The sequence below is a fragment of the Ptychodera flava genome, chromosome 7, assembly GCF_041260155.1.
Source record: "Ptychodera flava strain L36383 chromosome 7, AS_Pfla_20210202, whole genome shotgun sequence".
NCBI lineage: Eukaryota > Metazoa > Hemichordata > Enteropneusta > Ptychoderidae > Ptychodera > Ptychodera flava.
The window spans coordinates 30497984-30642162 of NC_091934.1; the positions used below are offsets into that span (position 1 = coordinate 30497984).

General features: G+C 38.3%; 5 protein-coding genes and 1 long non-coding RNA gene across 9 annotated transcripts; 1 reads left to right on the forward strand and 5 right to left on the reverse strand.

The window, feature by feature from the left end:
• Positions 1-5141: 5141 nt before the first annotated feature.
• On the reverse strand, positions 5142-7500 carry LOC139137232 (signal peptide, CUB and EGF-like domain-containing protein 2). Its single transcript, XM_070705222.1, has 4 exons — positions 7416-7500; positions 6310-6792; positions 5762-5917; positions 5142-5419 (listed from the first exon to the last, which is right to left on the reverse strand). Exons 2-4 carry the CDS (start codon positions 6755-6757, stop codon positions 5250-5252), a joined length of 774 nt encoding a protein of 257 aa, XP_070561323.1. The 5' UTR covers positions 6758-6792; positions 7416-7500; the 3' UTR covers positions 5142-5249.
• Positions 7416-11467, reverse strand: LOC139137231 (hyalin-like). Its single transcript, XM_070705221.1, has 6 exons — positions 11341-11467; positions 10747-11016; positions 9908-10348; positions 9204-9464; positions 8650-8892; positions 7416-7588 (listed from the first exon to the last, which is right to left on the reverse strand). The coding sequence occupies exons 3-6, from the start codon at positions 10194-10196 to the stop codon at positions 7530-7532; spliced, it is 852 nt and encodes a 283-aa protein (XP_070561322.1). The 5' UTR covers positions 10197-10348; positions 10747-11016; positions 11341-11467; the 3' UTR covers positions 7416-7529.
• Positions 11468-12227: 760 nt separating this feature from the next.
• On the reverse strand, positions 12228-34351 carry LOC139137230 (low-density lipoprotein receptor-related protein 5-like). Its single transcript, XM_070705220.1, has 19 exons — positions 34147-34351; positions 29852-30323; positions 29324-29476; positions 29088-29217; positions 28419-28563; positions 27894-28013; positions 26596-26856; positions 26056-26209; positions 21568-21701; positions 20986-21100; positions 19316-19460; positions 19036-19140; positions 18419-18595; positions 15699-15941; positions 15025-15187; positions 14218-14345; positions 13723-13995; positions 12837-13013; positions 12228-12469 (listed from the first exon to the last, which is right to left on the reverse strand). Exons 1-10 carry the CDS (start codon positions 34151-34153, stop codon positions 21069-21071), a joined length of 1608 nt encoding a protein of 535 aa, XP_070561321.1. The 5' UTR covers positions 34154-34351; the 3' UTR covers positions 12228-12469; positions 12837-13013; positions 13723-13995; positions 14218-14345; positions 15025-15187; positions 15699-15941; positions 18419-18595; positions 19036-19140; positions 19316-19460; positions 20986-21068.
• A 4036-nt stretch (positions 34352-38387) lies between these two features.
• LOC139137233 (uncharacterized) lies at positions 38388-57511 on the reverse strand. 3 transcript variants are annotated; one of them, XM_070705224.1, is made up of 16 exons: positions 57401-57511; positions 56807-56907; positions 56115-56279; positions 55665-55789; positions 54620-54779; positions 51280-51465; positions 50692-50906; positions 50201-50356; positions 49466-49706; positions 49055-49139; positions 47961-48130; positions 47252-47377; positions 46590-46727; positions 43030-44004; positions 42374-42690; positions 38388-42104 (listed from the first exon to the last, which is right to left on the reverse strand). In XM_070705224.1, exons 2-16 carry the CDS (start codon positions 56832-56834, stop codon positions 41796-41798), a joined length of 3396 nt encoding a protein of 1131 aa, XP_070561325.1. In that variant the 5' UTR covers positions 56835-56907; positions 57401-57511; the 3' UTR covers positions 38388-41795. The 3 variants fall into 3 exon arrangements, with proteins under 3 accessions (XP_070561325.1, XP_070561324.1, XP_070561326.1); XM_070705223.1 differs by having other exon boundaries at positions 56115-56328; positions 57401-57462; XM_070705225.1 differs by lacking the exons at positions 55665-55789; positions 56807-56907; positions 57401-57511 and having other exon boundaries at positions 56115-56198.
• An 11944-nt stretch (positions 57512-69455) lies between these two features.
• LOC139136435 (uncharacterized) lies at positions 69456-70193 on the forward strand. The gene has a single exon (XM_070704160.1). It carries the CDS (start codon positions 69456-69458, stop codon positions 70191-70193), a length of 738 nt encoding a protein of 245 aa, XP_070560261.1.
• A 36522-nt stretch (positions 70194-106715) lies between these two features.
• On the reverse strand, positions 106716-116419 carry LOC139136194 (uncharacterized). Of its 2 annotated transcripts, none has more exons than XR_011553146.1 (3): positions 116285-116419; positions 110301-110410; positions 106716-107852 (listed from the first exon to the last, which is right to left on the reverse strand). It is a non-coding gene; the product is annotated as an uncharacterized lncRNA (long non-coding RNA). The 2 variants fall into 2 exon arrangements; XR_011553147.1 differs by having other exon boundaries at positions 110301-110416; positions 116285-116313.
• Positions 116420-144179: the final 27760 nt, after the last annotated feature.

Genomic DNA, 144179 nt, shown 5'->3' on the forward strand with positions numbered 1-144179 from the left:
CAAGTTGGCAGGCTTTGCTGAGGTGACCTGATGGCAAATACAGACGAGACAGCGAGTACCCTGGCCGCCAGGTGGCGTCAATGAGGTGACATCACGGATTTTACATCCTTGTACTTGTACGAAGCGAGAGCAGATATTATGCGACAGAAAGTAGAACTAAAATTGTGCAATTCATGTAATCTAAAATTATAATTATTGGATTAGTGGATGGCAAATTCAAACTTCGATAATCAGTTTTCACCTCTCTGTGATGCAAGAAGTCTCGAGTAATCCGAGCCCCGCTGTCAAGAATAGGCCGTACACAAGTTCTCTGTTTGTGCTGTTTTGCGTGGCTCATCTGGTTACAAAAATCTGAGCTACTTGATGGCCTTTTGACTCTGTGTTAGAGAAAAAAGCAACGCAAACAAGCAAACAAACAAAATCGCTGTTATGTTGCGAGGAATTTCAAGATGTACCGATTGTCAATGTTCTGAAGTATACGCCAATAGACATATACTGATCACTTTTGGTAAAACGAAATGCAGCACGGCTTTGAAATTGACATATTCCTGTAGGATTTTCTCGGGCAGTACCGAACACACAATCGATGATAAAATCACTGCCTGATTTCTTTTGATCCGTCGAAGTCGGCATGGGTATATAGGTTACGCTTACTTCTGCGGAAATGGTGTACGTAATATACCAAAAGTTATTTAATTAGAAAATAACTTTGCATACTCTTTACACTTCGAAAATGATATGAAATGTTGGTTCACGAAAAACGCATGGGTCTTTTCCTGATCCCGCGAAATTCATCCAGCTATCCCTTAAAGTTTTAACCGTCTAAACGACTTAGTCGTCACATGTTGTGGAGCGGAAACACAAAGAATAGTGCTCTCACTCACGTTGAAGCCATGGTTACATACTCATGCGAGGGTTTCGAAGCTAACTTTGTGTACCATGTCTGCACGCATTTGTATGTCGTCAATCTGTGGGGCAAGTAAGGTACATGTAGAATGCCCTTCAGGGATAGATATGGAACAAACGTTTGCAATTCTTCTCTGATCAATCCTTTGTTGGGGCTCACTTTGAAGGGGGATGTATCAATCCTTGCCCAAGATCTGCCGACAAAATTTCAATTTTAGGCTAGGGTCGTGGGGAAAATGAAACACTCTTCCATGGAGTATGATCATGGCCATCGGCACATGTTCTTAGCATACATCCTGGATGGCCGGTATACAGTCGGTCAGTGGTCGTACAGACGACCCCCGGAAATCAATGAGCACAAGGGAGAATTGTACGATTCGTGTGTGAACACGCAGAATGATCCAACTGTCTCCATTATATTTGACCGTGACCCGTGCTACTCTGCGTCCTTGATAAATTTCACGAAGTTAAACACAAGTAGTAGACCGTACTCTACTGCCGGCCAATTTCCCAAGGAGCGCCATCCCAACAGACGATCTTCACTGGCAACCGCCATGGTCGGAATACAGGAGGAGGGATACCATGTGCAGTCTCTTTCACTAGTAATGGTAATTTTGTTTCACCAAGCATGTATATTATGTCAACTTCTAAACGCTAAGACTTGTCATCTACCAATTCTCAATACTGTGGACTTAGCCGATCAACCAGTACATCTTCACGGAGCGACACTATCAGTACCCGTCAAAGAGCTTATCAATCCTTGGCTTCTTATTCGGCAAATAAAAGTTATTCTTCACCATCTCCAAACCCGGCGAGAACTTTAAATTCGGCATCGCTACATCGGATGCAACTAAAAGCGGTGGCTCAGTGTCGTCTTACAGTTTAGGCGTGGACATTTTGGGTCCATACTTCAATGCAGTGTATTCGTCTCTGTTCGCAAAACGCGAGGCGGTTCATCGTGACCTTGGCATCTTCGGAGAAACATCAAGTGGTGTGCATGCGCACTTCTTGAAAAGATCCGACTCGGCTTGTGTTCGTCAAGAAGAGAAGAAAAAATGTGTCGTCACGTAACTATCAAACACTCTAGGATATTGCAATTTTTTTTTCTTTTCCTAAGTTAGATCTGATACATTGTTTCCAGGAATAAGGAATACCATTGAGTAGGGTTTCATATTATTAATTCCCTCTTGCGTGTATGTGTACCTCTAATCTAATACTATCTCTGTTATCATCCCAGATATATTTTGATCTTAAATTTTTTAAAAGAAAAGGGTGCTTCCTTCATCATTAATGTTATCGTTGTAAGAAAACTTGTGTTTTGCATCTTTGGAGTCTTAGCGGCTGCCAGCTGACAGACAAGCTGCAACATTACGGGAATATGCTGTAGAGCGCCATCTGTGGCGAAATTTGCATTGTATCTCATTGGCATAACTGCAGTAGACTGTCAATAGTCCCTCGTGCCTCCTTTGTAGAAAATAACGACATTACCATTGTGGCTTACTGGCAGGTTGTCGTGGAGTATGCTTATCCCAAGACCCGAAGGGTAGAGAAACGGTTCAGCTGCAGGCTACAATGGTTCAGACGACGGGCGACAGTCAACAGCTGCAGTAAAAATGTATTCAGCTGTTGATTATATCAATCGAGAATATCATTGTGTTGACATTTAAAAATAGATCAGACAGGTTTAACAAGTGTGTGTGTTGATGAAAAATCAAATTAATTCTTGAAGGCTTATTTCACTTTAGTTGCATCGAAACAAAAACTTTGTTTCCATTTGCCGAAGATGGCGCTATTCATTGTGCAAGCAGTTTGCTGTTGGACTATTTCGAACTTGTTACGGAGATCATTTTGCCGTATTTTGCGTTCTGAAGAAATGATATACTGGGATAAAAATACCAAGAAACATACAATTTTCAGAAAAGGACCGTATGCTTTGCTTGTCCCCAACTTTGAACCTCGGGAATATGCAAACTACACTGATTGCACCGCTATGTATCATCATGACAATAATATTGTCTAATTTTAAATTAAAGTTTTTAGTTCAAGTCCGAGCGACAAACTTCAAATTCGTAAATATGTGGCCATAAATCTGTAGCATACATTTGTGACATTTTAATAAAATAAAGTGGCGAATTTTCAATTTCTGCTTGTGTTCTCTCTGAAAAAAGTAAATATTAAAATATTACTACGATCACTCATCCGTAAATACGTTTACTGAATTACTCTCCCATCGAGAAGTAGAATTGTTACAAGATAAAGCAGCTGCACACACGTTTCGTGCATTGAAAAACGTCCTAATATAAATGACATGTGAGTGTTTATTAATTTTTTATCATACACTGTATGCCAATTAATGTTACATGGGCCGAAGACTTTAAACCAGAATAAATAAACGCATCGACAAGAAAATCTAATCCAAAACAGCCCATATCACGAATATTGTTTTTGTATTTGCACTACAAGTGCAAACCCTAAAAACGTTATGCCATAACTTTATGTCAATGAGTACAGGTAACCGGGACTATTTTAGCTCACATTTGGTATGTGTATATCTACCAAAAAGGGCTTATATGATAGGCTGGTGGCGTCTGTCTGTCTGTCTGTCTGTCCGTCTTGTAACACACATTTTGTAGTGAATATTGTTTATGATGTTTATCATAACATTTTCATATGGTAAATCTGTGGCAAGTGTTTAAATTTACAAATTCAAACAATTGGAATGTATACTGAAAAACATCAGCATTTTTCGTTCATCGTTTTATTTTTGTGTATTCAGTCATGACACATACAATAATACCAGAAACCCCTTAGAGTCCAAACATTAGAATTTCATCCGTTTAAATTACAATGCTTAATGACGCACAGTTCTTTAATTCCTAACTTGAACTACAACTTACGTACATATGCGAGTCAATATTATTCATATGTGATTACATTTCAAATTTTAAAGGTAATTATGTTAGTGTAAAAACTTGTTCAGTGGATGCAAATTTGTTTCTTCTACAAAATTAGTTCACCGTGATACCAAATGTTTATTTGGGCTAAACAAGATAATTCCCAGGATATCTTTCAAATCTTGCATCATTTTCTGTAAGAACATTGTGCTCCCGATTATATAACATAACATAATTTTCTCATCAATCTTTTATGAAGACGACCTTTCTCTATTTAATCTAGGCCCTTGTGATAAAGCACGTTTGTTAATATTTCCCTTGATTTTCATTTAATCTCTTTTTACCCTCGCTCTGATACTGGAGAGGTTCCCCATCATCGTTATGAAGTAAGAGTCAGAATCCCTTATTCGTTCAGAGAGCATTACCTCCTATGTCGAATACTTGTAGGTTTATTATTCTAGGAAAAGAATTGATTTGGGCGATTTTCATTACCTGGCTATGTTTATGTATAATCTTTGACTTGAGTTGGTCATATTACTAGAACCGTTATGTCCTCTTGTTAGAATTGCTATTTCTCCGATACCTTTGTAGCCGTTAGATAGTTTTATGCATTTGTCAAATTGAACATAAAGATCTTTTGATGGTTACGACCGGGTATTGTAGCTCTGTGTTTCATACCTTTATACTTTATTTATTTATTTATTTATTTATTTATTTATTTATTTATTTATTTAGGTAGGTAGACCAACGGGCATAAAGCCCATTTACAGGCACCTAGAAAATAAAACTTAACATATAAAAAAGAAAACTATACGCAAAAAAATAAAAAGTGACATCACAATCATAACTAACTAACACGTAGTTAAAAACAACAATCAAGGAAACTAGTAAAAACATGCACCCTGCAGCGCATGCCGAAAGGTGAAAGTAGAACTAAATAAATCAATATTTGGATGATCTTTTAAGATTCCATTGATAGTATTTAAACATCTTAAAATTGGAGAGTATTTCCTGAGATTAATTCTAGAGGCACTGATGCGGAAAATGTAGCTATTACGCAGCTGTCTGCATGGTACGTTAAAAGGTATTTTGTACAAAATGGACGAGCAATTATAATGTGCATTGACAAGTTTGAAAACAAAAGTGCCATCTAAAAATTTACGCCTCCTTACCAGTGGGGGAAGCTTAAACCTGGTACTGAGAGAATAATACTCTGCTGAAGTATATTGCAGATTTGATTTAAAGCATAAAAATTTAATAAACTTTTGCTGCACTCGTTCGATTTTATCAATTTGTGTTACTTGCCATGGAGACCATATAACACTGCAGTATTCTAGGTGGCTTCTCACGTGGCTCACATACAAAGACCTCAGAGTAGAAATATTTGAAAAGTTAGCGCATGTACACCTAAGTTGTATGTTTGAATGGCATAATCATTAGTCATTCCTCTTAGATAATCAAGTTTCTGCTTTTTGGCTTGGGTTTCCTCCTCCACACCAGGCATGTTACCGATGCGAGGACGATCACAAAGATTAGGGCAGCTGACACACAGATAACAACAAGGTACAATGCTTGCAAGCCTCCTGACTTCGTCGGGTTTTCTTCCGGCTTTTCCAGACCTGTTAGATGAAGTGCAAAATAAAGTAACATCGGCTAAAAAGTACGTTTTCGCGGTCGACATTGATTCCATCAAATAGAAAAGGACACCGGAATTTTGCTAGTGACCGCAAAAATGTGGGATTCAGGGAATGTTCATACACTTCCATGAACAGTGAAGCACTGGTAACTTCAACGGCTATAGAATACAAGCATCAAAGCGAGTGGATAGAGCATGTGTCTTGTGGAATGAAAAACACACACAAAAAACGGAAACTCGGCAAAGAGGCAGACATCATCATTGTGTGGTACATTCATTGTTGTGTAAATGCTCTTACTTATATTTATAATTAGGGGAGAATTACATTGATATCTTGTGTAACTTCCGGCACGTTTTGTATATTGGCCATCTTCACACTTCTTGCACCCCAGCTGAGCTTCGGAGTCTTGGTAGGTATTGACGTCACATGGTAGGCACTCGTTGATTGAAGAGTTATAAAATGTGCCAATCGCACAGGCCACTAGGAGTAGAAATGACAAAAAGGTGTTTGGTCACATTTCTGACATTGTATTGGTGACTTTTACGGCTTATATGTGGAATTATGTATGACTAATAATGACAACGGGGATAACAATTCCATACAATTTTACACGGATCGTTGATTATTACTGAAATGTCTCTATCAACGAACCAATTTGACCAAAGAATGACCCTCGCAATAGTAGTTGTCAGTCTTTTAAAAGTCACTTTCTTCACAGATTGCAGGACACTCTAAACTCTAAGTTTGCATGTTTTCTCAAATAGGGTGAGCATCATCAAGGGAAGTTACCAGGACAGTTACGTGAGACTAAAAAAGTGGAAGTTTTCCCCTCTTGTTTATTGTCGTAAATTGTTAATAATAATTATACATACTGCATCCAAATGGTGTATTAGCATGGCCTAGTACGCAGGTCTGTACCAGTTTTCCTATGGCAAAGGAATCGACATCTACATCATAGATGGTTCCATTGACGTCAAGGGACAGATTCCCACTCCTTACGAATTCTTCAAATCTGACGATGGATTTGTTTAAAGTTCTTTCCATTTCTTCTGTTATCATGGCCACATCGACTCCCTGGTTTTGCAAGTCTTCATAGTCTTTGAAGTTAGCTGTACTTTCAACTCTAATTTCAAGGACTAGATCATCGTCTGCTGACCGTTTGCGTTCTTCCCCACACCGCCAGCTTAAGCTATCAGTGCCGCAGACCCGTTTATTACCGACAAAACACAGGTGGTGATGCTCAATTTCTTCCCCGAGTTTCTTGATTATCTCTGTGACAAACTGTTCGGATTTTCCACACGCACCGTTGTAAGTGAACATAACTTTAGTTGACGTACTCTCTGCAGGACTTATTCCTATGGACCAAGAGAGATTTATAGAAAAATAAGCTGTGATAGTAATGCATTTGTTATCAAACATTCCTAAATGACAGACCTTGTGAATGTCTCCTCTTTTTGGCACTGTTCATTCTCTTGTTTTTGCACACACTTATTTATGTATGTATATTTTATTTCTTGTTATTGATTTGCCTCCAAGATACGATCATTACTTTACAGTCAAGAGGAAGGGGACATCATGCTGACACAGGGAATCACGTACAATATAAGGTCACAATCTGATGGCTTAAAAAGTAGTGATGTGACAAGAAATATATTTATTTTTACCAAACAAGCTAGTCCAAACCTCAGAAACAACGCAACAGGGGTACTGTGAAAACTGTGAACGTTTGAGTGAACAAGCTGTAGCTTTCAGCGTCGAAATACTGGTTTGATAAATACTGGTTTGATAACGTGTTGAGAGAACACCTTTTCATTGCATCCTTGGAAATATGTCAGAAAGTCCGTTGAGTTGATGTAGGTCGTCGGCATGATATAGGTCCGCAATATGTCAGCATGGTATTTACTTGTTAGACTGACTCTAATCCGACAACGATCTTACAATCATAAGTTAATCATAAGAAAATGTGTCCGGTACGTACGTCCACATTCAGGGTAATTACTCGGTAACCAAATTTCATTGTGACAAGTAAAAACAGTTGTATTCTTGTACGGTTTGAATCCAGATTGGCAATACAGGACGCACTCGAATAGCCCTAAATGATTCTCTCCGCATACGAGACCCCGTTTGGGGGAGATAGGTCTTCGCAGGTGGCTACGTCAGAAGAAAAATAAGAGAGAAAAGGGAATGTCAGAGGCGAAGGTGAACCTGATACATTGATCATATATGGCAGATTAAAAAGCAACAATGTATGAAAAGAACAACTTGGCTCTGTCTGCTGTTCAGAATACGAGTATACAAGGGCTTTGTGTTTCGTCGACAACACGCTATCGCATTTGTTCATTAAGATGGCGGTAAAAGTAATACGTTAAGTAAAATCGATAGTACGTTACATCAAGTAACAGTCAAGTTTACTTTGATCTAATGTTGGTAGACTTTTTTCGGTCATACTTGGATATGTCATTGATTATGATATGAAGATTTTATTAATATTACCAAATTATCTGACATGCAATTGTAGAAAATTGTATTTGACGAGATGATTTGGAATATTACGGTAACCCAATTTATTTCTCTATGACCAGATATTGTGCAAAAGAAAGCTTACAAAAATATCGTTCATTCAAACTTGTATTCAAACCGAGATGACTGTCCTATTTTGACAAAAAGTATAATCATTTGTACATTTCTGTGAAATTTTGTATTTGGTTAAGCTAAGCTTGATACTTGATTCCTATGCAAAATAATACAGACTAGGCTATACGCAGGCTTTGCTCGTCATCATCTCCAAAAGTAGTTAAGCAATTCCAACGCCAGTTTTATAACCTACTACAATTAATAGAAATTCTAAATTTGCGAGCCACGTCAAGCTCAGACTTTTAAATCATTGCACCTTAAATATAATCTGCAGATTAATATTATACATCCGCCAGATTATTCTTTGTCCCGTTTCAACAACACAAACTATGGAAAAAATTAAAATCTGACATTTATAGCTGTTTATATGACGAAAAAAGCTGCTTGTATAAATCGTATTGAGATCAGTCCATCTTTTTTTTGGTCAATCTCGGCATTGCTTTTACCTGATCCTCTGGAGACCTGGATATTGCACTCCAGATGTAATTAATGACGCACAGGTCGATGAAATGATACATGCAGTGGAACGGGAAAAAATCTTACCCAATCAAATCTTACTTCAAGAAAGGAAAACTCACCCTGATTAAACAAAACGTTAACCCAAAAAGAACAGTTTGCCTCGTTACCAGAAGAATCACGCGCTAATGCTGTCACAGAAGTGTTACCAACAGTGAAGTTTGTTCCACTCTTTCTAGATATCCCTTGTAATCTCGCCCCCACATTATCTGTCACCATTGGGTCATTCCAATACACCACTTCACTGCTCTGTTTTGTAGTTATGGAAAAGCTGGAAGGACAACTTATTCTCGGAGGGTGTTTGTCTGCGTAAAAAGTGATCAAAAACACATAGTGTGTGAGTAGCAATAATTGCATTAACCCTTTGAACCGGCTCGGACATAAATGTCCGATGACGTCATAAAGTACCAGGGATAGTTCGAGTTTGCTTAAACTCTAGTAGTGTTAAGCTCTGTCGAAATGAGTGTTGTACAATTTTTCGATGTGAAAACGCTGAACATAGGTACAACCGTGTCGATTTATTGTCAGTTTCTACATATGATGCACAGAAACAAACTTAGGAGAACCAACAGGCAAATAAACAAGTAAAAAAGAAGCCAACTTAGCGAACGCTTACCAATTGTTTTGACAGTAAACTGACAATAAATTCGTGTTCCTCCCGCTGATGCTGATACTGTGACATGTTTTGGTGATGTTTGGAATTCCATATACCCTGGGATTTGGAAACTGTCGTCAAGGATTTCGTAATCAATAGGGTCACCTTTCCCATTCACTGCTTCGATCGTTATGTTATCGATGAGGGTATAATTTACATCAACACCCACGTCGAATTCAAAAATTTGATCGGCTGGACACTTTGTGAAGGAGGGTCCTGGATCTGGAAATATAGTAGGCAAAAAATGTAATAATGATATATTTTTATCGTTGTGATCATTATATATTTTACCTTAAAGGTTTGACCTTGTAAAAACTCCATTTCTAAAAAGCAAATATTATTCTCTGCCTCATCAAAGACGAGTTTTTCAGCCTATTTAATCTGAAGACTACAAAATCATCAATTATGATAACAAACTCTCTGACTTTTCATTTTCAAAAATTGCGATCATACGTTTCTAAGTACTAAACGATGGATGCAATAAATGAGCTATGAAAATCTGTGATGCAGTAAATACCGCACGACATATAATTTCGCCTATCCATGGTCACTGTTAAACTTTTCTCGTTTAGCAACATGATATATATTATGTAAATTTCGCGCGATTTTGCGAAAAACAAATACAGCAGGGTAAATTTGTCATGGCAGCTTGATGTAAAACCGACCTATAGTGGTTTTGATCAGAGTCGTTGCATCACTAGTCAGTGGGAGGGCTGTGACAGTGGGAGACACATTTCCACGGTCATCTCGTTGTGTCGTGTCATGAGAGAAGTGATGACTGGTTCTCTCTATGTGCTGCGGCGACGCCTGTTCTCCAGAAGTGTTAAGTCGGCCGGATGGAGTCTGGAATGCTTGTGTGCCACGTGCAGTTGTCAAATCATGAGTGGTAACTACTGTAGTTGCCGTTGTGCTGATGGACTTAGATGTCGAAAGGTCCATTGCTGTTGAGGGCATTGGTCTCGACCGGGAAGTTTGAGCACGAACTGTGTCATGTGATGTTGTCAAACGTACAGTAGTAGCAGTGGTACTCTTGATTGTAGTGACAGGCTTGTCGGTGGCCCGTTTATTTGAAGTTGTTGGGGTCGTTGGCACTAACGTTGTAAGTCCTAATAAATTGATAATAATATGTTAACCATGTGTTTTATAACAGTCATGCTAAGTACAGCTTACGTATGCAAATATATGACTTACGATATCTTTGATCAACAAACATTTTTTGTAACAACACTCTCAATAATATTTGCCACAGCTTGTTGTCTTTTACGTGAAATGTCCTTCATAACATTCTCATACTTACGACAGATTTCTTTATTAATGTACTATTTACCGGGCAATAACAGTTATTACTAAATACCACCTGTGTATCGAATACATTAAAATACGCGGTATTGATTATAAATACACTGAAAAATTTCTTTATGACTATACAGATTTAAGAAATAACTTTATATTACAATCTTCCTATAGGAACTATGGTAAAATAGTACAATATAACAATTCATACCTGTTGTTGGTGGCCTTGTGCAGAAATGCAGATCATTCGCTCTGTAGAAGATGGCATTGCCGACGCTAGATATGTCTTGTCCAGATCGTTTATTTGCTCTTCGCAACTGGCTGTGTGTCCAGTCTGTCCAGTAGACATAATCATCAACAATGGCCAAACTAAACGGATGGACAGGCTCTGTAAACGCCACTATCAATTGACGAACATTTTGTATTAAGTCATAGTATTCAATTCTGTTAAGCAAGGCGTCACACCAATACAGCTTTTGCTCTGAAAAAAGAAAAGGAGGTTAAGGGTTATTCCGTGTGATATTTTTGAAGTTGAAGACATTTCTCACACTTTAAGGACAATTGCAATTTAGCAAAAAAATTAACTTACAAACACCCAACAATGAGATAAAAAACACCAACGAGAAAGTAAAAAATACGAAATTTCGAGATTATTGATCGTCGACAGGAGAATGCACAAGCAAACCTATGTTGACAATATAAATTTTATATCGTAAAAAACAAGGCTATGATTGAACATGAATAGAAATAGGTCACGTTCACAGTACTTAAGCTTCCACCAACATCTTAAATGATTAAATGTTACCTTCTTCATCTAAGACAAGGCCGTTTGGCCAGCCAAGCTTCGTGTCGATTATAGTCTGTCTACTCGAACCATCCAAATTGGCCGTTCAATTTTGGCCGATGTTCCCCAGTCTGTCCAAAATATGTAGCTACGGCAAAAGGAAGATATACTGTCAGTGTTTTATGAGCGGAAGATCAGTATGTCAATATACCCTGCAACACTTAAAGGTTGTTTTACGAAAGCTCGCCGATAGCTTTTGGTATTCCGACTTGCGTGTTCTGACAAGTTGCGTAGCATTGAGTCAAAATGCAGAACATTACAAGAATAAGGTACGTAACGACTAAACCTTAGGCAATGATCCTTTTATCTATATACTAGCAATTTCTGAAGACAATACAAGCGTAAAACAGAAGCTGAAATCCACTGAGTAAAGATATTGCACATTACGAAAAAGCTTATCCTCACTTAGCGCTGTATTGTTAGAAACAAGGCCCCCATTGATGAAAGTTAATTGTTATGGACGGAGGAAGATGACTTACTTATTCAGATTGTCTACAATAATAGCACGTGGTTCAATAATATTTGCAGATACGACAACTTGTCGGTTACTTCCATCCAAGTTGGCTCGTTCTATTCTATTCGTTCCAGTGTCTGTCCAGTATAGCTTTCTATTTAGTAGGTCGAGAGCGAGACCGTCTGGAACTGTAGAATTTTAGGAATGATGTACAATTACAAAAAACTTATGTTCAGAGCAACCATCCTAATAAAAGACAAATCATGCAGTCGAAATATGCAATTAGACGATGTTGTATAATACGCATTTACTAAGCTTTCTTTCTATAGGAAATTGCTCTGCGTTGGCTTAGGTATATTGGCAGTACAGAGCCAAAAACGAGTTTATAGCTTACCTTCTATATCAACAGACAATATGACATCATATTCTGTGCCATCAAACGACGCTCTGCTGATGGTTTTCTGCGCCACATCTGTCAGTAAACTTTGTTTTCCTCCAAGTCAAAGTCCAGTGCAACGGGATTATGGACGTCACCAAGAGGAAGTTTGACGTAATTCATTTTGGGCAAAGTCATACTTATGTAAAATATTGTTCCCTGTGAGTCAGCTACCAAGAAAAAGTCATCGTTGGGGATATCTATGTGATATAAATAGAAATTGTGCCTGTGTTCAAATAATAATATAATCGTGAATGATGGATCAATATTAGCAGACTATTTGAAAGTACTGTTGTGTACTTTATTTACTGTTCTAGTATCGTACAAGCCCTTGGGGTCGGGTGTGGCAACCAAGCTATTATAGTCCATACATGACACTTCAATAAATTAAAATAACATAACATTACACAACTACCTACGATACTGCAAAACTGTAATACGTAAGTTTCACAGTAAAACTTTATTCAAAAACCCCGTAACCTGCACTTTAGTCGACGATATAAAATTCACAAAATTCAATGCGGGTTGCATGTTGGCAATGCACAACGTTTTGCAAATGAGACTTACCTAACTCACAAATTGTGCTGGTGTCAACATGCCATTGTCCGTCTTCTTGACACAGAAGTGTACCACCATAGACTGCTCTGTAATACACATTACATTTGTAGTTGCACGAGCTACCCTTTGTGTTCGTACAGTCATGGTCTATTGCACCACCATCGAAATCAACGGGACATCTAACAACTGCAGAGACGAACAATTTTAAAGACAGAGTTCAATATTACCATTTACCGATCTAAACAACAAGAAGGATATTTATCTATTTTCTCTGTAAGTAATTTGATGATGTCCCGTCTAGGTGTTGATCAAAACAATGCAAAATGATAAAACAACACAAGTAAGTAATTGCTCAGTCCAATAACTAGTAAAACTTGCCATGTGTAGAATAAATTTCAAGATGAATGGAAGTATACTAATTTGGGAGAATATGGCATTGTAGTAACAAATTAGTTCTAATCCTGCTTTACACTCCCGTTCATACAAAATATTGGAATTCGAAAATATTTCACATAATCGAAAGCCAGATAAGTCGGTATTTCTCACGTCATCGCCATATCATTTTATCCCCACAAGCATAATAAGTTCGAAAGTTCAACGTTAGGCTGGAAACTATGTCATCTAAGAAGTAGAGAGATTTCTTGTTACATGATGTCTTATTCTGTCCCTTGTTAGAGTGTCGCATGATATAGGGTTTACATTATGTATGTCAATAGAGGCTTTTCGATTGATTTATAATGTACAAGGATACGCCATCATGTTCGAGCATATAGTCTTCTTTTGCAGCATAATATTATGTATCTATACAAAATAACGAACGCCGATGTACCAGATTACAGAAGCATTATGTAAACAGGAAGACAATCAACTGAACTTGTACCACACAAAAGGTTACCTGTGAAAGTTGGCATTTCAAAGTAATGCACATCATTCGCCCTGTTAAAGATCGCATACCCGACACTTCTTATGTTCTTTCCCGTGGCCTTGTCTGCTCGTTGCAATCGATTTTGTGTCCAATCTGTCCAGTAAATGTAATCACCAACGACACTCAAGCTAAATGTATGGGCAAGTCCTTGACCAAAACTTATAAGCACTCTCCGAACATTTGAATGCAGTACTAGATACTCTATTCGTTCTGTCTGCCCATCGCACCAATAGAGTTTCCCATCTGCAAAAATATTAAGTATATCATTACAGAAATGCGGACAAAGGTTTGATCAAAGAATCAACAATATTTTGTCCCTCAACAACAATAAAAGACGTGCGATTTCATGATTGAATAATTCTACACAATTAATTTTCGTTGACATAGACTTAAATCTTAAGAAGTAACTATTTCATAGTTATTTATGGTTGACATGTTGAATTAACTTCATCGCCTGGTACAAACCTGTCTTGTCCAAAGTTAGCCCGTTCGGCCATCCAAGATCTGTGGACACAAGCGTCTCTCTGTTCCGTCCATTCAAATTTGATCTCTCAATTTTCGGTGCAGAACCCCAATCAGACCAGTAAAGATGTCTGTGGAGATATATTTGTAACTTTGGTATGCTAAGTCATGTGATAATATATATAGTTTAGCAACGTTCTATGGATGGATATTTAATTTCGCTTGCTGTTGTGGACTGAGATATTGCAAAAGAATATACTACAGAAAAGCAGGTAGTAAATTGAAGGTAACATGCATAGTCATGCAGCCTGATAAATGTTCTGCTCTTGTTAAGGTAGTTTACACCTCAAAAATGAAAGATGTTAACGTTTCCTCAAACTTTCCTCAAACAAACTTTAACCATTCACTCTCTTTCGAAACCAACAATATGAATCAAGGGTCACTGAAAACATTTCCTTGCTATAACAAGAAATTACCCAACATTTACCGATATTTTTGAAATTCAAAATGGTCGCCATCCCCATGTCATCTCTAAAGGGAAAATAAATTCCCGACGCTTACAAAACTAAGCCGGTAGAAACTTAATTTTCTCCGTAAGCTTCAAAGTGAGCACTCACAAGTGGAAATGAAATATTTTAAAAGTTTGAGAGTCCAAATATCTGAGAACGAGGCGACCTCTGCTTTAACACTCATTTCAGCGAAATCATGCTATTGCGATAAACATCGTTGATAAATTCACAATTCAATGCTTGCCAAGATAGAACAGTAAGTCCACCTTAGAAAACAGAAAAACTAAATATTGGAACTTACTCTTTTTCTTTGTCAACAAAAATAGCGCGAGGCTCATCAAGGCTTTGCCAAACAATCAGTTCACGGACGCTACCATCTAAATTAGCCCTTTCAATTGTATTCCTGCCTGTATCGGTCCAGTAAAGCTTTCGGCCATCAATATCCAAAGCTAAACCATCGGGTACTAAAATTAATATCATTCGATATTGATGTCAATGTTCCATTCTTCAAAGCGATGACGTCTTGATAAAATTATGATTTACTTATGCATGATTTGGTTGTTAGAATCTTAAAACATCACAAAGAATGCAAAACACAAAAGTCGACAACGTAGACTGTTTCTATTCCAAATTGCAAGGAAACGGTAAACAAATGAGTAAATGGTTATATTTCAATACAAGGCGCAACGTGACACGAAGACGTTTTTGCTCGCTATGCGTGAATGCTCATTCATACGCCTTTTAGGTAGTACACTCTGGAAGATACAACCATCACCGGAGACCATTCCTTTAGCATCAACTGGAACATGGAAATAGGATATTTTAGTTTGAGTTCGACCAGAATCACTTGCCTAAATGTCAAATGTAAATGTTGATATGAGAAAATTTCATGTAAACATTTATCGGCATTTAAAGTGGTATAATTGGTCTTTTCATTACAAATATGTTAATGTACTAAAAATCAGAAATACTCACTGTCTACGTTTGCCGATAGTATCTCTTCCTGCCATATGCCATCTAAAGATGCTCTGTTGATGGTTTTCTTATTTACATCTGTCCAGTAAACTCTCTCTTCCAAAAAGTCAAAGTCAATGGCGATGGGGTTTAAAAGGTCCCTTAGTGGCAAGCTGATGTAATCCAAGGAAGGCGATTGCATATCAATGTGAAATATTTTGTGTGGAGTGTCCGCGACGAGCAGGAAATCGCTTAAAATGATGTCTGTAACAGAATAATATAATTGTATAAATTACCTTTCTAAAGGCCTCTGATACGACAAAGTAAGCAATGTAAATGTGGCAAAAAGGCGACTTGAATTTACCTGTTGGCTCAGTTAATAGAGCATCCACACTGAATTCCGGGGACGTGGATACACTTTTCATATTTCAAGCATCAAATATTTGTATAGTAGAGACGATCAGATGTAATTGTGCAATTCTTTTCTCATTAACTCGGACAATACATTTCCACGCAAGGCTACTGGAAATTAGCACAGGCTCAAAAATGATATGTCTGATTGATAAATTATATTTATATATTGTATTTATTTATTTATTTATTTACAGAATTTAAGGAGTCTGGCAAAAATAAAGTTTCTACACGGCCTCCTCATTGACTGCTAGTCTCCATCTGAGAGACTGATTGCCACACATTGACTCAATTATCACATAATAACCTAATTATCGCTATAGTATGACGTTCCATTGTTGGTATACGACTGTGACGAATCCATATTCTACATGTGGTGGACACGGAACCTAGACTTATTTCACTATTAAGAAACGAAATCAGCTGTTCAGAACGGATTTTTAAATTCCTGAAACGTAAAAGAGGAATGGTAATGTAGCATAGGGAAATGATTTTATTAAAATATTTTTTATTAAAATATATGTGTAAAAAAACCATCGACACCAGTATTTCAATGAATTTATGATTTTTCGTTGTCGATTTGCGATGAATCGTTTAATTCTTCCCGACTGACATTTTTAATACGTGACGCTGCTACGTGCCCGACATTTTGAGCTGTCTACCTCGTCAAAAAAGCCTCTGCCGATGTCCGCCAACAACAAAAGCTTATAAGCATAGACGATAATCAAAGACAAGAATACCGTGACCGCTACATCAGCAGGAATGTTTCCTGAAGCAACATTGGCAGGTACGGGTTGGAAGTTCAAAATCATGATGAACGCTGCAGTCGAGGAGTCGAGCTGAGGAAGCGACCAGGGTTCATCATTTCTGACAGAAGAAATGTCGTTTTCTTCTCCAATAGATCTCTGATGTAGTATGTAAGAAATAAATACCTTGTCTAATAGACTCCCGGCCTTTCGTATTTGCACTTGATTCGTACAGAAAAAAAAAAATCGAACGAGTGATGCTCTTTACTATTCGTGCCAGCGGCTAACTGATTACGCAATGGCCGGTTCCATATACTATGCGAGTATAAAACCGGAAGCGTACCCGACCAAATTCGCCGCCATGTTTTTTGGGGTGTTTGTAAAGAAACAAAGACGAAACATGCAGAGTCTTATTTTTAAACTCCCCATATATACTGCTTTCATTAGCCAGTAAACATTATTTTCCATCTCGTAATTGATACAAAATACCGTTACCATAATGCTTTAAAAAAGATAAAGAGAGAGAAAAACTGTCGGGCATGTCAATGAGGCCCAAGCATGCTGGGATTTTACTGACGTTTAGAAAAGCGCCCTCTGTGCCAATAGCTAGATGCAAATTGGCAGTTTTTGGACAGGATTTCAGCATGCAATACTGGACTTTGGGTACTGCAGTTGCTATGTCAACGATAATGACGGCATAATAAACCCCTTATAGAACACAGTTGGTTGTTATCATGGTAAATGCAAAATTTTATTTACAAAAATTGCCCTTTATGTTCAACTTTTTGATAAGTTAAACAGGAAATCTATATCTACCCGAATCTTACAACTTGAAGTGTATGTGAAAGGTGCGCATCAGTGTTTGACCAAGTTAACTAGGGTTTTAAATTTATTGTTTACGCAATGCATAGTGGTACTACTAATGTGCATAAAAAGTAACAAATATTCCTATTTTATTCTTTCTTATAATGAATAAATACTATTATTGACCATGCATGTGTCGACTGTGCATCTTCAGATGGAAATAAAATTCCTAATCATAATATCTGTGCCTTATATGATATTTTGCATAAGAGCAGCTTCCGTGTGTTCAAAGCTAGCCTCGACATTGCCATGAACAGCTGATCAATGTGACCTAGCCTGACTGTATAACATAAACGAATGAGTTATTTTAAAATGGCCCCAATCGTTCTTTCCCAGCGATAGTATGAAATATCATACCTGAAAGTTTATTCACGGAAAACTGGGTCTATGCATACATGTATGCATTTGATAAAAGCAGAGTGTTAGAAATTATAACACAAACTCAAGTACAAAGTAACAATAGCCGTTAAAAGTTTCAAACATCTAGTGATCTTCACTTCTGAAAATTGTAGAATTGATAAGATGTATGTAACAGATATAACAAAATTGTACTTTATAGTTTTGTCTCGTGGATAATATATATATATATATATATATATATATATATATATATATATATATATATATATATATATATATAATTTTGTCTAATTGATACTAAGTGGAGAGAAGGAAACGGCACGTGTTCTGACAATATACCGAATATACAGGTATAATTACCAGTTTTACATTATATCCACAATGTAGTATCCCACTGCCCATCGTCTTGACAGAGAAGAGTACCAGTAAGCCTAGGTGAGAAGTTGTTTTTGCAGATGAAGGGACAAATATTACCATTGACGTTGTCACAGCCTGGGGCAATGGAACCGCCATAGAAATCCACTGGACAACGGACGACTGTGGAAAAAATGAGGCTTGTATTGAAAAGTGCTTGGGCGGGGATGCAAAGTGTTACGTTAAAGTTTTGAAAAAAAGACGCATGAAATGTTTTACATATTCTTCAGAGGGGTCAGCTTGACTCCCTTTAAAAGAAAATGACATTATAGAAGGCAACATTCTATACATAAAAATTCAACGAATAATCTCAATATGTTGAAAATAATCTCAGTATCATAAAAAGGTTTATTAATGCTGAGGAGCTTTCATTTTCACAAAAGGTCGTGCCAAATCAGCTGTACAACGGTACCATCGTATCCTGAAGCAAAGCAAATACATATACTTTTCGATAATATCAGCACACAAGCAAAAAATATCGATTCATGCATGTTCTGACATTAACCACGTTTCTTTGTAATGGAATATGTCAGGATGTTAATCTTTACATATGCGCTTCTTACCTTTCTTACAACTTGCAGATTGTGGTTGACTGCATAAACATTCTGCTCCGAATTCTGTGGGTACACATATTTCTGCACACCCACCGTTCAACATGTCACACGGCCCTATAAATGGAAATAAAGACAATAAATATATCACGAAAAAAATTCCTCATGTTCGCTATTGGGGCAGGCAGCTTGTAAGAATATTGCTACAGAAAACCTTTGTTGTAACTGATTGCAGTGAGTAAGGTAGTGCTCATGTATTTGCATATTCTGCATTATCGACAACAAAGCTTACCTGATTCTTCGGTTTGTATCGCCTTGTCAAACACAATGAGTGCTTCGGGGGAGTCAGACATACTTTGTATCCGAACGGTGCTGTTTGAAACGAGGTCAAAGTCGGTAATTGTGTTCTGGTCCGGTTCCGTCCAAAACAAGTGATCCTATAAACGGAAATTGAAAACGGAATAAATGACCTTGTACAGGTAGGTTTTATTCAAATTGAAATATTACGGAGGTATAATCGAATTCCTTGTAAATAACAAATTATACACCATTGAAAGAGGTTTACATATTGCCAAACAAAAGCAGATATTGGGCCTAACCAGATATCAACCTGAATAAGTTAGGCAGCAGATTGAGGGCATTTTAATGTGGTTAGAGCAGTCTTTTTTATGGCAAAATAGTTGAATGTCATGTGAAAATATCATCAATCTGCAAATGCCAACAGCTGCGAGACAAAGGATAATGCAGTCTGGGCTGATTCTAGCGACTTGTTTCTAGAAAGGAGACAGACAACCCAATTATAGTGTTCGAATATTCCTGAATAATTCTAGGAAGATGTGGGGAGGAATCATATTCAAAATTGTTTTCAGAATTGTTTGAGTAGCACTTTTCATATATAACCGTACTAGAATAGCCACCGACTCTGTGACTTATTCTTTCTGTAAAAATTCCCTAAATGTCTGATTCTTAGTTATTTACAAGTCAGCTCTTTGCGTCTTTATACATGCAGAATTTGCTTTGAGTGGAATTGTTTAGAAATCCTCAAGGAATAAACTTTTAATTGATTTCTCGATTCCAAAGGGTCTTCATTTGCTTTTGGGAGCCTTCCTTTTTTAAGAGGATGGCCGGTTTTAATCGGGGGGGGGGGGGGAGTTGAGTTTTACGAAATTGTTATGGGGGTTCGAATTTCACAATGAACAGTCTAAGGATGTTATATCTTACAATAGACAAAGTGATAGTTGATGTCAGTGAAACTGAGGGAAGTTCTTCAGAACGTGATGAAAGTTACATTGAATGAGTGATGACGGTGATATCGAAAGGGATCATGACACTGATAAAAGAACTATTCAATGCGATGAGTTTTGGTTGACAGTACACAATGTTGTACACAATATGTTAAATTCAAGCGCTATATCTTGATGGCACACCATGGTTACATTACAAGTTTTAATTGATCGAATTAGAGCAATATTTTTTGCCCGGTTGTAACGCTTTACAATTGACGGATTGAGGGGGGGGGGTCATATTTTAGTATGAGGGAGTTGAGGGAATCAACGTCAACATTTTTGCTTACATTTCACTAGTGAAGATGCCCTAACATGAACGCAAGATAGGAAGACTAAGGTTTATAAGGATTTCAAAGCGATCTGTCTCGGAGAAAATTAGGTTTTTCGATCTTTTTTACCAGTCTTCTCAAGTCTGCCAAAACATAGGTAATTGTGAATGTGATAATTGTGAAAAATGATGTAGCCTAACGTCTGTGATAGATGTGTGGTTTACTGAAAATACGTCTACTTTTACTAAAGCTATTGTGATGCAAGGGCCCCTTTGAAGAATGGCGACAGAAAAAAGGACAATAAAGATGGCATCACTCAATATTGCAGTTAAGTATCACTTCAGTAAATTAAAGTCGTGTCATTTCTGTTCTATTTTGCATCGTTGCCAAGAATTCTAAGTTACTACCTGAAAGACATCCATGCTAAACAAGTTGACACGACCAGCTACCAGTGGTTGTTGTGATTTACCGTCGAAAGATGTTGAATGTATCATGCCAGAATTGGCATCATACCAATAAAATCTGAAAAGAAGATGGTGTTAAGTGTTACGAATCGATAACATTTTTAAGTGTCACCAACCGCATCGGATATTTGTTTTAAATTAACACGATCATACAGTATATGATGCCTAAGACAACTAAAACGGCTTTACAATAAAGTATCGTAATCATTTTACATTTTAAAATGCATTGCTTATAAGGTTTGCAGATAAGCAGGAAGATAGACATATTTTCATCAGAATTATATCTTCATAAGCAGAAACATTTTAGGAATAAGTTATTTTTTCCAACACGAATATTAAAGGACGTATTTCATGTTCAATACAATGTTTACCACAAAGAAAGGTATTCAGTCGTAAGTTTACAATCCTCCTATTAAATACACACTAACGGGGGTGACTTTCGAATACAAACAATTACATATTTTATGTTAGGGCATATCATGACACAGAGCTGTCAGAGACATAAGTTTTGTCTCACGCTCTTACCTATCTCTTGATAGTCAATTGTCAGTGCTACAGGTGAAGTAGTGTTGTCAGCCACTACGACGTCTCTGTCACGTCCAGATAACATTGACTTCTCTATCCTTGGATAACTGCCACTATCAGCCCAGAAAAGGATCCTTAATTTGATAAAAGAGAAACATACCATTATTAACACACCATTACCAAGTTAACAATGTCAATAGAAGTTGAAGACTCTCACTTAGTTGGTGGCTTAAGAACAATATTGTTATGTATGTATGAATGTATGTATGTATGTATGTATGTATGTATGTATGTATGTATGTATGTATGTATGTATGTATGTATGTATGTATGTATCACATGTGTGATTTCACTCATTTTTAATTTAATAGAGAAAAAGTAACTTTCATATGTTGTCAGACTGCTTCTACACGTATGATTGAGTGAATGTGTTTTGTGCACTTAGTACACTTACACAATAATAAAATGATTGTTGGGAAGATACGCGATGTTATATTGCTGGACATATAGACTCTATAAATCTTCATACCTTCGGATGGAGATGGTGAATTCAAGAACTTATTGCTGGGCTTGCGGTAGCCAGCAAACAGAACACCAGTCTAGAAAGTTTGAGCTGCTATGCGCCAATGATTGGCGGGCGATGACGTACATGTCACATGTCTGGTGACGTAGAAGAAGCTAGAAGACGGCATGGGGCCGCATGGCCGCACGTGGCGTGGCTTGAGTGCAGTCGATTTTCAAGCTTTCCGTTCAGACGTTGTGAACGTCTGAACCGACTCAATATCAAACCTTTTAGTGTGGGCGAGACTCAAGAACATTTAGTGAGCATTCATATGTGGCAAGAGAGACATTTTCTGACAGAACGATCCATCGAGCCCCGACCACGTGTGGGCGAGAGACATAGCTACGAGTGAAAGGACAGGCCGGAAGCTTGGGCGCGAATGGCAACTCACCAGCCTATATTATATATTATAGCCCCAACATGGGACTATGTGCCCGAGGGTAGGTGACCATTTGCCCGACGTGAGGAGGGCAAATGGTCTCCTGCCTCGAGGGCACATAGTCCCATGTTGGGGCTATAATATTTTTATTACATGCCTCCCCCTCATAATTTTCCTACTGAATTTTTGTTTTGATCTTTAAATGACATTCATTGTTTAATTTCCACGAAATAATTACATTCGTCGAAAAAAACGATAATGTTTCATCGTTTGACGGCGCATGAATATATTAGAATCACTGTTATGCGGTTTATCGATTTTTCTTGCATAATTTTGTAAACACGGAATTCCCTGTCAATCATGGCGGATGACATTACGCAATGGCTGTTGTCATTGAAGGAGGAAGAGATCGACCAGTTACTAGGTGCACCGCCAGAAGAAAATTATCAAGATGAAGTAGATGATTTCATATAAAGCCACCAGAAAGAAAATACTGTGAAAACAACATCGCGCGACGTACGAAAATGTACCGAATGGTTAGCGACGAACACCGGCGAAGTTCGACCAATCGAAGTAATACCGCCAGCCGAACTGAGTATTCTTCTCAGCAAATTTTTCATCGGTGTTCGAAAAATCGACGGCGAAGAGTATGAGCCATCCACTCTTACTAATATCAAGTGTAGTCTCGAGCGGTATCTTCGCGACAAGGGATATGAAGTCAGTTTAAATGATCGGCAGTTCCACAAAATGAACCAGGCACTACGTGCGAAGCAAGTCGATCTGAAGAGACAGGGAAAGGGACGAAAAGAAAAGAAATCTGATGCAGTTACTGTTGAAGAAGAAGAGAAGATGTGGAAAGAGCGTATTCTTGGCATTTTTGATGCCGAGTCGGCGAATTTTACGATGTTTTACCTGTTCGGTAAACATTTCGGTCTTCGCGGACGGGATGAACATCGACAATTGAAATTTGGCGATATTGTGACCGGCAGAGACACCGACGGCCTCGAGTATCTGGAGTTCCACGAACGGCAGACTAAGACTCGTGATGGTACCGGACTTGACACCCGAGCATTCTCACCGAGAATGTATGCCACTGCTACTGATGATTCCAGAAATCCGCTTGATTTGTATCGCGAGTACATAAAACATCGTCCGCGATCAGCGTGTGACCCAGACTCGCCATTTTACCTACAGCCGCTACAGCCTAAATTCATCGATCACTTGAAGTCCGACGCTGTTTGGTATTACGATCGCCCGCTCGGTAAAAATCAACTCGGCCAACTCATGAAGAAAGCGGCCTTGAAAGCTAATATCCAGGGTAAGATTACCAACCATTCTCTACGGAAAACCTGCGTTCGGCGACTGTCTTCAGCCGGAGTGCCCCCGCACAAAATCATCAAAATAAACGGCCATAAGAACGCGGGCAGCCTGCAACATTACGACGAACTTGAACTGAGTGAGCAAAGACGAATGTCACATATACTTAGCGAAACCAACTCAGAAAATACGAATGTCACTACAAGTAATTCGCTTTGTCAGCCGCAAATTTCGGCCATCCCGTCTGTTTTGGAAATACGGACAAGTTTCAACAACTGTTTGCAGGCGCGGTCATGACAAACTGCATCTTCAATATCACGTCAACACCGGCAGTGTGCGACTGCAAGGCTAAACGTCGTCGAATTCGTGTCATCGAATCAGATTCCAGCGATGAAGACAATTAAATCAAATATTGGACAATTTGTATCTTCGTTTTTGACATTTATAGTTGCCTATTTTTCTCGTGTTAACTTCACCGATTGATTGAATTGTTCGACGTATCTGAGCTAAACGGACATGGAAGTTGTTCTCGTTTCTATGCGTTCGCTTGAGCCTGGTTCCTGTAGTTCGAGCAACGAATACGTGCACATGAAAGTTGAGTGTTATTCGCATTTTCACCGTTTATTTCATTTTTCCAGTATTAAGCGGTGTTTAAATATTTGAAACTTGCGTATTTATTAAAGAATTGATTTAATCTTTCATGAAAAATTGTGTGTTTTGATCATTTCAATCCCTGGCTTGTCGTCTGTGCTAAAAATAGTTCCGGTTCACTTTCGGTCGGGTGATGACTATGCGGCCCGCCACGTCACAAACCAGTTACCATTGAATCCTATGGGGCTCGTGACGTTCCATATACGAGGCATGTAATAAGGAACTTCTGTGCACCTTCAACGCTACGCCGCGCTACCGGACCGGAGGTCAGGAACAGTAACTCTCAGGTTTAGTAGATAGACACCCATGTAGGATAACAGGGATGTTGTCCCCGTCCTTCGAACCGCGTAAACTTTACTTACGAATCCGAACTTCCGGCGGAATCGAAATCGTGCTTTATAATCTCACACACACGAGTGTAAAGTCGATTTTGTATGAGTGATTCTTCGCCGCTTGGAGGGACGTTTATAGTTTGGATCGTGGGTGAAATTGGTTTGAAAAGTGGGCGATTGTTATTTCCCTACAAGAAGGCTTAGAATAACATGAGTGTTTGTATAGGTTGTCTGACACTACGTATTGATTGACGTTAAGTGTCTACTGAATTTCACCCAACTGTTGTATTGTTCAAATATATCAGTTTTGAGCCAAGCCTCGCTTTCACAGGCTACTGTTATTTTCGGTACACTTGTATATTTACTACAGTGTTTTCCTTCTTTGAGGTAGCGACCTTTTGTTGTCATAGTGACCAAGAATAGAGTTGTCACTATTAGACTGCTGAGTTTGTTTTGAGTGCACACCATATGAACAGAGAACTGGTGTATTTCTATGTGTTATGAGTAAAGCCAGTTTAAAGACATTAAGGCGTACTAGCACATAGCTGCCATATTTTCAGTGTTATTCAAGCAAATTGTGATATCACGGAAACAATTTCTTTGATGTGTTACTGTCAGTCTTTGCTATAGTTGTTAGCGAGTTGTCAATCATTGTACCATACAGGGGTATCTGCGAATACTCGCTGTTGTTGTTGATTTATTCTTTAGTAATAAATATTGTTGTTGGCAGAACTGTTATGCCAACTGGTATAATTGTGAGATAGCTTTCTATTGTACATTTAGAAGTAAATACCACCTATCTGAGCGAACTATCGCGACCAGGTTAAGAGGTCTCAGTAGAACGAAAGTGAGGAACATTTTAATTGTCAGTTTAGGCACGGACTTTCATGCCGTTTGACAATATATTTTCTTATAGTCACGCCTGGCACAACTTAAACAAATTTTTGTCAACTCTCAGGTGTGACATATGTATGTACCTATCTACGTGCCTCTTCACCCCTCCCTCTATCAACCTAACAAACACATAAATGACAGGACGATTGTTGACAAAGTTGGTATTCATAGACGAAACAATTAATTGTAGGAAAGTATGTTTCTTGTGGTATTTTTTCACATAACGAGAATGTATAGTTTGTCTCTAATTGAGCTCCCATGATCTCATTTATTCATGACCTACTTTGTTATTGACCTCACAAAAAGTTTGCAAATGCTTGTTTGGTCTGTATTTAGGCTAAGGTTTTACTTACTTTTTGATTGAATGCACTGCGATGTCTCTTGGGTTTTCAATATTTTCAGTAATAAGTTTTGTAACATGGAGCCCATTCAATTTTGAAACGAAGATGGCCTTGGACTCAGCATCTGTCCAGTACAAGTTTGAACCGAGCCAATCAACAGCAATTCCTAAAATATACAAAGATCAGAGCAATAATTTATACATGGAGATACAGTCACAAATATATCACAGACCAGGCCGATGAGAAAATACTCTGTCCTTATCATCTTATGGAGATGAGGAACTATTAAATGGTAATAGCGTATTTGATATACTGGAAGTTTAGACACACTGAGAGAGAGAGAGAGAGAGAGAGAGAGAGAGAGAGAGAGAGAGAGAGGAGAGAAGAGAGAGAGAGAGAGAGAGGAGGAGAGAGAGAGAGAGAGAGAGAGAGAGAGAGAGAGAGAGAGAGAGAGAGAGAGAGAGAGAGAGAGAGAGAGAGAGAGAGAGAGAGAGAGAGAGAGAGCGCTGAAAATCATGTATTTAGTCTGCAAACATTTCTCGTGCGGCTTACCTTTTACTCCACTAACGCCTGGTACTATTGTAACAAACGATTCTCCCTCTCGAAGCGTCATTTTTCTGATAGATCCTGCCAATTCATCATGAATATAGAGGGCGTCCTGTCTGTAAACATAATCCATTGCCGTAGCATTGACGTCTTGTACGAAACAGTGCTCACTGACAGGGACGACTGCATGTCCGAAGGTGACCGGCAGTCTGCAAATGCTGTTTGATTTTGAGAGTAATATTTGGTGTCCTGGAACTTGATGGTTGTCTAAGGAAAGTAAAAGCACATAGACGTATTGTCAGACAATGGTTGTCAACAAAATTGAATCATTCAATGTCATATTATAACACGCCTAATGCTCGTCCCGTGTTGCGATTCGTGACTTGCATGTGTGTGCAAGGAATTTGATTTTGGAATTTCACCAAAATGTTGATTCTCTATACATTGTAGTCTATAAGGAAATATGAATAATTTACTCCAAAACAAAACTAGACAGGTGCTAGTGTACGTGTGTGCAGGAAATTTGATTATGGAATTTCACGAAAATGTTGATTCAATATACATTGCTATCTATTAAGAAACTGAATGATTTTTTCGATACAAAAGAATCTGTGATTTTATAAATGTTTGAAAATTGATATAAATGTACGTGATGACAGTGGTGTGTTTGAAAGAGCAGATGTGAACAACAAATGTAATACTGCAATTTCGCAAACAGTGATTATTTGTAAAGTTCAAAAAGGATTCTTTGAAATTTCAACGGTCAAATGAGAAATTATGTGTCAATTAAGATATGTTTATACGGACTGTGACATCTGGGGAGGGTCACCGTTTTTTTTGCATGAAAATTGCTAATTAATTGATACTTTTTAACTTTTAATTACTTTATATATTTTGTGTTGATTACATAAGGGGCGACGTTAGCATTGGATGGTTTGATGTTGGGTGGTTCAGATTACTGAAAACAGACAAATGACATTGTGCCCTATTATCAGCGTGTCATTGTCATGTGACTTGGCTGAGAAATATTCATTATTGTTATCAAAAAATAAAATGAATGTAGATTACTGTACAGCAGTTTTTAAATCAAAGTCCCGCATTTTCGTTTGACTTTCAGTGCAATATTGCCCCCCCCCCCAAAAAAAAAAATGAACGCATTGAGCTCGGAGAGCCTGTACCATAACGCATTTACATCATGTTATGTGCATTACTAGAATTTAAATGAAAGAGCAATCGGTTTAAAGTTCAGAAAAGTTATTTGAATGCGATAAAGGAATACTCTCTCAAATGTTAGCGGCACTTACCAACTGTACACGTTTTGCCGTCATTTTCTAAAAGGTACCCATGGGAACACAGACACTTGTGACCGTTTGGATCGCCGACACATAGTTGGTCACATCCGCCATTGTTAGTAGAACATGAACCTACAAGACCAATATTATGCAGAATCGTCCATTTTGTTGTGATTTTCCAAAGTGCAAATCAAATAACATAACGTGATTCAAGATTCTGAGAGATAAAACATATTGTGGTACACGGAATGTCCAATTGTTTGCCATAAGCGCTTTAACGATAAAAAAATCAGAATTATATTAAAAGGCAAACATGCTATAAGAATCTGGTAATTCCCTTAACCGTGTTTGAACTTACTTATCCGATTACTTTGTGTATGCAGCCACAGTGAAGAAACAATAATAAACAAAACTCCTCACCGTCGTCGTTCGTCTTTATAGCAAAACGACCAGATTCAAAAATTTGCATGTAAGAGCCCTGCACTAGGCGAGTAGGTATCTATGTCGTCGGTAAAAAATCACTGGAATTGTACTCACTTTGCTGTGTTTGCTGCCTCCACTCAGTATAATATGTCACCCCTATCGGGTGAAAGTTGAAAGCCAACCAGCCGGTGATACTTTGGTTACCTCGGTCAATAAGCCAAAGGCGAGTGGAGGAAAAATCGCCAACGACGACGAAATCCTGCCATCAGCATAAAAATATACATTTGATTATCTAAACACCCTAACATTCTGACTTGTACTAACTATTGTATGTGGGCCATAACCAATCTTGTTCATTATTTTTATCTGCAAACCCTATTGCTTGAGAGAATAGGACTTGCTGCCTCGGAAGTGAAAGACTTAAACTTTTCCTCAAACTTTCCTCTGGAAGCTTTCACCCTATCTCTTTCGAAAACAATAATAAATATCGGGGTTTGGGGTCATCGTTCAAATTTTAGTGCTGGAGAAGCAAATGACCCAAGATTTTACCGATACTTGAAATTCAAAATGGACGCCATCCCAGTGTTAACCATAAGGCGAATGATAAAATTTTCAATTTTCGAAAAACTAAGACGCTGAAATTTTTTCTCACACCAAAAGCTGTAAAATGAGACCCCATAAGTGGTAGATCAGAAAAGAACTGTAAAGGTTTGATAGTCCGAAAATCTGCCCCGAGGCGCAATCGATATTAGTATTCGAAAGAGCTTCAATCACGTGACTCACCTGGTCCATTGTCAAATCGAAGGGTAAGAGTAACACGCTACGTAATCCAGGATAAAATTCACTGATTTCGAGTGGAGAATCAAGATCAATCGACATGACCGTGTTTAATCCATCATCTGTCCAATACAGCCTGCCAATAAAAAATTTAGATCACGTTGAGCAAGCATTTTGTCCAGTAATTGAAGATCTGTCGTCAGTACAATGGCGAGAGCCGTAATTTTTCAGTTGAAGCTTACCTGTTTTCTGCATAATCTATGGACAGTCCACTTGGTGATTGTATGAAGTAACTTCCGTGTGTTTCAATGCTAACGATAGTTTCACGACGTTCCCCATTCAGAGTAGACCTCTCAATTTTTCGATTTGATCCTAGATCACACCAATAGAGGTATCTGTCAGCGAGTAAAAACAAATATTATTATAGCAGTTTATGTAAATGTCTTTAGCTTTCAAACAAGACAAACTGTTCAAAAAATTTGTCCCTTGCATTTTACAAAAAATATTGTACTTTCAATAAACTTTGTAAGCAATATTTTATTTTATTACAAATTTAATTGCATTACAATATTTAAGACAGAATGATGATACTGTCATATTTGTGGCATCATATCATTGCATAAGGTAATATGGGATGTATCAGCTATAAAGTGATGGTGACGATGATGGTGGTGGTGGTATGTGAAAAAAATTACTTTCTACATTTATGTTAACGCAAAATTTCACTTTCAAAACTTCGATCCTACATTCGACATAATATATCATTTTACCCATTGAACGGATGCACGGTTATTCCCCGTGGTCTGTCCAGCATTCTGTAGATCAGAGGTAACGTGTATTGACCGTTATAGTCAGATACCATTATCCAGTTGTACGACGCATCCGTCCAGTACAGCTTATTTGCCAGCCAATCAGCTGCCATACCTTCAACTCTGCCGGAGACGCCCCCATGTATAGCCCCTATAGATCCTGTTGCTAGATCATTTCTGTACACCAGCTTACCAACAGTGTCTATCGTAAAAATATAGTTGTCATGGTAATCGTATGCAAGTCCCGTCAAGAACGCGTTCGTGCCGGTCAACAGTTGGTTTGCCGTTACAGTTGCATTGTGGGATACGTTTGAGTAGATTGCCTTAGCATCGCCACGGATAAGCAGTAGGTGAGACGGTGGAGATGGACCAATCGACACAGCAGTCCACAGTAGTCCGGGTCCCGATAACCCTTGACCCGTGACATAAGCCACTAGAGAAATGAACACAAAACATACACCAAGAGTATAAATAAGCACAACAAATCAAGTACAAATGCCTCTGTAATTGGCAATTTACCATCAGAGACGTGTTCATGGCTAGAAAGGTAAGGGAGAATTAATGTTACTAACTCAGATACTGGCCAACGGCTGAAGATATGCATTTTCTGATGACTCAGCATCGCATGACACAAGTTCTCGTTTAAACTCATCTCGGCCGTACCTATGCGATGTATCTTTTGAACAATTGATAGACTTATAAAGCAAAGAGCATATTACTGATTTGGTTCGTTGTCGATAGAGCAATAAGAATATACTGAGTCTACAGAGAAACTCGTCAACAAATCGTATAACGTAAATGATATCTTGAGTTGCAGACGCTGCAATTCTCTTGTTAAATTAACACAACTAAACCGAAAGCATGGCATATACGAACGATAACGGAAAATCGCTGCGCCATGGCGTTTGCATGTTCCGAAAACATAAAGTGGATATCAGGTTTGCCGTTTGCAAAAATTAACACATATTTCAATAGCCTTCATTTTTTATTGATCTCACAGTCGTTTGCAATCCTGGTAGAATACGATCTGGCAGTGTCCGTTGATGAACCGATGTTTCTTTCCCCGTTTATACCATTGCAATACACACGCATTTATGGCTATTACTGGGAGAAGTTCACCCTGAAACTTAAATGGATAAAATGCTGGAAATTTCGGATATTTTTTATGCGCAATGTGTTATTGAGTATTTGTTTGATTTTGCACACTTGGTTATAGCAAGTCATCAATGAAGAAGATTCATATAATACCATTTTTCACAATGCAATATTTACAATATTTTTTTTAAAACAAAAAGGATTGAGAAGTTACTACCAATGAATGCAAGAGTTTAAAATCACAGCACAATTAATGTGCCCTTCCGGTAAATTTTCATGGGCGTGTGGATCGGAGAGGTGCGTGTGGGTTTGTTAGAAACGGGATCATAATGCGAAATTGATTTCGCATAAGAACTTTCGTTTTGATTGGGGGGGGGGGGTTCAAGTAAAACGAAGGAATTACGTTTCTTTTGCGTCAGCTTTTATTATCGACGGCCCCTAAGTTTCCTGTTTTGCGTAGTGAGATGAGGCAGGCTCCCTCAGAGCGCCACCTACGCTCGAAGTGTGGAACATCCCGTAGCCGAGGATTGACGTGGTTTGCACTGCGAGGAAGCCTCTGAACAAGAGGGTCTCCACTGTGCATTGACGCAAATACATTTAACTGCAGCATGAACCCGGAAGTATTGCTAACTTACAAAAATAGATGACGATGGCGATATCAGAAAAATTACATTAGTTCCGACTCGAACACTTCACTGGCTGGCAAAATTTGTAATAACTTCGTATACATTTAAATAACGTCAGCATTCTTTCATATCACTCAAACAATTAGATACAAAATGTTATGCCCCACGCTTTGCAGGACATTTCACGTGTCTATCTGTAGAATTACATGTACGCTCATATTTTTCTAAAAGGCGTTGTCATCTTCTTATCTGTGCGTGTTGAACTTTGATATTGTGTGTTCAAAAACACCGAAAATATAAAGTAAAAGACAGCGTTACCGCGTCAGAGACCTCGATTGCCGCAAATGGGACAGCTGCAGAGCATCGAGCTCGAAGCAGTAGCAACGATCAGGTTACGCGCTTAATTAGCATACAAAACATATTGAGAGAGTGTACACCGTACTGCACGGAATACAATGCTCGAAGGTCACGTCAGGTCAATTCCGTAATGAGGAATGAACTATTAGATCTCGGAGGGGTGGTCAGGATGCTGACACGCACATTTTGCGTCACAAAATTTGGCAAAAATAATTTCGCTCGTATTTCGCGCAGAATGCATACCCCGCGCCAAAAGAAAATTACACGCGTTCAATGGCCAACATTCATGTCAGTAATTCAGTTTAAATCAATATGGTTGCTGTTATCTTTTTCTATTTCGCTGTGCAGAATCATTTTACATTGTCTGACTTAGAGATACTGCCCCGCCCTCGGCCCCCGAGTCAATGGTCCGTCACAAAAAAATTGCTTCTCTTTTACATGGCTTCCGTTTGACATCCCTGAAACGAATTTTAACTGTCTGAAGAGACGTTAGCAGAGACTGTAATTTACAATACAGTATATTCGGCCAAAAAAAAGAAATGTTTCTGGTCAGGTCTTTCTTTAAAAAATGGTGCGGCGACGCGCATTTTATTTTTTTTTTATTTTTATATTTTTTTCCCTCAAGGGAGGGAGGAGGGTCAGTTTTATAGTTTTATCAATATAGTCACATGTGTTCATGCAGTCACTGATTATGCCCCAAAGAATTTTCTCTTTCTGTTCAGCCATTTTGGTTTGGTGTCAGCCACGGCCGCCGGCCACAAACAGAAAAAAAGGGTGACGCGCTGTTGTTCAAGTGATGCGCGCGCTGACCAGAAACATTTCTTTTTTTTGGCCTTACATATTACAATACATGTAAGATGTACAATGTTTCTGTCATAGGACATGATACATACCAATCTCGAAGCACTTTGCATTATTATTCATATTTTGGTGCAATTCAGTTAACGTTCCTTACATCAGTGTACTCTATCAGTTCTATATATTTTACAATTTTTTATAATATTCGCCACATATTTTAAGGTAAAGTTGTGTATATTACAGCAGTAGAGGCCATAAGCCACGGAAGTGTTAAAGCACAAACAATATATCACAGTAAACAAACGAATATAAACTTTTGTCAAGCTATGATAATACTTTACTTGATAAAAGTTTGTACTATTTTTGCGTAATGACACTACCGTGTCAATTCAATCTTGGTTGCTTTACCTTTACGAGAATGTCGTAACCAGCACATATGTAGCTAAAGACGGACAAAGAGAAATTAGCTAACTGATACAAGATGAAGTCGCCGCTTGTTTCAGGAGCTCCAGTGATGACATTATCAGATTTGAATATTTAATACTTCTGATGGGCAGACCAAAATGACAAATGTATTGAAGGCAACGACACACTATGCAAATTCCCATATAATAATAGTTGGGCTAAAAATTTGAATGACACAGTTCGTATTTACTTCATTTATGCTATCTCACCGATTATCACATATTTCACAATAGCATGCTGTATTTGGAAACAAACCCGGAAATAAACTTTTAATGTGGAGCAGACATCTGGCGAGTTGAAACAATGAGCAAATGTTCTGAACACCCAAAACTCTAAAGAAAGCGGGCAACATTTGCAAAACAGCCTGAGAGTAATCAACGCAAAGGGTTGTACTCGTAATCCTTATCGGAAAATGACAAATATTATGATAAAAATTACAGTTATAAGTTTAAATAACAGCTCACTGTTACACGATTTTAAGTTTCTACCTGTACATGGCCCTACAGCATTGCAGATTTTGTAATGATATTTAATGAAAGCAGAACGAAACTGTTTCACATCATGTTGTCTTATTTTTGTTTGTTTTGTTTTTTATTGTCTTTTTATAGATTCTTTGCAAACAATACCCGTTACTGTTATAACATCAGTGTTTGATATTTCTTACAATCAACAACACAAACCAACTAGCATTGTGTAAAATTATGCGAAGATTACGTCATTTTGAAGTATATTAAGTAGACATGTAAGAAAACAATGCTGTCTGATCCGTACTTAAGCTCCGCTCATACACATTTACACGAGAATTGTGCCTTTTTGATACAGTAGCGAACCCGGAAATGATTTAAAAAACATCGAAATTCTTTTGCTCGCCATAACACAGCAGCACAGCACAGCAGTTCATAAAATTTCACATACCTGTCATGTACAATGTCACCAGCGAAATGAAAAAAAAATCGAGCCATCCTTTTCGTCAGTAAAGAGCGAAGATTTCTTTTTTCGGAATCTTGTCTCTTTGCATTCTACAGAGTAACGCGTTTTACTTCATGTCATACACGAGTACGCACAGCTCCGCTCTTCAATAATTTATACACTTTCTACCCGTTAACTGCGCTTTCCCTATTGTCAGTACGTGTTCGTTTGTGACATTTCGGTATTGGGTCAGCATTCTGACCTTACTACAAGAGGCACTTACCATTACTATGAGGGGTTGTCAGCACAGCAAAAGTAGGGTAGTTAATTAGTTACACATACACACATAGATAGATAGATAGATAGATAGATAGATAGATAGATAGATAGATAGATAGATAGATAGATAGACAGACAGATAGATAGATGCATGCATGCATGCATGCATGCATACATACATACATACATACATACATACATACATACATACATACAGACATACAGACATACAGACAGACAGACAGACAGACAGACAGACAGACAGACAGACAGACAAACAGACAGACATTAAGACACGCTGATATGTTGACGCATAGATATACATCACTTAAATATAAAAAATGTGATTTTTCATTCCACTCCACTCGCAATATGAAAGGTATAACCCCTTGTACATTTATCTGTACCTTACTCTTTCTGATTTTAAAAGCAGAACTTTATCACTGATGCAGCTGTATGGATATAAATAACAAGGTCGGACAAATTAAAATTGCGGATTTTAGTCATAATTTATATACCATAGGCACTAAGGATGCAACAAAAACATTCTTACTAAACTTAAGACAAAAAAATAAATAAATTGTGCTGTTACGATAACACGGTTTTCAAAAGTAGGGTAGGTAAGTCGGCAGGGATTTTTTTTCCAAAATACTTTTATTTGTAGATATGCATTATTCATGGGTTCAGGGTGATCAAACACTGGCTACAAAATTTCCAGAAAAATGTATCACAGATATAAAAGAAAACAAAACATAAAAGACATCCTCGTTCAAGCAACTATCAAATGCCAAGTAACGAGCGTGATTTTACGGGTCCTTTCTTTCCCTTTTTACTTCCGTGTTTACGTAGCTCTAAAAAGTTAAGGTTAAGTAAAAAAAAGGTTAGGTCGGATTATCGGAACAGCATATTTTTTTTGTTCGGCCTTATATATTGAACACTCCCCATTGTTTAAAATTACATTTAATTAAAATCAAAATTAGCTGATAACATAAAACAAATTAACGTCTAAGTTGAATCCGACCTTATACATGTATTAACCTATTTTTGAATTTGATTTTTGAACTATTGATAGAATATTACCGAGCATGTCTTACTGAGCTGGTTTGCTGTCGAGTCACGAATACTTTTTATGAGTTTGTAGAATGGACCATTTTGTTCCTTATTTGCAGTTCCTACGATAAATGTATGACAAGCTGAAAGCTCATACAACGCTGAAAATTTCAGCTTGGTTCTTCAGATTTTTCATTACTTTGTAAAAAGACACATCATATACTGTTATATTCGATATGTGTATGTTAATATATTTCAAGCCATATCTATGCTCGAGCTCTGTTAATGGCTATGTTTCAACTCATTCGCATCCATTAAACTGCGCTTTACCCTTGTTAATTATTCGATGTCAATGGTCTTCGCAGATCTCTTTAGTACTTTTTGTGTCAAAATCACAAAATAATTCAAGAAAATACGCTTTTAAATTGGTTTAAATTAGAATTGTCAAAATATCGTTAATGTACGATATTCTATGGATGAGAATCTTCATTTGATACAAAGAGTGTGAGTTTGTCGGCTGAGAGAATCGCCGAAAGCAGTGATCTACGCCATGTGAGCGGGCTGCAGTTGCTGTGGGATGTGCGTTCAGAAAATCAAGCAACAGATTTGCGTTGTTTGTGACACGATTGACGCACATCAACCGCGGCGTGAACCCGGAAGTATGACAAACTAAAACAGATGACAGCAGCGATGACCGAAATAACATCATAATAGAAATCACACAAGCTTCACAAGTGAACGCATCACTGATGACAGCGTATTTATTGTCATTTGTAGCACTGTCGCGTATGTCTTTGTCGATAGTCGAAGCAGAGGACTGGTCAGTATCTTCGGCATGGGGGATGGATAATTCTTTGCGGACATCAAAAAATGGCTGACCCCATTCGAACTTTCGAAAAAGGGTATTCCCCTATTCCAAAGTTCGAAAACAGGGTGACCTCTCCGAGACAAAGGAAAAGAAATATATATATATATATATATATATATATATATATATATATATATACACACAAAATGTATACAATGTGCCCTCCCGGTTATCACCATAATGGCTTTATGGCAACCTCTGAACTTGGGCACAGAGAGTACGGTTGCACATTGTTGAGGATTGAAAAATACGGACTCACCAGAGTGCTCTAACGGCAATACGTACCATGAGCGAAGCATAGTGCCAACAGTGAACGCCCCTTATATTACGCAAGAGGCTGCCCAACAATCTCAGAGTGCTCTAACTACTATTATATTATAGCTTTGTCAATACTAGTGAATTTTGTGACGTCATATCCATACATTATTACTGATAATGTATTCCATTATTCAGCATTGCGGCCGGCCCCACAGCGAGCAAGTTTTTCTTTTGAAAACGAAAAAAGGACTGCGCATTTCAAAGGAGGGAAAGTATCGGATAAACCATGTATTACACAAAACTATAAATCTTGATAATGGTGCACAATATGATATTGATAATAACAATATTGATAATAATGTCTCACTGTACGATTTATCACATTTTTTTGAGTCCTCACGCGCCCGCATGCACTTGTCGTCTGTCTGGCGGGCGCTCAGCATGCAGTCCCCGTCCGATACGCTGGTTGTACTACTACGTTTGTTTACAACATGGTTCGCTTCGTTGCCGTAAAGGTGAAACAGAACTCAGTACGTTTGCAAACTCCTAGACGATACTGGGTTTGACACATGGCATATTATGTATGTCAGTGGCCATGTAAACTATGCAAGCGTGAAAGGCTACTCGAACCAGCCGTAAACGGGCCAACAACGGCAGCTTACTGTCATCAACCTTGACCGGAAGTGTCTACGGAAATTACTACGGAGCCATTCAAAGTCTCGGTCCAAGGTCAGCTACTACCAACAATCATGACGACCGTGGACTCTCCGTTGATCTAACATCTCGGCCACCTAATTCTGATACACTGACTGTAATCGGAGACAACTTTCATTCATCGTTTTTTTTTTCTACTTGTCTGTGGTTTTACCTTGCCTTGTTCTCGATATCGCGACGGTACGGAAACCCTCCAGTATGTTTATCAACTGTACCTTTCAAGCACTCGTTTACGTCAAGTTTTCTCGTTCGCCGAAATAAAATAGCTCTTCTCAAGAAGCCATCGAAAATTAAATTTATAGACACCATTAGTATTGAAATATAAACATTAGAATAACAATGTTGAACTCTGCTGATATCGTTTGCAATGAATGCTGTAACTAGCGACATAATAATGATCGTATTGATCAGCTGATACCATGGCATGCAGCTCGCTGATCATGCTGATGTCGATGCATGAACATTCCGTTTTCTTCATCTCTGGCATTTCACCGTGTCGGCTTTTTGAATGGCATGATATTTAAATGTGATCTTTCAAGTTTGATATAGACGGTAGGGATGCAGTTCCTTTTCATTTCCTTCGAAAATACATCGTTTTGAACCGTGAAAGTGTTGGTCATTTTTTGTGCTGAACGTGCGTGTTCAGTGCAGTGCAGTGTGGAGTGCATGTGATGTGTGCAGAGTCAGGACGCTAACTGGCTTCAAACTCAGTTTAAATTTTCTTTTTTATTCGTTTTCTACAACTACAAATTCACTGGCATTGCCAAAACTATAAAATAATAGCAATAATGCACACCCTCCCGGCCCATAATGGACTGAAGCAAACTTTGCACTCCATAATGTACTCGGCCTCGCCTCGTACATTATGTCGTGCAAAGTTTGCTTTCGTCCATTATGGACCGGGAGGGGGTGCATTATTGCTTAAATATATATATATATATATATATATATATATATATATATATATATATATATATATATATATATATATATATATATATATATATATATATATATATATATATATATATATATATATATATATAATATATATATATTATATATTAACATTCAGTCATTCTGTTTAGGTGAAATTGTTGACATGTCAGGTGTAGTACAGGAATTGCAAATTTTCAATTTTAAAGTGTTCATACAGTATTTTAAATGAGCTGTGAATGTATTTCATATTTCTTATGCAAAACCAGATTTCCAGAACGCTGGTACATAAATTTATGTCAATCACCTATATAAAAGAGAGAACTGCAGTGAATCAAAAACTTAAGTCGATAAATAGACTGTCGACAGCCACAATGTTAAGTGTTAACAAACCCATGCTTGGCTGATTGAGAGTCTCTTTTTCCTCAATTGTGGGTCACTGAAAATCTCTTTTTCCTCATTTGTGCGTAAAGCTTAACATATTTAAAGCCCCAATACCTGCTAATTTCATGCATTATTTTCATGATTCAAACCAAAGTTAGTTCTTGTAAATATGCTAACTAAAGGACATGTATCGAAGTATCACTGCTCGCTGATTTGGACCATGCCTACGCGTTTTAACAGGTTAAAGATTAAAGGGGTGCCGCTAAAGATGGCACCCCACGTAAAAGTACAAAAATGTAGTATTTCCTGCACATACACATCGTGATCATAACAGAAACAGGTATGATACCATTTACTTGCATGCACAACACACGATGGTAAACATTTTGTTATAATTGTAATCTGTATTTTCTATGTCACATGATAAGTTTTTGAAAATGGCGGGAAATCTAAAATGATGTTAAAGCCCCTGTAGCTGTATCTCTTGAAATTTGGCGACCTGAAAATAGCTTTCTATTTTCTCTGTTTTTTTTTTAAATTCTACAGATTTATATATAGTCTTTTACTACTGAAAAAATTAGACAAGTAAATTTAAATTTTAACCATTATTTTGATTTCCCGCTATTTTTAAAAATTGGTAATATTACAAAGAAACATAGCATATAGTGTCTCAGTGGAAAACATTCAACACTATGCATTATATTGGACTACTCTGTTGTTTCTGTGAAGACTCCAATGCATATATGCACTGCGTACTTTGTTTTTGCTTATTTGCATGAGGACGCCATTTTTTGTTTGGGCAAACATTTATTATTTATTTTGCTCAAATTTGGACATTTACACTCCTCAATGAGTACATACCAATGAACTTGTTTTGGTTTGGAAGTAAAATCCCAAAAATAATGCTAAAAGATACAGCTATTGGGTCTTTGAGATTGGTTTATTACACATTCGTAGCTGCTGGGGCTGTAATGAACATTTAGTTGTATCTTTTGACAATTTTTTTATGCATTTTACGACAGAAATGCCCTGACTATAGTTTGTTAACATAGCATGCATAATTTTATTTTTATTTAATTTATTAAGGTTTATACTACGTAAACTGTAAAAGAAGGTCAACATAGGATTAGGTGACCAAAAAAGGTGCAAATCACATATACAAAGTCAGTCGTCGTAAGAGCGTTGAAGCGATTTAATTGTAGTGTGTTTGAATCAGTAGTGAGACTGGTGTGAATAATAGAAGATAGAAACACAACAAACTTGTGTACATGTACATTCATATAATAAAGTACAGTAATACATGTATGAAAGAACATAAGGTCAAGCACCTCTCTACGTAACTACAAGGGTAAAAGGTTATCTGTTTATAATATCAACACCAGTAGGATAATGAAGCATATATCTATCTGCTTTGGATTATTTCTAATTTAACTAGATTTCGTTTAGAATGTGCCGTCCAAACAACACTTCCATACTCCAGGTGGCTACCAATTAGTGAACAATAAAGAGCTTTAATAGTTTTAGTGCCACACTTATAACCGTAAATACGCTTTACCATATCAAGTAATCTGTTGGACTTGATACTACTGAGATCGATAAATATAAAAATACACATGTTGGTCCAATAATAAGTATCACTAACAAAGCAAAATTAACTGCCAACACATGAATTTTGGTCCAGACTGAAAGTTCCCTATTTGCCTGTACATATGCAGGCTATTTCAACAAGCTCAACACCGGGCATTGCAATGTACCTTTAACCCTTTCATTACCATGCCCGAACCTCTTCAGAGGAATTGGGCGTGAAAAGATTCAGAGAGTACATAACATTGTAGTTGATATTACAGAACAAACATATATCGAAGAAGTTGTATTGTCATAAATTGTAGCTACTCAAACTTGAGAGGGATCTAAGTTGAACTCTGTGCTTCCACGATAATTTAAGTATAAAATTTTTATTTTTAGTGACAATGCATTATTTAAATTCTCTGAAACCATTCTTTAATAGATGTCTTTCAAGTAGCTTTCAAGGTATCGAATATGAATTTTGGCTTTCGCTGTTACCTTTTTAATGATAGTTAAGAAACTTTATGAAAGAAACTATCACTACAAATAGTACAATCGCGCATTTACAAAAAGAATGGACAGGACTTAAAATGGGCTTTTTTGCTTGGTTCGAATTACATCTCCTGAGAAACCCTGAAGAGTAAGTTTTATAAGTTGTAGCCAAATCTGATGTGCACAGTGTCTGAGAGGACCTTTACTTTTACCATTGAAACCGTAATAGCACAGCCGATGATGGCAAAAAACTGCCCTTTGTTAATTATCATTTTACTCATAAAAATCACATTTTATTGGACACCTGTGACAAGAAGAAAAGTAGTTTCTCTTTCAAGTGAATAAATGAGAACGAAAAAAAGCTTTCCATTTTTCCATTTGTAAAAATGTGTACAAGTTACAAGCCTGAAGGGCACGTCGAAAACTGCAACTGAATGTTGCAATTTGTGGATGGTATGATTCATTTTGTGCAATTATGAGCCAGTGTCTTAATTAAAAAACATAAACAACAAAACAGCAAAAAAAACCAACAAAACCCCCACAAAAACACTGGCACTAAGGCCTCCCCCATTATTGATTATTGAGCATTTCAAAACTATGGTGAATCCCCATCATCATAATAGAAAACGTGGTGAGCGCCATGGGATAATTACCACCCCGGCCATAACATTTTGGGATGGCGCAAGTAACTAGATAAAGACACAGAGAGTTATGTTTTGGTATAAATAATTACGTGTCAGTGTCAGATACTTAGAAGAAGACCAAATTTGACGCAAATTGATAATGCAGATTACTCTTGTCAATCATTGTCTGGCTTTCTACAAAAAATATGCATTGTCAAGGATTATTTATTGTTAACTGTTTACATGGCATGTCAATTTCAAGTGAAAGTCAGCCTTTTCAATATAAGCCAGTCATTTTTCCCCTTCTTACAATATTATACGTCCCTCCCAACCCTTCTAAGTCATACTTTGAACTATGTCATAAAGGAAAAACATTTACCATAATTGAAAATTGCCCATGGTGAGAATGCAACCATAATTTTTCTGGGCACAGCAACTCATTTTATCTCGCTGAATAATCTTACTCTGGCATTTTAACATCTTTCTCAATGCTTTACGCTAAAAATGTTGGTAGGCACACTTAGATTCCGCATGTAAATAAGAGGTTTTCTGCGGACCTCTCTGACTTTATTCAGCGCCTCTTCAATCTCGCTCTTGGAAATGTGACTCAGCATATTGTTTTCAGGCAAGAAGAAATTTGGCACATTTCCTTGCTCCAAGAACCGTATCAGTTGATCAAAATAATCCATATATCGGTCTCCAAGGTTGGACTCTTTCCATTGGTCACTTGGTGTTCGTTCGCTCACCCAGAACATGGTCGTCTTCATGTGGTAAGAAGAGAGTACCTTTGGTTCCTGGGAAGAGACCATCATACAGCAAATATAATATTTTCCAAGCTTTTTTATACCTTCTTGTCAAATTAGAGATCTCTAGACCCCAGCCCCATCTGATGAATGCTTCACCATATACAGTGACTGTTAGAGTCTTATGAAACAAACACCAAGTTTATGGCGGCAACAACAGATTTTTGAAGATATATTTCTTTTTAACTTTGCGGTAAACTACACCGTTGTCAAATTAGTAAAAGGTTGATACAAAACGTTTTTACTAGACGGTAACTTACTTTTAAAAACTTTCGCCAAATCTTCTTAACAACGAGGTAGAACATCCTCTGTTTCTCTGTGAAAGTGTGAGCCAGGGTTCTCTCGGCCAGAGAGAAAGAAAGTCTCCACTGCAGATACTCATCACCGCCTTCCCCTGGATAAGATTTCGGTACAATATGACAGCCAGCCACCATTATTGCACGAACGACATCACTGGTAGGCCATTTCCGATCACGTGTTTCCCACTTCGAGGCTACAGACGGCCATTCCTTACAGATCAGGGCCAAGGCGCCATCCACGGTTTGCTCAAATTCTGCTGTCGTTTCACTCGGGCCACCTAAAAATGTGGCATAGTTATCACAAAAATGTATTGATTGGCACGATATGAGTGTAGTAAACTCGCACATAAATCCAATAGTGCCGAGTTTATTAATTTTCTAACATTCAAAGCAAGTACATCGGTGAACGATTCACTTGGGGTAAAAATATCATCATGTAATGCCGACTTAACTCTTCTTTTGGAGTTAAAACACCAGACTGATCTTCATAATCAATCTTTCAAACAATATCTGGCAAAAATAAATACAAGATGAACTTCCATCATACTCATTTCGAATATTCCAATGTAATTCGAATGTCTAAAATATTCTGTGAATATTAATAATCTTTTTCATACCTTCCAATGATTTTGCTACATAGAAGACACTCAGGGTTTGAACTGGTCCTTGTTGTAGTAGTTCTACTCTACCACGAAATCCTCCGTGTTGCTGATAGTTTTTGTCGATTTGTGATTGGACGGCAGGTATACGCGACCTTACGTAATCCTCTTGGACCTTCAGTACTTTGGATCTCGAGAGGAAGTATTCTTTCTCCCCAGTAGCAGACGAGATGGCAATACATAGCTCGTTCAAAAATTCATCCGTGAAAGCTTGTGCCTTGTCCTGTCGTACGCGTATGTGTACGTAACCAGGTAGGACAGTGTTGACCCACTCTAACGATGGTTTTCCATTCGGGTGCTTGGCAAGACCAAGTCTTTCAAGCTCGCTGACTAATGACTCTAACCCAATGTTAAGACCACACTCAAGGTCGTTTCTCTCGTCATCAATGCTGTCCCCGGTGCATCCAACATTTTCACCGGTAACTTGAATGCCTTCAGTCCCTTTTGCATCGTCATCCGAAACTTCGGTAACCATTGCAACTGGTATCATCAAATCCATCTCGTCGTTCAAGTAGCGTTCAGTTCCAGTAGTGTGGTCTGTGATGGCGAATCCCTCGCTGGTACTCCCAGTCCACACATACCCATCTACATTGTTGAGATTATCAAAGCAGGGTTTCAGAACATACTCGAATACGTCAGCCAATCGACCGGTCAGCTTATTTGGTTCCCTCGGAATGACATTACTGGTTTCATGTGCACCAAGCACGGGCCCGTGCACGCAGATGTAGTCTCGTATAGCGACGACGGATTCCTTCGAAACGGGATCGATCCTCATCATAGGGTTGCTTAGCAACGACGTATAGCCAAGCTGTTCCTTGATCTGTGTCAGTAAATCAGCCTCGCTTTCGCGCCCCTCTGCGAAGCGTTTTTCTACTTCTATTTTGCTTTCATACCACTGTGAGACGTTTGATTGAACATCCAGAACTGATTTTACTATTGAAAAGAACAGGCGAAAATACAAAGACAAAATGTAGAGATGAAAATTGATTAAATATACCAATAACTCATTCACCATTCCACTGATTCTAATCTATTGACTGTTGGACCCAGTAAATTGATGAAAGTCCGATAAAAGGTCCCCACTATAAGATATCCGATTTTAGTTCTCCTTTTGGAGGGCGTTCTGGCCATAGAACATTAGGGGACGACTGCATTAACTTGCATGGTACCTGAAACCAGAGTCATTGCCTGAGCAACTCGGGTGACAAACAGAATACTTTTAATCCCCAAGGTGTGAATGTTCCATTGTTATGTTTATCTAATCCAGCTGGTGCTATTGTAGTGCCATTGTAGGAAAGGCAGGTCTGTGAAATCGAGTAGGGTATTTCTAAGTTAATGGAGCCTTCCCGTAATGAAGCATGTTCACACAACGAGAGCACGGTATTTTTTCAACCACAAATTTTAACTGCCCGGCACACATGCTCTGTAACCATCCGATCCTTCGAGCAGCCTTATACAGTTCGAACTCAACACGATTGGAACTAATTGTGAGAATTGGGTCTTATAAATGTTCAAATTTATAAAAATTGTTAGGTGCCCTATAGCTTAAAGTTACAATATTACCAATTATCTAAAAATAAGTGCGATGCAAACAAAAGGTAATGGATGACCTTATATTTGCTAATTAAACAAACATGAATACGTTATCCAATTATCCCAAATTGGTTCTAATCGTGTTGACTCTTTACTGATCCTGCACATTCCAACGTTCCAACATCCACCTCATATGCTTATCCTCTTAGCATCAGGCCAACAAGGCCACAGTGACTCAACTTCTAATCACCTTTGACACACTCACAACCAGATGAACTTTCTTCCCATTGTATATGACGCAACTTAATTAAAACGGTAAAAACTCTCCTCATTTCTCCATCTAGTTCAACTTATGTAGTCCTTAAGTATTTTCATAAGAACTTTGTACCACTGACCTACAAAAGTCCCACGTAAGTCTGCATGGGTCCCCGGTATAGCCTCATAAGTCCGCAGCCATAAAAAACACAGCCAGACAGAGCAGCTTGGGCTGCCTGTGTGCTTTCTGGTTTCATTTGTCATCTGAACGCTCACACTATCTACACTTCCTTCAAGTAGGTGAATTTTCAAAATTAAAATCACTTTTCTTAGTTTCTCTTGTATTTATTTTATTTCATACACCAACCTAACTGGAATTGGCAGCCCAGGCCAATGATTTTTTAGCGTTCAAACGCGTTACCTTTGAGTCTGCGCAGTTGTAAGTTAGTTTCTGCCTGATTCTATTCCGGGAGAAACTCCCCTGTATAGCGTTCACCCCACTCGCGCGTTTCATATAAAAATAGCAGACAAATCATCGCACTTACCCCACTCAAACATTCACAAAATCACAGACTTGAATCAAGTCTACACACTATCCTGCGCTCACAAAAAGAACAATTCCTAGGATAATCCAGGATTCTGTTCATACCAGTACGTAAGTACTTTTCTCACTTTTTCCTTGACAAATCCAGACACCGGATTGGAGGCCATCAAATTCCTCTGTTCCTCTGTGCGTGTGTCCTGGGCACTAACATGTATCCCGTTTCCACTTCTAAGCCTAACGTGAAGAGCCAGATGCTGCTAGTGTAATCAATTTCATTACAGATTTAATTTTCCCCCAAAATAAAACATTTAAGGGGTGTGATCTTGTAATTATAAGGTGAAACTCTGTTTTGTACTGGATTCCAGGATCATGGTGAATAGAAAGTTAAGGTAGAACGTGCCACGAGGACCGTAGCCGGACTCTCAAATTTCTACAATTCTTTTCTGATCAAGCACTTGTGAGGGCTCATTTTAAAGCTCTTGGAGAAAGAAAAACTTTCACTGTCTTACTTTTTCAAAAATCCAAAATTTTAATGATCCCATATAGTTAACACGGGGATGGCGGCCATTTTGAATTTAAAATATCGCAATTTTTTGGGTATTTTGTTTCGGTAGTTCCAAACTTTGCAAGGTGACCCCTAATTTTTTAATTTTGATTTAGTAATGGAAAGTTTCATTCAGGAAAGTTTGAGCAAAAGTATCAGTCTTTCAATTTCGGAGCGCATACTACCTTTATGAGAATGCTGCCAGTATGGCGTGGCGTACAGAGTCTGAGCCTTGTGAGATGGAAGATGCACCATTCAGCACAAGTAAAAATAAGAACTGTGTAAGTCTAGTGGGCTCTATGGTTATAGCGCATGTGTTATTCGTAGTTGAAACTGATGGTTTAAAATACCGCACTTTCATCGGAGAATACTTTGTACCACAGTGTCTAGTCTCTAAACGGAGAACCGATAAACCGAACAGCTTTGTTAGAGGGGAGACCAAGATTACGCAAAACGTATCTTGAAAATGCCTTTCCGCCTTCTGCTAATCGATTTAAACTGGTCAGACCGGATTTCTCATATCGGAAAAAAATCTCTGAGAGGGACATAAGCCACTACTGTTACATCAATACACGTTATGAATGTGACAAACACATCCGATTAAACGATATAGACTGATATGATATCTATAAATCTACCTACCATTACGATCAAATTTTGATCTTGCTCGTCGAGTTTCTTCCGGAAGTCGTGATATGTCCGCAAAGTCTGGGCCCCATGGTGTCCTAAGGCGGTCGAATGCTTCTGTTCGGTTTAAACCAGTCTTAAACCTGAAGGTTTCTGCAATACAGTAAAGTCATGAAGTCAGAACCACAATTGACATGGAGGGCACTCTAAGCCACTTTAAATACCGCAAGACATATGTTTTCAGAGTGCATTATATAAATATTCTTCCGAAAAACAGGCCCTAAGACGTTCCATAGTGGTCTCCTGCATTTTTGTTCGCAATTAAAAACGATTTTCGAATCTCCTGGTCAGACGTTTGACATGGTATTATAAAGAAATAATGGGGTGGTTTTTATGTCATAATTTTCAATTTTGTTTCATATTTTATCACGTTTCCGTAAAGGCATCATGTGTCCCCTTCTGGAATAACCAGATGATCACTGTCATTCAATGAACGAATATTTCAACCATGGAGATTTTTAGGAGTTAATGCATTTCGATGTCATACAATGTGTACATAAAAGTTGTTCGCACATGTCATAGTTATAAATTTCGTTGGTAAATTTTGCCCGACTGTGACGCAAATGTTAGTTTCAGTCGATAAGAGATGAAAGGGAAGTGAAAAGAATAAAACTAACCAGTAGGTTCCAAGTATTCCGGTTCGTCCACTTCCGACATTTCACCCGGAACATCAATTTTCGACGTCTTGTCGACGATTGAGACCTGTAGACATTTACCAGTAACTGCGACCAGAGGGTATACATCTGTAGTGAGCGAGGAAAGCGTTGAATATTCAGATTAAAAATTGACATTTGCGCATAAGCCTAAGAAAAATAAGATTTAAAGTTTGCTTCTCATTCTAAACATATTGCAAAAATGATGTGGTGACGCGGTTTTTTTTCTCATATTTTTTTATTCTTCAACAAACAAGAATGCGCAAAAAACATGAAAACAACATAGAAATGCACGCAGAGATAAATGCATAGCAGTGTTGCTTTAGCATTTTTGTATAGCAAAAGTGTTGTCGTTTGACTTTTAGTGCCACAATACAGTTTTGACAGCTTAATATAACAGTGACATATGTGTACAGATCTGAATGGAACGTAAGTATCAATTATTTTGCTTAGAGTTCTGTTTTATACAGCACTGTATTATACACTATCGTCGCGAATTTTGCGGGTTTTTTTACATTTTATTTCTTCGTGAGCAGAAAAAAGGTTGACGCGGCGGGTCTTAATTGACGCGCTGAGAAACAAACTTTTTATTCTTGGCCAAACGCCAAACACGTACAATTAAGTGCCGCATTGATTTTCGCGCAAATGAACGTTTAATTATTTGAGTACATACCCTCAGGGATGTTCCTGAAGGCCATGCCTTGATCCTTTCCGTTGTAGTAATAGTGGAGAGTTCTGTTTGGAAGTCGGGCGATTGCGATACGATCGCCTTCGGATATCATTTCCAAGTTCAGGTCGTAATCACCTCCCGTAAGCTTAAAGTCTTTGACAAAATTAGAATCCCTACAAAGAATATGGATAATATCGTTATTGTACGCGTGCAAATATACGATCCGTCCGTCCGTCGGTCCAATCCACCCGCCCACCCAAATAACTCTGATTATAATACTGTGGCTGTAAAGGCGCTAGCGTAGTCAACCTCCCTGCAAGCCGATGACTGACTTGCTTTAGCGACGGGAGATCGCAAAACAATGATTGACAAATTCACATGAACAAATCCGTATGTCTGATTGACTAAGATGGCATTCAGTGTATCAAAATTTGAACGTGATTGATTTATGAATTAAAATTTTAAATCATTGACATATCTCCTGGGTGATTGATCGTTTAATTCATTAAATGAAAGTAATCCAAAGAAATAAAACAGATCCAGCCAATCATTGTGCAATCTTCAACAATAATTCTGAACGATTCACAGCAAATGAAAAGTAAACAGACTGCTCATATGATAAATATATTATCCCATGGAATATTTCTCTGTTTGACGTCATTGTATGCTCGTGTATTTCGTGGAGCCGCACAACTTTGAGCCTTCAGCTCAAAGTTGTGCGGCTCCGCGAAGAAAATAACTCTTATCTAATAACATTAAACAGAGAAAAATTTATATATATATATATGTCGAAGCTTCAGATTTCTTCGTGGGAATTACAGTTCTCAATGCGAAGAACAGAGCGTTATAAATAATAAGTTAACATAGATTACTTCACGTACTAATTTGTACTTGAAGTAATTTGTTATATATATGTGTGTGTGTGTGTGTACGTCGTGTGTATTCATATAACTGCATTTTAATATATTCGAGAAGGGCAGCCAAAGAAATCAAATTTACCCTAATTATTGCTGTCATGGATGACCCACGATATAATTGCATCATAAACTTATTGCTACCAAACTAACAGATGAATTCGAAGGGAATGTCACTCTTGCCTTAAGAACCAGAATCCGGAACCTCTCCCATAGCCTTGACCGTGATAAACAACGTCATTTGGAAATTCTTTGTAGATCGTGACACCTAGCACACAAATAAAACAAAAAATTAAATACATAACACCTGACGGATCTAGTGAAAGCGAGAAACAGTAAATTCTCAAATTGATTGTAAAACCATGTACGGAATATTATATACGTATACATGTCAACCGTTTAACTTCTAATTCTTATCACAATTTTACGAAGTGAAGATACATAATCCTACAAACGTCTTGTAGGCGCAGATGATGCTTCAAATTGATTGTAAAGACCTGTGGCACAGAGCGCCATTGAACTATCAATTATTGATAGACTGTCCTCATACAAAGCGCCTATGGCGAAATATTAGTAACTCTGCAACACGCTTACCAAACTCAAGCGAATCTCTCGTACTTTCAGGGTCTGTCTTGTCAATTTTGATTTCGAAAGGCTTTCCGGTCACGAGAGGTTTGTCAGTTACGAAGACGGCCCTGTTGACGGCAGTTACGTACTCAGAGTCGATCCTGTACGCCACACGTCCGCCATTCTTCACGCCCGCCCGTTCACCGACCGCTATAAATCGCATAACATTCGCGTCTTGTGAAGTTTCCGTTGAAGAAGTTTGACAGTCCTGTGATAAGAGCAACCACTATATTACTTTATTTATTTCCTGTACAGTGGCTTCCCGAAATCGTACAGAATGATACAGGTGTTTACAAGATATGGATAAAGGAAAACCCAGTGATATCGAGTATCTTAGTACCGAACAAAGTACATTTGCTTGTCTCAACACTTGCAGAATTATCTCACAAACACGTGGATTACCTGGTCCGTAGTATGTGATTGCTGTTTTCACAACCTCTCCAGCGTTGAAGTTTTTTTTATAAATTTACAATGTAAGGGTATGGAAATCCACATTTATGAGACCATTCTATGAGATTTAACGTTAACCCTTTAAAAAGTTATCCTTCCATGTTCCCTGGTATTCAAGTTTAGTGCTTAATAATTATTGAGTCTGTTTCCAACTTTCCCACCTTGAAAAACAAGTCGACATATATTTGTTACAACATCTTTGTCTTTTCAAATAAGTTCGTTAAAGCAACAACGACTGTACAGTTAACTCACGACTTTCTCGCCAGTCTCTCTATCTTCTTTGGTTTCAACTTTAACTTCTTGTTCAGGCGATGCAGTCTTCAATTGTTGACTTTCGTCCGACACAGGTTCCGAACTGATGGGTGGCTTTCCGTAGTACTCGCACATTAAATTGGCAAGAGCCACCATCTTGTAATCAGAAAGTGATGGTAAATCAAATGAATCAAGTTCTCTTGAAAGTTTGTAAACAAGCCTTCAACAAAAGTGCTGGGCGTGTTGTCCTCTTAAAAATACTACATACCTAGTGATGTATGACATATTATGTTAAAACTACATGTAAAAGTAAACTCATTCACTCACAAGAGACGTATATTTTTGTTTTCCAGCATTTTATGACAGTTTCAAACATAGGTTTTAGTGTCACATACGAAAGAAAGTGAAATTAAAATAGCTACGGAAAAGAATCAAATATTTCTCCGGATTTTTCTAACGTCACACGGTGATGGCACACGGTAATATCCTACCTTGTCTTTCAAATTACGGTGATGCTGTTGGCATATGTTGAGTAGGAACTTCACAAACCCAGCATCCCCTGCAGCAGATGCAAAGCGTATACTGGCGTCTGCACAGTTCCATATGACAGAATTCACAGAGTTTAGGATTTCCCACCTTTGATCGTCAAGGTAAAGATCGTCATCACCATTTGCATAGAAACCGAGAGCCATTTTCATCAGAATATCTGAAAAAAAATACAACTTGTAACTTACATCATGTCCTCGGATCTCGGTTGAATTTAATCATTAATTGTTGTCGTCATGTGCATTGTGCTTGATCACTCCAGGCAGTTCTTGATGTCGCTTTAGTGTTCGCTGGTGTAGACATGTGACCTTTTCCATTTCACGTTTAACATCCGGGTATTTGTGCATGTAGATGCTATATGTAATTCGTGGCTTTCAAAGACAGTTGTAAACAGGGAAGAAAATGACAGCTAAATCAAAGGGCAGACGCAAATTCTCTTTGTAACCAGCAGTTCGGTTTTTTTTCATTGTATTTAAAGGTTATGATGTCATATTTGTAATAAAATTGCACTAGATAATATCAGTGATACCAACCCAAACAACCATCAATGCTAGCCATGCGATCTGCAACGGCCATCCTTTCTCCTCTTGCAGTTTTGTTGACAGCTGCATTTATTGCATCGAGCACGTCCTTGGCTTCTTCGGCTTCCATTTCAGGGAGACTACACACCAGGGTCTCCACAAAGGCACAGGTTTCCATCACCTTCTCGTCCTCGCACTCTGAAACGACAGTGTTAATAGAATCCCATCCCTCGGTGAGCTGAGATAGAATGTACAATTATACCAACTGGGGTATTTGAGAGTGTGAGAGATATCCCATCTCAGACGATTGGTCTGCAGCATTTTGTTTTTGCACATCCTACCTCCAATACTTAAAAACCAATTCACTTAAGAAATACTGTAATTAATTGTATTATTATTATATTGTATTATTTCTCTAGAACAAAATACTTATATTGTGCTTGCATTCACTTTAACAAACATGTGCAACGTAATTTTAGCATTAAATGTTGTATTCTGACTGCTATAGCTTTAAAGCATTAGATAATTATATTTTGGGATGTATTAGACAAAGTAACAACATTAAACTGGTGCTTATATCAATATTCATATACTGGAAACATCAAAAACCCCATTCACTTTGAAGTGCGTCTTCTGCCCGCACTGTAGTTCTGCTTTAATAGTTGACGATTGGCGCTTGGACAGGGAATGACCAATGACATTCGTTACATAAAAATATTTTCCTGTCGCATGTTAATACTGTACAGAGCAGGAAAAAATCGACCCAATAAGCTTACTTATGAACACCAACTCCAAGATATTAGGTTCAGCTTCTGAGCAAAGAAGTGAAATAGTCAATAATTTGGCATCGAATTTATTCATGGTGTCTGTTGAAGAACAGTTTCAGTGAGAGACAACGAGTTCAATTTCTCTTAATTTAATCGTTCCTAAGCCTTGAACAAAGCCTTCACCTGGATCGAGGCTGAGGCCTGTAACAGCTATACGAAACAGTGCAAAAGTCATCAATAAGTATACGGTGAAACTTACCGTTTAATCTGTACAAAATTGCACTAAAAATAATGTCATTTTGATTGCGAGTAAAAGACTGGGTGGAAAAATGGATGGTTATAATATATTTGATTTATTGCACTTTTTTCGTGCGCGACCAATAGTTCGAGTGTAGAAATCCGTTCATGGCTCCAAGGAAGAGAGTCACGTGTTCAGAGTTCGATATTTTACTCGTTAATTCAAACAATTAAGGGGGCACTGCATCCAACACGTGTACCTTTTGCTCTAAAATATTCATTCAATTTTCATTAAGTTGTTAACCCAAGATTAAAAAATCGCTGGGGTTCACCTTTGTAAGTTACAGAAGTGTTAATTTATGGAAATGTGTGCAAATCACCCCATTCCCTGGCTTGTTTTTCCTCCGAATTTCAAAATTTCCGAATAATTTAACTTCACTCTGGCTGGGTCAAATTTTCGGAAATTTTCACATTATGTTCTTTAAATACTACATAACAAAAGGCCTAATTTGTTTGGCAATAAAGTACTTACATTTTGAATAAGAGGCATTTTAAATTTGCTAATCATAATTTTAATCATTTTTTTTGAGTGTCAGTCTTTCAACCCTTGCCATTTTAGAACGAGGATAGATAATGCAAAATAAAATAGTCGTTTTTTTCAACCTATACTCTTCTTGCTAGTGAAATATTACATGTCAGAAAATAGCTTCAAGTTTTCGTTATTTTGTCTAGTGTACAGCAGGCATAGGAACGCTCGCTCGCAGAATTGAAACTTTTGCTATACATAGCAGACATACGCATTTTAATCGAGGCAACAAGGTTCGGTGTTGCAGTTGATTTACATTGCGGTCTAGATGTTCTGTGTTGTGCATTTTAATCACGGTCTTAAACATTCCATGTTGCGGTCGATTTGCATCGCGGTCCTCGTGGTCCGGTATTCCCCGTTGTTCTTCAATTTAATCGCCGTCCCAACGACGCGTTCCGTGTTGCTGTCGATTTGTATCATGGAGGACTCTACCTCCATGCACAGTCCCTCGTGGGCTATTCAGCTCTGGGACTATTCGACCCATAGACGAGTGTACATAAGCGAGAAACAAATTCTCGCTTATGTACACTCGTCTATGGGTCGAATAGTCCCAGAGCTGAATAGCCCACGAGAGACCGTGCTCCATGATTTGTATCGCGATCTCTACGTTCCGTGTTGTTGTTCGTTTTAATGGTAGTCTCAACGTTCAGTGTTGCTGTTCATGCAGCTGATTTGCATCGCGGTCCCAACCTTCCGTGTTGTAGTTGTAGTGCATTTTAATCACGGTCCCATTTACGTTTTAAGTTACTGTCGATTTGCATTGCGGTCCCGACGTTCCGTGTTGTCTACTAGTGCATTTTATAAGTGGCAGTCACAACGTTCAGTGTTGGTGTTCATGCAGTTGATTTGCATTGCGGTCCCAACCTTCTGTGTAGCGAGTAGCGAGGCAGGCTCAGCCGAGGGACCGTGGCCGATCGTATGTACGAACCAGAAGAGACAAGCACATCATGGTTCAAACACTCAACACTTGACGGGAACTTGAAAAAGTTTACAGTTGAGCCGTTCATGTTCTTGCCGCTGTCACAGCCACCAAAAGAACAACATCTTCCCATAGTGAAGGAGGACACTGTCCTGATCATGTAAGCGGAAACCCTAGAAGTTACCTCCCCGTGGGGAGCTTACGGAGGTGTGAAATACTTTACTTCCCGTTATGAGATACGGCGTCGGGCAAACTTCGGAAAGCCGAAAAAAGTCGACTGGAGAGGCTCGGGGGACACGCCCACATTGCATTTTTCTTTTGCCACATTTCATAATCACGCGCGCTAAACGAAAATAGAAATGAATGTAACTGTTTTATAGATCATCAACTGTGATTTTCATATTTTTTATCATCAATACCAAAATTGAGGTTTTTTTACCCAAAACATACACTCACTTCATACTTGCCGTAAACTACTGCTGCCATACTAAAGTTTAGAATCTCTGCTTTTTGAAAACATATAGTATGAGGGGTTTCCTTGTCATCTTTGAAGAGAAATATTGCTTTAAAAAACTGTGTTGGCAACACGCAGTTTCACCTTAACAAGAGGCATTTGATTTACGTTCACTTATTAGAAAATTGTTCTCCTTAAACTAACATTTGAATGAATGACTGGATCCACCGCTATTGAAAATCGTAGGAAAATATTCAAGTATTTTGTCCTTCATTGTTCAGTTTATCATGATCTGCAGTTATTGTGACATCACTGTATTTAACAAATTGAAGTCGAATGCACATACAGTAAACAATGGTCTTTATAAAGCAACTGCCAGTGAAACTTACGAGTTGTCAAATTTTCATGTATGCCACTGATGTCTTCCGCTGTCTCGTCGGTGTCGCTATAGAGATCAAGTTTGCTGAGGCAACGCCGTATGAAGGTCTTTTCCGATTCTTCACACTTCTCCAAAAGCTCAAACAAGAATGGCACAGCTCTTCGCTTGATCTGAAGTAAAAGTTGATTGAGAGGATTAGTTTTGCCACACACGTGTCAGTAAATGGTTACGAGGAGAAAGACGAACATGCACGGGCCACATTATAATTTTCACACTGTAAAGATACGGAAACTCCAGCAAATGGGATTTCCAGAAGCTTTGTTCAGAAGGGTGAGTCGCACACCGAAACTATAAATGATTTCAACGATTTCGAAGGCTTTAGTAACTGAAGTCCGCCCGTTTTCAGAGCAACAACTCCGACGGCTTCACCTGTGATTTACTATATATCAAGTAAGAAGAACGGAATTTTAACGCAAGTTTCCTTTATTCTGTCTGAATGGCGGGACTTATTAAACACGCATCTTTTCCTGTAATGAACTTTACTGGCCGAGCCTGCCACAAGTTTTATCGCCTGCCCGTCTATTAGTATACGACTGTCTGCCAGACTCAGCGCACCTAATTGTTCATTTGCAATTTAAGTGACCATTTCAGAGAATGCGTGGACATAACTAGTTTTACAACAAATAAGTACTTGAAACGAAAAACCGATTCTTATATTTTGTTTCATATTTGAGCATTTATATTTTCTGCAACTTATTCACAGAGAGATAACTTGCCCTTTTTACGTTTATACCTTGGTTAATTTTCATTTTTTCCCGATGAAACAAGATGTCATATAATTCATATGCAAACTTCTTTATTTGTTCTGTGGGATATCCCGATCAAATTCATCGACTTCAATCATAGCTTCAGTATAACTCAAAAGTCTCAAACTTAAGTCACTTTACACGCTTGGAGATATTTAACGGACGAAACAAGTAATTATGTAAATTCCTATTTTTTTCCCAAATATTGAGCTTCAGGAGAATTACAAACTTCGTTACATTACAACTCACGTTCTCTTTATTCTTAGGATGCTCTGATAAGTTTTCCAACCCTTCTACCAGTTCTTCAATAGAAAACCCATGATGCCTTCCTTGCAAGCTCTTCTGCAGAAATCCAGTGATAATCGCAATTGCTCCTGCAAATATTAAATATGATGAAGAACATGTTAGGAAAATGTAATAGGCATTCAGTTGAAATCCCGTTATTTAAGTGATATTACCTTACCAGCTTGACTTAGTACGAACAGAGAAATACAATTTTCTGGTTTACGTTATCGCCAGAGATAAAAATCTAACTTAGATCAGAAAACGAGCAAACATGTTTTCATAGCTGGCTCAATTCTATTTTACATTTTGCTTAAATCTGATCTCTAGTCATGTAAATAATGGTGAATAACTTGTGTGCATGTATATTTATTTGTGAGCATTGAACTATTTAGCAAGTTTGCAACTTAAATTTACCCTTTTCGTCGTTTACTAAGTCCAATTCCTTATCTTTGTTGATCACGTAGCTTAGAGTCAGACACGCAGGAAAGCTTCGCTCGGGGGTGTCGGATCCCTTGTAGAAATGTAGAACTCGTTTGGCCTCCCGATTATCAAAGTATTTGTGGTTTGATTTCGACTTAACTAAATTGTGAAGAATGTGCAAAGATGACGAAATCAAACTCCATCTTCTCTGTGAATGGAAATTGTAACATTAAGGTCATTGAAATAAATAACATCTTTTAAATGCCTCGGTCACGTCTAATAGAATAAAACACAGGAGAAAGACATTTAGTAAATGTATTTTTACTCAGGTTTATGTGAATTAAACAGCACGAATGCACCAAGTGAATCGCCATCGAGTGCACAATTTAGTGACATTCGACTAGACTGTCTATGGGAACACACAAATAAAAATCCGCATTGGTTCTTTCTTTTGAATAAGCGTGGAAATTTAAGCATGTGTTATTAACCGGGAAACACAAAGCGCAATTTTGACGTTTAAAAGTTTAAATTAATCAATAATTTATTAACCGATTAATAATAAATTCTCGAGACCAAGCAAAAAGGACCGTAGGCGGTAGGCACAAGTGGCCTACGGGTCATGTGTGTGTTTTTTATCACAGGTGATTGTTAGGCTGACGTCATAGCGACTGAGGGGAAGTCCCTACCTGCATTGGCTTTTCCGATGACATCCATTTCCGCGTATCAACAATGACCGGAGGAGCGTTCCCATGACTGAGATCGACATCCTGAAATCTACGCAACGCAGCTTGAAATAATAAATATTATGATATTAGTCCGCGTAACTCTACATGCCTCTTGCTTATGCGTAAATATAGCAGCAGTAATCGTCCGCGAACAAATCATAGAGGTCGTTGAACTTTTATCACAATGAAAGGCAGAACAGGCACGACAGACAGTATCAAACCGAAAGTAATTTTCTACAGCAGATTAAAAGGAGAACTTAAATCCCTACTTGGATTAAGATCACCATTGAAATACTGTTGCTCTCGCTGACCGTTGATATATATTTTAATGAAGGTGTATTCGAAATATTGGCTAAATACTGAAATTGTAGGCGGAAGTAGGACATAGTCTGAGCACATACTACGTACCCGCAGCCAAAACAGTCTATCGTGTATATATAATGCACATTTGTGTAACGGCAATGAAAACAGGGATCTCCCACACAGTCATGAACTTGATCTTGAAATTCAACTTAAGGAATATCTAATGAAGGTCTGCATGGTCGGCAAACTTACCTAGAATACCCATTGCGTCCATTGTAACCACTGCCACAGCTTGAAACCAGATGAAATATTTCAACAGCGCCAACATGACCTCTGGTAAGGTCAGATGCTGGTACAGCATTTGTACGCAGCCTACATAACAAAGTTTGATAGTAATCGATGAAATGACGAAACGGCGAAATGGCAAAATGATGAGAAAACAGAATGAAGAAATAACGAAACTGAAATATAGAGAAATTATTTGCTACCTAAATTATGCTTGATACGATGTCAATGACCAACGTCGTCACTTACAATATTAGTAGATTGATTTGAACGCCATCTTGAAATTTTGAGCACCTTGACACCCATGGCCTTCGGCTAAACCTTGGTTGTGCTATATTTTATCTCAAGATAGCTCGGGTTTACTATCCATATGCAGAATGCTGTATAATTTTGATCGTGATGGTAGCTAGATCTCCTGTTATCATGTTAGACTATATCATTTAATCAGATGTGTTTTTCACATTCTTTACGAGATTAATGTAAGAGTAGAGGGTTACGTTCATCTCAGAGATAGTTTTTCCCCCGATCTGAGATGTCCGGCCTGACCATTTTAAATTGAACACGATTGGAACTAATTTGGAATAATTGGATGGTGAAGTAATGTCTGTTTGATCTGCAAATGTAAGCGCATCTGCTTTTCTTTTTTAACTTACACAATTGTGTCTATGAGTAGTTTGTAATAATGCAACAATCAGCTAAAGAGCACCTAACACTTTCAAGAAATTTTAAAAATATGAAAATCCAATTATCCCAAATTAGTTCCCAATTATTGATCTGCGGAAGGCGGTTAGGCACTTTTTCAGATACATTTTGCTCAAACTGGGTCTCCTTTCTAACAGAGTTTGTAGATTTATCGGTTCCTCTTATATAGACACAGTATTCACCATTGAGAGCGTGGTATTTTCTCCAACCACCAGTTTCGACTACCAATTACACATTCTGTATTACTATCCAACCCAATAGAATCATACAGTTCTTATTTGTACTTGTCCTGAATGGTGCATTTCCCATCTCACAAGGCTCAGAAACTATACGCCAGGCCATCCAGGCAAAAGTGCGTGCGCCCAGATGATAACTGAAACCAGAAAGCACAGGCAGTCCAGTATTTGTGAATATGTGTGTTTATGCGACCTGGTAATTTTATTATCTTGTATCATTTGGATTATTAGGTTTGTTTTGACGTCATACTGCCTAATCTGCCAACACTGCCAATGTTGCAGGTTCCAAGTGTAAGCCACAATGACACCAGCGACTGTCGACAGTCTCTGAGTGCAGCAAGCTGTTGATTATATCAGTCAAACACACATTATTATGTTGACATTTACAAGTGGATCGGACAGGTTTAGCCAGTGTGTTTTGATTACAATTTCATTAATTCTTGAAGGCTTACCATTATAATTTTAATTGCATCGAAACAAAGACGTTTTTCCTTTTTTACCGAAGATGGCGCTACACACAGTACCAGCAATACGCTGTCAGGTTTTGGATTTGTATTATAGTTACGGAGATCACTTCACCATATTTTGCTTTCTGAAGAAGTTATAAACTGTTAAAAACTGTCAAAAACATGTAATTTCAAAGAAGTACCGTGTGCTTTGCTGGTTTTCAACTTTAGACCTAGGGAATATGCAAAACTATTGCACAACTATGTATTAGAATAATTTAGCGAAAAGTTAGTGATGACATCGAACTCTTTTTATTTTGTTGAAATGAAACTTTTGTTCTCGTCCGAGCGGCAAACTTCAAAGACGTGGCTGTAAATCTGAAGCATAAAATAGGGGACATTGTGAACAAATGTGGTGAATTTTCACTGTTTGTTTTTCTTGTGTGTTCTCTGAAAAAAGTAAATCTTGAAGATATTATGATGATCATTCATCCTGAGTAAGTTTAATTGCTCTCCATCGAAAAATAGGATGATTAAGCTGCGCATACGTTTCGTGCATTGCAAATACACAGGTGTAAATGACATATTAGTGCTTATAATCTTTAATCATACATGGTAAAGTATTCTTATTAATGTAACGTAGGCCGAAGACCTTTGACTCAGAATAAATAAACGTATCGAAAAGGAAATGAAATTAAAAACAGGCGATATCGAGAAAGCTGTTTTTGTGTTAAGCTGCGTCGATGAAAGATTACGATTTTAGCAGAGAGAGACAAAAGCATCCTTGTCCACCATTGTCAGCAAGCAGTTATTTATCTGAGTTATCGGCGGTCATCGAGCAGTTTTTTGCACTAGAGAAACAAACTACCCAAGATTTACCGATATTCGAATGTTAAAATGGCCGCCATATTAACTCTGTGGAGAAAAATAAAATTTTCGACGGTGAAAGTTTTTCTTACTCCAAGGGCTGCAAAATGAGCCCTCACAAGTGGTAAATCAGAAAAGAATCGGAAAAGTGTGAGAGTCCAAATATCTGTCCCAGAGGTGCATTCTACCTTAAACACTTCTGTCCGGATATAAACTTCACAAATAAATGTTTATCGTAATTTATATTTGCAGTAGCTCTAATGGCACGGTCATTCTACGTTTATGTCATAATAATACAATTGACAGGAAAAGACATTGATCTCATTTCCTCGAAATTCCAATTTCGAAATTTGAAATGTCCAGGAGGGGACTCTATATTCCGGGGCATAAGTTCAATCATGTTGTCCAATGAGAAGAACTCGCCTTTTCCTCAATCAAATGAAACATGTCGATCTAGGCAAGGAAGAAATGTGTTGGAAATAGCAAATAATCTGATGACCTCTAGTTGTCCTGTCCCTGATGCTCCAATAAACGTAGGTCATCAGAGGGAAGCAGTGGCAGAGTGGCACCAAGTAGTACTTACCCCCTAGCTAACTGATCAGACACTAATAAAAGGAATTTGATAGTGCTGTTTTTGAGTGAACCCATTTGATTAGCCTTGTTCTCGTGTTCGGCATACGGTCATTTGATGGTATCAAAAGAGACTTCGTCGATGTACAAAGTGAATGTAGGTTAAAATGGGATAAGTTTGGAAATGAAAATGCGACCATAGGAATGAAAGATCTGAGATCGACAGTAGGAGATGCGATTTCGAATATTGGCGAATAATAAATACGAAAGCTTAAAATGCGATTTCGAACATTTGAAATTAGATTACAAAAATTTTAACTCAGGCTGTCACCTCGAAAGCTCACATTTGTTTCTGGGTCAAGAGATTAAAATACGACCTCGAAAGCTGAAAGCCGGGAGGTTGAGAGTTGAAATGCCACTTCAAATTAGAAGTTTGAGGCCGAAATTTAAACAAGTGTTTTTTTTAATTTTGGCCTTAATTACGCTCCATGTATGTTGTAGCTGCACACTGACAGTATTGTTTGGTTTTACCATAAGTGCCTTATCATGTAAAGTACACGAAACATTGCTTATTGCAAATAACACGACACGCTTGTTCATTTTTTATCATGTAACTCGATCGACGCGTTTCACAATCGCGTTATTTGGACGAGTCACGGTACGGATATAAAGTGAGTAGGTGCTTCTGTTCTGAGCATCAAAGTTCAGCCTATATCTCAACATCCGGGACACATGTGATTACACAGCGTTGCATCCCTGATCAGGTAGGTGAGCTTTACCGTTGCTTAAATAACTCTCAGAACCAGTCATTTATAGCAGCTGATTTGTAAGGTTGTGTTTACTACTTTAATGAAGTTTTGAGTTTTACTCAGGAAACACTAACTATGAACATATGCAATTATACCACTTACTATACTAAGCGATATGAACACATCGACTACGACATAGGAGGAAGCTATGGTCTCAGTCATGCAGTAGTACACATCACGTGTCATTATTAAGATATGACATTTCTCCCGACCTTCTGTTAAATAGGTCCAATAAGTTAAAGGCTTTGTTAAGTTACACTGTACTGGTAGAGTCTTAGCTACACTTTACCGATGTTTCAGAGCACTGTTGGCGATGTTGGCCACATTTTTGTTCACCAGTTCAAAGTGGTACGAGATAACAGTTTTATCTGACCTTTGTCCACATATGAGTCGCCGGATGTAGGAATTAGCTTACTAATTTTAAAACGTTTTACAAATGTACAGTGTAAATAATATGGGTTCAGTATGCAGATATACATATAAGGGACTGGTCCGTTTCTTCAGCCTTGGGGGGGGGGGGCCGATGGATTCATGGGGCCACCCTGTTTTTTACTTTGGTGATGGGGGTCACCATGCGTCTTGTAACGCGTCCTTAGTCACTGTTTACTCAGGAACAACCGAATTTTGAGTCATCTTCAAGATCAGCAATTTCGTCTTCAGTTCAACATCGAGTCTGGGGACATATTTGAAGATGTTTCTGGTTCTGTTGCGCATAAGTAAAACCCTACTTCGAAAAATACAGCAACGCTTCAGTTTGCCCTTACCGAACTTGACCACTTGGAAGAGGCTCCAAGCTCCGATTCAGAGTTATCATATTGATCGCTCACAAAACAGTCGGCCCTGTTCAGGGCCGAAAAAGAGATCTGCGTGCAATCGAACGCGTTAGTAGTCACTGCGATGAATGCATGCGAACTAACGTCACGTTGAACAACCTTTTTCCTTTGACCTGCTACAAAATCATCGTATACTTATCCTCCGTGTTTTCATAAACAAATGTCAATAGACTGCTGAACGCGACGTCGTTTCTTCAGACTTCACTATCCGACATTTTTGGCAAATTGCGATACCCGACAGTGTTCAATGAAGCGATAACCTTAAAGGTGTTACTCGACTAAATGCTGCATGTGTTTATAAATATTCGTTTAAACCTCAAAAGAGCTACATTTTATTCAGCGCACTGTAAAAAAAATTGTATGTTCCATAATGCGACAGAATGTGTGCCCAAATATGTTTGATTTGTAAATTTCGAGCAGACTCCGTGGGTGCGTCATTTTCTAAATCTATTTTGCTATCAGACTAATATGTAAAAGTTGATCATTAGCTAGTTGTAGTCAGTGTGTGCTAATTAATGTGGGAGTGGATGGGGCAAAAGTACGTCTGTGCCCCCCCCCCACTTCAGCATGGGGGGGGGGCAACTGCCCCCCTGTCCCAGGTTCCTACGCCCATGATATTGGACTGTCTTCAAAACATATTAATTAACTTCTGATGGTAGTCAGGGGTAAACTGTTAAACATATTCAAAACTTGCTATGTCTATGTATTTATAGGTAAATATTATTCCATTTTGACTTTTAGGCTGTAATAAGTTTCCTCAATTTCCTCCGGCCTACCCCCTCCCCGGAAGGCTCCCTTACTGCCTTATAAGGCAAAGTGCCCGTAACCTTGCTTATTTAAAATAAATTCCTACCCCCTCCCCGGAAGGCTCCCTTACTGCCTTATAAGGCAAAGTGCCCGTAACCTTGCTTATTTAAAATAAATTACACCATGAAGGTAACTTCACCTCCGTGATTAGATGATCCACTTATTCATTTATATTATTATGTAACTATCATAACGCACGAAACAACTCCATGGAGGAAAATTAAAAAAAATCGAATTTCGTAAACCAAGAGCTTTAAAATGAACCCCACAAGTAATATATTAGAAGAGAATTGTAAACGTTTGAGAGTCCGAATGTCTATCCACGAGGTGCGTTCTACCTTAAGTCATTTCCGCAGATTATAACGCATTGATGATACTATTTGTGTTGACGTTTTGAGTGATACGAGTACGACAAGAACTGCGCTGTATTCTCATCTTATCTTGCGGTGCATTTGCGCATGCGTAGAGAGAACGTCATCAGCAGTAAGATTGTTTTGGAAATCAGCGATAACTCCACTACCTGGCTGTCAGAAAAAAACACTAGCGACTTTACTACATTGCATTCACTAATCCTTTTTCAATCACAGACTTTGGCCTAATCCAGTTCTACGTGAACATCAGTGACATCACTGAATGCTCATCGTTGGCTACCAGAGGTAGTTAAGTTTTACTGGTGATGAAATCACTCTCATTTATAGCAGCTGCTTCTTCGTTACTATCTTGTTCAGGATGTGGCATTTTGAGAAAGGTTTGAGTCTTTCCCGGAAAACAACGACTATCGTGTGCAATATAACTTACTGTAATGATGATATGAAAACATCGACTGCGACATAGCAGAAAGCAATGGCCTCAATCCTGCATTAGTAGACATCGCGTGTCACTATTATGTTCTGACATTTCTCCTAAGATTTTGTTAGTGAGTTCCAATTAGTCCAAGGCAATGAAGGATAGCTACGATAAGTTACACTGCACTTGTAGGATGTTATTATTAACACTTATCGAGGTTTCTGAGCAGTGTTGCCAATATGGGCAACACTTGTGTACACTGGTACAAAGTGCAAGACTACGAGTGTTATTATGAACTGTGTCAACATAGGAGGCGTCGAGTGTAAAAGAACACGTTTTAACACGTTTAAAAAAGTGTTCAGAGGTGTACAGTGAAACAAATATGTATATGATATATATATATATATATATATATATATATATATATATATATATATATATATATATATATATATATATATATATGCATGCGTTGATACATACGGATACACAGACAAGTAGACAGACAGAAAACCCATGATGCCTCCCTTGCAAGCTTTTCTGCAGAAATCCAATGATGATCGCAATTGCTCCCGCAAATATTAAATATGATGAAGAACATGTCAGGAAAATGTAATAGGCATTCAGTTGAAATCCCGTTATTTTAGTAATATTACCTTACCAGCTAGACTTAGTACGGACAGAGAAATACAATTTTCTGGTTTACATTATCGCCAGAGATAAAAAATCTAACTTAGATCAGAAAACGAGCTAGCATGTTTTCATAGCTGGCTCAATTCTATTTTACATTGAGGTGTTTAAATCTGATCTCTAATCATGTAAATAATGGCGAATAACTTGTGTGCATGTATATTTATGAGCATTGAACTATTGAGCAAGTTTGCAACTTAAATTTACCCTTTTCGTCGTTTACTAAATCCAATTCCTAATCTTTGTTGATCACGTAGCTTAGAAGCAGACACGTAGGAAAGCTTCGCTCGGGGATATCGGATTCCTTGTCGATATAACGAACTCGTTTGGCCTACTGATTATCATAGTATTTGTGGTTTGATTTCGACTTTACTAAATAATGAAGAATGTGCAAAGATGACAAAATCAAACTCCATCTTCTCTGTGAATGGAAATTGTAACATTAAGGTAAATGAAATAAATAACATCTTTTAAATGCCTCGGTAACGTCTAATAGAATAAAACACAGGAGAAAGACATTACTTAATGTGAAATGCTAAATTTAGTAAATGTATGTTTACTCGGGTTTATGTGAGTTAAACAGCACGAATGCACCAAGTGCATCGTCATCGAGTGCACAATATAGTGACATGTGACTGGGAATATGACATTAAACTGGTCCAATAATCATTTCCATTCAAGGTAATATATTACCAGGTCCATGGGACAATTGTGATTTACAAATTTAAGTAGGACCATCCTGAACCATTGATAATTAGTGGTGGTACCAGGTGTCCGGAATGGGTAAGCGTACCCTGCTAGCATGCTACACCCGTCAGGATTGGTCCCAAAATTGTCTAAATATCGTATGAAAAGATAAGGTAAAAGAACACACAAATAAAAATCCGCATTCATTCTTTTCAATAAGCGTGAAAATTTGAGCATGTATTATTAACCGGGAAAGATAAAGCGCAATTTGAAAGTTTGCAAGTTCAAATTAACCAATCATTTATTAACCGTTTAATGATAATTTCTCGAGACCAAGCAAAAAAGACCGTAGGTGCTAGGCACAAGTGGCCTACGGGTCATGTGTGTTTGTTTTGTCACAGGAGATTGTTAGGCTGACGTCATAGCGACTGAGGGGAAGACGTCATAGCGACTGAGGGGAAGTCCCTACCTGCATTTGCTTTTCCGATGACATCCATTTCCGCGTATCAACAATGACAGGAGGAGCGTTCCCATGACTGAGATCGACATCCTGAAATCTACGCAACGCAGCTTGAAATAATTAATATCATGATATTAGTCCGGGTATCTCTACATATCTCTTGCTTATGCGTAAATATAGAAGCAGCAATCGACCGCGAACAAATCAAAGAGGTCGTTGAACTTTTATCACAATGAAAGGCAGAATAGGCATGACAGACAGTATCAAACCGAAAGTAATTTTCTACAGCAGATTAAAATGAGAACTTAAACCCTACTTTGATTAAGATCACCATTGAAATACTTTTGCTCTCGCTGACCGTTGATATATATTTTAATGAAGGTGTATTCAAAATATTAGCTAAGGCCAGGAAGAAAAAATAAATTGTTCATCGGAATCGCCGCTTGTACTTTGGCATATTTGGAAATTTTTTTTTGGATCGCGGCAAATTCTTACTTCCGCATTTATATTTTTAGTACTGCCGCTGGTGGCGCCCTACACTGTGTCGGGTTTTCGCGGGCACGGGATTTTGAATTAGACTTCATACGTGTTATACGTTCGGACTTAGTTGACCGCCAACACGTTGTTGTGACGTCTGAATTTGGCGAATCACGACGCAAAGGGGGTCGATTTGGCCAGAAATTTGCGTTTTGTAAAGGTTAGTACATGTCACATCATGAGTATTAATTTGATCGCCAACATTCGACGTGATGGCCAACAGTTAGTTCCAGAGACGCTATTCAGTGTTTGTCCTGATATTACGTTCAGCGATTTGTTCAACAAGATCGTGACAGCAGATGGACGGTGCATCCGATTGAATGAAAACTGCATCGAAAGTATAAAAATTTACGGCAATGACAAAACACATGGTTGCGTCGATGTTAAAGTACGATCTGAATGATGACTATATAACTTCACTCCGATCACAGTACAGTGTTGTTAGACCATTGTTTAAAATGTGTATATATAGACAGTGGTAAAGAGGCCAAAACACGGGGTCAAAGTAAAATGAAAAAACTCAGATGCTAGGTCCCACCAGGACAATATTAAAGGACAATACTGAATTGTTGAATTTCAGTGATTTGCTGTACATTTCATGATCAGTTTTATTCTGAGAGAATGTTGAAATGCTCAGAATATGTTATGCAAACACTAAATGTGAATGCAATGGCCTATGTTATTGTTGGGAAATATAGTATTGAATTCAGTTACCAGTATCTGTGTTTCTTGTCTGAGATATTTCTGATAAAAAGGGAACAATTATCTTGCCTTGTCTGCATCTGTGCAAATATGCCAGAGAACCGCGTTTACCTTCGGCCTAAAAAAAAAAAAAAAAAAAAAAAATTCGCTCGCCGCTCCTGGGACTTGGTCCAAAAAATCCGATGAACAAGATTTTTTTTTCTCTGGCCTAAATACTGAAATTGTAGGAGGAAGTGAGACATAGTCTGAGCACATACTTTGTACTCGCAGCCAAAACAGGCTATCGCGTATTTATAATGCACATTTGGCTAACGGCAATGAAAACAGGGATCGCGCACACAGTCATGATCTTGATCTTGAAATTTAACTTAAGTTATATCTATTATAATGAAGGTCTGCATGGTCGGCAAACTTACCTAGAATACCCATTGCGTCCATTGTAACAGCTGCCACAGCTTTAATCTCGATTAAATATTTCAACAGCTCCAACATGACCTCTGGTAAAGTGAGATGCTGGTACAGCGTTTGTACGCCGCCTACATAATAGAGTTTGATATATTAATTGGTGAAATGACGAGAGAGCAGAATGAAGAAATAACGAAACTAAAATATAGAGAAAGTATTTGCTACCTGACTTATGTTTGATACGATGTCAATACCAACGCCGTCACTTACAATATTAGTAGATTGATTTGAACGCCATCTTAACTATTGAGCACCTTGACAACCATAGCCTTCGGCTGAACCTTGGTTATGCTGTATTTTATCTCAAGATAGATAGGGTTTACTATCCATATGCAGAATTCTGTATAATTTTGATCGTGACGGTATCTAGATTTATTGTTATCATGTTAGACTATATCGTTCAATAATCTCGATATCTTACTCATCACGGAAACATGGCTCAAGAGTCAAACCGACCCTGTAATCGCCGATTTCCATTCAGCGGTCAGTGGCTACAATGTTCACCACCAGTCTCGCTCAAGTCGAAGAGGCGGCGGTGTCGCTTTGATCGCTCGCTCCAATTTGCGTGTTACAGAAACACAATCTGGTTCATTCAATTCTTTTGAATCTCTTGACATCAAACTTCAATCATCAAGTCAGACAGTGCGTATTATCACCATCTACCGCTCGCCGAAATCAAAGAAAAACAGATCGACTACAAATGATTTTCTCACCGAGTTCTCCACACTACTGGAATCTGCTGTAACGTCACCAGGCTATCTTGTCATTGCTGGTGACTTCAACTTTCATCTTGATGACGGCAACTTGCCCGATACAGTGAAGTTTACCACCCTACTGCACTCTATGGGATTGCGTCAACACATTCTCTCGCCTACACGTAACAAGGAACACATCCTAGACCTAGTTATTACACGTTCAGCAGACCAGATTCTCCACTCCGTCAATATCACTAATTCAATGAACTCTGATCACAGTCTTGTACGGTTCGGTCTGACCGTTCAGCGTCCTGCAAACAGTAAGGTGAGGATCTCACGGCGAAACTTCCGTAACATGAGCACCGATGACTTGCGAGATGAAATCGCTGCTAGTTTTACACATATCCACGTGATATTAACATTGAGCGTCTATCAAAATTCTACATCGACTCAGTCACGGACATATTAGACACTCTCGCCCCCATCAAGCATAAAGTGGTGACTGATAAAGTAAGAGCTCCATGGTATTGTGAAGAGCTACTATTGCTACGGAAAACTGTGCGACGACTGGAGACAAAATATCGCGCCACAAACCTTGAGATTGATCGTCAGATTTTCCTGACAAAACGGAATGAATACTTTCGCCGCTGTGATGATTTGAAGGCTGACTACCATAGGACTCGCATTGAAGAGGCAGATAATAAGAGGCTGTTCAAGATCATCGCTGAGTTGACTGATGCGAAGGCGATTCACGCCAAAGAGCTACCTTGGCAAATTCCATCGAAGGAAATTCCATCTGAATTCATGAACTACTTCAACACAAAAGTCTCTAAACTTCGCGAAAGTTTACCCAATGTCAGTGTTGACAGTGACTGCGTTTTACCATCCCATACATTTCCAGCTTTCAGTGATGTGTCTGCAGACCAAGTTAATACCCTAATTCAACGAGCAGCGCCGAAATCATGTGATCTTGATGTACTGCCAGCGAACTATATCAAGAAATTTGCCAGTGTTCTATCGCCATTCCTGGCTCATCTCTTCAATGAATCGCTGTCATCTGGAAGTGTGCCCAGTCACTTTAAATCTGCCGTCATCCGACCACTGCTAAAAAAACCTGACCTCAACCCAAACATCCTGAAGAGTTATCGACCGATATCAAATCTACCATTCTTATCTAAAGTTCTTGAGCGCATTGTTGCATCGCAGTTGAGCAGTTACCTCAGTGATCACTCTCTGTTTTCCAAGTTCCAGAGCGCATATCGCGCTCATCACAGTACAGAGACTGCCCTCCTGCGTGTCCATAATGACATCATGCTTGCTCTCAACGACAAAAATGACGTTCTCCTCATCATGCTGGACTTGTCGGCGGCTTTTGACACAGTTGATCATGAGATACTACTTCAAAGACTTCAATTTTGGTTTGGTGTCACAGGTACAGCTCTATCGTGGTTCAAGTCTTATCTCAACCATCGCAAGCAGTGCGTCAAAGTTGGCTCTGCAGCATCAGCTAGTACACATATGAAGTATGGTGTTCCTCAAGGCTCAGTTCTGGGTCCGATTCTTTTTACTCCGTACACATCACCACTTGAAGACATCATCGTCCAGCATGGTTTTAATCATATGATGTATGCGGATGATACACAGATTTATGTTGTGTGTAGCAGACTGATGAAGTTCGAGTTTCTGTCGAGGTATGCGCCAACGAAATCCGCTGCTGGATGAAATCCAATATGCTTATACTGAATGATGAGAAGACAGAGGTTGTTCAGTTTTCGTCTCGTCTCAGATCTGATGCAGTGAAACTCTCAAGTCTAAGGATTGGCGAGTCTGATATTGCCCCTTCTGCTACAGTTCGCAATCTCGGTGTGAAACTTACCCATGACGGCTCGATGTCAGACCATATCAGCCACATCTGTAAGAATGGATTTTATGCATTGCGTAGGATTGGCAAGATCCGTCAATTGTTGGACAGACCCACCACAGAAAAGATGGTCCATGCATTTGTAACTTCTCAGCTGGATTACTGCAACAGCCTTTTGTATGGTGTTGAGAAATTTCAGCTCGGACGTCTTCAATCACTTCAGAATGCTGCAGCTTGCCTTGTCTCGCGTACTCGAAAATTTGATAATATCACACCCGTTTTCATTGATCTACACTGGCTGCCAGTAGAAGCTAGAATTAAATTCAAAATCTTGTTGACGACCTTTAAAATAGTTCATCGTGCTGCTCCACTTTATCTCATGGATCTGATCGAGATATACACCCCTACCAGAGATCTCAGATCGAGTAATTCGTTACGCTTAGTGCCACCGCGTGGAATGTTCAACAAGGCATATGGGCAGAGAGCTTTCTCTGTCTGCGCACCTTCTCTATGGAACTCATTGCCTCCTGATATTCGTAATGCCAGCTCCGTTGACTGTTTTAAGCGCGTTTTAAAGACTCACCTTTTTGCAAAGCACTATTACTAATGTTTTGGAAGGTCATCATTTTACCGGAACCGCTGATGCTTGATTTATTTTACGTTTTCTGCTACTTACTCTATATAATTTTAATAATGTTTTTTGTATTTTGACTGTTTTTACTCTGCAGAAATTTTCATCATTTTTAACCATTTATGTTTTTAGCCTATTTTGATTGTTTTAACATTTTAGTTTGTCATGCTTTGTTGGTGTTTTATCAATTTTAAATGTGTAAAGCGCACTGAGACGTATGTATAGTGCGCTTTAAAAAAATAAATATTATTATTATGTGTTTGTCACATTCTTTACGAGATTAATGTAAGAGTAGAGGGTTATGTTCATCTCAGAGATAGTTTTTCCCCGATGTCTGGCCTGCTAAGTTTAAATTGAACGCGATTGGAATTAATTTGGGACAGTCGGATGGTGAAGTAATGTCTGTTAATGTAAGCTCATCTGCTTTTCTTTTTAAGTTACACAATTGTTTTTATGAGTAATTTTTAATATTGCAACAATCAGCTAAAGAGCATCTAACATTTTTTATAAATTTTAAAAATATGAAAATTCAATTATCCGAAATTAGTTCCAAATTATTGATCTGGGGAAGGCGGAAGGCACTTTTTCAGATACGTTTTGCTCAACCTGGGTCTCCTTTCTAACAGAGTTTGTAGATTTATCGGTTCCTCACTTTGTGACTTGACCCAGCGCTATAAAGAATTCACCAATGAGAGCGCGGTATTTTCTCCAGCCACCAGTTTCGACTACAAATAACACATTCTCTATAACCATCCAACCCAAAGGCCTCCGAAGTGTTGAAAGACTATCGCAGTTCAAATCTCAATTGCGCAATTTTCTTTTTCAAAAATTCATTAATGAGGGTTCATCACTGGATTAGATGCTTTCGTTGCATCTTTTCTTTTTTTCTTTTGATGTATAATTAATTACTCTGTATTGATTTGTTGCTTTCTTGACGAGGGCTCTGATGTAAATTACAATTCATTTGTAACTCAGATTACCCTCTATAAATAAAGAGTAATAATAATAATAATAATAATAATAATAATAATAATAATAATAATGTAGTTCTTATTGGTACTTGTCCTGAATGGTGCATTTTCCATATACGCCAAGCCATCCAGGCACATTCTTATTAAGGTCGTATGCGCCTCTAAAGTGAAAGGCTTCAACTTCTGCTCCAACTTTCTTCAATGAAACTTTCAACCATTCTCTTACCAAATCAACAATACAAATCGGGGGTAGCCGTTCAAAGTTTTGAACTAGCGAAACAAATTACCCGAGATTTTGCGATATTCGAAATTCAAAATGGCCACCATTCCTGTGTTAACTCTTAGATGTACAATACAGTTTAGAAATTTCGAAAAATTAAGACGTTGAAAGTTTCCTTTCTCCAAGAGCTTTAAAATGAGCCCCCACAAGTGGTAGATAAGAAAAGAATTACATAAATTTGAGAGTCCGATTATCTGTCCCCGAGGAGCGTTCTACCTTGACACACATGACCACGTCTGTTACCAGTATATAACTAAGACTGAATTTATCCATCGGACCAACAAGTCCCGCATAAGTCCATATAAAGTACTTAAACATAAGTATTATGTAAGCCCAAGTCAAAAAGATAAAGCCATCTGCAAAGTATTGGGCTGCATGTGCGTTGCCTTGCTGCGGGTGTAATATGTTGAGACATTACAGTAACATGGGCTAATAACATATTGTAACATACTCATGTTAACAACGTTTTTATATTCAATATCCCGGAATCAGGTAAATAACAGCATTTCACCTCATAATTACCGGACCACACCCCTTAATGGTTTTATTTTGTGGGTAAAATTAAATCTGTAATGAAATTGATTACATAGCAGCATCTTAGTCTAGCAGTTCACATTAGGCTAAGAAGTGGGAACAGAACATATGAAAAACCTAGTGCCTGGGATACACACAGGGAAATTTGAGTGCCTGCTAATCCCGGTGTCTGGATAAGTCAAGAAAAAAAGTGAGGACACACATACATACTGGTGTGAAAAGAATCAGGATCATGCTAGGAATATATTCTTTCTCTGAGCGCAGGATAGTGTGAGCGCCAAGATGATAACTGAAACCAGAAAACACAGGCAGTCCAATATTTGTGAATATTTGTGTTTATGCGCCCTGGTAATTTTATTGTCTTGTATCATTCGGATAATTAGTTTTGTTTTGACGTCATACTGCCTAATCTGCCAACAATGCCAATGTTGCAGGTTCCAAGTGTAGGCCACAATGACACCAGCGACTGTCGAAAGTCTATGACTGCAACAGGCTGTTGATTATATCAGTCAAACAACATTATTATGTTGACATTTACAAGTGGATCGGACAGGTTTAGCCAGTGTGTGTTAATTAAAATTTCGTTAATTCTTGAAGGCTCACGGTTATAATTTAAGTTGCGTCGGAACCAAGGTGGCCTTTCTTTTGCCGAAGAAGGCGCTACACACAATACAAGCAGTATGCTGTCAGGCTGTTGATTTGTATCATAGTTACGGAGATCGCTGTACCATATTTTGCATTTTGAAGAAGTAATAAACTGTCAAAAACTGTCAAAAACATGTAATTTCAGAAGAGTGCCGTTTGCTTTGCTAGTTTCCAACTTTAGACCTTCGGAACATGCAAAGCTATTGCACAACTTTGTATAGAATAATTTTGCGAAAAGTTGGCAATTTCATCGATCTTTTCACTTTTTATTTTGCTGAAATGAAACTTTTGTTCACGTCCGAGCGGCAAACTTCAAAGATGTTGTTGTAAATCTGAAGCATAAAATAGGGTGAATGTGGTGAATTTTACCTGTTTTTTCTTCTTGTGTGTTCTCTAAAAATGATGATCTTGAAGTTATTATGATGACCATTCATCCTTGAGTAAGTTTAATTGCTCTCCCATTGAAAAATAGGATTGTTCCTTGATTTAGCAGCACATACGTTTCGTGCATTGAAAATACACACCGATATAAATGACATACGAGGGCTTATAATCTTTAATCATACATTGTAAAGTATTCTTATTAATGTAACGTGGGTCGAAGACCTTTGACTCAGAATAAATAAACGTATCGAAAAGGAAATGAAATTAATAACATCGATATCGAGAAAGCTATTTTTGTGTTAAGCTGCGTAGAAGGAAAATCACGATATTAGCAGTGAGAGACAAAAGCAGCCTTTGTCCACCATTGTCAGCAAGCAATTATTTATCTGAGTTATTAGGGATGCCCCTGCAATTTTGGTACTAGAGAAACAATCTATCCAAGATTTACCGATATTTGAAAGTGAAAATGGCCGCCATGTTAACTCTGTGGAAAAAAAATAAAATTTTCGACAATGAAAATATTTCTTACTCCAAGGGCAGCAAAATGAGCCCTCTCAAATGGTAGATCAGAAAAGAACTGGAAAAGTGTGAGAGTCCAAATGTCTGTCACAGAGGTGCATTCTACCTTAAACACTTCTGTCCGGATATAAACTTCACAAATAAATATTAATCGTAATTTATATTTTGCAGTAGCTCTAATGGCACGGTTATTCTATGTTCATGTCAAATTAATACAATTGACAGGAAAAGACATTGATCTCATTTCCTCGAAATTCCAATTTCGAAATTTGAAATATCCAGGAGGGGACTCTATTTTACGAGGCGAAATTTCAATCATGTTGTCCAATAAGAAGAATTTGCCTTTTCCTCAATCAAATGAAACAGGTCGATTTAGGCGAGCAAGAAATTTGTTGGAAATAGCAAATAATCTAATGACCTGTAGTTGTCTTGTCCCTGATGCTCATCAAAGGGAAGGAGTGGCAGAGTGGCACCAAGTAGTACTGACCCCCTAGCTAACTGATCAGACTCTAAAGAAATTTGACAGACTGTGCTGTTTTTAAGTGAACCCATTTGATTAGCCTTGTTCTCATGTTCGGCATACGGTCACTTATTAGTGTCAAAAGTGACCTCGTCGCTGTCCAAAGTGAATGTAGGTTAAAAGCGGACAAGATTGGAAATGAAAATGCGACCATAGGAATGAAAGATCTGAGATCAAAAGTAGGAGATGCGATTTCGAATATTGGCGAATAATAAATACGGAAGCTTAAAATGCGATTTCGAACATTTGAAATTAGAGGTACGAAAATTGTAACTCAGGCTCTCACCTCGAAAGCTCACAATTGGTTCGGGGTCAAAAGGTGAAAATACGACCCCGAAAACTGTAAGCGGGAGGTTGAGAGTTGAAATGCCACTTCAAATTAGAAGTTTGAGGTCGAAATTTAAACAAGTGTTGTTTTTTTTTCAATTTTGGCCTTCATTACGCTCCATGTATGTTGTAGCTGCACACTGACAGTATCGTTTTGTTTTACCATAAGTGCCTTATCATGTAAAATACACGCAACATTGCTTATTGCAAATAACACGACGCGCTTGTTCGTTTTTTGCTCACGTGTTCACACACGTGAGCATATGTCGCGGTGATGTCTGTCTGTCTGTCTGTCTGTGTCTGTTTGTCTGTCTGTCTGTGTGTCTGTCTGTCTGTTGGTCCGATATCTCAAAAACCGCTGATCAGATCCGAATCAAATGTGGTACATATTTTTAGTTAGCAAATGGCATTAACAGATTAGTTTTTGGTGGGTCTGGCTTGCATGCTTTTTGCTCATTTGCATAATTAATGATTTTAGAAAAAAAAGGATATACATAAAATTTGATGAGATTTGCTACAAATGTTGATCACATCAAGATATATCAGCAGTGGGAAGCATTAAGGGGTGACATGAAAGAAAGTTGCTAATTTGCATATTTAATGAACTTTCCTAATCAGGGATATATCTGATTTGACTGCATCAAAATTGACCAAACTTGGTATGTATATTGAAGATACTATGATTTCACATTATTAACAGTCGTTACGCATTTTAACTTCACCCAATTCCCAATTTACACATTGAATGAACTTTGCTAATTAGGGATATATATTTGAATTGACTGGACCATTGTTGATGAAACTTGCTACATGTATTGAAGCTACTATGATACAACATTCTTGAAAGTCATTAAGCATTTTTACTTCAACCAATTCCGAATTTGCATATTTAATGAACTTTCCTAATTAGGGATATATGTCTGAATTAACTTGATTTTAGTTATTGAAACTTGCTTTATACATCAAAGATACTGTGATATAACATTACTCAAAGTCAAAAGACAATTTTTACTTCAGCAAATTCCTAATTTGCTTATTACAGGAATTTTCATAATTAGGGATATATATCTGAATTGACTAGATCAAAATTGATGAAGCTTGCTATGTACATTAAAGACACTATAATACAATATTATTGAAAGTCATTAAGCATTTTCTCTTCAGCCAATTCCTAATTTGCATATTTAATGAACTTTCCTAATTTGGGATATATATCTGAATTGACTTGACCAAAGTTGACAAATCTTGCTACATGTATTGGAGATACTATGGTACAAAGACACTATGATACAACAATATTAAAAACCATTAATCATTTTTACTTCAGCCAATTCCTAATTTACATATTTAATGAACTTTGCTAATTAGGGATATATATCTGAATTGACTGGACCAAAGTTGATGAAAATTGCTATATACATTGAAGATACTATGATACAACATTATTGAAAGTCATTAAGCATTTCTTTTTCTGCCAATACCTAATTTGCATTTTCAATGATTTTTTTCCTATTTGGGATCTATACTGGGATTTACTTTATCAAAGTTGGCAAAACATGCTATGTGCATTGATGATTATACCAGGTTAAAACAATATAGAAAGTCATTTCACATTTTCATTTCAGCTAATTTATAATTTGCATAACACAGTTCAGCATATAGGGCTTGAAGGACTTGGCTAAAGGTAATTACATTTGCTATATAAAGTGGTGGTACAATGACAGCAGTCAAAGAACTTTAATATTTTTATTTCAGCTAATTACATTTTTGTATACTTCATGATCTTTTAGAGGTAATCGGCTGTGAATATTGTTCATTATGTTGATCATAATACTTTGAATGACGTTGCAAACATGTGGCAAAGGTTCAAATTTACACATAACTGCAATATAATGAAACACGTGAGCATTTTTAGTTCATATCTGGTGAACTGTGTTCACATAGGAGGCATCGAGTGTAAAAGAACAAGTTTTAACACACTTAAAAAAGTTTCAGAGGTGTACAGTGAAACAAACAAACAAATATATATATATATATATATATATATATATATATATATATATATATATATATATATATATATATATATATATATATATATTATATATATATATATTAGACAGACAGACAGACATTAAGACACGCTGGTATGTTGATATATCCACTTAAAGCTACAAGCCTGTACAGCTAAACAGCGGAATATAAAATTACTTGTATATTCCAATTCACGACGTTCTTGCCAGTCTCTGTATCTTCTTTGGTTTCAACTTGAACTTCATGTTAAGTCTCCGATTATTGACTTTAGTTTGGCATAGGCTCCGAATTGATGGCTGGTTTTCCGTGGTACTCGCACATTAGATTGGCAAGAGCCACCATCTTGTAATCTGAAAGCGATGGTAAAACAAATGAATCAAGTTCTCTCGAAAGTTTGTGAACATCCAACAAAAGCGCCAGGTTTCGTCCTCTTTAAAATAATATATACCTATTTGTTAACGAAAGTAAAACTACATGTAAATGGAAACGCATTCACTAACATGTAACGTATATTTTTGTATTTGGAGCATTTTGTGACAGTTTCAAATATAGAGTTCAGTGTCATTACACGAAAAAGAAATGAAATGAAAATAGCTATGGAAAAGAAAAAATATTCCTGCGGACTTTTTCAACATCACACAGTGATACCCTACCTTGTCTTTCAAATTACGGCGATGCTGTTTGCATATGTTGAGTAGAAGCTTCACGAACCCAGCATCCCCCGCGGCAGATGCAGAGCGGATACTGGCGTCTGCACAGCTCCATATGACAGAATTCACAGAGTTTAGGCTTTCCCACCTTTGATCGTCAAGGTAAAGATCGTCATCACCTTGCATAGAAACCGAGAGCCATTTTCATCAGAATATCTAGAAAAATACAACATATGTTGTGTCTTACATCATGCCCCGGTTCTCGGTTGAATTAAGTTGTTCACTGTTGTCGTCGTGTGAAGTACGCTTGATCACGTCAGGCAGTTGATGTCGTTTTATAGTTCGCTGGTGTAGACATGTGACCTTTCCCATTTCATGTTTAACATCCGGGTATTTGTGGATTTAGATGTAAAGACAGTTGCAAAAGAGGAAAGAAAATGAAAGCTAAATCAAAGGGCAGACGCAAACTCTCTTTGTAACCAGCAATTCGATTTTTGTTCGATTTTTGTTCATTGTGTGTAGAGATTATGATGTCATTTTTGTACTCGGTCTGGAATTGTACTTGGTACTTTCAATGATACCAACCCAAACAACCATCGATGCTAGCTATGCGATCTGCAAAGGCCATCCTTTCTCCCCTTGCAGTTTTGTTGACAGCCGCATATATTGCATCGAGCACGTCCTTGGCTTCTTCGGCTTCCATTGCAGGGAGACTACACACCAGGGTCTCCACAAATGCACAGGTTCCCACCACCTTCTCGTCCTCGCACTGTGAAACGATAGTATTAATAGAATCCCATCCCTCGGTGAGCTGAGATAGAATGTACAATACCAACTGGGGTATTTGAGTGTGAGAGATATCCCATCTCAGATTGGTCTGCAGAATTTTTTTCGCTCGTCCTACCTTCAATACTTAAAAGCCGATTCACTTAGGAAATGCTGTAATTAATTGTATTATTATTATTATATTGTATTATTACTCTAGAACAATATACTTATAGACTAATAGTATATTGTTCTAGAGTGCACTAAGTGTGCATTCATTCACTTTAACCAACCTATGCAAAACGTAATTTTACCATTAAATGTTGTATTCTGACTGCTATAACTTTAAAGCATTAGATAATTATATTTTGGGATGTATTAGACAAAGTAACAACATTAAAGTGGTGCTTATGTCGATATTCATATATTGGAAACATCCAAAACCCCATTCACTTTGAAGTGCGTCTTTTGCCCGCATTGCAGTTCTGCTTTAATAGTTGATGATTGGCGCTTGGACAGGGAATGACCAATAACTATTCGTTACATGAAAATATTTTCCGGTCGTATGTTTATACTGTACAGAGTAGAAAAAATCTACCCAATAACCTTACTTATGAACACCAACTCCAAGATATGAAGATCAGCTTCTGAGCAAAGAAGTGAAATAATCAATAATTTGGCATCGAATTTATTCATTATTCATGGTGTCTGTTGAAGAACAGTGTCAGTGAGATGAAAAGAGTTCAATTTCTTTAAATTCAATCGTTCTAAAGCCTTGCACAAAGCCTTTACCTGGATCGAGGCTGAGGCCTGTAACAGCTATACGAAACAGTGCAAAGCCATCAATAAGCATACGGTGAAACTTACCGTTCAATGTGTGTACAAATTTTACACGAAAATAATGTCATTTTGATTGCGAGTAAAATGCCCTGTGGAAAAATGAATGGTTATAATATATTTGATTTATTTCACGTTTTTTTCGTGCGCGACCAATTGATAGGAGTTTAGAAATCCGTTAATGGCACCAAGGTAGAGAGTCACGCGTTCAGAGGTTGATATTGTTACTCGTTAATTCAAACTTTTAAGGGGGGACCCAACACAGTGTACCTTTTGCTCTAAAATCACTTTTTCGCAAATATTCATTCAAATTTCATTTGTTACCCAACATTAAAATATCGCTTGGGGTTCACCTTCTAGCTTGTCAATCAGTTGTAAGTTACAGAAGTGTTAATTTGTGCAAATGTATGCAAATCATCCTATTTCCTGACTTGTTTTTCCTCCGATTTTCAAACTTTCCGAATAATTTAACTTCACTCTGGCTGGGTCAAATTTGCGGAAATTTTTACAATATGTTATTTAAATACTACATAACAAAAGGCCTATTTTTTGGCTATAAAGTACTTACATTTTGAATAAGAGGCATTTGCTAATCATAATTTTAATCATTTTTTGAGTGTCAGTGTTTCAACCCTTGCCATTTTAGAACGAGGATAGATAATGCAAAATAAAAAAGGTCGTTTTTTTCTACCTTATACTCTTCTTGCTAGTGAAATGTTACATTTCAGAAATTACCTTCAAGCTTTCGACTAAAAATTATTTTTTATCATTAATACCAAAATTGAGGTTTTTTACCCAAAATGTACATCCACTTCATCCTTCCAGTAAACTACTGTTGCCATACTATAGATTCATACTATATGAGGGGGTTTCCTTATCATCTTTGATGAGAAATATTATAAAAAACTGTGTTGGCAACATGCAGCTTCACCTTAACAACAGGCATTTGATTTACGTTCACTATTAAAAAATTGCTCTCCTTATTCTAACCATTACAACTTCCCCGATGCTAACTTGACACCTATTAACGCCTGTTAATCAGATGCGAAAAGCGCCACCTGTATGCATTTCGCGGCGAAGTGTAAATGAAGTTAGTTTGCTCACAGTATTAGTTAATGAGGGGATTATTGACGATGAATTTTCTGGCCAGCATTATGGCAATGCGGACCTTGATATGCTCACCCTCAATCCCTCAACACGATACGGACTGTGGCTGACCCTTACCTCCATGGGTTGACCCATGGAGCTAGAAAAGGACGTCTTTTGCTTGGAGGAGGGACAGTCACAGTGATAAATCGATACCGGTTTTGGCCGTGCAATGCAAGAGTACATTGGCACCTGATTATGTGTACCTAGACGTGTATAAATCATCAGTGGTTTATACAGCGGTACAACGTATCGGTGTAAGCATGGAGCCAGATCCGTTTCTAGCTCCATGGTGTAAGACTACGACTTTATTTTTGGCTGACTGCACAAGCGATGATCCGCATCAAACAGTACCACAGAAGAAAATTTACACCGCAAATTTCGATGGACTTTTTCCCATTTTTTGGAAATCACATTATACCTGCACTTATCGTGAAGGCTCACTTCTCAGCCTGAAAACATTAGTTAAAGCTAGGTTTTTATAGCGGTGACGTGTGCATATGCGCAATTTTACTGTTGATAAAGAGTGTCGATCGACCTTCTGTGAATGCTAAAACACTTCTCCGAGCCATAGACCCTCGAGGGTCTATGTCCAAGCGTAGCATCAATAACTTGCAACGTAGTAAAGTAACATCCCCGGAAGATTTTATTTTCTGACATTTTGATCCTGCATACCCTCTGCGGCTTGTTGACAAGCAATGAAGCTAACGAGCGTCCTACTGTTCACCATATCCTTGCCCCGAAAACGACTACGAGGCAGATAATTTCAATTTTCAAATTTTCATGGGAGAGAGTGGATGTAATCAGATAATTTTCTGGAACTACCAGGCTATGATCACCTGATCCAATCATTACCCGTTTTCCGGACGATCTCTTGATATTAATTTAGTGTGTCATAATCAAAGTTTCACTTTATTACAATGCTGAACTTCTTTCGAGAAACTTAGAAATAAAGATCGATTATTTTTACTATGTGTGCACGCCAACGAGATGCTATTGTTAAGCAGGAGCTGAGATTGAACCCAGTGGGTCAAAGATGCCTTCTGATCTGAATAAAACGTTGGGTATCTTTAAAGCGGCAGTGTTTCACCATGAAGGCGCGACTTTGCACAATTTTTAAATATCGGATATTTACTATCTAGTATCGAAGTTTGACAATTTCGGGACAAGTATTGATTCTAGACGATACTAGAATGAACTGCGGTTGTTCCATGGGAAATCGACGATATTTAGGATACCCGATATTTTTTCGGCGATTTGGGGACTCTAATATCGATACCAGAAGATATTATAACACACCACATGCTCATTCCGTGTCGCGATTTGCAAGAATACGTCACGTGAAGAGAAAATAGATACGTCTAGTCCCCATCGGATCGACCAAAGTGACATCAGAGGGTATTTTTTCTGACAAGCTATTTCCCTAGGGAAATAGTTCTCACCAAATTTGGAAAAGTGCCCGGTCACATGACCGTAGTGTTGTCTGCAGCTTTACAACAATGGCGGGTGACTAGAACGTGATGTGCGTCCGGGATAGGTGACGACACATTCTCTGAAACAGATTTTCCTACGTTTTCCAACATTCCAACAGCGTAGGAACTTGAACAGCTGATCGACGGAAAAGATTAATGTGCAACTAAGGATGTCGCTAGGTATGCTTAGAATTTTTTTGAAAGATAGTGGTACCACGTACGTACCAGTGAAACCGATGTGGAAACATCGCCCGGTAAACTTGTCACAATGGATTGTTGCCTTGCAAAATATCAAAACACATTAAAAACTATATAACAATACAATATGAGCAAGTGGTGTGTTATAAAACACCTATAGCCTGGTCTTTATTCGGGCTATAGCGCTCGTCTATTACCCCTCGTGGCCGTGTGTTACCAGAAACACATCGCTATACCCCTTGGCCTACGGCCTCGGGGAATAGCGATTTGTTTCTGGTAACGCACGGACCCTTGGGGTAATAGACTGGCGCTATAGCCCTCATGAGCAGGCAAAAAGTGTTTACTTGAATGACTTGCCTCGTGCCTCGGCACGCCGGATCTGTGAAATCTCTTATATGTACCCGATATTTCTCGGCGTTTTGGGGACTCTAACATCGATAACAGACGATACTTGCATGACTTGCCTGTGGCTCGGCACGCCGGATCTGTGAAATCTCCAATATTTATCCGATATTTTTCCGCGATTTGGGGATTCTAATATCGATACTAGACGATACTAGAATGACTTGCCCTGTGCCTCGGCACACCGGATCTGTGAAATCTCGGATATTTACCCGAAATTTCTCGGCGATTTGGGGACTGTAACATCGATACCAGACGATACTATAGGATGACTTGCCTAGTGCCTCGGCACGCCGGATCTGTGAAATCTCTGATATGTACCCGATATTTATCGGCGATTTGGTGACTCTAAATCGATACTAGACGGTACTAGAACTACTTGCCTTGTGTCTCAGCACGCCGGATCCGTGAAATCTCCGATATTTACACGATATTTATCGACGATTTCAGGACTCTAATATCGATACTAGACGATACTAGATTCAATCAAATCGCGCGTAAATATCCGATATATCGGAGATTTCACCACCTCACAGTTCTGGCAAAACCCGACACCCAAGGACTGACTCTAGCTTCAATACTAGACGATACTAGATTCAGTCAAATCGCAAGTAAATATCTGATATATATCGGATTCACCACCTTACAGTTCTGGTCAAACCCGACTTCGAAGGTCACTGTTTTAAGCTGAGGGGGACTTTTCAAACATAATGTGTACCACCGGTAAATTGCAGTTTGTAAGCTCTGTTCACAAAGGAACGTAGTCCTCGCTTCTAGGCTTATGATGAACAACGAAATAGATGCTTTGCGAAATCGCGAAATAATGAAATGACATTTCCACAACCCCCATTTTTTTATCAATAAAATCTAATATTTAAATAATGTCCGTGACCACAGCAGTTGGTTTACTGAGTTTAATGAACGGATTAGGTAAGTAACGGAATATTTTGAAGTGACTTCAATCACGGTCGAACTACAAAGTGATACATGGCGAAATCATGGGCCGCCATGAAAATATCAGTATGAACACGTACTCCCACAGTCACTACAGTACCTGTTTAGTCAGGGGAGTTGTGAAGGCTCACAAATCTCTCTTGAAATAAAGCCATAACATTTTGGAATTGAGGTTTTTAATCTTCAAACACTAGCTGTCGAAACGCAGCTATCTGTTGGCGGGTAGCGTGCGCAGCTATGCGGTGGTGGGGTTGACCTTTGATCCGCAAAGCTCTACATGCATGGCAGGGCTGGTTTTCGCCCGAGTGCTCATGAGTGAACCCGAAAGCCATGACAGTGAACATAAGGCCGAGCGGTGTTTCACTGACTATCTAGATAGTCTCGATAGTGTGTCGAGAGCAAGATATCTCGAGAAAATCAGAGTAATTGGTAGCCTAGACCCGTACCAGCTCCAGGAAAGCTATTGGTCGTCAGACGACGTCGGTGAGTGGCCAGATATTACATATCCCGATATCGTAAACTATGTTGTCTCTACTCACAGAGTGCCTACACCTTGGAAGACCTCAAGGCGTACATGTACAAATCTCTCCAGTCGTATAACTATTTTGTTAGCGGCTGGGTGAGCAACATCAAATACGCAAATGTTAACGGCAACTGCCTACTAACATCCAAGGTACGTCATTCACAACGTATGAACGAAGCACAGCTGCAGCCTTGGATTATTGCTGAGAAGGGAGGGAAAATTCTCGCCGGACACTGTACTTGTATGGCTGGTCTTGGTTCAACTTGTAGTCATGTCGGTGCCCTTGTGTTTACCGTCGATTCAAAGCTGCTGTTAAGTTACAGGGGTCAAGAAGCGTCACCTAGAAGAAAAGGCGTACTGGTTGCTTCCCACCGGTGTTAACAAAGTCAGCAGGAAAAGGGTACGAGACATAGACTTTACGTCCGCCAAGACCAAGAAAAGAAAGCTTGACGCAGCCGTTGCCGGAGATACAAGTACACCGACACCGAGAAGAAGTTTTCGGAAATACCACCATCCACCCCGACGAAGTCAACAAGTTTTACCAGGGCTTGCACAACTCCAACAAGAAGTCTGTCATCCTGTCTTTGGTACCAGAAATGGCAAAATATGCTGGACATTACATCCCTAAAGCGTTAGACAAGACATTCCCTTTAGTTTTGTCAGAACTTCGCAATGATAATTTTGTCAGCGTGAATAAAGATGACCTACGGAAGCACCGTGATTATTTATTGGACACTGTAACTGTCAGTGAAGAGGAAACCAAAAATGTTGAAGAGTGCACACGTGACCAGGCAAGAAGTAGGGAAGGGAATGGCACGGATTTCAAACTGGTAGGGTAACTGCATCAAGAGTAAAGATAGTCTGCCACACTTCACCTACCAACCCCTCTCAGAGTTTAATTAAATGCATCTGTTACCCCAGTGTCAACTCCTTCAGTACAAAGGCAACTCGTTGGGGTTGTGAGCATGAGAGTGAAGCCAGAGAAACATATGTTGAATACATGAAGGAAAGTCATGAAAACTTTATCATGAGGGACATGATTGTTGTGGTGAGGTGTGTATTGAAATCAAATGTCCATATTGCAGTAGAGATACAAAGCTTGACCATGAGTCTTGCCTGGAAACCCATGAGACAAATTTGAGGTTGAAAAGGTCACATAATTATTACTATCAAGTACAGTGTCAGTTACTTGTATGTGAAAGAGAATTTTGTGATTTTATTGTGTGGACAAAAGTTGATTTTCATATTGAGAGAATCAGTATAGATCATTAATTTTGTCAGAATATAGTTCAGTCATCACAACTTTGCTTTAAAAATTCCATTTAACCTGAATTAGTGGGAAAACTATATTCTCGGTGACTCTCGGTTGTTGAGCCATCAAAGAATGTTACATTGGTTGATTCAGAATTTCAGTGTGGGCCCAGTAATGGAGGGGGAACATCATCACCCACTAATTCTGTCTGTAATGATGACGATCAAAATAGAATTGTCAAACTCCGTACAGACCAGATGATGGTGCTGTGATAGGCTGTGATAACCAGAATTGTCCATACGAGTGTTTGCACTTCAGATGTGTTAAAGATATGAGAGCACCAAACGGTAACTGGTATTGCCCAAAATGTTGAAAACTTCCTTTGTTCAAGCCGTTAAAGAAATAGTATAATATTTAGCTTTACCCATTTTGCATTAGTTTCATGATTTTTATCAAACCAAATTTTAGTTCATGTAAATATACTTGTGATGGGTGTGATGACTTTGCATAACATCTTTACATACTTTTTTGCAGACGAGTCTTTCAAAACATAGACAGTATGTCTTGCTTCTCCTGTCCGATCTTAAAGTTAACATCATTTTTTCTTATTCCTTGCATGTGGATGGTCTTTCATATTTTATACTTCAACATGATCGAAGATAGACCTTCCACATTCTATGCATATAAACTGCCTCACGTACAATCACATGACGTAGACTCCATAATACTTGGACTTTTCTAATCACGCCAGAAACGATTTATTTTCAAACGTGTTGGTAAAAACAATTTATTGTCATAAAAGTTGTTTCTGACACTGCAATTCCTGTGTGTTTTCATGACTTTCCTTCATGTTTTCAAAATATTTCACACTCCTTCCATTGCAATGGTCTTTCACATTCATTCTCATGAAATATACTTCTGCAGGTCACATAAATTGCCACACTCTTTGTATTCAGATGGTCTTTCATATATAGCCATGTAATAAAATTGCTTCCGTAGGTCAGATCTTTACAACATTCTTTGCATTGAAGTGGTCTCTCATATTCAGCCATATTATTATGGCTTGGTGTCAAATCATTACCACAGCTTTGCAATGAAGTGGTCTTTCATATATTAATATGGCTTGGTGTCAAATCATTATCACAGCTTTGCATTTGGTGGTCTTTCATATTCAGCCACATTATTATGGCTGTAAACAATATGTGTGTCAAATCATTGCCACATTGCACAGGAAAATCTATGTCTCCGAGTCCAGCTGATATGGGTCTTAGTTACAATGTGAACGCTTCAATATTGTTGTTGCAAGCAGTGACAATCATTCAGTTCTGTCACATGTATGGGTCAGCACAAGTATATTTTTCTTGTTAACAATGGAGTAGTACACTCTTCTATCGTCATCAACAGTTCACAAGATGAGCAATGCTGTATGTCATATTCAAACTTTATATTACAATATAGATGTCAAACAATGCAACTGTAATAATGTAATTGGTAAAAGCTTTTCTTTATTGTACTCCAGCTTGAAAGCTTAGAAGACATACACTTTGCACTGATTTAGCTTTAAAACAAAGTGCAATACAGTTTTATTTTGGTAATGTTCAAGGTTCAACGCATACATGTACCCCTGAAAAATATGTTGTTTTTCTGTATCATTATGATTTTCTTTCTATAAAGACTATTTCTTGAATTATGTCAATATAAATATTTCAGAGTACTAAGGTCAATTTGTTAATATTTCTCATGGTCAGTGAGCAGTAACTTCCACTTTGTTGTAGTCACTGCCTACATTAAAAAAGTTGTAACTTCTTAAATTGACAGAGTCTTGTTTGGCAGTCTGAAACTTGAATGTCACTGTGAAATAAATTGCCAATGTTACTGACAATGTAAAATATGGATGAGTTTTTCCTTTCAGAATTGTATTGAATGTGTCTTCTTGTGTCCTGAGCCAGTGGTAATCTCTTATTTCTAACTCTCACTTACTTCTGATAAGAGTGTAAATCAGACAGCCTAAGCCGAACCACAACAATTAAGGTATCTGATTAGAAATGCAAAACAGAGACGGACATTCCTTACCACACAATTATGGTATACTATGAGCTTTGAAATGCAAAACAGAGACAGTCTTCTCCAACATTGTTTGACTACAAGCTCACCTGCAGAACAGAGTCGGAGCACAGAGTCGGACATATACACCCTCAAATTTGGTATGTGATTTGAAACTGAAAATAGAGACAGGCTTCCTCTATCTCAAACAATTCTGGTGTACGATTATAAATAGAAAATAGAGAGTGATTAGATACAGGCTTCTTCTATCTCAAACAATTCTGGTGTATGATTAGCAATAGAAAACAGAGAGAGGTTGCTATTTCAAATGAACATTCTTCCAGTTCAGTCTTCTTATTTTGTCTGTTCATCACTCTGTCATATCTGAAAAGAAACAGAAAAACACAAAATCAATTATGTAAACTATTGTACATGTTCCATCAATGACTGTTTTGACTCTGCCTTAAGAAACACCCTTTGCTGGTGAAGATGCTTTATGAATAAATCAAAACCAATTCACCAATGGTGATTTCACACTTTTTTAGAGGAAATTGGAGTTGAATAGGTTTGATAGCTATTCAAAAAGATGAAAACAAAGTGAACACTTACTTTAACAGAACATGAAATAGTAAACTATCGCTGTGGCAGACATATCGCATGTGATAAAAAACATCACACCCATACTTGACTTTTATATGGTAATTTATATAAATCCATTCTGATACGAAGTACTACTGTATTTCAACACAAAAGATTACGTACACGAATGCGAAAAGCAATTACGCAACACTCAGTATTATACTCAACTAGACAGTGACGACACAGAACAAACAGTAAACAAAGTACACGAACTGTTTAACAAAATGTACGATAAGAAAAACATCGACCATGATACTTATAAGTATCTTGATCCAAAAAAGCATAAAAATCCGTACCCCACAGTGGTACTTATTGCCTAAAAGTTCACAAACCGCCGCAAAAATTCTAAAAGACACACTAGTCTAAACAAAATTTACAAAAGTAAATAAACATAGAACAAACAAACCGAACCACCAAACGGACTCACAACGAGACCCAAACATTAATATACTTGTCTCAGTACTCGAAGAGCAAGATCACTGAAATGCATTGAAATAATTTTTCACAAACACAAACTAAGGAAAGAATCTACAAAGGCCACTCTATCAATATTGTAACACCATAGGCCCGGCTGCGTCTTGCCATAAGCTTTCCCCACACAAACAAAACATTACCGTACACACTAATCCAAACTTCCCTACAAATATCCGAAACTAAAGAAACATTTCATGAACACAAACAATTGGATAAGAATGTAGGAACACATTTTCGAAACGAATCAAGCACAAACTCGACACGAAAAACATGTTGGATAGTTAGGTGGGGAGCCTCTTTGACATTTTTACATACGAAAGATTTGGATTTTTTGTTTCACTCAAGGACTGACACTGATACTTGACTTCTTTTGTCACCAAAGTAAACGATCACTGTCTTGAGTGACAGCTTACGCTCTACATATATCCATAGAAAATGAACACGTCATGGCTAATCCATGCATAAATGCATGTCAATTAATCGAGTGCCCCGTGATTTTCACGGGTTGAAGCGGTTTGAAACCGTACACTTCCTGGCGGCAGTACTTGGCATATGACAGGAACTTCCAAGAGGATTTGACCGGCTTACTCGGCTGTTAATTTTATGCAGGAAATTACAATAACGATGCTTGGTCGAATGACACAGTGCCTTAAGGGCGGGATCGCCAGTGCTATAGGGGAAGAAGTACCTTCCCGATGGTGATAAGTGGTGCGGATTACCGTCGCCTTGGTGACTGGCGTATACGCTTGCCAAAAGACACCTATGGTTGACTTCCTGTTGACCAGTCGGATGGCAGAGTTGCAAATACCTGGACTGAACCATTTTGTTTTGTGGGTGTCGGTGGTACTTTGACAATAAAAGTAAACATGCACACATATTGAGTTTATTGTCTTGTTTATGAGCGGCCAGTATTTCCAACAGCATAAATTATGTGCATTTGCCCTAGAAGAAATAATTTCGAATAAAACATCGCGAATGGAACCACATTCCTTAAGTTCGACGTACATTTAAGTGCCCCAAAGAACCATGGAATCGCCCGACTTTCGATTGAAGAGATGAGTTTTGCCGAACCACGTATACACAAATTTCATGTAAAAATGTGAAAGAGGCTCCCCACCTAACTCTCTAAAATGTTTTTTGTCGAGTTTGTGTTTGATTCGTTTCGAAAATGTGTTCCTACATTCTTATCCGATTGTTTGTGTTAATGAAATGTTTGTTTCGCTTCGGATATTTGTAGGGATGTTTGGATTAGTGTGTACGGCGATGTTTTGTTCGTGTGGGGAAAGCTTATGGCAAGACGCAGCCGGGCCTATGGTGTTACAAAGTTGATAGAGTGGCCATTTGACGCTTGCGTTTCGAAACCCGAGTAAAGTTTCTCATCAGTCGCAGTGTAGATTCTTTCCTTAGTTTGTGTTTGTGAAAATTTATTTTAATGCATTTTAGTGATCTTGCTCTTCGAGTAGCGAGGCAAGTATATTAATGTTTGTGTCCGTTTGGTGGTTCGGTTTGTTTGTTCTATGTTTCTTTACTTCTGTAAATTTTGTTTTGATTAGTGTGTCTTTCAGATTTCTTAAAATTTTTTAACATACAAGTATGTCAGAAATATATATAACCACGATTATAGAAAGATAATTGGATTTATATACATGCAGTTGTAGTTTTCATATTTTCAAGGGTAGACTGCCCTCTACCGCAAATAGAGTTCCATTCATTAGTGCTTAAGAGGGGGGGTCACAACATTGCCCTGCCTCTTTTGGCTCACACCGCCAAACAATCAGCTGGCAGTTTGGTTTTTCCAACAATTTTATCCTCGTTTCTACATTTTTCAGGCAAGCTCTCTTTTTGTCTTAAGGGTCCTACCCTTATATAAGTGCTGGGCATCCTGGCACATGTTTTGACAATCAGTATGAAGCCAAAGGTGTTAATTTTAGGTCATTCTTTCGTGGCGAGGCGTCTGTGTCATTACCGCGTAACGCATGTCCTATGCCGCAGTCATTCAACATGAGCAGTTCTGCAGCAATACAACTACACGGCACCGGAGGCAGTACGGTGAAAAATGTACGGGGTTTTCATTTACATGTCATCCAGCGTTTTAACCCAGCTGTGGTTGTTTTACAGCTAGGTGCTAATGATTTAATTGTCATCACTTTCAGCAGCTATTATCGGCTCAAATCTGATGCATTTCGTGCAGCATTTGCTCAATTACATGGACGTCAAGGTTATTTTTGTTTGCCAGATTTTCCCGCGCATCACATCATGAAGTAGCCGTTTTTAACGAGCGTGTCTCACTGTTGAACACTTTCCTAGAAGCCGAGTTAGAAGGCTTGGGCTTTGGGCATTTCTGGAAACACAAACGTGTTTTAGCAAATGTACACAGATTTTCTGCGCCGATGGGGTTCATTTTAGCGCACTTGGCGAGATCAGGTGAGGTAAATTGGGCAAAATGTGGCCCATGAGGGAATTTTGGCCCACGATACGTTCTCTGCTTTTTAAAGCGCCATCTATCATCAACAAGGGAATACGAACGTCTGCTTATTATAGGAGCTTACGGGGGGGGGGGCAGTTCTAAAATCATTATGGTTAATTTGAGCGTGTTTTGATGGTGCAGTACTGCCAGTAGTGTTGGTGTTATCAGTTTCCGTACATTCGTTTACACTTTACAGCCTTGCGTACAGGCATATTGGGGTTATTATAATTGTTTTTGTTGCCACTCACACTGACATACCTCGTCATGGCAGAATGGTTTGACCATCAATTATTAATTTTTGTTGGACATACCTTATTACGTATTACTTATGTATGCATTTTTATTCGCATAGTTTTAATTTACCCAATGAAGGTATTCCCTTTTTACAGCATGATTAGTGCAATATCTTACCCGGTAACCATTTTGGTGGCCATGTGCACTAGTGCTGTTTTTGTACCCTCTCACATACCTTGTCAGGGGAGAGTGGTTTACCAATATTATTGGTTGGATTTACCTTCTGTTTCAAGGGTTGGTATAATTTGTAGCCACGTGCACTGTTTAATTTATGCAGTGGTCATTTTAATTTCTTTGTACTTAAATTAATGTGTTACCAGGGTGTAGGGTTTACATTTTTTACATTTTATTAAGCAGTGCAAGCTTTATTTTATTTTTTCTTCCCTATGCTGGCATGGCTATTGTTATCATTAGCCAATAGGGCCAAAGGTCTAGTCCACTTTACTTGCTGTCAGTATTTCACTTTATCAACAGCATGCCACCAAAGCGAAAAGCACCGGCCACCAGAGCAGCTACAGCTAAACGCAAGGTTTCATCAACAACAACATTTGCTGTCCCAGTGAGAGCATCGGTCAATCCTCCACATGCAGCTGAACCTATTCAAGAATTCCTACAAGTTCCCAGTACCAGTCAACATAGCGAACAACTGGTTGCTGCAGTTTGAACACCTAGTGTCACTTCTTGGACTCACACTGATCACAGTGCATTAGCAGCCACTAGGTCGCGAACAGTCATCCGGGGTTTAAAGGATGCTGGCCTTTTCACCTCCGTAAGCCCAGCCACAGCTACTACATCTCCAGTTGTAGCCCAATCAGTTAACAATGACATTACAGGTCAGGGGGTTCAAGTTTCTAGGCAACTGGCAGGTGGGCCAGTTCAAATCTGTGGCTCAGGGCATGGATACCAACCAAACTCCAATCCCCTCACAGTTTCTACCAATCAGTTTAAGGTGGAAGCGAGCAGGCTTCTGCTGCAAGCCCTTAACGGTTCATCTAGGAAAACATACCAACGTGCATGGATGCCTTTTATACAGTTCACAGGCAGCCAATTTGGGGTGCGTTGTCCATCACTACCACTCTCAGACACGGCTATTGCATTGTTTATTGGTTACCTTTCCGGACAGCACCTTGCCCCATCAACTGTGTCAACTTACTTGTCAGGCATAAGCTATGTTCATAAACTTGCAGGTTTTTCAGACCTAACCAATTCTTTTATGGTACACAAACTGGTTCATTTATATCGCAAATTAGAGCATAAACTGTACTCGTCTCCCTATTACACGGGATATTTTGCATTGTCTAGTTAAGACCATTCTAGATATTATTACATCAGCTTATCAGTGTTGTTTATTCAGAGCAATGTTTCTAACAGCCTTCTATGCATTCCTCAGGATTGGGGAAATCACCACTAAGAATAAGCACGATATAGGTGGTGTCATTCGGTTCAATCAGTTGCAGTTTAGGGAACTTCAGGTGAATCTCAGTCAATGATATTAACTCTTTTCAATTTTAAGCATAGCAGGCCGGGCACAGCATTTGTTATTTCATTTCAGAAGATTGATGTGGCTGACTTTTGCCCTGAACAGGCTATGTGTGGGATTTTTGCCCTTTGAGGGGAGTGGAGCCTGGCCCGCTTTTCTACTTTTCAGGGGCGTTGGACATAGGACGTTGTGATTTCACAGCACATCTTTGGTACATAAAATTACTCTATATGTTATACATATGCACATTGAATTTTGTTTGTATCCGGCCTAAAATTGCTGTGTGGCAGCCATTTTGTTTCTTATATTTGACGACTGTGCATTCGTTCACATAAATTTCTCACCGTGATTGCATTGAAAGTTAGTACATTTATCATTCCTTTTCACATATATATGCACGCCGATTTTTGTAATGATTCGATCAAAAATGGCTGTGTGACGGCCGTTTTCTTTCCTGTATTTGCACAGGGTCCCCAGGTATGATCCACAGGGGTTCAAGGATGAAATTAATATTAATGCTGTGTCCATGCATAGGGGCTCATGAGTGCAGATATCTGAGATATGCCTGTGCCAATTCTTTTTAAACTTGGTACAGGGATACTACACTATGGCATACATATGCAGGTCAATTTATATTGGTGTGGTGCGATGCATAATTAGTGCTAATTTGCATAATTCTGGATGAGAGCGCTGTTTCTCGTACAACTGTGCCAAATTTGATGGAACTTTGTGCAGATGATTTTCACACAGAGTTCTAATATCAGTCAACGACATATGTCAGTATTGCATCAATTAATTGCTAATTTGTCTATTTGATGAATTTTTACAATTAGGGTGATGTGTTGAATATACTGCAGCAGATTTAATTTAATGAAACAAATGGTACAAATCTTTAGCACATAGCTCTACAATTGTGTACAAGGACACTTAGCAGTATCATGTTAATTAATTGCTAATTCGCATATTTCGTTCCTTTTTCCTAACTAGTGGGCTATCTCCAGAAATACTTTTTAAATTTTATGAAATCTGGAGCAGATGTTGATCTGTCAGCATAATAATACTTTGTAAACTCACTAAGGAGTATCATGTCAATTAATTGCTAATTTACATATTTAATGAACTTTCATAATTATTGTCATATGTCTAATAATGCTGCATCAAATTTACTGAAACATGGTACAGATTTTTCCCTTCCAGTAGTCAAATAGCATGCAAAGATATGTAGCAGTTTCGTATCAATTAATTGCTTATTTGCATATTTGATAAATTTTGGTAATTAGACTGATATGTCAAGAAATATTTCAACAAATTTCATGAAACTTGGTACAGATGTTGAGCTAAAATTGCTTTAACAGTGAAAAAGACATTTATCAGTGTCAAGTTAATCAATTGGTGATTGTATATGTAATGAACTTTCCTAATTCTAGTGATATATCCACAAATACTGCGTTAAATTTGATGAAACTTGGTACAGATTTTGATCTCTTGTGTTGTAAATAAAAATTAATGACACTTACTAGTATCATATATATATATATATATATATATATATATATATATATATATATATATATATATATATATATATATATATATATATATATATATATATATATATATATATATATAATATATATAAATTAATGGGTAGTTTGCATTACATAATGGATTTTTGTTTTTAGGGTGAATGTCCAGAATACTGCATCAAACTTTATTTACTTTATCTCATCATTGTTTTTGGCGATTATTTATCTCCCACAAACAGAGCAAAATGACCAGAAGTGGTTTATATATATATATATATATATATATATATATATATATATATATATTATATATATATATATATATATATATATATATATATATATATATATATATATATATATATATATATATATATATATATTAAAGCTCTGCACTAGGGCGGGGCTCTGAAAACTGTCTTATTATTATTAACGTTATGCGCTCGAAGGGCGTGCCGAAAAATGCAACTCAATGATGAAATTTGTGGCTGGCACAATTTTTCGCAAGTATGAACCATGTCGAAATTAAAAAACACACTGACACCCCTATTGGGCATTTCAAAAACATGGTGACCCCCTACAACTAAAGTCAAAAACAGGGTGACCCCCCTAAATCACCGCCCCCCAAGGCCGAAGAAAGTGACCAGTCCCTTTAGTGTTTGTGTGTTCTCTGGCATTTTGTTGTTTTTTTCGGTAGTTCTCTTTTTATTGAGAATTTGGTGGACCTGAAACGGGCCGTTTGGTAGGGGTTTTTGTTTAACGTTTGGTGAGTTTGTTTTGGCGATGTGCCTTGTTTATGCTTCTTTTCGCCTATTCGATGTGCTTGGTGAGTAGGTGTTTTGCGTTTTTCTTCTCACCAGCGTCGCTGATTTCGTTGATTTTATCGTTGGCTACCTGGATCGTGTTGTCGATTCGTGTGAAAGTTTTCTTCTTGATGCAGTGGAAGATAGTTGTTGATTGACTCAACAAACTTAAGACCACTGTCTCTTTCTTGTTAACGCCATTGTGTTGTAAAAGCTTCCTCTGGTTTATGGCCCGGTAGTTATGCTCTTACATTGAATTGCAAGCTTCGTGGCACCAATATTTCTTGCAGACACCTATTGATTAATGCCAGTTGTTGTTCGATGTTGTGTTGGTTTATGTACATTTGTTGAGGCAGGTTTCTTGTTTTTTCATGTGGCTGAAGATTTCGTTGTTGACACGATCTGTGGTGGGACTAGGGTTTGAGAATGTTAAAATTAGAGACTCACTACTGATGTTTCTGCAGTTCGGCTGAGTTGCTGGGATGAGGGTCGGGTCTCTGTCGTCCGCGGATCATAGTCCAGGCCCCAAAACCGCTGATTTAAGACCCGATAGTTATGCCGCTGACGCTGATATTCACCGATGGTTGCTTGTGTGTGCGTACATGGACAGTCTGCATAGCCCTCGAATGTGGTCTCGATTTTGATCAAACTTACAATTTCGGAGTATATATCAAAACTGATAAATGATGTATGTTTTCACATGGATTCACAAAAAGTTTCGCCCCGGTGTTCATTTTTGGCCCAGGAATTCCATCTACCCACCCTTTGCAGAGTAGTACGCTTATGGGGAAAGTAAACATGGATGCGCCAGTGCGATTAAACGATCAGCCTGTATATCGAATCGAAAGTCAACAATTTTGCAGCTCGGACTATGATTTTATAAGTTCATATAAAAAGTATAGGGCGCGGGGTATTATATATATTGACTGATAGATAGGCTACATTCAGGACGGCCAGTAATTAGTAGGCAAAACAGGTGGTTTTCACCTTGGGCAGAACTCCGTGCCATGATACTGAACTTTAATAGTAAGCCTGTCACCTTGAAGGTAATACTGTAGGTGAAAAGAGGACTTCAAACACACGATGGTACAAACAACACCACAAGTAAAACGTACACATAGAAATTCACGCGTTCCTACGTTGTGCCCACCCGTGTCACACGATTAAAATATGACTGATACTGCTGGATAGGGTTAATTGGGTCGGTAAACAGTCAATAAAGTTTAATTGACTACCTGGGTGATTGGCAGGTCGTGTCCAAAGACGTCATATGCAAAGCAGGCCTAAGACAAAAGCCCCAAAGATATTGACAGCTGGCCAGGGATTACCATGAACACGTAATGAATCTTCACTACGCAAAAATCGCATTCTCAAGCCCTTCTTAACCGGTCAAATCCTCTTGGCAGTTCCTGGCATGTCCTCCAATAACTACTTTAGGTATACCCAAAGCAAATGGCAAGGCGATGGTAAGGTGATTTCAAATATTATCATCACCAAAGGCATTTTACATGTAAACCAGATCATTGCAGGAACGAGTCGTCGCCTATGTAAAAATTGACCGCAGAGCCGTAATTTTTTTTTTGTACATGAGGGGATTGGCCGGCACAAACCATGTAGGTAGACTAATCCCCTGAGAGCGGAAAATTCCGCATTACCAAATTAACGGCTTATGACTCCCCAGAGAGTAAATAGACTACTGATCAAGTAGAACGAAAGATCACAATGTTTATGAATATGACATCGCCCTTGATATTTGTAGAGCAATCACCGATTGACAGTCAGTTCACACCTCAAGTAAGGTATCTTTTCATATGGAAATGATTTCGAACCTACAGCGTTTGTGCCGGGGAATCTTGACATGTGTAAGATGAATTTTAGTCAACGGATATCACTTTTTTCTTAAGGAATTTAATCGTGGTTACATCATGTGGGCCTCGGAAGAAAGAAGATGGGGAAAATGGGTTCAGTTGAAAAAGAAAATTGACGATGAAATAAAACCAGGTATGTGGAATTACATTATTGTTATCCCTTATGTACAGCAATAAATAATAAATGGAGGTCAAGTATAGGTAAGGACCAGTCGAACTGTTGAACAATACCTTGCTGGTGTACGGCGGTTGCGAGTTATGTGGAAAACAAGAGATGATAGGTCTTTAACCACTAGGGACAGTGCACTGGCGCCTTGTTTCACCGCAAGTGAGTGCTAATTTTACTCAGTGAATTTTACTGACGACCCCTCGGATACTCCCATAGAAAGGTGTGTGAGCATGTGCCGACAGAATGGATCACTTTTTCAAAAAACCCTATATATGGATCAGTAACAAGGTAACTGTCCCCATACTTCAGGAAAACCTTGATATGAGGTAGAATAACCGTAAAAAATCCTCGCCATTGTCAAATATTACTAAAGTGGGTCACTTTTCGGTGACACACCCCTGTATGAAAATATATGTTGCTTGGTTTCATGATCGACTCAAACTTTTACGTTCATGCAGTCGGATGCAATATTCATGCAACCTCAAACGACTGGAAAACTTAACATATGCATGAAAGAAAGGGATGACTTTCCACTAGTTCCTTGACTCGGCCGAATGGAGAACGTAGTGAAAGGCATGCTGTGTGTTGTGAACGAGATCGATGTAGAGACATCGGCGTCTTCGAAATAAACGAGAATCCTGCAGTTGTTGAAGAATCGGAGACCCACCAAATCACATGAAGGCTAAAAGGATGTTATTCGCGCACTGAGCGAAATCAAAAACGCTTTTCTTAAAATCGTGACTCCTTACGTTAGCATGCTGTCTACAAAGGTTCTACAATGATATTATGTCGACGCAATCGAAGCTAAAAGGGAGTAAACTTGACGAAGTCGATATACAAGGGATCAACTATTTAATAAATAAATCAGCGACAGCATATTTGCTTCAGTTTTTAACATGTGACCCTGAAAGGGCAAGTTTTACAGTATAAATACTAAGTCCGTGAAAGACTCTGTCTCATACTACAATGAGTAGATTCTGAACCGAAATGGAAATATTAAGTATAAATTAAATGTTCCGTGATGGACTGTCTCATCTTTTTAACCGACAGAAACAAAATTGGAATTCTGACACAATATTTCAACGATATACATTTAAAATTCTTTTAATGGCGAAAGTAGTGTCGTACAAAAGAATCACCTACGAAACGAGTAGTAAACACGATATTAAATCCACACTAAAAACGGATACATTTCAATATCGACGCACTGATAATCACCTCTTCCAAAATCTGACCAAAGACTTATAAACTGTGAAATATTAAGATACAACCAACCCAGCCATACCGAAGGAAACTATTGACAGGGAGTATGAAACCTGGAGTATGTAATTACATCTAATCAGTATGAATCACATTCAGCAGAGTGGTATAATCAACTAGTGTTCAAAACAATATAAAGTCCATACGTCAGCCTAGACTATAGAAACTGCTCTTTACTAACCAATTTGTTGGACAACATGACAATAACTGACTACTGAATTAGCTTAGTAAGGACTTTGACCGCGGCACAGACTGGTCCAAACCCAGTCTTATCTATGATAATTGTGGACCGGCTTTAATTGAGTTTAGTTGTACAGGTTAATTAAATGCGCAATTTCCAAACAAGCAAATAATAGCAGGCAGGAAAGAAATCTCATAGACATGTAAATGAGATAAAAGATGATAGCTGAAAATAAAATTTTCAATCAAGATGAAAGCATAAAAGATCACATCAAGAGCTAAATACTGAAATTTTTGCATTGCTATTTGAAGGGAAGCTCATCAGAATTAGAGTCCCAAATAAAACCGCGAAACCGACGTTATTGACGAAGGCTTCAAGTAAAGACAAAAAAGGCAAAGAAAAAGTATGGCCAGCTTGTCATTAAATGACGAAATGGAGGTAGACTCATTTATTCATCGAGGAACAATGATCTTACATACTTGTATACGATTGCATTGGCTTGGTAAAGGAAAATTTGAAGCACAATAAAATTTCCCTGGGAGAAATTCAGATTCGAAACTTACCTACGATTGTTATGGCGCCCCGGCCTTGCTCGAGTTCTGTTCCACTACAGTAACTGTGCATAAAATTAGTGTGAATGAAGTAACAAACTTTCACTCATGGCTTTTAATAGTCGCGCCAGCGGCTTACTGACTACGCATGCGCTTATTCATAATATACTATGCGAGTAACCGGGAGTGTACCCTTCTTTCGTGGGCGCCGCCATGTTTTTTTTGAGTACTCGTAAATAAACAAATACGAAACAAATTATTATTATATAACATGCCATTTATAAAATATACCTCTTTTATTAGCCAGTAAATGTTATTATGCACCTTGTCGCTGATACAGAATATCGTTAATATAGATAAAGGGAGAAAACAGTCGCGCATATGAACGGTGGCATACGCAAAGAATGCCGGGATTGAATTTTAGAAAAGCGCCCCCAGTGTCAATAATTAAATTCAAAAATTGCCAGTTTTTAGACGGAACGCTATAGTTTTCAGCTTGCAAGTGGAAGTTGGGCAGTGCGGTTACCATTGCAATGATAATGATTGCATGATACATCCCTTGTTTAACGCAATAGGCTGTTATCAATGTAAAACTTGCCAATTTTTGTCCAAAATTTTTAAACGTTACAGAAAATCTGTAGGCCTACCTGCACTGCTGCAGGGTTTGACGTCCGCGCGTGTACGTACGTGAACTGCTTTCATCAGAGGGAAACTGAGCATAGTTGTCATATATACGTTTATGAAGTAACAATTAATTACATTTTATCATGAATCAATACAAATAACATTGCCAATCTTAACCCCTGGCGCGACACCAAGGGCTGAGCCCTATATAATATTATGTTGATATGCATGAAGTAAACATCGAGATCCGTTACTAACCTCCCCTTCGATATACCATCATTCATTGTCTCGGAAGTTTTAAAGCACTACTTAGAAAACCCTTCTGAAGCAACACGTATGCACAGCTTTCATATCCACTAGTGATCATTATTTTTATCAGATGAAAATTCGTTCAGTTGTACGTATCATGGTTTTGCAAAACTGCGATGAGATCACTTTTACTCCCCCTGTAAGACATCAAAGTTGATGCTATTGACATGTCAAATGCAAAACGATTTTCCTATGCTGTTGTGGGAGCAGCAGTTACGTTTATTTGAACTTATCGACCATGAAATAATGCATCAAGCGATATGTGAATCGATTGGTTTCAAGCTCAACCTCACTCATGTCCCAAGATTTTAGAAGTTCAGAACTTGTGAATATGATTTTTTTCCATAGGAGAACTTTTGAAAATGAAGAAATCAAGATTAGTTAATCGGGCTCTATCAGACAAACTTCTAGGTCGTATTGAATCAACATTTAGTTTGATAGAGGAACTGGAGCGTAAGGGTGTTGTGTCTTCCATGAAAACAGATAAACTGCGTGCAATTATGGAAGATATCGGAAGAACTGATCTAGCGCTTGAAGTACAGGAATTCAAAGGTGCGATCCAGCTAGAATAGTCTTGTAATGTGTTTGTCATCCGTATGACATTGTTCACATTCATCAAGCTACATTACTCGTATGATAAGATATGTTGGCAATGTATGTAATGAATACAAAGATAGGAACAAGCTTGAAGTTACCAACGAAGAAAAATGAAACGCAATATCTAGTATAAGAGTGCACAAAGCCATGTATATGCAGATCAAGAGAATCCGAAGAAGTATTATATTAAAGGATTGGCGTTGAACGATGCGTCTCCATGATATACCATTGAAGATTCGTACAGATGGCGAATTTTGTTATTTTGCCCCAAGTGACCAAAAATAACTTGCTGCTGTCCCCTAAGAAGGTCGAACCATATATTGTTAGTTGTTTGAACGCCAAATTTACTTCAATATCAATGATACTTAAATTTAAAAATCTGACCATAAAACAACGCACACTTCTTACTATTATTAAAATTATTAAAATTATTGTTAAAGTTTGATAGATGATATAACAGATCGAACACAGGTCTGTGACATCGTTTTTGTCATATGCAGTAAATTTATTATTTAGCCCCTGTCAATGATCATTTCATAGTTTTTTAAAGTTTTCGTCTATAAGTAATCTGGGACACTAAATGCTATTCTTTTGCAGTCTTCGTTTTCTGTTTGTTAACCTATCTCCTCTTTTTACCTATGTATGCCTTCTTTGTCTGTCCTTTTCGTGATTTTACACCTGATACAGAAAGGGTAAGTAATTTGATGTTTTTGACTTATTGATTTTCTTTAAATGGGGAAGCCGTCTACATGATTTGTTATGGCTGTGAACCAATACACTGAACAAACAAAATATAATAATTGCACATGCAAATAATAATAGCATAACTAAACGCATATATAAGGTAAAGTGCATCTCTTTGTCAAAAGACGATGCATATGGCATCCTTGCATTATTACGCTGATGTGAAAATTAATGTTGTTAATGTTTTGCTCTCTACACTAAATATATTGACTTTGATGTAGCTAATATGCAGGGGATCCTTGAGTTGCTTCACTGTATAAGCTTCAGCACTCAGAGCATTTTTTGCCTAATAGCGTGAAAGAAATACAATTGCCAATAAATTAACCTAACATTAGGGGACGACTGCATTAACTTGCATGGTACCTGAAACCCGAGTCCTTGCCCGAGCAACTCGGGTGACAAACAGAAGACTTTTAATCCCCAAAGGTGTGAATGTTCCATTGTTATATTTATCTAATCAAGCTGGTGCTATTGTAGTGCCATTGTAGGAAAGGCAGGTCTGTAAAATTGATCCTCTAGGGAAGTAGGGTATTCCTAAGTTAATGGAGCCTTTCCGCAATGACAGGTGCAGGGTTTGCATTGTAAGCTTGGCCTGGCCACAAAGGAATGATGTCAAGTGAGCTTATTTAGTTCCAGAGGCTCTTAAAGGGCTCCCTGGAAATGTTCGGACATTTCTTTCTTTCTCGGAATTTGGACTTCCTTCTCAATTTGCCAAAAATGCATTGCGATATTAGGCGCCCAGTAGGGGGCGCTTAGGATTAGCCATGCTCGGCTGCTGGTCTCAGGCATGTCGCCAGACATGGGGCAAGGTTCATTATGAAAGCAAATCAAGTCAGCTTGCCTTTGTCAGCTAGAGATGCCTCTTCATAAAGTTACAAATTATGGAATTATGTGTGACCGATCTGTCCAAAAGGAAAGAGTTTTATTGAGATACCATTCGGCACCTTCCCATGCATGGGGGAAAACCACACACGGGTGACAGTATAGTTTAGTCTTCTGCTCCACTACCTATGGTTGCAGCTCGTGCAGGAAGTTCAGCGTTACGGTAATGCAGGATGTTATGAGTAAAAGATCAGTAAAAAACTGGCGATAGAGAAGTAGAATGACAGTGTCTACCATTTCACTGCGCGCAGTAGTTGGCAGAAAGCGAGAAAGAGATCGCGTCCATCATTTTGTTACTGTAAGTGCATGGATGATGGGGATGGTAAACGAAGAGTGTAATGACAAATCTCATTACTACTTCCCGTTTTTTATAACTTGGCGTGAATAGCTGTAGGATGTTGAGAGGATGGACCATGCTGATTTTTCTTCATGAGTGTATAGGGCATATTATAGAAGGTATGAAGTAGTCGATGTTCGGCTAGCACGGTGGTGTGAGCGTGAAAACACAGTAGGTCATTGGGTTTGTTCATTGACTAGGTTTAAATAACTTAATCCCGTTGGGTTATAGCAAAAAAATTATTTCTTTAACCTGAGTGGACAGTTTCTGCTGGTGGATATTTACTTGTCCCCGAGTCTGTCTGATAGCTCAGTAAAAGCTTCGTGCTTTTCCGATTACTATATGTGTGTTTGTACTGTGTCTGTGTGTCGTCTGCTCCATGCACACTCTGTTGCTCGGTCGTGCACAGGATTGTAACATCTAAGTCGGTTGCCGTGACCAACTCTTTTGGGTTGGAAACGGTGAACGACTGGTTTTGTTTGAGGCCTAGCAGCTACGCGATGTTGCCGTGAAGTGTGTGGGGGTTCGAATCCCGTTTGGGTTATAGTAAAAAAATTATTTAATTATTTATTTATTTATTTATTTATTTTATTTATTTTAATACTGACGGGGGAAAATAAGGCAAGTTCAAAACACCTATTAAACGAATAAATTTTAGCTTAATAATAGGAGATTATTTTCCGATCGCCGACAGTCATCATTTCCCCTGTTGTAGCAGTATGATCATGAATGAATGGTAAATGTATGGACTCTTACGTCCAGAGCATGGCATAATGATGTAGCGAACTGAGCTCATACCGAACAATTTACATTGTTGTTAGGCTGTTTAATAGAAGTTTTATTCAGATTAAAAATTTTTCGCCCTTGCTTGTGTGAACAGATAACCTTCTAATAGGGCGGTTACTCTATAGGCGACGATAAAATCATTTGCCAGATCGTGCTGATTGTTGTATTGAAATGTTTATTATTGAACAAAAAACAAACAAAAACCCTGTCCTGATTGATGCCTCTCAAAAAGACAATGTTTTCTCTGAGTACTAGAAAATCTCAACACCATGCCGTCAGAGATAGAAAAATAATGTTTAAAATTAAATGAGCTCATACCAGGGATGTTCACTCGCTTTCACCTTTATGATCATACATTCTCTCACTAGAACAAGTTCGCGATCATGTGTTTTTGTCAGTCTGTTTAACAAAGATTAATCCTCCTGAAGTTACACAAGGTCGTCTGTAGCAACAGTCATCTCTTGCTGAGATTATTCACATGTATCTTTATTCTTTGCTGTAATTTTTTTACAGCGTGACGTAAAGTCTACAAAGCATGTAAGCCAATCAGACTCACTTACAGGCCCAGATGATGACGCACCCAATCCGTATTTGGAATTTGAGGGTCATTGTTGGAGGCATGGATAGGGGGTGTGCGAAAGTCATTCTATGGTTGATGACTTTTCTACGTATAAAAAGAATTACCACATGGTGTTGTTTTGATGATTATGAAACATGCGTGAATAAAACTAGCTTTCAAATTATAACGTGACACTGACGCAGACACGATTGAATAAAATGTGCCTAGTTCAGTATAAGGTGTCTATGGTGGGAAAGTGATTACATTACAATAACGATTATTATGTAAATATGCACATTTTAACATCATGGGTACAGCAGTGCGGTCAGAACAATTGCACTGAGCCCGAGTTTTGTCATGTGAATGGAATGTTAAGGAAAAACAACTTAATTGGCTAGTAATGTGATTATGGACAGTGATTTATGTTCGGAGAGGGACCTCTAGGCAATTAAGCATGTGTTCTATACCAGGATTTTTGTGTTACGTACACAGGTACTCCCTCATTGTTGTTGTACCAAGGCTAAAAATGCAGAATGGCTCAACGCATTTCACGAAAGTTTTATATTGTGGATAATATCAGTATCTCGTCAAGAATTTAATCCGATACTCTGCAATCAAATATTCTGTCATTAGTGCGGGCATCAATTTGCAAGTAGTTTAGTTTACACCGGCAACGAAGGCACAAAGGTGATTTCGTGCGATAATAGTTTTGATGTCTTTGCCATGATCCGAATTTAACGATGCTGTCTACAGGAAAATCAAGATGGCCGTGATCGAAGGCACTGTCCCTGCTGTACAAGGAACCAGGAAAACCCGTCGAAGGACCATAAGGAAAGTTCGGGAAAGCAACAACAACAATTACAGTTTGATAGCCCAAGCAATCATGCTAGAGTTTTGGCTACCATCATCTGGGTCAAGCCAAGCATTTCTGAGGAAGACATTAATTGATGCAATCATTTAGAAAACGCGCCTAAATCGCGACTGTAACCAAAAAGTGTTTCCTTTTCTTCTTATATCTTTGTCAATTCTCTCTGCCGGGGTAGTGTCGCGTTACGCATTATCAGATTAAAGTTGGGTTTCAAACAGGCAATCAGGACTTGGGATTAACTAGAATGTTAAGAAGATTATGAGGTGTTTCCTTTCCTTGATTCCTTCGAGGTTGCAATCGTTACACCGATATGTTGCTAGATTTTTGGATTAAGTCCGAATCAGTGTTTATCAAGATTCAACATTTCACAATAGATATTTATCAGGAAAAATTCAAGTCCGTTTGCCTCAATGGCATATCAGGAATATATTTTGCCAATATCCTCGAGTTTTTATGAATTCAGTAGACAGCTGCCATTTAAAGTCAGGTGAACGACTATAGTGAGAAACAGATCGACCTGTTTATTAGCCTGAGACAATTAACTTACTTATGATGTTGATCGTGTCCCTGAGCTTATTGAACTTTTTGCAGGAAAATTTGTGTGCAAACGAAGAAATCAACTAAAATGTTTTGTGAACTGTTGGGATAGCATAATCCAGAGAGAATGGTGTTGGCAACATCTATGCAAAGGTACATACAATGAAAATTTCACACTTGCCCTAGGATAGAGTAACCATGAAACTGGAATCACCTTACTTGATCACAATATCATATGGGGCTAAGAGTAGTAGGAATTTATTCCTCTCTGAGACAAATAAGAATATTTACACCCATTTTATCCATTTTAGCTACAGGGAGGGAAAATCCCCCTCTGTAACTAAAATGGATTGCACAACCGGTGAGTCATAGCCAGCATTTTGCGCAGGTCCCCTTCGAACGTGTCAGTGCGCGTAGCCATAGCAACCCTTCGGAACGGCCACTGATGCGGTTGAAAGATGATGATCTAAAAATAACTCTGTGCCATCATGTAGCAACATGTTCCATTAGAGCTATTTATAAACACACGACGCGACATGTATAGACATATACGTGTGAGTCATCACCGTCAAACTACGTCTATAGAAAGGGTTTTTTACCAGTGTTGTCAGTCAGTCGACGACCAGACTACTAGCGGAGTACATTCTAGCTGATGTAAGTATATAGATATACTTTTTTTTCCTACAGAATTTTTCTAAACTCCCTTCGGAGCCACTAAGCTGGTATAGACTTTAATCTACTATTCTCAATAGTGACCATTGCATAATTTATGATATAAATTTGTGCATATATGTTATAATCTCGAGCGTCATCGACACCCTTCACTGATGTATCTTTTTTTCTGATATCAAGTTGTGTACCTTCTTTTGTGTTCATTACTTTTAAACCATTTCCATGAAATTCAATATCTTTAAAGCTACGCAGATCAATAAACAGAAAGAATTTATTCTTCAAATAATCGACTTCATCTATATCAATTGCACACCAATCTTTATCTTCAGCAAAATACCGTCATGTTTCGGACCAAAAATCTATCAGCATCATACTAAGAGCGTATATCTTATTTGAAATGCCTTCAGTCGTTATAGAAACAGATTCAATGGATTGATTAAAAAAAGTTCACTATTAAGTTCTGACTGGTTCTGACTTTTAGTAAAGAGTATCACGATACCTCTCATGGTACGACGTGGTACATTAATATTTTCATGGATAACTGTGGTCGATTCTTTGAATGGGACTGTTCTAACAAAATGTAATTGCTCATAGAGGAAACATCTACCATTGTTGTAATACCCAGCAGTATTTATTGCAAGGGTGGGATCCGTGATCGTTTCATACCTCATCTGAATGTTTGACAATTTGTAATTTGGTGTAGTAAGATGATTACACAAGATGAAAATCTGGATTTATGCGCAGCTTAAAGGTGACATAAAGTTGCATAAAGATGATCTTTAATCATCTTTATGCAGCATAAAGCTGAAACTTTATGCACCTTTATGTGGGTGCATAAAGGGTTGAATGGCTGACTAAATTTAATCACCTTTATGCAGGACATTACAGGTGCATAAAGATTCACATTTATGCATCAACCTGATTTGTATTTATGCATCTTTATGCACAACATAAAGGTACATCTTGATCAATTATTCTGTAATTTTGACTTTATAGTCCAAATATGAATCTGATTGTTCTGAAATTTACACCTATTTTACTGTATTTCTTTCTACCAATGTTTTTTTCTTTGTATATGAACTGTATTACCGCAGAATGCCCCTATACTATTTTTAAGCATTGCAAGTGTGTATGTAGCAGACATGGTTGTTGTTGAAATGAATCCAAATCTGGGTTTAAGTTCTCTTTTCAACAGTATCAATGTTGTACATACAATAAAGATAGGGATTACAAGATGCATGATTGGCAATATCTTCAGATGCACTCATTAACTACATTTATATGATTATTGCATTAACTACTTGCACATTTAACCCATCTAACATACACACATATCTACCAAAGCAAGATCATAAAAGAGATCTCGGCTTTAATCGTTTATTTAAAATAGATAAGAAATCACATGGGACAAAAAATACAGAGTGAACTCCTCAAAAACTTCCTCAAAAATACAAGCAATATACTTCATGTGAAAAATAAAATACACTCATTGTTTTCTTGTGTTACACATGCAAAATTGAAATCTCGATCAAGTATCTGAAAACTGATTTAACTTGACTTACTTTACACAGCAATTATGGCTTTAATTATATCAAATAAATCATAAATTCATTGTTCTCTAAGATTAAAAAAATGGATGTACCGGATGTTTGGATGTGTAAGTAGAAAAGAGGCTCCACATATAGCTATGTTTTGTGTTGCATTGCTCTGCATCTATTACAGATCACACATGATAATGAGTTCTGCCATATCATCGAAAATTGCCATAAAAAATATTTCGATTACAACATTATCTCAGGGTAAGATTCAAGCACATTACATGTACATAAAGCTACAGTGTTACAAAAAATAACTGTAGTTGTCAGTTGGTGAACTGAATCTGTAAGATTTGTTTGCAAAGATGCACCTCGTTTTTAACACATTGTTGATGAAATATTGAATATGGCTCCTGAAGAGACTAAGACAGAATTATTGGTCTTATAACTCAGTCAGTAATTCGTCGAGTAGAGTCCACATATTCACATATGTACAGCTCTGGGTAATCAGCTCAATCACGGTTTATGACTCGATCGATGTAATAACATGAGTACAGCCTGTATCTAGTCAATAAAATTCGAAAGTTGAGTGGTCTTTTTATTCAAAACTAAAAATGCATCATTGAGCTTTTAGCAGAATCAAGAAAATGCAAATACATATGCTTATACATTAAACATTGTCCTGTAATGAGTTGTCAGCGCTGTTGATATTGTCATTTGTCTGTATGACGGCTCATGGCCCACCATCCTCATCCTCATCCTCATCCTCAGGCTCTGGTCTGATTGATACCAGGCCCCCAATGCAAGGTAGCCACAATAATGCATTTCCTTTGATGCAAGTGTTTTTCCATACGCAGTTTCACTTCTTTCTCTATCCCATGGCAAGTGTCACCGAATAAAGGCACCACCTTTGCAACTTCTGTCATGCTCGCTGTCCTCAGAAGAAGCACACACAACTATCAAATGTTTTCAGCTTCATGCTAGTCCTTGGATAGCTCCGTTTACGTCCTTCAATTTCTGTAAATAACGATACACAGAATAAATCATCATCAGAATTGTACATTATCAATTTAGTTTGTTTTTGTTTAAATCTGTGTATTTATAGACCTTTGATAATTCATTTGAAAGTACTTCATAAGACTAGAATGGTTAAAAGTTGATATGTATGCAAGAAATTTGATTTCTGAATTTCACTGAAATGTTGATTCACTATACATTGGCGTCTATGAGAAACTATGAATAATTTTTTACAATGATTAACAAACGTATTCTGTGCTTTCTAAGGTGTTTGACAATCGATACAAATGTACTTGATTCAAATAGGGTGTTTGAAGGTTCAGATGTGGACAACAGTTATGATATTGGAATTTCTTTCAACTAAACTTATTTCACTTTTCATGGTAATAGTGGTCAACAGGTCACTGTTAAATATTTTCCCTGACAAAACTTGCTATATCTCTAATATGTAAGTAACAGAAATTGCGCATTGCCCTCAGTGAGCTCGATTTACAATAAGACAAGCCTCAGAGTTGCCAAGGCAAGATGTGACAGTTAAATGACTACCGAGAGTAAAATAATGCAGCGAATCATTTTATCTCCCAAAAACTTTTTTGAACACTTAAACTACTTTTTTAACAGGACAAATACTTAATAAAATTAAGCGACCCCAATGGTGTTGGAAAAATACATGACCCCCTTTGCAATTTTTTTATTTAAGGTGAAACCCATCACGTTCAAATTGTGTTGGCTGTAATAACTGAATGCTCCCTTGATGAATAAACTGGTCATCTATGTACTGTTGCACATCAAACTGACAAGTTTATGCCATAATATACAAATAGGAAGATAAAGAAGTTTTTTCACTGATTCATTGCCTATTTTATTGACTAAATATTCCTGTTTTTGTTAGGAGAGACTAACATCAATCTATACCCAAGACACAAGGTGTATGGTCGTGCTTCCACTATTAATTTTGCAAAACATATCATCAATCAATGCTTCAGCAAATGGACCAAGTCTTTGTACGTTGGTCGAGAACTAATACAGAAAGACATATACGTTAGAATATTAAATCTGTCAAATTAGGATGGAATAATGAGGTAGAAATATTTTTGTGTCATGCAGCTTTGACCTACAGTGCCTTGTAACATTAACATATATTAAACTAAAACGAGGGCATGTCACGCTGGGGAATCACCCAAATCAAAGACTGAACTGACTGTGTATGGATGCTAGTATGGAGTAAAGGCAGGGGGACTCGGAGCCTATAAATTCTAATTTCCCTGGGCATTCATAATCCAACAGGACTGGCACATGGTAACAGCATCATCGAATGCTCCCGAAAATCTGGAGTTTTCAACAACCAAAGTGTAAATTAAAGCACTGTTCCAACATATTACTTTTGTGAATACTTTTGGCATCACCTTGTCGGTGAAATTCTCTCATTATTTCCAGTTTAAGGTGATATTTTATGCCAAAACTGCTGCGATGCTGTGGACGTGTTCGAAGCGTCCAAAGAACAATAGGTGAAAGCTAAGGTTGACAGGCTCTATGTGCGTACAAACATAGCAGTCGAGATTAAGATTTCCTGGATAAATAGATACACTCATAGTTTATTCCGCCTCTGACACAAAGATACACACTGTTTTACATGTGCCACTCCTAGGATATGGGATCAATTTCCATACCTTTAAGAGTTAATCTGTTGGTGCTTGATCTAGAAGTCATCGCTGATGACATAGTCCCCACTGGATTATAGTTTTAAGTTTAAGTTTATAGGAAAATAGTTTCGTACAATTTTAGTAATAGATAAAATTATGGTTTTTGAGCATGTCATGAAATCTGAAACATGTTATCAGAACAGAAGCTTGTTTCATCTTTCATTACACAATTTGCAACAAACTCTCCAACGACAGTTTGTCTTGTGATATTATTTAGATGTTTTGTTTCCTGTACAAAGTTCATAAAGTACACTTCATGGATTCCTTCAATAATACTTTGGCAAGTGTTGGGAGACAGTGTTAAAAGGAACATTGCTTAGGTTTGACTATGCAATTATTGTATGTCATGTACATTTGTGTTTGGAACTCATGTAAGAGCCCCTTAAGTTGTTTCAACACTCTGCTTCTCTATAAAAAGTTCAGGGTTTACACATTTTTATTGTGATTTCAAAATTTGACATGGGCTAAGCTGCATCACTATCAATTACATCTTTATCTTCAAAAGAAGATTATAAAGGCAGATTTTGTTGCTTATGGCTGTTAGGTGCTCTGCAAATATAACCAAACATCAAAGGTCAGCTAAGTAAAATTGTCTTACTTTGTGTTGTAATGGTTTTGCTTAACCATGTTCATGTACCACAATTCACCAACACAGGTGCTTTGGTTAGCATGTCCTTCAAAGTTCGCAACTTTAATCAAAAAACTTATCAGTGCAGATTTTGTACATACATGTATGAAGTACTACCTCGCATATTCTTCTCAGTTGTTGGCATGCCTTTTCGTGTGACTCTGTCATTCCTTGGGGCACTACACTTTTCCTATTAGTTCAACGCCTAATAAATATCTCCACGGGACCTGCAACTTGCAAGGAAATAAATAAAAGAGTTAAAAATGCTAATGTGAAAAATTAAATTATCTTAAACACAGATGATGAATCAGCATATTTCACGTGACAATAATGACGATGAATCACCATATTAATCTGACAGTCCATCAGCACATATTTGAATCAGAAATATATCAAGCATTTTCATGGCCTGGAAAGGCTCAACATCATTGGATTCACTCTATGCATTCCTACAGTATCTCAGAGCTGGTGAGACTGTCAGACCATTGATGAAAAATTGACTCTTTTTACATCCATGGTCATATCAATATCCAAAATATGCATGTTGAAAGTAACACCACCTTTCATTTTCAGCAGAAACAGAAATAATTTAGAAAGTTAAAAATGAAATGGTGAAAAACAAGTCATCGTTGATGAAACAGTCCCCACTTGTTAATGGGTACTTTGATTACAGGTCCTCAGAGAGGATAGAGTCCTCTTCATTAGTTCTGTGATAAAAATACTTTTGAAGAAATTCGCTTGATACATGTCTGAGCTGTAGTTCAGGACATGAAAAAATCGTAATAAAATGGCCTCATGGCGGCCTTATTGGATCGTATCACAAAACAAATCAATGTGCATATGTATGACATAGGTCAATGTCGTTGTACCAACTTTGAATAAAATCTGTTGAAACATGCCTGAGTAATGGCTCTGTACATGAAAAAATCGTAATTAAATGGCCGCCTAGCGGCAATATTGGATCGTATCACAAAACAAATTGACGTGGATATGTATGACATAGGTCAATGTCCTTGTACCAACTTTGAATAAAATCGGTTGAGATATACCTGAGTTATGGTTCTGTACATGAAAAATCGAAACAAAATGGCTGTAAGGCAGCCATATTGGATTGTATCACAAAACAAATTGGAGTGCATATCTATACGGCTAGTTTTCAATGGGATTCATGTTATTGGTCAATGTCCTTGTACCAACTTTGAATAAAATCGGTTGAAACATTCCTGAGTAATGGCTCTATACATGAAAAAATCGTAATAAAATGGCCATACTGCAGCCATATTTGATCGTATCACAAAACAAACATGCATCTGTATGACATATGAAGTAATCCTTGTACCAAGTTTTAATGAAATCACTTCTTGCATCTCTAAGATATCTGCGTGAACGGACAGATGCATGCATGCACGCACGCACGCACGCACGGATCCACACACAGACATGACCAAACCTATGTCCCCCGGATGGTGTCCGTGGGGACTCAACCATCTGCACATAGTTTTATCATATTTGGTACAGTTGTACCAAAAACATCGCTCTAATCTCGAATTATGCAAATTAGACCTAATTATGCATGCCACCCCAATATAAATAGACCTGCATATGTATGCTATAGTTTAGTATCCTTGTACCAAAAGAATTGGCACAGGAATATTTCAGATATCTGCATTAATGAGCCCCTATGCACAGACACAGCATTAATATTTATTTCATCCTGGAACGCCTTTGGATCATACCAGGAGACCCTGTGTATGGATATCAAATACAGGAAAGAAAATGGCCGTCACACAGCCATTTATGATCGAATCATTACAAAAATCGACATGCATATATATGTGATAAGGATTAACATAGGTACCAACTTTCAATGCAATCGCGCCCAGCATCGCTGAGAAATTTACGTGAACGAACGCACAGTCGTAAAAAATAGGAAACAACATGGCCGCCACGAAACCATTTTAGACCAGATCAAAATAAAAAATCAATGTCCATATGTATAACATATGTCATATAGAGTAATCTATGTACCAAGTTTGAATGGAATCGCTCCTAGCATCACTAAGAAATTTGCGTGAACATACGCACCTACATCAAATACAGGAAACAAAATGGCTGCCAGACGGCCATTTTGAATCGGATCGTAAAACAAATGGACGTGCATATGTATGGCATAGATGATAATCCTTGTACCAAGTTTGAATGAAATTACTTCAGGCGTCTCAGAGATATCTGCATGAACGGACGGACGGACGCACGCGCGCACACACGCACGCACGCACATGACCAAACCTATAAGTCCCCCCGGACGGTGTCCGTGGGGACTAATAAAACGACATGTTTAGTTAAGATTAAAATTAATCTCATGTTAAGTTAAGCCCCCACTAGCTGTATCTTCTAGCATTGCTTTTTTTATGATTTTAACGTCAAGCCAAAATAAGTTTGTGAGAATGTTCTTATTTTGATGATGTATACACTTATTATTAACTACACACTGGGACTGTGCATACAATTTTGGACAAGATAAAGATTGCACTGTGATTAAATATTTGCCAAAACATTAAATCCCATCACAGTGCATACAAGCAAAACCCTTGATACTGTGCATATCTGCACTGCAATCTTCACACAAACTGCACAAAGTATTCAAATGTAATGCACAGAGCATTGTGCAATTCATGCGATAAAATGTTGAATGGCCCTTACTTCACCATTTGATGCGCCACTCAGGGCGCAACATTCTCTCTACTGCATGTAGTTCATACATTCCCGCAGTGAAGTTGGGCTCACCTCAGTCATAGTGTGAAATGTTAAACAATTTTAATACCCAACACTGTAGCTAACACAGGTGGAAGTCTGAAGTTTAGTGGAAAGAGATGATTATGTTAACTAAAATTTCTGCTAAAATATCAAGCGACCAAGATGAAATTTGACCTAGCCAATATTGCTATAGGTCTGATTTTTGCCGGATGGCCATCATTCGAGGAAAGTGTTCAGCAAAAATATCAAGTAACCAGGATGACCTCTGACCTAAATTTAATTTAGTTGCCAGTATTAGTGCATTAGTCTTCATATTTGGTGGATGAGGCATCACATTATGAATTAGTAAAGATCTGTCAAACAAAATATTATTGATAATGACTATAGCATGTACAGGGACAGCTAACGATTGGGGAGAGTCACTTTTCGTAGCATCGAAATGAAAAATTCGCCCTCCCTTCCTATAATTTTTTCCAGTCCCTTACCGGCCAGCACAGGTTGAATTCGTGAACACACATATCACAGGTCACCACTTTATGCACATACAAGGCCTCATTAAATGTGATTTAACAGTGAAGATGAATCGTATCGATAACTTGAATTCGAGTGAAAATGCACCTATTTCTACTAGCTTAACATGCTAATCATGCATCCTGCACTCTGGCTCGCGGCAAGTGAATTAGGCTTATCCGTGGTCGTACAGGTAATTCTCTTGTGCTGCAGTGTATGAGTAATTGTCAATGTTTGCAAAGCGGGGGCACTCTCGGAAAAATCCTATCGGTGCGCTAAGCTGTGATTATGATCATTTGCACTGTCAAAATCACAGTCCTTAGCAGTTTGTAGAGTTGTGTAAGTCCATCATATCAATAATTTGTCACATAAGTTACATAAACAATAGAATCAAATCAAACGGTTAGTTTGCTATTGCCATTGTTGGGCCTGTTGTGTACATACAGTGGACAACTTTGCAGGAGGCTTGGTTGGTTACGGGAGCCGATCTCTAGTATTCTCCTTTTCTTGACTTGGCGCCATTAGTTTTTACATCCTAATATGAACTCTGTATGTTGATGATGGCTGCCCTAAAATTAACCCCCTTGGGACAGGAGTGCAGGCCCACAATGCCCCCCTCTGTTTGGACATCCTAGATTGAATATTGAAAGTGGTGAATATTTCAACTGTGACATTGTATGTTCTCTTTCCTTGGTAATATTACCAATTGTTGAAAATGGGCGAAAATCAAAATTGAGTTTACTTGCCAACCGTTTCTCAAAAGAATGTCTCTTGATGCAGTAAAAGCAAATACATCCCTTCAGATGGTAGAATTCAGAGAAAACCAGGACAAAATGGGGAGATACATGTATTTTGAGGTAAACAAATTTCAAGGCTTACAGCTAGTGGGTCTTTAACCCTTTGAACCCGGCTCAGAAATAAATGTCCGACGACGTCATAGAGTACCAGGGGGTCAGGATGCAAAGGGTTAAACATGCTACGTCATGTAACTCTGCATTATTTATAACTTTCTAAATAAATACTATTATTGTGACAAAGGAAATAAATTGAAAACATCATAAATCATTAAATGTAATGTCTCCTATGACTATAGAAAAAATGGTCAAAAAATATCGATAGGCTCTCTTCTGTCCTTGAGCCATTGAACATACATCAATTTGAGCTTAAATAAGTGGACTTGTGGGATTCAATTAAAAAATCTACCAACATTCAACTGATTACAGTTTCAAAAGAAAATAAAGGATAGCAAAACTTCATTATCTTATTATTAACCTTCATGAACAGTCATTTTAAGTAGAGGTTCAACAAACAATAGAGCGTATAAATCATGTGTTCCTTGGATTATTTTTCATGGAGACTAGACAGAAATTACAGGGGGTAAGGCCTTTTTTGGGGTCCATTTTTTTAAAAAGCATTATGAATTGTCATGCATGTCTTTGGGGCAGGGTTATCATTTTTGCGCAACTATTGAAACTATTTGAAAACAAGATGTGGCCAATACAGTGCTTCACCAAAAAATATCAAATTTAATACATTGGAATCTGTTAGGCAAAATATTGACAGTTTTCCCCTATGCAACATGCATTATAATTACATTTATCCATGTTTGACAATTAATGTAATTTTAGTAGTTGAAATTTGGAGGTAAAATACATCTGTGTACAAGAAATTTGATTTTTGAATTCCATCAAAAAGTTAATTCAATATACATTGTAGTCTATGAGGAAACCATGATTTTTTTCAATAAATGAATCGCTATATCTATGTGTTTATAGATGCTTATTTATTAATGCCAGTGTTCGAAATTCGTGGAAAATATCAACCTGTCATCCGGACTGGTAACTTCAAAACGTTGCCTGTCCTGCCAAAAACTTACCAGTCCTGATACTGCGATTACTTTTATGTGCCTAAGTAATTTTGTTATGCGCTGTTGAGTAGGATGAATTTACGGGAAAGAAAACTGTCTTGCCATAAAATTCGAATGGGAGCCCGGAGAAAAAGTAGCAGACATAGTTTTAAAGAAGACTCCCCCGCTAAAGTCAACCTGTCCGCTGGACTGGTAACTTTTTTATTTTACAAGTCCTGCAGAAAAACAACCAGTCTCGGATTGCCGGAGAAGCGTTATTTCGAACACTAATGCACTTGATTAGATTGAGCTGGTTACTAGTGAATGTTTGTGCAAGAAATTTGATGAGAATACTGGTTGAAAGAACAGATGTGAACAACAAATGTGATATTGGACTTTCACCCTAGTAATTATTTGTAAAGGTTAAAAGTATTCTTCAACAGTTCAAAGTTAAAGGAGAACTTATATTTCAATTACTAAGATATCATTTATACAGACTGTGGCTCACAGGGCACATGGAAATTTTGGAGGGATAATCTTTTCCTTGCTAACACTTTTTGAAGGGTCAGTATTTTCCATTTTATAAGGCACTTTTGCTGATCCCTCGGATTGCCTTTGTTTAAGTATGTAAGAGGACTACCTTTTTTAACTGTAATCTGGTTGGTAAATTTTCTGGTGAGACAATCTTGTGCCAACACAGGCCTCTAAAAACACCAATCAATCCCCCGCCCGTAATTTTTGTCCAGTATCAACACTCATCCTGGAATGCAAAGCACTAAAAGATCATATTAGCATAAGGTGACCCAGAAATTCGATGTTCATTATTCGTTTGAAATTATCAGGAATATCGATGATTTAAAACAAAAAAACGTTAGATATTTTGCCAGATACAGATTTTCCTGAACACGTTTATACCAGAAGGAGTAGACGTATCTCAAACGCTTGGGCAGGTCAAGAATAAGTGAATAGCTATACTGTCCATACATACCTGGTAAATTGTACACGAGAGCCGTCCAGTTGATGCAGGACTCTGTGTCAATCACCACTGGCACTAGATTCAAACATACCGCATAGTCGTCGAGATGGTCCAGGATTTCAAGGTTAGAGTCTTTGGTGGACATTCCTAGACAATGGCGGGACATGTCAGTAAAAGCTAAAATATAGACGATGCAACGCAATGCTGAGTAGGCGGTGCGACGCTATCCATAACAATGGCGTCTTCTGAGTATGGCTCTCCAAGTGATCAAATATTCACGAAACGAACTTTGCAAAGAATTTGATATCTTTGCAAAGAATTTGATAACTATCACTTTTCATTCAATCTTGAAGAAAACATTATTTTTTTTTTGCTCTCGTTAAATAAAAATAATGCTAACTGAACCATATATTCGTTTTCGCCAGCTAAAGCATGGAGGTAGAAAGAAAGAGAGCAGCAGGCTACGAGCTAGCTAGGAGGTCAATTTTCATCAACAGGCTGCTGGCTGTGCAGTTTACCTCTCAGCATGTACACAATGGGATTTCGATTTACGCATTTTTTACCTTCATGAATATTCCGTATTATACACACATGCCCAACCAGTGGCGAGATCTTTTTCAAGATGGTAAAAATACAGCAGCTATTAGGCCTAATTAAAACTTTGGGAAATATGAACACGGTTTGAAATCAGTCTGATATAATAACTACCAACCTGTAGGCCTACATGTAGGCCCCCACTGACGGGAAAAGGGAACTTCTAGCACTTTTTTATGAAATCCATCATCGTATATCATCGGGTCACAGTCGCAATTTACATATGGGACAGAGCTCAGAGTTCAATTTGACTGGACGTTGGATTTGATGGACCACAAAGGTAAATGTAGAAAATGGAAAAGACATTTTCTTGAGCAATAGTCGCTCCAGTCGCAGTGTCTTTTCCCATACACCCGCTTTTCCGGAAAAGTGTTTTTAATAAAATGTGTGCAATGTAAAACTTCAAAGTTCATTGTCTAAAAGCTGATTTGATATGCAGCAGTACGGTCTACTTTTATATATCAATGGGTACACTGATATTATAAGTTCTCGAAATTAGTAGGCCTACAAATAATTCCCCTAACTCTGAAATTAAGCTAGTCGATGGTGTCTTCTGCCCTACGTCCTCGAACACCTGACTGCGACCCTGTTTGTTATGCGTTAGTTCAGAATTAATCACGATAGATCGATGCACCAAAATTTACGGATTGACGTGACTGAAGTATCTTGTGATTTGTTTGCTAATTGACGTTTGGGGCGAGGCGGCAAAAGTCCAAGCCCAAAGGAGAGGTACGCAGTCCAATCACATATTTTCAAAGAAATAACCACAGCTTTCCATATAATGTGCGAAATCCGGCCCTGACCAATGCTGCCGTCCTGTTTCCGAGAATAACTTTTTCAGCGGCGAATGACAATGCCACTGAACAGACTTGACTCGCCTCCGAGTCGTTTTTTGATGTGGTTGAAGCACGGTCCTTTGGTTGAATTAAGCCACTGGCGAAGAGTATATTGGCAATATTCAAAAACATACCAGTGTAAAATGTAATGCAGGTCTACTGGTTATGTGTCGAATAGGCAATTTCTGTCGCAAGTCATATCTTGTTTTTCAAAAAGTCGAACTCACAAGGGGGCAGATCATCAGTGCAGCCGACACAAACACAAACTGTCTGATACCGGCTACCATATACTATCACAAGAGAGGCTGTCATCTACTGACTCCACACATTTGTTATCTGAATGAACGATGTGTGACAAAAAGGAGAATATCCCATGTGTATAGCCACAGAGAAACATAGAGTAGCAACACTTGCATGCCTTTTGTTCCATGGCCGTCTCGGTAGACTATTGGCTTTTCATATTAAAATGAGCTCCAAAAGTGTTAAACTTTTTGGAGGCTTTGTTTGTGGTTGATGATTACACGAGATTATGCGAAAAATACGACGAGATGGCATCGTACTGCCAGTCGCGTAGCAACCATAGTTACTTTGTGAGCTCTCAGGCCAGAAACACTGCTTCACGCCAATCAAAACATAACACGGCAGCAGTTTCATAAACATGTCCTTCCTTGACGCATGTGTAAAAGAGGGTACGACTGACCGTAAACCATTGAGTAAAAGCAGACAGTATCGATAAAAGACTTTCAAATTTGGTTCAAACACACTCATTATATATTCATAAAAATATGAGAGGAATTTTTAAAACAGTAAAACTCGTTTTCCTGAAGCTCAAAACACTCCTGTTTTCGCCAGCACGTCAATTCTGCTCAGCACCACACGACAACAACAACACAAACTTTGCCGAACATACTTTCGCTTAACAATTGGCGAAAATCCGAAAACTACCGCAGGATTCATTGTCGGCACTCTTCGGAAAAGAGAGGCGAGAGCAACCTGAGGCGAGGCGAACATGGATGGGTTATGTAACCACTTCACGCCTTAAAGAATACCCGTTGCCACTCTATGTATCTTTCTCTATGGTATAGCACTGTGACGATATCGATGGCAACCCTAACAAATAGTTATGAGACTGCATGAAAAACAAGCGCATTTTGTGAAAGATTATGATCTTAGTCGTTGTTATAAAACGTGCCTGTCTTAGGAATTCTTTCGAAGTCATAATTGCTAAAGTCGTACAATATCCATAATAAGGGACTGGTCAGTTTATTCGGCGGGGGGGCAATGGATTCATAGGAGTCACCCCATTTTTGACTATGGTGATAGGGGGGTCACCATGTTTTTGAAATGCCTGTTTTAAAATTTTGACACAGGCTCATACTAGCCTACAATGCATCGTGCAAGCAACAAATTTCATCATTCAGTTGCATTTATGTCGCGCCCTTTAGGCGCTTAACTTTAATAATAATAAAAACACTTTTTTCAGAGCCCCCTTCAAGCACGAAACTTTAATATATCAGACATATATGTCAGAGATATATGTATGTTTAAAATGTTGTGTGTGCGCCCTTCAAGCGCATTACTTTAAAATATGGAACTTATTTTTCAGCATTCCCTTCAGCCGAATGCTTTCATATATCAGACATATATATCGGTGATATCCAGATGTTAATATTTTTCAGTGGGCGCTCCGGGTGCAGTACTTTAATATATCAGAAATATATAGAAATATTTTGATGTATGTAAATTAAACGTCTATTTTGCAAAGTGTACTAATCATAATAAAACCTGCAGTGCATATGAAAAGCATAATAAGTTCCTGATACTTTTCTGTTTTCTCAATGAGAATTCAGCATTAGAAAGCAACATGCACTAATATTTCACAATCAAGCGTCAAACTTCTTAATATCTGATAGGCACATTAGATGCTGTTTTATACTAAACCTAGGAAATTTTAGCCCAGGATTTATTAACGGAACACAGTTCTGGATGTAGACTGGCCCCCAGTCGCTCTTTCTCTTCAGTTGAGTTAATTGCTGACCAGGCGGCGTTCACTCCACGATCCGCGCAATAGCCTACCATTAACACAACGGTTTGCCAATGTTTAGTCCTTCAATTTATTATTCTTTGATACGTATATGCCCTCAGACTTGTAGAAGTCAATCCCTGTTGCTCTTACACTTACATACCAAGTAGGCAAACCTGGCGGTCACACCGTTATATGAGATACAACGTTTGCAACTCTAAAATCTGGTACACTAGGAAGCACTTGGAAATTTTTTTAAAAAGAATACATCTTACCTACCAGTGCAAAATAATTTGACCTTACAGCATTGATGTATCATTTCACATTTATGCTTACAGATGGCTGGCTGTACTGATTTCCTCATATGGAAACTTTGACTATAATAGGTTCCCTTTGAGCGTATTTCAAATTACTGGTGCCATCAGCTACAGCATAGTATTTTCAGTATTATCGATTCTGTGTTCAGCATTTAATTTTACTCATCATTTTAAGACATTCCTTGTTCGATTTTGAAAGGTACTAGTCGATTCGCCAGATAATTGCTATGCACTCGTCAGGGCACAGGTGACTTGATAGTAACTATGCGAAACGTACCCCCGCGATACAAGTGAGAAGTGTATCATAGGGTTTTCGTCAAGCCACACACACACACCCTCTGCACACAAATGACGATTGGGAAGCATTCGTGCACCAGAGTGTTCATAACATTATGCCATACACGTAATGTGGGAGGACATCAGGCAACCTCTCCACATTCCGACATTGACCACGGTAATAAGGGAAGTCCCTGCCCTGACAATGCTTGTTGCACACACAAAAAAATAATTCCCTTTGTCTGTGTTGCACACTTCACCCTGACTGTACTGCATATGCATTGTGACCACAGAGTGCATTCAGGGGTCCTTGGTTCGACCACTTAATATCGAAAAGGACACTTAATCATCTGGATAAAATGACCGATACATTCACAATTTTCAAATTTGATAATGGTCTTCCCGTCTCAGCAGTCTCCGACTTTTGCCATGGTAGTCGGCTGAGGTCGACTATGACAGCAAACAAAGGCTGTTTCAATCACGGCTATCACGGTCATCTTTATTTCACGCAAAACTACTCAAGTTACTTTTTTGAGTGTAGACATTCGTAAAAGTTGTAGAACGCACTAGAAGTGGAGTCTGTGCAGTCATGGATGTAAGGGTACAGGAGGGCCTGATAATACCTTTCACACCTATTATTTTATCTTTGTCGACACTGGCCTTTTCAGCTGTGGCATGGTTGCCATGATCAGGACGGCCAAGACACTCCATGGACGTATCTGTGGTACGTCCAGGGACATACACAAACAAACTTCACTCATAATTTTCTATGCATCATAAAAATCTTTATTACATTCCTTTTTTCATCCATAGCGCAGTAGGGCTGACAGCGATCCTGCAAATTTGATTTTGGGTGCAACTCCATGGCAATGCGTTCAATCACCTTTTACAAGTTAAGGAAAAGATACTAGTTTACAAGATTTGATATAAATTTCAGACTTGAACAAAGTCTATTTTCAGTTAAACTTTCTAGCAATAGTGACTGAAGCAAGAAAACTGCTTTTGTTAATACATTCAAAGGGGTCCTCGTGATAGTTGTTAATGACATATGGCTATTTACACCCTGAGACAATGGAGCAATGAATCAGAGCCCTGCATGACTTGCCATTGCCTGACTATCGCTATTTCTTTCACGACATACCGGTGCAAAATGTAATGCAGGTCTCCTGGTTATCTGTCTAATAAGCAATTTTTGTCGCAGGTCATATCTTTATTTTTCACGAAGTCAAACTCGCAAGAGGGCAGATCGTCTGTGTAGCCGACACGAACACAAACTGTCTGATACTGGCTACCAAATACTATCACAAGAGAGGCTGTTGTCCACTGAATCCACACATTTGTCATTTGAATGAACGATGTGTGACGAAAAGGGAAGTATCCCATGTGTAACTGCTGTGGCGATATCGATGGCAACCTTCCTGATATGTTAATGACGTAAGGCTATTTACACCTTGAGACTATGGAGCAATGAATCAGAGCCGTGCATGACTTGCCATTGCCTGACCTATCACTATTTTCGTCATGACTGATACTGTGGTATACAAAATGCAAGCTTTTTTTTCAGTCGAAAGATAAAGAGACAGCTGCAAAATGATAAGAATTAAAGGAGGGGTATGTGTCTAATACAGTGCGGGGACTCCAAAGTGCAAACCATAAGCCCTTCAAGATGGTTTCAAGATGGGTAGAGTGAACGTTGGAAATGTGAGCCCAGGGAAGTGACTAGATGTTTCTCACTATATATCCAGCTATTCTTTAACACATATAGTTCTTTCCAATTTGTAGAGACTGTAAGTTGTCACTGTCAGTGTTGGTTTACAATCTTTACCTCTCACGTAAAATTATGCAACTTTATTTGATTGCATAAAGGTGCAGGTGCGTATAGGAGATGACCAACTTTATGCAAATTTTTGCAATTGCATAAAGAATGTTAAATTTGGATTTTCATCCTGTGTGCATAATGCAGCGATTTTAATACCATTCCGTTTAAATAACTCTGTCAGCTTCAGCCTAAGTGACAATTCTGGATTGGAAATTACATCACGAAGAGACCTAGTCGGTGCCAGACTTTCACATGCCTCACTGATCTTATCTTGTTTGTATTCAATTCGATCAACAACTTTAGCTTCTCTTGTTATGAGTTCAGCTAGTAGTTTTTCAGTTTTTTCTTTTCCTTGGGTGTGTGTTTCAGGAATTTCCTTTAACTGCTTTTCAACTTCTCTTTTCTCTAGCCTTATTTTAACTCTTTCATTGTTAAGCTCGCAAAGACGCATATTCGCAATTCTTAATTCATCATTAATAGCTCTATTTTCGGGGTTTAGATTGTTCCATTTTTTTAATTTTATTTTCAAAAGCTTGTATTTTATGTGCATTACCACTAGCATCTTGCCGTAAGAATGTCAGTTCATCTTTGTATATACCCATGTCTTCTGGTGTCATCTTCTCAGCCGGTATTCTATCATTTTTAACATCTTTAGAATGCATTTTACGACTCACACATTCCGGCTCTGCGCTAGAGCGACCCCCATATAAATCGCTCATAAATTCATGTCCTCCTTTTTCTCTCATTAATGTGAAGAGCTTATAAAATCCACCTCCTCTATCTTTAGACAACTTGAGGTTTTTATAATACAGCTTTCCATCCCTAATCTCAGAATCCGTAGCCAATACATTTAGTGCATCCGGATCAGTAATCTTATTCGCCTTTAAGAATTGATTAATCATACTTAATTTTTTATCTACTCTAAGTTCAGTCAAACAGAGGGCTGTCGCGTGCGCTAGCCTGGAAAGGGTCGGCTTCTGCAAGGGCATTATCGTCGTCTATAAAGTATGTTTCAGCAGTAGCATTATCATCATCATTCAAATTTGCATCATCGAAATACTGGAGTGGTATATCTTCTCCTACTGTTGCCATATTGTCTCTCTATATTACTACAAATATTTTTGTCATTCCTTACATATACAGTAAAAACAAAATGAACGTATCAGCTGTTGAAAGTGTTGAACAGTTGGCCGACTTTATCGAAAGAACCAGCGCTGCATATCGGCAAAGTTACAAATTGATGGGTCATATTGATATGGCTCTTAATGTGACTAAGGGAATTCTTGTAAGCTCTGCTGTAATAGCAGCAATTCCGACAGTTCCAGTTCTTTTAGCTTTAACTCCTATACCTGGTGTTGTTATTGATGTGATTCAAGGAAAAACAGGAGTATCCAAGAGGCAAGAGAAGTATAAACATTATTATGTACAATATAAGCAGTTGCAAATAAAAGGAAAAGGTGCATCTATAAAGAAAGAAGAGGATAAAGAGACCCTTTCGGAACGCACCTCAGACCTTATTCAAAACATATTTCATCAGGCACTAGAAATTCAAAAACAGGAATGGTTTAGTCCTCCTTCAGCACGATACATGAGACATTACGGACTAAATGGTTATGAAAGTTAACTCCATCCTATCGGCCATGTTTCTGCCAGCCATTCGCCCGTTTCTGGATTGTGTAACTTCACATGTTGGATATCATTTGGTGCCATCATGATGATACTACGCTTTTCACTACGGATTTCACCAGGTTTTTTTCCGTACAAACTGAGTGTAAAATGCCTTCTTCGGCTCCTCCCTAAGGAACACACCATTTTCAAACAGGTCCTTATACTCTTCAAAGATCAAATGTTTACGAACATAAAACATCATTTATCCCTTTATTTTTTTTCATCTCCGAGGTTGGAGTCCGAAAAGCATATACTTTCAAACGAATGCCGGCAAATTCAAGAATAGGTTCACCATTCAACTCATCTTTAAATTTACCTATCACCTTTTTATTAATTTTTATAACTCCCATCCTGTCTTTCATACCACTAGTATCATATATCGATTTCTCACCATTCTGTTCTACATCTTCTTGGACTATACATTGAAAGTTACATCAGGAGAAGGAAGAGGCACACTGTAAATAAAACTATCAGTATCCATGTAGGCTAACCTGATACCTGGGAACTGCTCGCAAAAGTAATTGTAATGTGTCTACATATGCAGCTTAGAAAGTTCGAGTACTGCCGCGCCAATGAAAAAATGGCTTTTTAAATTCATATTTATCCCTTTTCAGTTCCAGTAGGGCACTGTCCCAGGAATCGCCATCCTCTTCACAAGTTATGAGAGTTATATGTTTCATCTTTGGATTATACTTCTGAATCTTTTTACGACCACTATTGGTACTACTGTGACCCACCACAAATTTAAAGTCTCTTTACTTTCGAACGTCTTCTATTGTCTTGCCGAACATTGCATTATTCATCAGCTTATAGAAATTCTTTTCAAAATCTGTCTTTCCCTTTGACCTCATTTTTAGTGTTAAAGTCAATATATTGTTTGAGCCATGGAGCCTCTTCAAATGCGAGTGCCCGATGTATTTTTTTTCAGCCGCATTCCCATCTGAAGATAGGATTCTAGTAACCTTTAATGTAAGACGTATCCCTCTCTGTCCATTAGACTTGTAATCAGTCGACTGCCTTGCCTCGGAAATTCATAGTGATGCGGAGCTAGAGGTAGATCGTAATGTTCTTCATGTAATTCGGTAGGATATTCTAAGTCTACTTCTAGAAAACAGGGTGGGAAGCTATTACAATCCAAGTCAGCCATTCGACAGAACGACTCTTCCCTCATCATCCAATGAAGTCCCCCCATTGGTTGACTCATTGCCCACCCATAGAGGTTATTAACTTTGAGATATTTTATTTCGGACAATTGTTTCTCCGGATTGTAATTCCCACTTATCTCTTCTGTCGCGTAATGATTTGTCAGTAAGTAATAAATATTCCCGGTGGTGGCAGTCTCGGAGCAGCCGGGTACGCACGCTCATTAGAAATTTCACGGAAAAGGGGGTGATTTTAGTCGGAAATCACGGAGACATCTAGGTCTGTGAAATCGAGAAAAAGGGGCACTTTTTCAGATCACCCTCCGAGAATAGGTCTGGTTCTCCTCCCAAGACGCTTTCTCACTCGAGAGAGTAAAACCCAGCAGTGGTCCCCCCAAGCCATGATCCAGAACCGTCCCGGGAGAACCGTACATCACATCGTGAAAGTGATTGTAACTACGTGCCCACCCCTCAAATCAGTTCGATTAAAATTTAGTATGTTCTGGCTGTTTAGAAATCCAGTGGCCGTCCCTGTGATGGTTAAGTTTGTTCTTGTGTTTTATGAATTGATACGCTGTATTACCGGGGGGGGGGGGGGAGATAGCTAATTCAACATCCAACAACAACCTCCTGTATGACTAGCAATATGGCGGTCCGATGGTAGAGGTGTTCTTCGCGGGAGATGCAAAACCTGTGCAGAAATTGCATGGAATTTGTCAGTGAAAATGACAGTTTGAGATGCGGTTATTGTGGATGTGTACCTGGAGTACACACAGTGATTCCAGGAGTGATTCAAATGTTGGAAAGTGAGTTCTCCGAGTCAAGTAAGTCTTTTCAAAAACTTAGCGAAACGCATAAATTAATAAATTAATGTACAGCTTGTTGCGGATCCGTAGCCCTACCACTCTCTTTGCTGGTTGTGTTGGGGGGACTCCAGAACCGTCCCGGGAGAACTGTACATCACATCGTGAAGGTGATGTAACTACTCTTTGCTGGTTGTAACTAACTCTTTGCTGGTTGTGTTGGGGGACTCCCCCAACACAACCAGCAAAGGGAGTGGTAGGGCTACGGATCTGCAGCAAAAATGTAGCTAGCTGTGCTGTTTGGTCCATAGTGGCTGTGATATCGCAGCGGCCCAGTGCTGTGGCGTCTATCGAATGCGCTCGGGCCAAGGTCTGTGGCGATGACCCTTGACCCGAGCGCGTTCGATAGACGCCACAACACCACTGCGATATCACAGCTTGGTCCATAGCTACTAGCTTACGAGTTGTAAGGCATCGCTGGTCAACTCAAGTCAGAGAATCAACATGAGAATGCCTACCATTATTTCTAGTTGAACCAGTTGTCATTTTATAGATTGTACTAACACTTGCATGAGGTGTTTTGTAGTTGTAGTATTTCTCTTTGGGTTGGTTGTCATTTATTTGGTAGATTATCTGTTCAGGTTATTGTAATAAAAGTTGCATGTGGTGTTTTGTACTAAGAAGTATTTCTAGTTGAATTAACTGTTATTCAGTAGATTGTACCCGGTTTATTTTACTGACATTTACATGTAGTGTTTTGTAGTACATATAGTTGTATTAACAGTTGAGATTGCAGTATTAGATAGATAGATACATGAAAGCAGGAGAGTACTATTTATCCAATCTTTGCTGAAATTCAGTGAAAGAAATGGTTGTAGCTGGTGGCAAATTTCCCTTAGCTACAAGTGATTTTACTACAAAAGGATTTTTTTTTTGTTTTTGCAGCTACAGATGACGGATGATGTCTAATAACTCAAGAGCCATCAACTAATACAAGATCAAAATGGATCAGAAAAGTGATTGTATATGAGTGTGACTGATGAACATATGGTGAAGACAAAACATTGAACGATCACTGTATTTCAAGTTTTCATTATGTTACTAAGCATACATTGAACAAGGCCGTCTGTTACTATGCACATCAAACACAAAGTCAACCCATCCTAAGCTAGTGTATTATGTGTTCCTTTTTCACCAAGAGTCAGTACACTTGCTTTGAAAGTGGTAAATAATGGTATTCAAATGTCTTGGCAAACATTTAGGTAAAATCTCCAAGATATCGGAAAAAAGGGGGTGTTTTTCGCAGTGATTTTCTTCCAGATTTTCCCCAAAAAGGGGGTGTTTTTCAGAGAAAAATTCTGGGAAAAGGGGTACATTTCAAACTCTGCTAACGAGCGTGGGTACCCACCCGTCCAGAGACTGCCACCGCCGGGTTTGTCTGTAAGTAATGAATATTACACTGACTGATAACACCTCGAATCGTCCTCTGAATGAGAGACATCTGCTCAGCATCCTGAATGAGTTTAAACTTATTACCTGTGTAAAGTAACATAGCATCCCATGTCAGGCCAGGCTTTGACCTATAGTGAGCGGGGTCTAACTTATATGCTTCTAAACATGTGTTACGGAAATTTTCGAATATATTCGCAAGAAGAAGGAATAGAGAACAATAGTATTCCATATAATCTTTAATCGTCCGACAACCAACTTTGTCCCTTACATACAATGCATGTTCATATTTGGACTCTGTGATATCCTCTTCCTTTAGTTCGCTATAAAATTTGTGTCTCGGTGGGAGCTCCTCCTCTTCCAGTCTGTCAACCGAGTCTAAGTATTCATATGGGAAGAAACCTTTCATCTTCTGAATCTCTGGATGAGAAAGTGGTATCATCCATCCATCCTTTGGTACAGTCGCGGCCAACTTATCGAGCGATCCAATTGGACCGAGTAGTTGTAAACTGTCCATAAACTTTATATATAAGAAACACTTCACTGTCTCCTTTTCCTTATTTGGCCACTCCCCACCGACAACAATTGAGGCACTTAAGATAAATTGTTTCTTAAGACACATAATTCTAGAATTGCCTGTATTAGCTTTGATTTTGGGCTGTAGGCCGACGCCCCCTTCAGTGTCGGTATCGATTTCATGTAACTTATTCAAAATAAAAGAACCATATTACCCCTTGAGGTTGTGAAAGTAGATAGGAATGGTTCTCGACGGGCGGCACCCTTCACAATAAAAAGTATTTTTATCCTTTACAATTCGGTATCTCCACATGCAATACAGTCTGGATTCTTGTAATTAGAAGGATCTTTCAACGGTTTTATTTTCAAATAATACGATTTCGAATAATTCTCAGCCCTTTTCTTCATATCCTTTAGAAATTCTGTAACACAGGAGAGGCCCGTGAATGTTCTTTTATGGTACAATTTTGGCTTACTGCCTGGCCATCGTTCAATCATAACATACGAAAGACAAATTGGAATGTGCAGGCCGGTGTCCTTCTCAATAATTGCCTCAGTATCTGCATACACGACGTAGGGACAAGGAACCATTTTACGGTGGCCTTTGAATTGACACACTTCCTTAGGAAAAACTGGCTGAGCAGTGTCTGCCCCACTGTACACCTGATGTATTTCCAATTCTTGTGTTGACGCAAAACCTCGCTTACAAACCATACAAATACACTTTTGCCTGTGCTTATTCTTACGATTACTGTTAGAATTAAGAAGGCGATTTAATTTAGTAACTGGTACATAGTGGCTATTGCGTGAGCCCCTTCGGAACGCATCTTCAACGACTATCAGTAATATATAATTTCCTCTTTTAAACCGAAATTTAAAATACTTTGTGTGTGTGTCATTTCCTCGCTTCTGATACACTTTAGATGGATTGTAAAATAATACCTGCGGAGCATTCTTGGTGTGAGCGGCCAGGCTTGCAATGAAACTTTTAGCTGTGCTTGCATCGAAACTTTCGCCTAAGGTATGGGATACTAACAGATCGGTTGGTCGCCAACACACACACACATTTCATCACATGTGGCGAGATCTTTGAATCCATATTTAGGTCCGATTGGGAAAAACCACTTCTAGATTGTCTACATATATAATAGGATCTAACATATTCACCAAATACTAATTTACCTCCATAACTAATTTGAACGTTATCTCCACTTTCCAGTATTTTTATCGCATCTGAAATAGAAAGGATTGCCATTGTCTTATCGTAATATATCTTTACAAAAATAATTTCAAAATTTTTTTCTATGATATAGATATCACAAAAATGTCATACATAACATAAGTGTTATAGTAGTTTCATTGACTGCACTAGGGCTATATTGGGGGCGTGCTTGACATATTTGCCCTCTTACGCGACCGAGTCCCCCTTCGTAACCGTGCCGATAGGGCGCTTACGTGTGAGCGGCTTCAGAAAGCGACGCCTACAGAGCCTACCTTCGGAACGGTAGTGGAAAGGAAATTTTCCCAACAAAGTGCCGGTCCCTCTACATTGTATGAGATGGATTAATAGGGTCTTCGGAACCCCTACAGGTACGGTTCCGACAGAGCCTTCGGAACGAATTATTTTATTTTTCTAGTTTATATATGTGTCAGCAATCATGGATACTAAAACAGTTGTAAACACAATGTATGATGGTATTGTAATCGCTGGACTTATGATGGGATATCTAGTGATCTCCAGCAAATTTCTGAAAATGGATATGGGTGATCCAAGCTGTCAAAATCTCACTCGGTGGCCAAACTTAGGAGGAGCGTCTGCTGCTGCGGTTGCAACAAAAGATCTGCTTGAACAGAAAAATATTATTCCAGCAGAACCTTATACTTTGTAATGTATATACGTACAGTAAGTATGATCATTTGGATTGAAAGCAAAATGGGTAAACCGGTTACTGTTAATTTTAACCCTTGCATTGACATAGCACAGTTTACTACAATAAGCCTATTACAGTGTTCACTCTATAATTCATGGCATAACACAACGGGGACTAACAGTATATTAAAATATCAAGAAGGTGACCAACTGAAGAAGACCAAATCAATACGTCCAGTTAACTACAATAACGATACACTCAACAAAGCAATCGGGTGGCATAAAATTAATTTTGAAAAACATCTGCCGCGTTTATCTAACTTTGGCTAAAGATATTAAAGTATTTTCTAATGCTACAGGTAACTTCGCTAACCTCGTGGGCTTTTCAGATAGGTCAGATGACAACCCCGTGACAAAAAGTACCATGAGTCAAAAGTGAGCGGATTTCTTAACAGTCACTAAATACATAGTTCATTCAGATGTCGTTGATGTTGAATTTATGTTTCAAGCGGCTCGGGTGAATACATACAAGGGAAAACCTCAGACTGTTTACGAATACTTCCCGTCCTGGATACAAAAAAGTGAAAAGGTTAGCTATGACTTAAAAAACAGCTCAATTTTGTATGCCATTGAGGAAGGGCTCAGATTACATGAGTTCAATGCGTATTTGGATAACAGATCAGGATGGAAATATAGTCAATTTCAATAACTGGCCCACTATCTTTAGTATCGAATTGCTGTTCCCGTTCCGGAGACTCTATCAGTGTAGCATAACCCATCCCACGGCCAATTCCCTAGCAATATAGATCATTTCATATTTTTTATGCTCGGGACTGGGGTGATAATAATCTGAGAATTGAAGTTCTTCGCCTTTGGAGTTGGCTTACCCTTCAGAACGTGCAGCTGCTTCTTCAACTATTTCTGCATCTGTATCTCTTAATTCTGCCGCAGCATGCATATCCTTTGCCTGATTTTCTCTTTCCCAATCAGCTTGGAGTAATCTTTTTTCTGACCAGACATTGTGGTCATGTTCAAATTTTTCTAATGCCTTTTCATGTCTAATTTTTTCTTCCATCAGAGCCTCACTATTCCCGCTAAGCTTTTGACCGATATTATTTCCACCTGTGAATGCCGTTGCTTTTATTACAGCACCGAGAACTGTCATTCCTAATGCTGCAGGCATGGTCGTCGGTTAGCTGTATATTATTACAAGGTATTATTTAATTTCCCATTGTATATACATCAATCATGCCTGACCCAAGTAACTACGGTAGAGGTGCAATTCACGGACAAAATCTGGAGCTTGATGATCTTCGTGATGTTCAAGTTAACAATAATACTAAGATAGCAGGTAATCATAATAAGGATTACGTCCTTCGATACAAGGACAGGGAAAAAAAACATTTCGTTTTAGCCACTGCCTCAGTACAAAGTCATGAACACGCTGTAGAGCTTTCTGAACTGAAAGATGTAGATGAAACCACAAGAGATGCTACAAAGGCTGCAAATGATCCTACTCCCTTTGCTCTGACATTAGATGGACCTAGTCAGAAATTTAGACCTTATAATGTACCGCGTAACATTTTTGATATATTGGATAGTGAAATTGCAGGTGGGGTTGATGAACTGCCGGAGACTCCATTTCGCCAGTAATGTTCACAAATATAAGTTGCTTGATTTTCGCCGTTGGCTTACTCCTAATAATCCATACATTACACTACTCAGTATACCGATTCACCTCAAGATCAAACCTCTTACAACAATCATGAAATCAGATAACACACTGCGAAAGTAGGTAAACGAGAGGGAAAATTTTGCTCATATACAACTAGCAGAGTTCCAGTAAGATTATTTTAGGATGCAATGAGCTTACAACTCGGTTCAAAAAGTGTGGGAGATGAGACAGGTGTATTAACTTTAACGACGGCCAGTCAACAGATGACAGATAATATGAAAATACTTCAACATGGTACAGTTTTTATCAAATGCATAAAATTAGCTACAGCAGACGAGTTTGATGATTTAATTGGAAGTATCGCTGTAAAAACAGATTCACGAACACCTTGCAATATTATCATAACCATAGATAAAGACAAAAAGGATTTAGATATTGTTGCTGTAGAAAATAGTAACATTTCATTTGTTAAAAATGATACAACCACTTACACTTTAGATATCAGTACCATTTACCTGAAGTGACTTGTTTTGTTTGATATAATGGTCTTCCCACACATCTTAAGTTCAGAGGAAATTTCTAAAATTTTATCTATCGAGTGAGTTGGGAAAAGTAGATTAAAGTCTATACTATTTTAGTGACTCCCAAGTTCAGAAAAACTCCGTAGGAATAAAAATTATATCTATATACTTACATCTGCTAGAATGTACTCTGCTGGTATTCTGGTCATTGACTGACTGACAACACTGGTAAAAATCCCTTTATATAGACGTAGTTCGACGGTGATGACTCACACGTACATGTCGCGTCATGTGTTTATAAATAGCCGTAATGCAACGTGTTGCTACATGATGGCACGGAGTTATTTTTAGATCACTATCTGTCACCCGCATCAGTGGCTGTTCTGAAAGGTTGCTATGGCTACACGCAATGACACGTTCGAAGGGGACCTGCGCAATATGCTGGCTATGACTCACCGCTTGCGCAATCCATTTTAGCTACAGAGGGGGATTTTCCCTCCCTGTAGCTAAAATGGATAAAATGGGTGTCCTACTACTGCTAAGCTCTAAGTGTCGCGCCAGATGTTATAATTACAAATTTTATTTCTCTCTAAAGGTGCACAGTCGATGCTTACATGGTCAATAATAGTATTGATTCATGCATTAGGGGACGTTTCCATCTAAAAACAGTGCATATTCAATGCACATTCACCCCTTGAAATAGGGGTTTAAAGGGGTATGGAGCTCCTAATTAAAGTTATTTGCCATCTCGTAAGCTGTTTGCAATATGTGAGTAGAGATAGCGATTAAGTGGGTGTACAGGGAAGACATCTCTGCCTTACACACTTCACTCATACAGATAATCGTTAACCTTGAACTTCTTTCAACATTGTACCCTAATTTTCACAGAATAGGACCTATAAATATACTACAAGCCATATGTTAGTTCAAATTAATAAAAGTAGGAACAAATTCCGATGTCCTGAAATGATAATACTGTTGTTAAGGTTTACACGAGACTGAGTTTGTGCCGCTTCACTGTACAATACCTCGGCATAAAGTAGTACCGGCCAAGCTATTGGTATCTGAAGTTGTTGACTAAGCGTTATGTAATGTCTGATTATATCTGATATAAATACTTTAGATTGCATATAATCAGTGCACAAAGAGCCCCAAAAAAGTGCACTGTTTTTTAGATGCAAGCGTCCTGTCATGGATAAGACATACTTGTTAGCTAATATATACACTGGTAGTTCCACCATGCATTCTGTAAATTCAAACATCCAGTTTACTTGGTCATGCACCCACTGATGCGTAAAGTTCACTTTTTCTGTTGGATTTTTCCAAAAGTTGTACATAAATAGCGTTTTGTGTATACAACGTTTTACATTTATCATAATAACAAAATAATGTGTTCAATAAGGGACGGATTATGCCACGATTATTGATGCCATAACAACTGTACTGCCCAACGTCCAGTATTGCAAGCTGAAAACCGGCGATTTCCATCCAGACAGTGAAACAGAGGGCGCTTACTAAATGTGAATTCAATCCCAGCATTATTGACGTGAGTCCTCGTTCATATACACAATAGTTTTCTGTCTTTTTCTATTTTAAGGCGTGATGGCAGTGATACATTTTATCAATGACAAGGATGAGAACAATATTTACTGGCTAATGGCAATGATACATTTCATCAATATGACGAATTAAAAAATAATAATTTGCACGTCTTGTTTCTTTACAAGCACTCAAAAAACATGACGGTACCCATTATTTTAGTCGGGGACACTTCCAGTTACTTGCATAGTATATATTGAACCTGCGCATGCGTCGTCAGTTAGCCGCTGGCACGACTATTAAAAATCAGAGCAAACATCTAAACATTTGGTATCTATTGTCATTTAGCCAGAAACAAGGTTAACATGGACTAAGTTCACTTGATAATGATATATAAGGATCGTTTCATAGTGTGCAAAATTTGAAAAATGCTGTAAGCATTACATGCAGAAACAGATATACGCGATGATAATGCTATGATCAATGTTGATAAAACTTCGGCAGTTTGAGATCAAAAACATTTTTCATAATCTTATTTGAAATCACATCTCTTAAAACAGAATGTTGTGCAGAAGGCTCAAAAAGATACACAGGAAAATTTTTCCAGCATGCTTCTACGCTGTTTAGTAAACGGGGATTCCACATAAAATGGAGGGATTTCACTTTCAAACTGACAGTTGGCATATTACAGCCTCCGGAAACAATTTAGCAGGCAAACACTTTCCTTTTTAATCTGCCGATCCCTTTTGTAACAAAGCCATAAATTAATTTATCCACTGCTTGCACAATGTAATTTGGTACAACAATCATTAACGCGAGATACATCAGCTTCGATAAACCCAGTGAGTTTACAATGAGAACTCTACCATAAAAGGTTAAATTTCTCTTTCCCCATGAATTTAAAGTATTTTCAAATTTTACAATATTTGGCTCCCAATTCAATCTTTCACATTTCTTTTCATCGTACCCGAACAATGCATCAAGAGCCTTAACCGGATCATTAGTCCACTTCACACCTGCAATATCACTATTACAATGTTTTTACTACCAAGCCATACTGCTTCTGTTTTTTCTATATTCATTTTTAACCCTGCAACTTTTTCAAAATCATGCATAATGTCAATTACTTTTATCACAGACTGCTCGTTATGTACAAAAATAGTAGTGTCATCTGCAAGCTGTGCTATTTTTAAAACATTTATGATAAGATCACCACATGGAAGAGGTAAATCCTCAAATTCATGACATTGACGAATTTTACATGCTAAAACCTCAACACACAAAATAAACAGCAAAGCGCTAAGTGGGCACCCTTGACGAACCCCTCTATTCAAAGAGAAAAAGTTCGTCATCCAACCGTTGCTTATGACACAGTTTTTAACTTTACAATAAATAACTTCAATCCATTTTATAAATTCGGGTCCAAAGCCAAAGAAATGCAATGTGTCAAACATAAAATTCCAGTTTACAGAGTCGAAAGCTTTTTCAAAGTCTATAAATAAAACGGCACCTGGAATGATGAACTTATCAGTATAGTGATACATGTCTTGTATTAGTCTTACTACCTCACCAACATATCTTCCTCTAATGTATCCAACATGATCTGTGTTAACGACATTTGAGATAACGTTTGACATTCTGTTTGACAAAACATGTGCTAAAAGATTATAATCTACGCATAGAAGTGAAATAGGACGCCAATTCTTTAAGAGTTCTAATTCATTCTTTTTGTGTAAAAGAGTCAAAATTGCTTTCTGTTGTGAACTTGACAAGTGCCCTTTATGATATGCATCGTTGAAAGAATTCACAATAAGTTTGCCCAATAATGGCCAACACTTTCTGTAGAATTCGGCAGTCAAGCCGTCATAGCCAGGTGACTTATTAGACTTCATGTTACGTAATACATTCATACATTCCTCATCTGTAATTTTACCCTCGCAACTTTCTTTTTGCACTCTATTCAGTCGTGGCACCTGCATATCTTTTGTAAAATCTCTGAAGCTCATCGACTGCAATTTTTCAGCATACAAATCTTTGTAAAAATTCACCTGTTCACTCAAAATGTTACTAAGGTCAGTAACAACTCTCTCATCTCTTGTTTTCAATTTTACAATATTCTTTTTCATATAGCTCCTCTTTTCTAAACCAAGAAAATATTTTGTACTTTTTTCACCTTTCAACCCATCGTGATCTTGCTCTGACTTGAGCTTCCTCTGCTTCCTTCAGCAATATTTCGTTTAAATCAGCTTGGGTTTCTTGGTAAAGAGCAAAATTTTCAATTGATGGTTCGACACAAAGACACTTCTCTCTTTTAACAAGCAGCTCCTCAAGGTCTTGTTTCTTACTCCGCTGTTATCTACTCTTTTTACAACTATATGCAATTATGTACTGCTTTAACATTTTTTTACATAGCTCCCATTTTGTTTGGTGACACTCGAAATGCTCATGAGTACAACAAAAATTTTCGATAGCAATAACTAAGTTATTCAAAAACACAGTATCTTACAACAGGCTATTGTTGAATTTCCAATACCCTGGCCCTTTTTCGTGCCTACAGAATGTAAAACTCAATTCAACAGCCATATGGTCGGTTCTATATGCAGAGTAAACCTCACACAAACTTGAGGCTTTCTTTATATCAGGCGAAATAAGGAAAAAATATAATCTAAACTGTACTAATGGTGCTCTTCTCCTCCATGTATACTCCCTGTTATTTGGATGTAAGTGTCTCCAAATATCACACAGATTGAAATGACTAATAATTTTCTGTAAGGCTAGCCTAGAAGTAGTGCACGTGTCTCTATCTGTTTCTGTTACAAAAGGGAATTTGTCAATCACGGGGTTTACGGTTAGGTTGAAATCACCGCATAAAATAATACTTTCATTTACAAATTCTGAACTGAGAATGCGATGAATATACCTAAAAAAGGAACATTTTGCTACATTACTGTTCGGTGCATAAACATTACAAATGCAAAAGCTACATCCTTCCACGCTGAATTTAACAATAATCTATCTTCCTGCATCGTCCTTTCGGAGAGTTTCAATTACATATTGTAATTTGTTGGAAAATAAGACTGTGACCCCTAAACTGTGTACAGTACCGTGATTGAAAAGAATATTCCCACCCACTCATTTTCCAAATATTTTCATCCCCACTTTTGCTGTATGTTTCCTGAAGACAAATAATATGATAACCTTTTTTGTGGCAAGTATTAAAAATAACTCTTCGTTTTACTTTATCAAGAAGACCTCTTACATTAATTGAAATAATTTTGTATGTCATAATAGCATGAAACAATCGTTACACTGAGTGTACAGGTCTAACGACATCTCCAGCCTTCTCTCTCTCTCTGATCTTCTGGTGAACGAATTGAATGTTCTGAGACGTTGCTGCATGTCGATGGTGTTGTTACGAAGTCTTTTCTCTTCTTTTGAAGATTGTCGATGCGTGTTGGTGGAGATCGGTCTTTTTTCTTTCTTGACCCCAATCTTGTACAAAATCTGACGATATCACGATTTTTCTTACCATTGCTACTCGTTGGGGATGTGCAACTTTCTGTTGGAGAAACATGTTCACTTATGTTCGTTGTGTTGTGTAACTAACTGCCACTGGGAGAATTACTTAGTCCTGTAGGTTTGGAATGTACCATTGCTGTCGTCGTTATACTTGAACGTCTGACATCATCCAACACCATGTCAATTACACGCTCTGCGGCTTTTACACGCTCTGAGTAGGTTTCGATGAAGTCATTTACAACTTCTGTCTCAAGTGTTACATCTTGACATTTAGCAGTTAAATGCCCTGTTTTTTTACACTTGTAGCACCGTTTTCCTTCCAAACAGTCTTGACTTCGATGCCCTATTTGTTTGCGGTTATAACATGTTAATGGTTGACGTTTTTGGCAGTCGCTGGCAGTGTGGTCATTTTCTTTACAAATATGACATTACAATGGTTGTCCATTATGGAACACTCTGATGGGATACGAGGTCTTTACACCATTTTCAGCTGCTGTTGTAAGCTCTAAAAACGTGGTATCGGAGACTTCAACGATGAAACATAACAGAATCTATTTCCATTATAATACTTGGACCCATCGAGTGGATCAGTCACAGTACAGCGGATCATGGGCTCCATTTGCACACAGTAACGCTCAAGAAGGGATGCTACCGTGGCGTTCGTTCGTGGCGTTCATGCATAGGTACATCGTGAATTGAAACTCTAATTTTATTCTCCTGTGGCGTAGAAAAAATGCTCAGTAACACATGTAGGCCTCCAATGTCTATACCTTCAACGAGTAATTTGTCTCTGCTTTTTGCGTCGCTGGTGTAGATAATCCATTGTCTTGACTTAGGAATGTATTGCACACCAATAAGTCAATTCCTTCCGACCACCTGTTTGCATGCATGAATGACATCCAGCTCCTTCAAACCTTGCAGTTTCGAACTAAAAATCTTGAATTTTACCTTTAAATCTTGATTTTTCATTACACTTTCTTGACTTTTTGTAGCGCTGTTAGTCGTCGGAGATATTGAATTAGCCACGTCTTGTTGACCTACTGACATTACGGGGACCAAAGGAACCTTGGGTTTCCGTGACCGCTGACGTCTGGAACCAGCCTTACGACCCATGTAGAACAAAACGCTCGGAAATGATTGACACGACGATGCAATAAACACCAAACTTCCTCAGCAAACTCACTCAAACATTGCACATGACGTGCAAAGCAAAACTCACAAAAAGGAGTGAGAAAAATTGTGAAAAAGGACGAAACTTGCAATGAGCTGCGTTCGGCATGTGCTATCACCTCACGCATGGCAGTGATACATTTTATCAATGACAAGGATGAGAACAATATTTACTGGCTAATGGCAACGATACATTTCATCAATATAACGAGTTAAAAAATAATAATTTGCACGTCTCGTTTCTTTACAAGCACTCAAAAAACATGACGGTACCCATTATTTTAGTCGGGGACACTTCCAGTTACTTGCATAGTATATATTGAACCTGCGCATGCGTCGTCAGTTAGCCGCTGGCACGACTATTAAAAATCAGAGCAAACATCTAAACATTTGGTATCTATTGTCATTTAGCCAGAAACAAGGTTAACATGGACTAAGTTCACTTGATAATGATAAATAAGGATCGTTTCAAAGTGTGCAAAATTTGAAAAATGCTGTAAGCATTACATGCAGAAACAGATATACGCGATGATAATGTTATGATCAATGTTATATTATTATGCTGTAATCTGGAGAAGACGTATAGAACTGTCTGTAAAGGTTGTGAAATTAAAGATGTCGTTACTTTGTAAAAGGATGTCTTGTTTCGAAAGGACGGGCACTAAGAAGCATGCATCAACTGGAAATATCATAATCCATTTAACACAAAGAGATACATTACAGCTTTAATGTAAAGGTCAATTTCTAGTCATTGTCATTATATAAGTTTTGATTGTTCTGTTCCTCAATAGTAACGTTTGCATTCATCTTTAAGTCATAACACTCAAGCCATGTGGTCACGTTGATTAAAAGAAGGTACACTCGGCATGAACGAAGCAAAGGAAGAGTTATGTTGACATAACTTTGAAGCATTCACACACGTGAAATTATTTCACAAAGCAGAGATAATCAAAACCAAACCAACCCACGATCATTGATTTTATTTGTCGTTTACTATTAAACTCAGCAATGACTGTTTCCCCTTTACATTAATACATAAAACAATTCTTTTATGCAGCCATAGAAGGTACCTGTATGATTGGCAGTTAGCAGAGGTGTAGTAAGCATAGATGTCCTGAAATGTTGGTAGCCTTCTTTCCTTCTGTTTGCGACTTATGTCTTAAAGCATCAGCAAAGATATAACATGCATGTTGTTTCGTGTGGTGCAAGTGAATTATCTACGGCATGTCAAACAAGAACTTTTAGGAGGAAATATTTAAATAAGACACTTAATTATTTAGATGTCAAACTATGAGCATAGACTCAACCTGGTATTTTAAAGATAGTACCGTTATTTTCACTATTTCCGATTTGACATTTTTGCTGAAGTTCCGCGAGCCAAGTCAACAAAACATTTCATGCACGGCTCAACTTAAACATAAATCTGTCTAGAGCTCACCAAACTTGATCAATAACCTTCAACTCAATTCAAAGTGACTATGGAATCAAATTTACAATCACATATTACTCCAGTGGAAGCCCAGCAAAATCATCATTTGCTCATTTGCATATTCAACGTATATTGGAAGTAACAAGATGAAACAATTTGCAGTGAATTTGATCGGACTCCTTTGTCATACATCGGCTCGGTTATTCTACACATGTGGTGGGTTCCATGCTCTCATGATGAAGATAGATGCACATCTGACAAGTTTTGGTTATTATGTCATATGTCGAAATGACGTTTTTGTATTCGATTGGACTTCACAGGCACATACTCACAATAGTGGTAACTTAGACTGATAATTTTACAAATTAATGTGACATCATGATGAGTCGCTAATATTCAACGTGTTTTGACATAAAACGACTTCTGGAAATTTGATCAAATCACATAATGAAATCGAGTGGCTTTGATTATATCATTCGTTTTCAAACAATAAACGTAATCCCTTGAATAAAAATTCCACAAGGTATACTTAAAACCGCTTTTAAATGTCAACTTCCAAACACAATGGGGAAAACACAACATGTTTTCAAATCCAAGAGCTTTACACAAACACGTGTATAAATTTCTTCTTTCAATAATTGATATTACGAATATTATATGAATATTATTATTATATACATTCTCTCTCTCTCTCTCTCTCTCTCTCTCTCTCTCTCTCTCTCTCTCTCTCTCTCTCTCTCTCTCTCTCTCTTTCTCTCTCTCTCTCTCTCTCTCTCTCTCTCTCTCTCTCTGGTCGCAATAGCATGTAAGTAATACCATCGTACAATTTATATAACAATTTAAGACTTTATTGTTTTGGTAGTGAGAACTGGATGAAGAACTCTATTTACATCACCGTGTATTGCCAAATATTGTACATAAGCTGAGGGACTATGAAAACATACAAAATAACTCCGTCCCTCTCCCCCTTTCTCTCTCTCTCTCTCTCTCTCTCTCTCTCTCTCTCTCTCTCTCTCTCTCTCTCTCTTCATAATAGATTGTAAGTTATACCAACCTATTTATTGCTTAACAATTTAAGACTTTATTGTTTCGGTAGTGAGAATGGGAAGAACAACTAGTGGTAGCAACATATTTCTGACAGGAACAAACTTAAGCCCATATTCACAGGTGGCAGTCATGAAAATAGCTTTTTCCTGTTTAATGCCAAAGGCTATGTACTTTGGACATCAATTTACAATACTGAAAGACCTATAATTTCATTCCCGTCTATTGCAAAATATTGTAATTATGCAGAGGGACTATAAAACCATGCAGAGTAACTTCCTGAAAGAATAAAAGAGAAAAATACTTTTTTTTTGCAAAACGTGAGAAAGAAGGGATATTAGGTAGGCTCCTTTTTGAGGTCTTTTTATATTTCCTTTATTAATATATTGTATGTGTGCCAGACTCTTTTCGTCCTTGACCTTGTGTCTATATTATCAAGTCTCATTGTGTGTGTGTATGTATCTGTCTGTCTGTCTGTCTGTCCACCTGCCTCTGTCTTTCTGTCTGCCTGTCTTTCCGCCTTTTGTGACTGTGTTAAACGTCTTTGTTCTTGCTCACAAATATCTCTCTCTTTTGGCTCTCCTTCCTCCCTCACACTCCTCTCTCTCTCTCTCTCTCTCTCTCTCTCTCTCTCTCTCTCTCTCTCTCTCTCTCTCTCTCTCTCTCTCTCTCTCTCTCTCTCTCTCTGGTCGTAATAGGATGTAAGTTATACCATCGTGTAATTTATATAACAAATTAAGACTTTATTGTTTCAGTAGTTAGAACGGGATGTAGAAATCGTAATATCAAAATATTTCTGAGAGGAAAACAAACTTAAGCCCATTTGCAAAGGTGGTCGACATGAAAATACCTTTTTCTTGTCAAATAGCTAAAGTCATGCACTGTTGATATAATTAAACAATATCGAAAGAACTCTAATTACATTGCCGTTTATTGCCTAATATTGTTCATAATCATGCACAATAATTCTCGCTCTCTCTCTGTCTCTGTCTGTCTCTACGTCTCTACGTCTCTGTGTCACGATCTATCTCTGTCTCTGTATCTGTGTCTGTCTCTGTCTGTCACTGTTTTTCTCTGTCCCTGTCTGTCTCTTCTCTGTCTCTGTCTCTGTCTCTCTCTTTCTCTCTCTGTCTCTGTCTCTGACTCTGACTCTGTCTCTGTCTCTACATCTCTCTCTGTCTCTCTCTCTGGTCTTAATAGCCGGTAAGTTATACTATTGTGTGCAGTAATACTTGTTTTATTGTAATCTAAATGGGGCGGGTTCGAGGCTGTGCTGGATATCGTGGGAACGAGGCTACCTTGAGTATTCATTGTTAGCTTTGACCCTCGAGCGTTCGCACGTACATTGTACTTCGTCCACAAGCTATTGTTCCCGCCAACCAACCAATCATAACTTACAACAATCGGAGACACCGAACAAACTTTCCAAGCATGGTGCGAGGCAGCAGGCCTTACGGAAGCCACATTCAGGATACTAACGGCACAGGCCATCCCATCGAAGGACGTACTCAAACGCCTCAGCAACGAAGACATCATTGATCTCGAATTGCCTATCGGTCAATGCGGTATGCTCCGCCACGCAAGGACCAACTTATGCAAAAACCAAGCTCCTCTGGATCCCCAGCAACAGGCAATTCCGTACCAACCTGCAGGTGCGGCGGCGACAGCAGAGGTGACTACGAAGTCCCTGGCCAAAAATAGCGACCTGAACGCCCTTCTCGAAGAGCTAGGCGACAGCGCGCTCAAGGACATCATAGCAGACCAGCACATCAAGTGTACCAACGACCAGATTTCTGTGAAAGGTGAGCGTAAACCATTACTCATTCCGGACTTTATTACCACCAAAAACGGTTCGCTCGACGCAACTGATGAGGCCGAACTCGCGGCTGACGGGGACATGAAACTAATAATGCGAACATCCAAGCAGAGACCAAAACCGGGCCAAGTTTCCCTCCCTCAGTGGATATCGGCCAACGCCTGCATCTTAAAGACATTAATTAACTGCGGTATGTCTCCGAAGGACACGCCCATACAATCAACATCAGGGATTACGTGCAATCCTTCACATCCGTATCAGTTCAGCGATATGATAACGAGTATCGAAAAAAGCAAGCGGCCGACTCAATCGCATGGGGCTCTGTCGACCTGCACCTTTCATTATATCATCTCGATAAAAGAGACACAACTCACACAAAAGGAAACGTTTCCAAGAAACCAACAAAAGGCCGGCATTACGACTCCAATGGCAAGGAGATCTGTTTCGACTTCCAAAATCAAACCGGCTGCCAATGGTCATCCTGTTGCTTCGCGCATGTGTGCATCGAGGAGGGCTGTCACAAAGACCACCCACAGTATCGCCACAAAGCATTCCGGAGCAACAACTCCATCAGCCAAGCATAGCATAAGGTGGCTAGCCCTCTGACTGACTGCCTGACAACATGGGAAAATGAACTATAGAAGATATTGACCGCGACTTCCTTCTGCACGGCATTACCTATGGCTTCGACTTCATTGACCCTGGCACACCCCTCCATAAAGTCGAAAGGTCCAACTATGCCTCCTGCACCGATCCGGCTTATCGCGACGCGGTCGAGCGACAGATCGCCCACGAAATCGCCGCCGGTAACTACAGAATTACCGCTAATCAACCACGAATCGTCAGCAGCTTAGGCATCATACCTAAGAAAGACTTAAACAAAGTTCGACTCATCCACGACTGCAGCCAGCCCGTCGATAAAAGCGTGAACTCATATGTGTCGACCACTCCCTTCAAATACGAAACAATAGATAATGCCGTCTCAGCGTGCAAACCGGGCGCCTTTCTAGCCAAAGTCGACTTAAAATCCGCTTACCGCCATGTACCCATAAGCGCAGACTCTCAGCCTGCTACCTGTCTCCGTTACCGCTTCTCAGGGAATCAATCATGGACCTACATGGTTGACACGAGACTGCCCTTCGGGGCAGCAAAAAGCCCTGAAATTTTCACTCGCATTACCAGGAGTATCACTAGAATGATGCGCAGAAAAGGGTACCAAGTTGTGATAGTGTACCTCGACGATTTCCTAATAATTGCGGACTTCAAACTGGAATGCGAGCAAACATTCCAAGCGTTACTACAACTGTTACAACACCTCGGCTTCATTATTAACTGGGAGAAAGTGATCGCACCCACCCAATGCCTCACGTTCCTCGGCCACGTTCCTCGGCATTGAAATAAATACGCACAACTGGACATTGTCCTTAGACAGCAGCAAACTGCAGGACCTCAGCAATCTCCTTACATGCTGGCTGCCCAAACGGCGGGCAACCAAATGCGAGCTTCAACAACTAGTCAGCAAACTCAACTGGGCGGCACGAGTTATATGCGGTGGTCGCACATTTCTGCGACATCTCATCGATTTGACCAACTCTGTTTCACATCAATCACACCACATACGCCTAAACAAGCAAGCGCGAGCCGATATCAGCTGCTGGGCAAATCTGAGCAAAACGTTCAATGGTACGGCATTCTTCCTCAAGGAAACACCGTTGCCCCAACAGATCTTCACCACCGACGCGTGCTCTATGGCAGAAGCGGGCATTTACGCGAACGACTTGTTTTATACGCGATTGTCCACGGACCACCCCACAATTGCAGACGCACATATCAATTTGCAAGAACTCTACACAGTACTACTCGCTTGCAAGCGGTGGCATC

Excerpts from the sequence above, each read along its gene's own strand:
- LOC139136435 (XM_070704160.1), top strand. The coding sequence starts at position 69,456 with ATGCTTATACTGAATGATGAGAAGACAGAGGTTGTTCAGTTTTCGTCT.
- LOC139137232 (XM_070705222.1), bottom strand. The coding sequence starts at position 6,757 with ATGTTCACTTACAACGGTGCGTGTGGAAAATCCGAACAGTTTGTCACA. Across the intron at positions 5,918-6,309 it reads TAATACACCATTTGGATGCA|TGGCCTGTGCGATTGGCACA; the intron begins GTATGTATAATT and ends TTCTACTCCTAG. Across the intron at positions 5,420-5,761 it reads AAGTTACACAAGATATCAAT|GTCTGGAAAAGCCGGAAGAA; the intron begins GTAATTCTCCCC and ends TTCATCTAACAG.
- LOC139137230 (XM_070705220.1), bottom strand. Across the intron at positions 28,014-28,418 it reads GAGGCAGCAAACACAGCAAA|GTTCATGTTCTACTAACAAT; the intron begins GTGAGTACAATT and ends TTGGTCTTGTAG. Across the intron at positions 26,857-27,893 it reads CGGCAAAACGTGTACAGTTG|ACAACCATCAAGTTCCAGGA; the intron begins GTAAGTGCCGCT and ends TACTTTCCTTAG.
- LOC139137231 (XM_070705221.1), bottom strand. The coding sequence starts at position 10,196 with ATGCCCTCAACAGCAATGGACCTTTCGACATCTAAGTCCATCAGCACA. Across the intron at positions 9,465-9,907 it reads TCTGATCAAAACCACTATAG|ATCCAGGACCCTCCTTCACA; the intron begins GTCGGTTTTACA and ends CTATATTTCCAG. Across the intron at positions 8,893-9,203 it reads GTTTACTGTCAAAACAATTG|ACAAACACCCTCCGAGAATA; the intron begins GTAAGCGTTCGC and ends CTTTTTACGCAG.
- LOC139137233 (XM_070705223.1), bottom strand. The coding sequence starts at position 57,422 with ATGGACGCAATGGGTATTCTAG. Across the intron at positions 49,140-49,465 it reads GAGAGATTCGCTTGAGTTTG|GTGTCACGATCTACAAAGAA; the intron begins GTAAGCGTGTTG and ends TTTGTGTGCTAG. Across the intron at positions 48,131-49,054 it reads TCCGGATTCTGGTTCTTAAG|GGATTCTAATTTTGTCAAAG; the intron begins GCAAGAGTGACA and ends TATTCTTTGTAG.